Below are 144179 nucleotides of genomic sequence, written 5' to 3' on the forward strand. Positions count from 1 at the left end.
CAAACAGAAGATTGCTAAAAACCACGGGAAGCCTGACAGGTGCGAAAACAAACAGAGCTGAGCGACAACACCGACGCAGAAGCCAGGGGCTCCGAGGATGAGGGCGGGCTGGGGCTGTGCCCGGCACAGGGGCAGTGGGCAGTGCCTCCTCTGCAGTGCACCCGCCCCGGGGGCCTCGGCTCGGCTCAGGGCGCACAGTGAGCAGGGCCGTTCTCAGGAGAGCGCGTCCCCAGGCCCGGCCGCGTCCGGGTGGAGCCCACTTCCTCACCAGGCCAGGACATTTGATAGAAGGGCGGGAAAGAGCAGCTCCAAGCAGGGGGGGGCATGGAGGGCCTGAGGGAGTATCTTGCTTGTTTGTTTATCTGTTTTTATGTTTATTACTTTATTATTATTGAAATAATGAAATAGTGAAAATGCTCTAATAATGATTGAAGTGGTGAATGTACAACTATGTGATTAAAGCAAATACCATTGAGTGATTGTACACTTTGGAAGAATTGTGGGCTTTATTAATAGGTATCAATAAAATTGATTGTTTTTTAATAAAAAAGGCCGGGGCAGGGGAGCTGCCCGCACTGGGCTTGCGTTGGCGACGAGGGAGAGTGGCAGGAGTGGACCACACAGAAGGCCACCCCTTCCTGTTCTGGCTCTCGGGCCTTTGGTCCCATAGAAATCTGTGACTGAGGGTCCTCAGGTGCGGTTGGGACACGCGTGTGGGGTCTTCACTGCTAATTTATGGGGACCCCTGTGTCTCCGGGTCCTGAGCTGCTGCAACAAATGACTGCGAGCCGGGGGTCTTCATGCCATGGCTGTTTGTTCCCGTCCGTCCTGGAGGTCAGACCCCGGCTCGAGGTGCAGGCCAGGGGTCCCTCCGAGGCATGGGGAGGCGTCTTGCTAGCCTCTTCTGGCTCACGCGGCGCGCCTCGCCGGCCGGTGCTGCCCTCCCACCGCCAAGTGTTTCGTCCCGTGGCCTGTCTCCGCGTCCACGCTTCCCTCCTCTTAGAAGGACCCCGTCATGTCGCATCAGGCCACACCCTGTTCCAGCACGGCCTCAGCTTCATTAATTCTAGCTGTGAAGACACGATTTCCAAATAAAGCCATGCTCAGGGGGCCTGGGGTCAGGACCTTGAACTTGTCTTTTTGGGGGGATGCAAGTCCACCCCTGTAATATCCCGCTTTCAGAATGTGGGTGAGACACTGGGGGCCTCTGGGATTTGCTGGGGGAGAGAAGGGGGTGACTTCAGGGCGCTGCGAGCCCCCGGGCCCTGGCCTGAGTGCAGCGCCCTCAGCTTGGGCGCTTACCGGGCCCACCAGGACCAAGCAGCCGGGGACGGGGACAGTGTCCCGATCGCAAGTGGCCCAGACACAGCAGCTCTGCACGCGGCCCCAGAGGCAGGCAGCTCTGGTGGGGGCCCGTGCAATGAGCAGTTTGATGGGGGGGCGAGCCTCTCCCCCCAACACTCCTGCCTCCCCCTTCTCTTGCGAGTGGAGGCATCCAGGGAGGAGCTGCCGCCTGCCTTCCTCTGGCGTCGCCAACCTCGCGTGCTGAAGTCCCGCCTCCTTGCGTTTTCTGCTGCCTGACAGTGAAGACGTGCACCGGAAGGGATAGAAACTGCTCCAGCAGTGCCAGGGAACCGGGCAGAGAGAAAGCAGAGGGTGCGATTCCACCCATTTGCTTGAAAACAGAAAGGAAAAGGTCAGGAAGGGGTGAGCTGATGCAAAAGGCAGCTGCGTCCAAAAGAAGAGGAGGCCAGGCGCCAGGGTTATTCTTCATTAACTGGGTGCAGAGGGAGCAGCAGGGCTCCTGCTCCAAGATGAGCGTGGAAATTGGAACCTCTCCACCCCACCCCGTTTCTTGTTTCAAAAGCAACCTGGGAACCCCCAGTTGGTCCTGCTAGGCTGAAAATTATGATTTGGGCAGCAGCGGCGGGGGAGTGCTTTTCCTTTTTACCCTGCTCCGTTGGGGACAGAGGCTCTCCCGTGCACCCAGCCCTCCCCTGCCCCGAGAAAGGCCTGCACTGACCAGAGCCCCAGGGTTGAAAAGCTGTGATGTGGTCACTCACAGGGCAGGAGGTCCCCGAGCACACGGATCCAAACCTCAGGCGGGACGGAGCCGGAGGCCGAGTGCACAGGGGCTGGGGGCTGGGGGCAGGCATGCGGCACCGCTGGCCAGCGGCAGGGGATGGAGCGGAGAGCCAGGCAACCAGGTGAGGACGAGGGGGCTGGGGTCTGAACCTCGCGGCCCTGCGGGCTGAGCCCATCCATGGATAGGATGTCAGAGTCAAGTCGAGGCCCACCTGCTCCCGTCCCTCCTTGGGACTGGGTTTTTTGTTGTTGTTGTTATTGTTTTGTTTTTTTGTTTTTTTAAAGATTTATTTTTATTTTATTTCTCTCCCCTCCCCCCCCAGTTGTCTGTTCTTTGTGTCCATTTGCTGCGTGTTCTTCTTTGTCCGCTTCTGTTGTTGTCAGAGGCACAGGAATGTTTCTTTTGTTGTTGTTGCATTATCTTGTTGCGTCAGCTCTCCGTGTGTGCAGCACCACTCCTGGGCAGGCTGCACTTTCTTTCACGCTGGGCAGCTCTCCTCACGGGGCGCACTCCTTGCGCGTGGGGCTCCCCTACGCGGGGGACACCCCTGCGTGGCACGGCACTCCTTGCGCACATCAGCACTGCAAGCAAAGGGAATTGGACCTGGAGGCAGAAGCCAGAGTCAGTCAGCAGACACGAGAGAAGCAGACACCAAGAGAGCGCCCGTGGGATGCAGCATTGCCGGAATGCCACAGATTTTAGAGAAAGCCTGACCCTGCTTGTCCCTTAACAGTGGACTTCCATCCTTCCAAACCCTGAGATGATAAATTCCGGGGCTTACACCAACCAGCCTGTGCTATTTGTCACAGCTCCTCTGGCAGACTGAGACAAGGGGCCAGCAGGAGCAGAGAGCATCTGAGTCCATCCCAACCGAATGGAGCCCGTGGGGTGTGGAATCGAGGTTCTGACTTGACATCCTTGCTGTGTGGTGCTGGGCAGGTCACTTAGCCTCTCTGAGCCATGTTGCCTTTTGTTTGTTTGTGGGATTGAACAGCTCACGTGTACACAGAACCTCCTGTGGGTTCTGCACCAGCAGGGCCTCCACACATGTCCCCGAGGGCTTCCTGGGCCGTGGGCAGGGCTCCCAGCTGAGGCCGGGGTTCCGGGCTTCCAGAGAGGGCCCTGGACAGGGAAGAGCCCACCCCAGCAGTTGTGGAACTGCAGTAGCATGGCCACATCTCCCAGGTGACAGGTGACACCCCCAGGTGGTCCTCCCAGGTGACAGGTGACACCCTCAGGTGGTCCTCCCAGGTGACAGGTGACACCCCCAGGTGATCCTCCCAGGTGACAGGTGACACCCCCAGGTGGTCCTCCCAGGTGACAGAGGACACCCTCAGGTGGTCCTCCCAGGTGACAGGTGACACCCCCAAGTGATCCTCCCAGGTGACAGGTGACACCCCAGGTGATCCTCCCAGGTGACAGGTGACACCCCCAGGTGGTCCTCCCAGGTGACAGGTGACACCCCCAGGTGGTCCTCCCAGGTAACCCTTCCAGGTTCAGCTCCCAGGTAACTTGGCGACTGCTGGTCCTCTGACCCATCGAGCAGGGAGGCCGTGGCCATGCGCCCAGGCAGTGGGACTCGCCCCAGCTCCTGCAGGGCTCCCGGGGCTCCGGGGCTGGGCGGCCCGCGCGCCTCTCCAGGGGCTGGACACGCCTTGCCTCCTCCTCAGCCCTGAGCTCGCGCCCCTGGGCCGGCGGCAGCGGCGGAGGCTGGACGGCCATCAGGGCTCGCTCGAGTTCTTCACGGAAGCCAGATTCAGCACGAGAGTCACCTTCAGCCAGTCCTACAGGCAGGAGCCCAGATTGCCCACGGCTCCTCTGCCAGGGACCAGCAGGTGCCGTCGGTGGAGCTCCTCAGCCTGCGGCCGCCCTGCTGCACTGCACGGCTCTGAGCTGAGTGTGGGAAGGCCAGGCCTGGTTCAGCGCTCCCCACGTGCATGGCGCGCGAGCACGTGGGAGAGAAGCGCAGATCCCTCGGCCCGCCCCTGTGTTTCTACGGTCTCTACCGCCTTCCCAGGGCAGCTGCGGAAACCAAGTCAAATGGGAGTGAATGGGCTTCGTAAATGCTGACCGTGGAATACGACACCGCAGCCGCCTCTTCCCTGGCCCCAGTCCCCGCCCCAGCTAGACCCTCCCAGCTGCTGCCGAAGCCCCCCAGTAGCAAAGAGTGGGGGGCATTGACTGCAAACTTGCCACGGGCCCTTTTCATTCCCATTTTACAGATGAGGAAACTGAGGCTCAGACAAGTCGAGCCCTCTGTCCCAGGTCACATAGCTGGCCGGCAGTGACACCAGAGCACAATCCCTGCCCGCAAACCCCAGCCTCCCCTGGCTTGCCCAGTCCCAGCTATGCTTCAGCCGAACGCACCTGCTGTGCCATGGCTCTGACTGCAAATCCCGCATCCAAGCCTTTCCAACGTTTCCCGACACCTCCAGGGAAGGCAAACCATTTTCCTCCGTTTCCAGGCCCTCCTCCTAGCACTCAGCCTGCCTCCCATTCCCCGCCCTCTCAACCCTCCTGCCCACACACCTGCCACTCAGAACGCCTCCTCTGCCTCCTTCCCCGGAACTCCTGCCTGTGTGGCGTGACCCCGCCATCTCTCTCTAGCCCCAGAAGCTTTCGATGAGCCCCCCAATATTAAGCCGAGCTCCCCTTCTCAGCCCTCTCAGTGCTGTGCACAGCAGACCTCTGGCATAAAACACAGGCAGGTGACCTGAGGTTGCACATCAGGGCATCTCTGGAATTCTGTTGAGGCTTGAACGTAAGCTATGGACAGTGATGGGGCGTGGGAAAGTGAGTCACCCAGCTAACAAGGGGGCCTGGCTGACCGCCAGCCATCAGCATTTTTATTGCTTTGTCCATACTACCTTGACCATAAATCATATGACATGATCAAAACATAGTGCTTTGTGAAAAGTCCCTGTCGAAGGGAAGCCAGCTCCCAGGGCTGTGTGGCAAATTTGATTGAGAGCCGCATCCTTCCCAAATCTCAGCCCTTGGGTTGCAGTCATGTGTGAACGCGTCCCGTCACTCCTCCCTTTTTAAGGCAGGGCACGTGTCTTGCTGATCCGTGAATCCCAGCGCCCAACACAGAGCTAAAGACATTGATATCGTCACCGAATCAGCAAAGGCCTACTGCAAAGTTCCTTTAAATAAGCCACCTGGGGCAACTAAAATAATGGTTTTATGGAAAAAGAACTTTGCTACCTAAACCAAGATTCTCTTCTGGGCTTCGTGGATTGTTCTCCCAGGGTCTAAATTGCACTAGAGTGTGGCCAGATTCTAATATGCCAGACTGGGTGCCCACCTGGCTGCAAAGGGAAACGAAGGACCAGAACGGGCTGCCTGTGGGGCACCGAGACATGCTCAGGCCCTAACCCATGTCCTGTGGGGGTGAACCCAGCTGCAAAAGGACTTTCAAGACGTTATTATTGACCAAGGCCTGGCCAAGCTGCACGAGGCAGGGCCTTACTCAAACGACGCTGAAGTCCTTGTAAGGCAAGGAAATTGGACAATGATGCAGAATCCAAGAGGTGGAGAAGGAGAAGTTTCCAGAAGAAGGAGAAGATAGAAAGAAAGGAGAAGCTTCCAGAAGGAGGAGACGCTAGAGCAAGAGATGACCCTGGGATGGAGGACTTTGGAGAAAGTCCTGCCGACACTTTGATGTTGGACTTTCAGTCTCCAAAACTGTGAGCCAGCAACTTCTTCCGCCTCTGAATTCCTGCTGTTCTGAGGCTCCCGAGCAGCCCTGGCAGGCTAAGAAACCTCACTGTTGATGCACTTAGAGTGCAGCAAGCTCACACGTGCTCACACATGCACACTCACCCGCATTTCCACACTCAGCTGGGGTTTTCCTCCAAGAGCAACTGAGGAGCAAGACATCTGGACCCTGCCGAGGAGATTCCGAGCGGCATCGGTGAAGTGGTTCAGTCCTCAGGGCCTGCAGGGAGCTCATCCGCCTTCCGACGCTCCTGGAAGCAGCACTGCATCAGCGCCGGCTTGTCTGGGAGGGGTCGGCACAGGTGGGCAGTGACGCGCGGCTCTGATGCTCCCTCAGTGTCCCTGCCTCTCTGTCCCACACACGGCACCTGCTGCTGCACAGTACAATGCCAGGGGCGGTTTTCAAAGGTCAGGGAAGGCACAGTGGTGTATCCTCCCTGGGAATGAGGCTTCCCAGCAGCTGCAAGCTCAGCCTCTTGGTCCTGGAGCATGCCCACACATGGTGCCAGTGTTCTGTGCTGTGGGGCCCCACTGAGACCCCCCTCAGGGGCCTCAGCCCTCGTGGGGTGTGAAACAAGCTGGTACTGCACGTAGGTTAAGCCAGGAGAATTTGGGCTGATTGCAGACCCTCCCTGGGGTTGTGTCTCATGGCCTCTGCCTCACCCTGTCCTCGGAGGCCAGGCACTGGCCAGACACCCCACAGCCGACCTGGCATGGCTCAGACTGAGTGACAGCCATCTTCACATCGCATCCATGGGTGACGTGCTGCTAACACTCCTCTTTCACCACATCTGCCATGGTGGGAAAAAAGGCAGAGACCCTGCTCTTGGAGGCAAGGGCCTCAGAAACATATGGGAGGCTGAGCCTGCCCACAAGAACCCGGACCGGCCCACTTTGTGCCATAGCCGGCAACCCGGAGTCAGCAGCCGTGCCTTCTTGTGATTTCAGTAACTCACTTTGCAGATGCAAACACTTCCATTACTGAAAGCTCCATTTTGCAGAAGGGACATCCAAGGCGCAGAGCTGATCTCCATTGAGAGAGGCTAATTGGCCAATCCATACTAGAGAATTCCACTGATCAATTCCAGAGCTGCCTTAACCCTGACCGCCTGCGGCGCTGCAGGCTTACGGGAGCTCACCGAATAGCTGTTCAAAAGATACTGACTGAGGGCCTACTGCGTGCCAGGCCTTTTTCAAAGGGGTGGGGGCAGAGCAGTGACCAACACAGACAGGCCCTGGGCCCCTCCTGGGGCTCCTAATCTGGTGGGATTCATTCCTTCGATTGGAGGTTTATGGCTCCATTTGGGACAAAGCAAATGTAGCAAATGATTCGGGAGAACTTCACTCTAGTCTCTAAACTCCAAAGGGCGCAGGTGGCCACACCTGCACCAGTTGGTTGAGTTTCTCTGTTTTATTTTTTTTTATTCCAAGTGAGCATCTTGTGACCCAGGAGCCTGCATGTCCTCGAGTGTCCTCAAGCCAGGCAGGCAAGGACATAGAGGCCCAGGGGGCACTGGGCCTGTGAAGTGTCCCCCAAATACACGTCCATCCAAACCCTCAGAATGGGATCTTATTTGGAAACAGGGCTGTCTTACTTTGTCCAAGGCTGCCAATGCAAAAGTCCGAAATGGGTTGGCTTTTATGATGGGGAATTTATTAGGGGTAAAAACTTACAGTTCTGAGTCTGAAAAATGCCCAAATCGAGGCACATCAGAGATGCTTCCTTACTGAAATCAAAGTCAGCTACTGCGGATCCTCGCGTCCTGCCCCATGCAGAGGCAAGAAGGCAGCCTCTCTTGGCCAAGGTCCCCAACTTCCGCTGGAGGCTCACCGTCTCCAGGAGCTCAGCTGTGGGTGGTCAGGCATATGGCGGGTCTCTTTCTGGGCCTCTCTTCCCAGGCTTGGGCTCTGCTTTCTCCCTGAGCCCGGCTGCAGGCCGTCGGGCACATGGCTCATCTCCTCAGCCTTGAGCTGCTCCGTGGCCCGGGTTAAAGACGCACTCTCGGGGGTTTCGTGCCTCAGCTTTGGCTGCTAGTGAACCTCGAGTCCTCGCGCTGTGGCTGGGTCAAGGTGGAGGAGCTCCCTTCTCTGTGTGTGCGTCTTTCTGCGTCTCCATTTATATCAGGCTCTAGTAAGAGGGCGGAGACCCAACCCGAGTCACGCCTCACTGATGTCGTCTGATCAAGAGCGATCTAATCTGTCAATTCCGCCCAAACTGATTTACAGATTCAACACAATCCCAATAAAAATCCCAACAGCCTTTTCTGATGAAATGGAAAAGCCAATTATCAAATTTATTTTGGAAGGACAAGGGACCAAAATGTCTTTAAAAAAAGACTCTCACTTCTTGACTTTAAAGCATATTACTTAGCTCAGTGGTAAAAACAGCATGGTACTGACATAAAGACCGACAGATTGACTAATGGAACCGAATTAAGAACTCAGAAATAGACCCTCACACCTACAGTCAATGATCAAAAATCATTTGATTTTTGAGAAGCTTGCCAAGCCCTCCCAGCTCGACCTGAACAGTCTATTCAACAAACAATGCTGGGAGAACTGGAAGTCCATATCCAAAAGAAAGAAAGAGGACCCCATCTCAAACCTTAAACAAGAATTAATTCAAAATGGATCAAATCCTAAGTATAAAAGCAACAACCTGGAAGAAAATATAGGAAAACATCTTCAAGATTTGTGGGAGGCGGTGCTTTCTTAAACCTTAGATCCAAAACATGAGCAATGAAAGAAAACATAGATACATGGGATCCCCTCAAAATTAAACACTTTTGCACCTGAAAGGACTTTTTCAAAAGGATGAAAAGGCAGCTTACTCAAGGGGAGAAAATGTTTAGCAATCACATATCTGACAAGAGTTTAATATCCATGATATATAAAGAGAACTTACAACACAACAATTAAAAGACAAACTACCTGATTAAAAAAATGGGCAAAAGACTTGAGAAGACAATCATCCAAAGAAAAAATAAAAATGGCAATAAAACACATGAAGAAATGTTCTACATCACTAGCAATTAATGAAACGCAAATTAAAACTAAAATAAGATATCATTTTACACCTATAAGAATGGCCACTATTAACAAGTCAGAAAACTCTAAGTGTTGGAGAGGATGTGAAGAGATAGAAACACTTATTTACCAATGGTGGGAATGTAGAGTGGTACAGCCACCGTAGAGACCTGTTTGGCAGTTCTTAAGGAAGTTGAATATAGATTTGCCATGCGACCTGGCAATATCATTAATAAGAATATACCCAGAAGAACTGAGAGAAGTGACATGAACAGACATCTGCACACCCTTTGTGTAGCAGCTTTATTTACAATTGCCAAAAGTTGGAAACAACCCAGGTGTCCATCAACCAATGAATGGATAAACAAAGTGTATGGTGTATACACACAATGAAATATTATGCAACGGTAAAAAGAAATGAAGTCATGAAGCATATGACAACATGGAGGACCTTGGAAGACATTATGTTGAATGAAGCAAGCCAGACACAAAAAGACAAATACTGTATGCTTGTGTTACTATGAGCTAAACATATTGTGTAAACCTATGGAGTAAATACCTAGAAAATAGGTCATCAGAAAATAGAATGAGGTTAGAGAATGGAAAGTTGAGGGTTAATCTATGCAGAATTGGTAGAAAGGTTGTTTGTAAATCTTTGGAAATGAGTAGAAATTGTGAAAACACATATAGTGTTTGTAACTATGAGCCATTATATGGGTATGACAATAGCTGAAAAGGTAAGTCTAAGATCATGTATATTAATAGAAAGAAAGCTAAAAAATGTAACATGAGAAAGTATGACATAGTGAAGCCTTATGTAAAATATGAATATGGGTGATATTGCATATATAAGACTTTTTACAAAATATAAATACAAATAAACTAGAGAGACAGAAACACAATAGCAGCTATGTGACAGGGGAAGCTTAAAGAGATTGAGAGGTGGTGAGTTTTTTGTTTGTTTGCTTATTTGTTGTTTTTTATTACTAATATTATTATTGGAATAATGAAAATTCTCCAAAAATTGTTGAGGAGGGAGACAACCAGCAAAATGGTGGCAGAATAAGAAGCTCCTAGAGTCAGCTCATGCTACAGATCAGTTAATAACCACCCAGATCTACCTAAAGCACCTGTTTGGGGGTTCCAGGCAATCAGAAGGGTTTATTAGATTTACCCCGGCCAGCTAACAGGGAGGTGAAGAAGGTCAACCACTACACCAGGGAGTCAAGAGTGCCTACAACTGCAAGCAGGAGAATTGCATCCATCATCCACATGGAATCTAAGTCCCCTCTCGATATAGAGGTGGAGTGGACATAACAATCCCAAGGGTCCACAAGATGGAGGAATAGGGTATGGATTAGAGTGGATTTACTGATATTCTACTATGGAACTATTGTGATTAGTAATGGAAGAAATTGTAGCACTGATGTAGAGAAAGTGGCCATGGTAGCTGCTGAGGTTAGGGAGAGGGAAGAAGAGATATGATGTGGGGGCATTTTCAGGACCTGGAGTTGTCCTGGGTGGTACTGTAGGGACAGATGCTGGACATCCTATGTCCTGTCATGGTCCACCGGGTGGACTGGGGGAGAGTGTAAACTGCAATGTAAACCATTATCCATGTGGTGCAGCAGTGTTCCAAACTGTATTCACCAAATGCAATGAATATGCCATGATGATGAAAGAGGTTGTTGATGTGGGAGGAGTGTGGTGGTGGGGGAGGGGATATATGGAGACCTCATGTTTTTTTAATGTAACATTAAAAAAAATAATAAAGAGAGAGAGAGAAAAAAAAGAAGAGGATCCTGCAACATCCTTGAAAGAATGGAAGGAAGAGACTGACCACCTGCAGAGAAGATTCATATGTAGAGCGCTCCATGTCACACAGGATGGTGCCCATTCTCCACTGGAGGCACAAGCCACCTCGGGAGCTATTCCATGGCTGGAATTGAAAGCTCCACTTCCCAAAAATGGTGAAGGAAGAAACAGTTGGGCACCAACTTCAGCTCCTGATTAGTAAATTCAGCTGGCTAAAGTATAACTTTAAGAACAGCTAAAGTTTGAAACTGTCCAAGTCAGAAAGAGGCTGGGAACCACCATTTAAACCCACCCCTGGCATGAAAGAAAGTGGTGCTGACTGAAAATCACAGTGCTGGTATGGACTGACTTCTTTCCATCCAGATCAGATTGCAGCTCTAGCATAAGCCCTTAGCTCTGCCTCCAGCAGGGAGAAAGCTAGGGGGACCTGTGCCAGCCTTTCCGGGAAAATACCAGCCGCACCATGGAGGCTGGTAATCATTCTACTTTGGCAGCACAAGCTGCCCCAGAATCTATTCTGTGGCTAGAATTGGAAGCTCTATTTCCCAAAAACAGGAAAGGAAGAGATGGTTGGCCACTAATTTTGCTGCTGATTAGTAAATTTGGCTGGCTAAACTATAACCCTAAGAACAGCCAAAGTTTGAACCTGCCCAAGTCAGAAAGAGTCCCATACCCACATTTTGACTCTGCCCTCAGCGTCAGAGGAAGCCAGGCTGATTGAAAATCAGTGATAGTAGGGACTGGTTTCTTTCACCCAGATTGGCCTGCAGCTTTATCCTAGGCTTCAGCCCCACCTCTGGCAGGGAGGAAGCTGGTGGGCCCTGCACCAGCCTCTCCCGGTAACTGCTGGTACATTTGGCTGGTACAGACTGAATAGTCAGAAGTCTACCAGGGCAACTGCAGTCATCTTGCACCCACACTGCATAGACTGCTGCCCACACCTGCAGCTCCATCCCTGCCCCATGCAGGCAAGAAAGGGATGTGAAGCTTCATCAGTCTTTCTGGGCAACTAAAGTCTAGGCCTGCACGACTTGGATTATTACACATGATTGTGGCTCTGTCCCTACTCCTGGCAAAGAAGAAAGTTGAGAGAGCTTCATCAGTCCCTGGAACAATGAGGGCAGCTTGACTCTTCACAGCTTACAAGACCAACTACATCCTTGGCTTCTACTGCACAACCAGCAAGGGAGGAAGAGCAAGAAAGTCCTAAACTAAAAAGAGAAACTGCACCCAGAATAAATACTCTAGTAAGCCAGATGCCAAGACACCAACAAAAAATTATAATCCATACCAAGAAACAGGAAGATATGGCCCAGTTAAAGGAACAAGATAAGCCTCCAGATGACATAAAGGAGTTGAGACAACTAATCATAGATGTTCAAACAAAGCTCCTTAATAAATTCAATGAGATGGATAAAGAGAGTAAGGATATTAAGAAGACATTGGATGAGCACAAAGAAGAACTTGAAAGCATACATAGAAAAATAACAGATCTTATGGGAATGAAAGGTGCAATAAATGAAATTAGAAATACACTGGAATCATATAATAGCAGATTTGAGGAGGCAGAAGAAAAGATTTGTGAGCTTGAAGAAATGGCCTCTGAAAGCAAACTTAAGAACAGATCAAGAAAAGAATGGAAAAAATTGAACTAGGTCTAAGGGAACTAAACAACAGCAAGATGCATGCAAACATATGTGTCATGGGTGCCCAAGAAGGAGAAGAGAAGGAAAAAGGGGCAGAAGGAATATTTTAAGAAATAATAGTAGAAATTTCCCAACCCTATTGAAGGATATAGATATCCATGTCCAAGAACCACAATGTACTCCCATCTGAATAAATCTGAATAGACCAACCCTGAGACACATACTCATCAGAATGTCAAATGTCAAAAACAAAGAGAGTTCTGAAAGCAGTAAGAGAAAAGCAATGCATAACATTTAAGGGGTACCCAATAAAGTTAAGTGCTGATTTCTCATCAGAAACCATGGAGGTAAGAAGACGGTGGTATATATTTAAGATACTGCAAGAGAAAAACTTCCAGCCAAGAATCTTATATCCAGTAAGATTGTCTTTCAAAATTGAGCACAAGTTTTGAATATTCACAGATAAACAGAAACTGAGAGAGTTTGTAACTAAGAGACCAGCTTTGTAGGAAATACTACAGGGAGTACTACAGCCTGAAAAGAAAAGACAGGAGAAATAGGCCTGGAAGAGAGTCTAGAAATGAAGATTATAACAATAAAAGTAACTAAGAGGGTCAAAAGAGTGGTGAAAGTAAAATATGACAGATAAAACCCAAATATTTAGAAATAAACTTAGCCAATGATATAAAGTTCTTGTATTCATAAAACTACAACTCATTGGTAAAATAAATTTAAAAAGATGTAAATAATTGGAAGAACATTCTATGCTTAGAGATTGGAAGACAAAATATCATTAAGAAGTCAATTCTACTCAAATTGGTATATGGATTCAATGCAATCCTGATAAAATTTCCACCAGTATTTTTTAAATAAAAGGAAAACATGATTATCAAATTTATTTGGAAGGGTAAGGGGTCCTGAATAGCCAGAAACATCTTAAAAAAGGAAAAGTGAAGTTGAAGGACTCTCACTTCCAGACTCTAAATCATATAACCTAGCCACAGTGATGAAAATGGCATGGTACTGGCATAAAGGCAGACATATAGACCAATGGAACCAAACTGATGGTTCAGAAACAGATCCTCACATCTATGGTCAAGTGATTTTTGACTAGCTTGTCAAACCCACCCAGCTTGGGCAGAACAGTCCATTCAACAAATGGTGCTAAGCAACTGGATATCCATAGCCAAAAGAAGGAAAGAGGACCTCAAGTAGATGAGCATTTCTTTGCTTTAGACCTTAAACAGAAATGCATCTGGTTTTGACCTTAAAGCACTTCTTGGCCCCCCAGCTCCATTCTGGCTTCCTAGCTCAGGACCAGGGTTAGATGGGAGGCACTTACACATAAAGCTAAGGTGCTGAGGTCAGGCAGATGGAGATGGTCCACAGTGTGCTTGACCATGTTACCTTAAGGTGCTGGTGTTGGGAAGTTTCTAGCAAAGTGAGTTGGAACTCGGTCTCAGGACCTCAACTTCCACTCAGTCCATCTGTTTGGTCCTGTGCAACCTGAACTGTGGACTTTGCTGGACATTGGATGACAAGCAGAGGAAGGGAAGGGAAAGGGTGATGGTCTCCAGTGATATTGACTGTGGACCAAACCAACCATGCTGTCCCCAGTGCGGCTAGTGTCTGTTCATCTCCGTGACATCAGATTCACCCTGGGTACAACGTGGCACAATCACCCTGGAAAATCTCCTAAAACACACATAAAGCTTACTGTAGTTGGCATGCATTTAAGGATCATGATGCTTGAAAACTATGAATCTTCAAACAAGAGAGTCCCTCTCAACCCCACAGGATCCCATAATGGGAGCAGTGGTGGATGTGGCAGCTGCCTGGGTCCCTGTCTCTTGTGCTCCCTTGATGGGATGGTGGGCAGAGTTCCCTTTACCATTTAAGTTACACTCCTCTTTCAGGCTTTTGTGAATGGTACATCTCTCTCACTCTTTACTAAGCTTATTAGCAGATCTAAAGCAGCATTCTGAGCCAGGCCACCCAAACCCACCAGGTGGGGTCACCATCTTGGCACTGGTATCTGAATGGCTTAGTGTAATTGTCACTTTCCTAGGGCTACTGGAACAAAGTATCTCAAATTGTGAGTTCTTATGAACATCCACTATTTACTCTCTCAGTTATGGAGACTGGAAGTCCAAACTCAAGTGTTGGGAGATCCATGCTCCTTCTGAAGTCTAAAGAGGAGAATGTACTCCCTGCACCTCTCCTGGGTTCTGGTGGCCACTGGTGAGACTTGGGTTTAATTTCTGCCTCCATCTTCACATGGCTTCTCCCTCTGTCTCCAATTTTTCCCTTTTTTTAAGGACACTGGTCATATTGGATCATGGCACACCAGAGTCTAGCTTGCCCTATTTCCAAATAAGTTCCTATTCACAGGTCCAGAGACCAGGACTTGAACATGTCTTTTTGGGAGACACAGTTCAACCCATAAGAGTGACATTCAAGGATTTTCACCTCAGCCTCCATCTGCCCACCTTCATCTCCCACTGGCCCCTTTCACCATCCCCCCCATCAACTGCATCCTTACACATGCTTTCCTTCTTCCCTCTGAGCCTTGAACTGTGAAGTCTTCCCAACTCCAGCTTTCCCACACTCCTCCTGCTCTTTTGACACTGAATCCCATTTTCACTCCTCTATAAAGCTACCCTTTGGGAAAGGTGGCCACACCTCCCTCTGCTTTCCCACAGCATATTTTTTCATTTCTCTTTTACTTTACTTTTAAAAATGACAATAATGCAACACCCTCAGGTTTTCCTTTAACCATACTCTCCTTCAAAGGTGGAACATCATTTGTCCTCACATGGCTGATACCAAGATCAAGGCTGATTCATGGTAGGTGCTGAGGACTCTTGTTGGTTTAATGGAATAGTCAGGTTCCTGCATAAAGACACCCCAAAGTCCAAGAGGAGCAGGGGGAGCCATGCTGCCAACCCCCCAGACAGGGGAGCAAGAAAGGATGGAAGGTGGGATGTACATGCAGCAGCAGATTCCTGTTCCAGAACCACTTTAAGTTAGAAGAGTTTCATCCCAAGGGGCAGCAATCTCCTATTCCATCATCTGTCCATTTAATGTTTAATAAAATATCTACCTGATATTTCTGGATAATGGGAAAATCTGCCCTAGAAAAAAGAATCTTCATAATCTTATAAACTCTTCAAGCAGTTATCACTCTCGCCTTGATCCAGGGTCTCAGCCAGGACCACCCTCAGTCTCGACCAATCGCTGTCCCTCATCTGCCAGGGTCTTCCTTCACAAAGTTCCCAGAGGAATCCCAGACCCCAGGGAAAGAAGTTGATGAAATCTCTGGCCTTTGTGGCAAAGCAGGTTTTGGGCTGAGAAGGAGCCCACTCCAGACCGAGGTGTGGAAGTAGTTCCATGACATGCCACCAGGGGCAGGAGACCAGGCACTTGCTGCAGACACAGAGGTGACCTTGGTGGGGCCATCACCTCACCAGTCTGCAGGTTCCCTTGCCCATGGGGGTAGATTTTTATGCATTTTCACTTCAGAGATTAACACGGCATAGGCAGAGCCAGTCTGCCCTCTCCCCTGTCTCTTTCCCTCCTGGTCAACTCCAGATACTCATATGTGAAAGAGACAGTATCTTTTCCTCCAAGACTCCCACCGCAAATTGGAGGGAATGACCTTATTCTCCTTGAAACAAACAGATTCATCTCCAACTTCTATTTCATGAAAACTGGTATATTACATTGTAAACCCGTTTTCATCATCTGATCTTCACACTGCCTTTCGAAGATGTGTCCCAGGTTGGGGGAGGGGTTGAGGGCGGTCCAGAGAAAGCACTTATTTCAGTCCAGATTGGAGAACTGCTGAAAGTAAAATATTTATGCTCTTTGTTTCCAGCTTATTTTTCCTGTTTCCCTTCAAAATGAGAGGTCAGAGCCCCGACAAGGGAACAGATTGTTGACTTCTCAGTCGGATAACACTCAAAATATCTCCTATTAAGGCCCCTGTTCCACTCTCTTTGTTCTGCCTGGGCGGAAGAAGATGACTGTGTTCCAGAAACAGAATATCAAATTAGATTATTTGAATGACAGCAGCTGTTGATTTAGAAGAATCGAAGGGTCAGTGTCACCAAGCCCTTGAGAGGAAAGAGACCCCAAGGGAACATCTGGCCCAGCCTTCCGCACAAGCTGGCGCATACGTCCATGCTAGACTCCCCAGGACAGATGGTTTGCATTCCCTGACTGAGGTCCCTGGGGATAGAGATGTTATGTTTCCCCAGGTTACTCACTGCTGCCTTACCATTTATAGAAACATTTCTCTGAGTTGAGCTCCTGCATGCAAAGAGTAATAGCTTTCAGGGAATATTGTTTGGATAATGAGATACATACTTTATATTCGATATCTGGGAATGGCTCATGACCCACAGCAAAGCATTAGCACAAAAGACCCTAATATTGAGCCAAAGAATCTCCAGGAAATCACTCAGAAATGTCCACAGCCAAAGTTTCAGATGTAGCCCTAAGAAGTGGCTCCAAAAGGAATGTGGGGTGAGATGGTTCAAAAGACATAACTGGAGCATTTGCTATGTCCCTGAAAATAATCCTTTTACTCAAAAGATTATTTATTTTTTATATTTCAGCCTCAAAATTTTCCTACTCACAGTATCTGAAAATAAGTAATAATCTCAGAATCGTGCACACATTTCTACCTTCAAGATGTCTTGCTCTGAATCTGAACACTACCAACTTATATAAACTCCATTGCTCAGCCTTTCCAGAGCAGCTAGAATTGTACCCAGGTGGTCTTCTCACTTGCTTCCCCACAATTCTTTCTCCACTTGCCAGCCAGAGCAATTCTTTTTCTAAAATATACACCTAATCATGATGAACTAGCAAGGACCAGGGAATCTTGTCTGTGGATGGCTTGGACTCAATTTAGATTGCTTTCACTCTGGCTTACTCACATGCTGTTGAGAAAACCTGCAGAAAACATATGCTCTGTATTGCCACTGTTACGTTTTTGAAATCTAGAACCCAAACCCCAGCCCCACAACATGACTCATTTACCTTGCTCTGCCTCTCACACAAGTCTCTCCATGTGGCTAGTGGCTAATGATTAACTCCTCAGACAGTGGGGAAAAGAGAAAGGGGGTGAACCCAAGACAAGTCTAGATTTCCTTATCATATAGTTCATAACATATGTGCTTTTATTTCATTGTTCTTAAGTGATTTTCAATTATATAGTTCCTTGTCTTTATTTATTGTATGTCTTTCCCACTAGAGAGTAATCTCTCTGAAGCCTGGAACCATTTTGTCTTAATTATTACCATATTCCCAGGACCAGGCAGGATGTTTTCCATGTGACTGATGTTTAATATATAAGTGCTTGAATGGATGAAAGATCATGAACTTCCAGCTTTTCTAAAGCCTTATTCCCATCAGAACCAAATAAATCAGGATTGTCCCACTAAATTTTTCTTTTTCTTTTTTTTTCATTAAAATTGGAAAGCTAATTTTCCCTAGCAAGAGAATAGAACAGTTTTATCTCTCTCTCTCTTTTTTTTTTTAGGAAGTGTTAAACATTTGTCATTCTTTTTGGCTGCCTTGTGACTGAAACCTTTTACTAGGCTCAGGGAATTCTCCACCTTCATGAGTCATGGTGGAAGGCAGAGCCACTTCCCCTGAGAAAGTTGAAAATACCAGATATTTATAGTCCAGGCTTCCCTTGCAATTATGGGAGAAGTATACCACCCAGTCTCTACCAATCAGATGTTCTCACTTGACCTAGAATTGGGAGCTAGTGAAACATAAAAAGAAGGATAGTGTGAGGACTCTCTGTGGCAGTAGAGATGGTAGTAAACCTGTGTTCCTGGGGCAGTGAAGGCCGTGGTGCTATTGATGGCATCTGGAGTTCAATGCTTTCTTGATGGTACAAACAACAGCACCTAGTGCTCAGCAGTACTGGCTGTGGTTTCCTCTCAGGATCTGAGAATTAGAATGGAGATTTATGGGAGGAGTATGAGGAATCCCAGGACCCTAAACCTCCAATCCCCTCTGAGCCTCTTGCCAGCTGGAGCAGCCCCATTTACCCCTCACTGGTAAAGAGGTTCCTGCCTTGTGTGAAGAAGACCCAATGACCTTGCATGAGGACACCTGCAAGAGGAATTTGATTCTCCATGTATCCCTTCTGTTCTCCAGATCTTTCACTAGAGTCAGAACACAGTACATCTATGGGGAGGACAATTATAAAGTAAAACACCAACAAAATTGCAAAATTTTCTTTATATTAGCAAGACTGGTAAATGTGAGTGAGACTAGACCCAAAGATGCTAGTCCAAGCAATGAAGGACTTAATATTGAACAGGTTGATTTTTTTTCCTAGTATGGATGAATATAGCAAAGATTTTTATTGCAATGTACTAGAACAAACCTATGAAAACTTATTCTGATTATTTGCTGAGTTGATTGAATAAAATCTGGACCCAACATTTATCAGAGGTCTATGATAATGAAATTGAGATACCAGTATCCTTTTGATTACTGTAGAGGAAGGAATCTAAGACTTAGCAAGACCAAAATATAGGTGGGTGATCTTATCATCCACTCACTCACCCCATAACCATAGGCTACAAGACAGCTCAAAGCACTCTTTTGACCATTAAGAAATATTTTGTTGAAGGAACAGACTGTATCTTTGAGAAGAACTGTAATGACTAGTTCCCTTTATCTGACTTGCTGGGAGAAACTGCGGTTGAATTGGGCTCTATAATTTAAATGGAAATTCAGGATCTTGGTTAGCAGAAGACAAGGCAACACTTTGCCTTCCAGAGAAAGTGGAAGTAGGTACATCCTAGGCACCAGATAACAGTAATTGGAATAGTCTGATGTACATCAATCATTGGGGGTAGCTCATTGATGATGGTTTCCCTGGGAACAAAAATAGATGGCACCACCTAAGGCGCAATTTTATTTGTATGGACCTGCTTAACAGAGGTTAAATAATGAAGTCTTAGCTTCTCAACTAATCTCCTGGCCTGATTCAATTCCCAGCCCCAGAATCTCTCAATTGAAGGGGAAGCATAGCACCTATGAGGATGGATGTGGGAATAGTATCACATATATGTATTGTGAAGTTTCCTTCTAGTTCTCCACAAAGAGACCAATAGCTTTTTAACAGGTTATGATGCACTGGGAAAAGGGAACTTCCCAGATCTTCAAGTTTTGGAATAACTCACACTAATTGTAGGTACCCAAAACTCATGGACTTTTACCTATTAGCATGGTAGATTATGGGAATCAGGTGATATGCAGAGTTTACCTAGTCCTCATTTTGATATGCCCAATGGAACCTTGAACTGGTCCAGTTTCTAAGTGTATAATTGAAATAAATACATCAGTAAGAGCCAAAGTCCCCACATTGTCTCATTCACCCATGAAATAAGAGCCACTGCCAAGAAGGGCCAAGTGGAAGAAAAGAAATTGCTCATGAGGATATTTTGTGTTCCTTAAGCCACTAGCTGAAAAACTAAAAGGGGACTATCATGCTGGCTCAGGTGACTGATTTTATCAAGGAGAAAAGGTTGCTGCTAAAGAGCAGAGGATGTGAGCAGCATGGATCTCAGGAGATCCTTGGGGCACCTCCTGATACGTGCAAGCCCAGTGGTAATCAGTGGAACACTGGAGCTACTGTTTACTGGCAGCTCCACCTCAGGTTCAGATCCCTCAGGATTCAAGGTGTGGAACCTGCCACCAAATAAAGGATCTGAAGAGCCAAAGTGTTGGCTGAAGGCAGGGGAATGGGCAGTGGCAGAGGGAAGTCATAAATAGAAACTATGGTCTGTTGACCAATTATGGAAATGAGATCTCTAGCATATACCATATAGTCTTTCTTCCTGTGTTGTACATCTATTTTTGGTAAATTTTTTTGCTAGTTGTTCTCTTCTTTTTTTCCATTCATTCCACTATTATGCACTGAGTATATTAATGGTGATTGTTTTTACAGCTTAGACCACAGTTTTACAGAATTTCAAGGTGAGATCGTGATTGAACATGAGGGTGGATATAATAATTAATGGGACTTTGAGTCATCCTTCTTTTTAAAAGGCGGTGAGTTTTCACTAATTCCAGAGAAAGACAGGGTAGGTGAGAGCAGTTTTTAGAAGTGCAAGACTGAAAAGAAGAGTGTGTATCGATGTTGGGCAGCCACATGGGTGAATTGTAGTAAATATTGCTTTTTTTTCCCAGCTGCCAAGCTTTTTAACTCCCTGTTTGGGAATTTATCCCTTATGAGTCTTTATGGGAGGCAGAGACACCTTTCCTCTAGAAGCAGAAAAAGATAGATATTCTCATTTTCATTCTTTCTTGTGGCTGGGGCACAGCAATGTAACCTAGTCTATCAACTGGGTCTATCTGCCCAGATGTTGAATCAGAAGCTAGTGGCCTTGGAAAGGGGGTAGAGAGCAGAGGACTGTTTGGGTGGAGGTGGTTGCAGGAACTTTCCTGAGGCATCAGTGCTGCAAGATGTGTGGCACTTGGGTCCAGTGCCTAACGCTGATGGGTATTGGCAGCAAGCATCAGGGCTAAGGTTAACGTCAAGGCAAGGGTGCCACCCCAGGGTATTGTGCAGCATGAGTATGTGTGATTCCCCTAGCTCTAAAGTGCAGGACCAGAGTCTCCACTTCTCAGCAATTCAGTGAGCTACCCAGTATCATTTTAGCAAACTCATTTTCTGCTCATTGTTTGAGCAACACTGGTTTCTGTTCCTTGCAACTGAGAATCTTGCTAATATCAGAAGTGAGAAACAAGCGAACTCCCTTTCTACAAACAAACTTATATTCCTTAATGATAAAACTGCAGACCCAGGACATCTAGATCATTAATGAAATCAGAAACAAGGATTTTGAGGTCTGAGGTGAACAAATGACTTTCTTTTTCTTTTTTTGGCTGTTCCGGTCTGCTAGCTTATAGAAGGCAATATATCAGAACTGGTTTGGCTTTTACAATGGGGATTTATTAACTTAGAAGCTTTCAGTTTTGAGACTGAGAAAAATGTCCAAATCAAGGCATCATCAGGTGATTCTTTCTTCCCAAAGACCTACTGCATGGCAAGGTGCATGGTGACATCTGCTTGTCTCTCCCTTCTCTTACAGGTTTCTTTGCTTTCAGCTTCTTGCTAGCTTGGCTTTCTCTTTCTTCTTGTCTGAATTTCATTCTCTTATAAAGCACTCCAGTGAGAGGACTAAGACCCTCCTTGGGCCATGCCTTAACTGAAGTGTAAGGCCCTACTTACAGCAGGTTTATAGCCACAGGAATGGGTTACATTAAGAATACACTTTTCTGGGGTCCATATAGCATCAAGCCAACACATTGGCTAAAAGGTATTTCTTCCAGAAATCAGGCACAGATTCTGAGCCTGCGCAAGTTATTTATATTTTTTTTTTCCAAAACTTTTTTTTACATCCCACTGGACTTGGAAAGTAAAGTTATTGAAACTGTAAAGTAGTAGGTATGTTTAGGCAATTACTAGGGATGCTTCTTTCCAGGTAGTGTAGTCTCTCTCTTAGACTGATGATATGGCCCATCATCCCCAAATCCCAAACCCATCCATGATTCAGGAGCATGATATTCAACCACTAGGCCACTACATCAAGTACAGGAAGCCACTGTGTCTCCCCAGGAGATCCTGTCAAAATGGAATATGGAATATAAAGAGATTAGCAGTACCTCATTAGTGAATTAGTTAAAAAAATTAATCAGATTACTTCTACAGATGGAGCACAGGGAAGGTTGAAAAGCCTATACAAGGCATTATGAAGTTTCATTAATGTGATTGATTGGCTTCTTGATTATTAGAAAGAAGATACAAACTGAGTTTCCAGTTCTTAAACCAGAATTTCCCAAACAGAGAATAAAGGCTCTGTAATTAAGTATACTCAAATATCTTTTTTGCAAGAAGAAAAAGAAAATAACTCTTGGATTTCACATGACCCTCTAGCGGCAGCTTGTTCATAGGAAAACACCTTAAAGAATTATCTACTCACTATCTCCCCTTTCATTCCTAACATTCTTTTCTCAACCCACTGCCTTGGGCTCCTGTCTCCTCAATTCTTCTAAACCTGCTGTAGTCAAGGTCACCAGTGACCTCCATATTGCCAAAAACAATGGTAGCTTCTTTGTTTTTATCTTATTTGAACTTTCAGCAGCATTTGACTCATCGGCACTACATTTCCTCTCAACTTTCATGGCACCACCAACATTCCTTTAGGTTTTCTCTTACTGCGCTGGAAGGCCCTCCTCAGCTTCCCCTGTCAGCTGCTCACCCTTTAATTAGCCTCTAAGTGTTAGTAGTTTCCAGAAATCAGCTGCACATTCTTCCATTTGATGCCACAGTTTTTAAGGTTTAAAGGCTCTCTCCTCCTTGGTGTTTTCTTCCCTTGGCTTACAACACAGCACATACTCTTGGTCTTGCTCCTCCATCAGTATTTGTTCCTTCTCCTTGGATTAGGGCCTCCTCCTCATCTCCACAAAGCAGGAAAGCCCATGGGCTCAGACCTTGAATCCATTCTTTTCTCCCACATTTTCACTCACTAGCCAATCAACCTCATAACTTTAAATACCATCTATATACCAGTGACCCTATAAGCACATCTTCAGGCAAGACCTTCTTCTAAACTCCAGATGCATATATCCAACTACCTACTCAATGACCGTGTGTTTGCATCTTCAGCTAGGATCTTTCTTCCAAACTCTAGATTTATATATCCAATTGTTTAATCAATATATCCACATGAATATCTAAGAGACACTTCAAATTTGCCATGTCCAAACTTAAATCATAATTTTCCTCCCCCTACCAACTTCCACCAAAGGATGGTGAGTCCATCCTTCCAGCTGCACAGGCTTTGGATCCACCCTCCTCATCTGCCACAGAGACAAGCTTGTTCTAGATCATCCGTCTCATCCCTCTTTAGAAGCTTAAAAGCAGAGCAGGGTTTTTCAAAACTCAGAGGTTTGGGGGTAGGAGGGTGAAATTTGCAGCTCAGGGCTGATGAGAGGGATGTTAAGATAGGATCCAGGAGGTAAAGATGGTCAACCACCACACCAGGGAACCAAGAGTCCTCAATTCCAAGCAGGAGAATTGCTTCCATCAACCATGTGGGATCTAAGCCCCCTCTCAATATAAAGGTGGAGTGGACATCACCAACCCAGGGTCCACAGCATGGAGGAATAAAATATGGATTACAGTGAACTTACTGGTATTCTACTATAGAACTATCCTGACTAGTAATGGGAGAAGTTGTATCATTGATCTGAAGGAAGTGGCCATGGTAGAGAGAGAGAGGGAAGAGGAGATGAGATATGGGGGTGTTTTCAGAACTTGGAGTTATCCTAAATGATATTGCAGGAACAGATGCTGGACATTATATATCCTGCCATAACCCACTGAATGGACTGGGGGAGAGTGTAAACTATAATCCATGTGGTTCAGCAGTGCTCCAAAATGTATTCACTAAATGCAATAAATGTGCCACAATGATGAAAGAGGTTGCTTATGTAGGAGGAGTGGAGGGGGTGGGGGGTGGGGTATGTGGGAACCTCTTATATTTATAATGTAATATTTTTTGTGATCTGTGTATCTTTTTAAAAAAAGAAAATTTAATAAAAAAAATTTAGAAAGGGAAAAAAATATATAGGATCCAGGGGAGCATATATAGTAGAAGTGGTTGAGCAACTAAGAAAAGACACCGCCACACCATCATCTAGTGTTTTAAATGACCTGACAATTTCTCACACAGTTTCTTACTGAATACAAAAAGATAAGAATTCAATGAAAACCAAGAGAAAAAGGAGGCAATAGAAATGGAGCCACATTGATCCAGATGGTGGAGGTTTTAGACACAGACTTTAACTGTGATTAATACAGTCAATAAATAATAAAAAAAACCAAGATACAAGATGTTAGCAGAGAACAGGAAACTATAAAAATTAATCAAATTGAAATTCTAGAACCTAAAAATTAGTGTCCACAAATTAAGCACTTAAAACAACAAACAAAACCAATGAAAAAAATAGACAAAAGCTTTAAACAGACATTTCACAAAAGAGGATATCCAAATTGGTTCATTAAACATGTGAAGATGCTCAACCTCTTCAGCCATCAAAGAAATGCAAAATAAAAACACAAAAGGTACCGAGGTACCCTCACCAGAGTGGCTTGTCAAGTACACGTGGGGGGGGCAACGAAAGGCTCTTACCCTGCTGGGGTACTGTAGCTCTGGAGGAGTTCGATATTGTCTTCTGAAGCGCAGTATATGCTTATTCTATCAACCAGAAATTCCTCTCCTAGGTACATACCAAACAGAACTGCACATTGGAATATTCGTAGTAGCATTACCCATAATAGGCAAAACAGGACAGAAGCCAGAAGTTCATCTATAGCACAAGGCACACGTGCATGGCGGTGCATTTGGACAAGGAAGGGCCGTCCAGAGACAGAGCGGGCGGACTGTTGCTACCACCCATCGCAGGATGAATCTTGCGTGATTTTGAGGCAAAAGGGAGCACACATAGGAGAATGCTCTTATGTGATTCCATTATACAAACTCAGAAACAGATAAACCTCCTCTGTGACTTCGGGACTCAGGAAGCAGAGGGGGCGCTGGTGAAGGGAGAATGTCCAGGGGCTGCCAAGATCTGGGATAATTCACATGGATAATTCACGAAGCTGCACACGTGTGATCTGTGCGCTCTTCTGTGTTTGTTATGTTTGTTAACACAGCCCTCCTACACAACTGTGTTACTCAGCAGGGCAGCCAAAGTGATCCTTTTGAAACCTAAATCAAGTCCTCCATGACTGGGTTCCTGCTTTCCTGATCTCATTTCATACCCACCGTTCACAGCTTCCTTTTGTTCCTTGTATACATCACACTCATTCTTGCCATAGGGCATTTGCACCTGCTGTTCCCTACCTGGAATGCTCTTTGCTGTGGCTGCTCCTTGGTGGCACTTTTGCTACTGAGTCTTCAGCCTTCATCTCCTTAGAACCCTGCCTGGCCTTCCAGCCTCAAGTAGCGCCCCCACCCCCACACTCAGTCACTTTTACTCTTTGCACAGCATCTTTCACTCACTGGTATTTTTCTCCTTCCTTCTTCCCTCTTGCTTTCTTTTCCTTCCTTCCATCCTTCCTTTATACCCTCCCACTAGGATGAGACCTACGGGGGAGAAGTCCTTGTCTTATTACTGCACTATCTTGAACACCTCAAACAGTGGTTTGCATATATATGAACATAATAATTAGGTGTGAAATGAATAAATGAATAAAATAAGTTTGGAACATGCTGCCCACTGTTTATCCCTCTTGGAGAGCCTGGTTGACATTAGCATATTAATGCTTCTGATAAGTCCCACAGTAAAAAAAGAAACCTACTTAACATTTCCTCAGTATTTCCCCACCGTCTGAGCACAAGACACTATTTTTGCAATCCGCCTATTAGTGTCCACTTTAGGAAATGTCGCCGTCGTTGCAGCTGTCATTGTCAAGAGCTTCCTTGAGGTGAACCTGGGCTGAGCACACACAGCGTCTTCATCTCCATGACAACCCTAGGGGCTGGGCATCATTATCCTAATTTTAAATATGAGAATGTTGGGGGATATCAAGCCCAAGTGGCTGCCATGCGCCCTGGTGACACGCGATGAGGCTGGGATATGGCTCCTCTCGTGCCTCCTGCAAACCCAGGCTCGGAACCCCTCAGTTGGGTAAACTCGATGGAGAATCCAAGCTCAAGGTGGAGCCTGGCTTCCTGTCTCCTTCCCCACCTGTCTGTGAGTGAGGGAGAGGGCGGCCCCTGGGAATGGGCCGTCAGACTTTCCTGGGGTGGCCCTGGTGAAGCCCCACCAGCTGGCGGCTTTCGACAGCTTGGGGGCCTCGTATCAGAGTGCTGCAGGCTGGAGGCCAGGTCCCAGGTGAGGCCGGCCCGCAGTCCCTCTGAAGGCTGCAGGAGAAGGTCCTGCCTGGACTCTCCCGGGTTCAGGGGGGAGCTGGCCATCCTGGGCCTGCCTTGGCCTGGAGCCACCGGTCCACAGAATCTGCCTCTGTTGGCGCATGGCCATCATCCCCTGTGTCCGTCCATCCACCTCCCTCCCCCCTTCTTTTAGGGACCCTGGTCGAATTGGATTCGAGGTCCACCCTACTCCGGCATGATTTGTCTTAACAGCAGGCGCCGGGTTTAGGACTTCCACCTATCTTTCCTGGGGCCACAGTTCAGGGGCAGATGCTGAAAGCTCCCTGGAGCAGGTGAGATCCCTGCTTCTGACTGTGTCTCCCCGTCCTTGTGAGATGCTCAAGGTCATTATTCTGAGACACATCTCCCAGCACATTTTCATGGCCGTGAAATTGCATTCTATGAGACGCTTGGCTAAAGAGACAGGAAAAGACGGCGAAGCATCCCCAATTCCCGGTTGACAAAAGGGGATACTTTCTTAAACCAGGGTGTTTGCCACAGAGCTCTGCTTCATATCACTAACTGGGAAGCATTCCAGAACCTTCTCCCGTGCTTGGACTTCAATCCCCGCATTGCACCATCTCTTTCTCAGCTTCTGGTCTTCCCTGGTGCACGTCCAGAAGCAGGGGAAAGGCTCTGAGAAACCTCCACCTGCAGGACCATTTCCCAGGGATCCGCGGTGGAGCCGGGGGACTTCTCCCTCGGCTCGTGTCTTCATATTTCAAGACTGTGCCTCTGAAAATTGGCAGTGGTGCATCAGCTGCCGGTCTTAATGTCGTATGGGTCCCATGGGCCTGCAATGAGGGGCAGGAAGCAGAAATGGCCCAACGCTTTGGAACCACCGTGAGAACCACAGGCATCCGCGCTCAGGCTCCCAGCACGAGCCCCTTTGTCCAGAGGAGCAGAGAAGACGGTCCATCGGGCCAGCTTTCTCTGCCTCCGACGGCAGGGCCTTCGTGGTGGGCCTGTCCTGTGCTTCCAGGGTGTCCAGCAGCAGCCCTGGCCTCTACCCTTTAGATGCAAGTTGCACCAACTCCCAAATTTGTGACGATCAGAAATGTCTCCAGACACTGACAAATGTCTCCTAGCGGGAGGCAGGGGGGCGAATTCGCTCCCTGTTAAGAACCATGATCTAGAATTCATGAAAGGTCTAGTATGTGGAGGATTTCAAAAGTAGTGGAGATGAGTCGGTCAATGGGCACACTGAATCACTAAAAAGAAGTGTTTTCCATTGGGTGCTGATTTTAATAAAGGTATCCATTTCTTCAATCAACAATTACGTTGTGCGTTAAGCACCATGTAATTTCCAGCACATGTGAGGGCCCTGCCTCATAGTCGGGTAGAAAACCAGATAAGACAATTGGAAATTGGCAGACCAATTATAGACGATATAAGTGGTGCTTTCCACCGGCCCTTGGAAGCAGTCGGCTAACTAGAGGAAGTTAAACCTCCCCCCTCAATCTTGTTTGCATTATAAATTTGCTTAGCCAAACTTTCCATCCACCTTAGCCCATCCCTACCTGAATTATCATAAATTTCAGATGAGTAGCGTGCATACAGATGAGTTTTTCTCTCCCCTCCGGTTTCCTGGCAGAAGAAAAACTCAGAGGCAGCCTTGGAGCAGCTGGGGCTCATCTCACCCTGTGCGGGCTCCGGGAGGGAGAGGAAGGAGAGCCGTCAGGGGCCTACGACCCACGAGGAAAAGGGTCGAGGGGCATTTCAAGGCCACCGTCTCTGCTCTCCCTATCCTTTATTAACAAGACAGTATGTCCTTCTTCTCAACAATTTCAAAAGAAGTCAAATTGTTTGCCTGCTAGGGAAAGGCACATAAAGGAACCTGAATAGTTGTATTTTTCTAATAAAATCTTGTTTCAGGAATTACTATGTGTACAAAGAAAGGAAGTAAGAGGGAAAGAGAAAGAAGGAGAGAAAGAAAGAAAACCAAGCGCATCAAGTTTGGAAAGTATTTTCAAATGGCATCTCCAAGTGGAAGTTCCTCAGGAGCTGCTCCCTCCTCTGCCCCAAGCACCTTGGTCCGGGAGGGCAGCCCCAGTGGAGCCGGTGGCTGAAGCCTCTGCCTTGTCATCGGTCCCTCCCCGGGCTGCCTCGCTTAGCCCTGGGCACTGCAGGCCCACCTCCTGCGCCCCAGCTGAGCTCTCTCCAGCACCAAGTCAGACCTAAGAGCTCAGGTAGCAGCACAGGTGAAAATCTGTTTTGTTCGTCCAAACGTGCCAAGGGTCCAAGCATCAGAAAGTGTGTGTGCACACTCACACACGGTGCTGCCTGTTTGTGCCTTGTCGTGTTTCAGGAAATGCCTTGGGATGACCTTCAACATAGGAATTGGCATACTAAGGGAAAAGACCAGAAAAAGCTGAAGAGGTCGACTTTCAGGAATTCTTGCATCCTTGCCTTGTCAGGTGGGTGCCTTCTGTGGTCTCAAACCACCGAGGCTGCGGCGATTGCCGTCACTCCCCGCCAGCATGGTGGTCGTGCTCCTGAAAACGAGCCTGTGCTCGTGACCAACCCAAGTGCCCAGACTTCCATGGAAAATAGGGAGTGAAGGAAAAAGGCAAGTGCCATCATTCCCACCAATTTCCCACTGGAAGGTTGTCAAGCCGGGGTGGGGCAGGTGTATCCAGAGCTCCAAGGAGGAGGGAGGGGTGAGGGAGCCTTCGCTTTGAAAGCTCCCCTCCCCTGAACGCTGAGACGGCCTTGCACGGATCCGCCCCCTCCACCACTCGCCCAAGAGCCACCGCCGTGATAAGAGCTACTACCGTTCAAGGTAAATTGTGCCTCTGGTGGGGGAGGCAGAAATGAGCCCGCGGACTGCTGCCCAATCCTTTGTCCCCTGAGAAAACAGCTCTCATTGATACCTCTGCCAGACACCCTGCAATTCCAGCAAACCTGTCATTTCCTCCTCCAGAGAGGTGGTTTTCTTTGTTTTTTTCTACCTGTTAACTTGAGCCCTTTTTGAGCATAAGGAGGGTAAAATAAAATGTTTGTATGCACCAAAGCCGCCTTCAAAATGGAGAAGAGTAATAATAAAAACGAAGCCTTCCGTTGCCTGGGATGTGCCACGCAGCATCTGTTTCTTCTCCATGATAAATGAAGAGTAACTCAGTGACACCCATTAACTGCCACTTCCTCCAACCAGCACCAGGCCAAACTGGTGATCAAGCAAAGCAAGCTTCTTACTCTGTGCAGCAGGGAGGACTACAGAAGTGGGGGTGGGGGTGAACGGTGGCTATTTCCAGGGTCTGGGGGTCTGGATTTAAGTAGTTTAAGGTGGGTCTTTCAAGGCACAGACGGCATGAGATGGAAAAAGCTCATGACATCAGAATTTAGGGTGTTGGCAGAGCAAGGCAAGGGCCTTGGGCCCGTTTTGATGATTCTCCAGTTGTTTCATAAATAAGCGTGTTTGCCCGATGAGCAAACTGTTGCTCAGATGCATGGATTTGGGGGCATTCTGATGCTGAGAATCCAGCGACTCACCCATGGGCAGCGTTCTCTTCCTGGGCAAGAAGTTCTTGGGACAAATAGTAAAGTTATCCTGGCACAAGAGCCTTCACTAACTCTAGTCCTGGAAGTGAAGTCAGGGCGCTGCAGGGACTCCATTCTCAAGCCTCTCAAGGAGCCGTCGGGAGAGCTGCTAGTACTATGCCCCATTGACTCCTAGGAGACCGAGGCCCAGAGAGGTTAAGGAGCTTGCCCAAGTCCACACAGCAGAAGATTTGGCTTCAGGTTGTGTGGTCCCAGAGTCCATGTTCTGGACCCTGCTTCACTCTCTGCAAGTAGCAAACATAGTCCCCAAGACGCACAGGAAAACTGAAGTCAGAGGGATCTACAGAGCAAGATGAGCTGGCCCCAAAGCCCGCGGCTGAGTTAGAAATGATGGGGTGTCACCCATCAAATCAGGTGACATGAACTGTCTCCTTTCTATGCCAAAGCAAGACAATCTTAACCCAAGAGTGACAGAGGAGAAGGGACACAGGCGCCTCGATGCACGTTTGTTTCAAGGAACCAAACCGCACAGAGATCAAAAGCCTTCATCCGAAGGATCTGGGGTCCTCCGATAAAGAATGCCTTTATTTCAAAACCAGGATTGGTGAGACAGGAAAGGGCACCGTGCCCGGGACACCTGTCCTCTAACGCTGGCAGTCCAGCCCCTAGTAATGGCTCGGGAATGCTCGTTTCAGTTGTTCACATACCTGCTGCTTTCTGCTGAGAAAGCAGGTTGGTCTACACGAAGCAAATACGCTCCAGCTAGGCTTAGGCGCTGTCAGCGCTGGGCCAGGCCAGGGGGCAGCAGGAATTTACGGAGGGAGGCCCTGGGGAGTACAGCAGGCGGGATCTGGAGGTGTCCAGAAACCCCACAAGCTGTGGTACGGGGGGTGCGGGTGGGAGTAGGAATGAGCACTGGTCGCGTCAGAGAAAAGAGTTGCGATTTGTAAGTGGCAGGGGGCAACGAGGAACGTGGAGAGGAGCAGGCTTTTCAGAGACTCAATGCCAGGATGAGGCATCTGGCCCTGCTCTAAGAGGCAAGAGGGAGCCACCGAGAGGCCCCACATCGCAAAGGCTGTGAGGCAACGAGTTTTGAAGCTGCTGATGAATCTGATTTCTATGACTTCCCAAATTGTGTTTCCTTGAGAGGCAGCAGATCCTTGGTAAATGATTAGAGGAATAAAATTTTACCTTGGACCCGCTGGGGCCATGGTTAAGCCTCCTCTCTGCTGTGCTCTCACCTCCAAATGGGAGCGAGTGCGTATGTGGCCTCCCTGGGAGGGGCTTCGCCTCCTGCCGGGAAGAGGAAAGAAAGCCACCCCTCCGGTGTGTAAAACCGATTCTCCTCTCTAATCAACAACCTTTAAACGTGAGCAGAGCAATCTGTCTTCATTTACAGCTGCGGGAGGGGAAAGGAAAGCTGCCTTGTTAAATAACCAGCGTGGGGAAGCAGAGGCATTACCAGAACGTACAGAGCCTTCCTGAACCGTCAGCACCCTCTCACAGAGCTGCAGCGAGGACCACAGTGGGGCTGCCCCGGCGCTGTTAGAGCTGCCACGAGCCTCTCCACAGGCCTGGCCCTCGGGTCCTCGGAGCTGCCAGGCTCAGGGGCAGCAGGGGGCAGATGGCCGCAGCTGGCCCTCCAAGTCTCCCCCAACTCCACATCTCGCATCCACACTGCCAGGGCCCCTGGAAAGTCACGTGATTCGTCATGGATCCGCTGTTACATCAAGGACAATCAAAATAAAACCTCAGGTTTAAAAAAAAACTCATCAGGTATAAGAAAAGGAGTAAAATGCTCCATGCGGCTTTGTGTAAATCAGACCCCTTTGTGAGACCATCATCGACTTTGAAAAAATGTTAGAAGGCTCTTTCCAGAATCTTCCTGCTGTGCCTTTGGGAGTCCTTTTTTATCACGTCTCCTCCCCTGAGCCCTCAGTTTTCTTCCCACCAGCTCCCGAGGCTCCCGGGGAAGCAGTCGGGAAGGGGTCCTGGTCAGCTTGTTTTAATAACCAAGGCAGCGAGGGCAAAGAGAAGCTCTGACGAGGACGTGCCCTTCCTAATACGTCGACCTGGCGGTCACTCTTGAGCTGTGATGAACAAGGCGTCGGCAGAGAACCGAGTAATTTTGTTTCGTGAACTGGCTCCGCACACCCAGCTCCGACCGGAAGGCGGGCCGGCCAGCCGGAATGCCCTGGCCAGTTCTGCATCCACGGATCAAAAACTCTTCGCCTCTTGCCCCTGAGCAGCCAAGCCCAGGCTACCTAATTACTGCCAGTGGCCATGTGTCCCTGTCTTGTGCCGTCAAGCTCTCACCACTGCAGTAGGCAGGAGAGGGTGGAGGGAGACGCTCTCCTTGCCCGGGGAAAAGGGGTGGCTTAGCTGATTGTTGGCTCCCACTGCTTATGAAGGGGGCGCTAAGTCCCCCTTGCAGGGCTTGCCTACTGAAAAAAACCTTGATTGAGAAGAGAGTAACTGCCCATAACCCCAATTACCCAAGAATAATAAGCCTCAGCAGATGCCTTCAAGGTGTGGTGATATTTGTACCTGCTCAGCACTTTGCTCTTAACAGCCAGCTATTTACAGCCCTCCTGGCCCTGGTGGGGATCCAAATGCAGCTTAGCACAGTCTCATGTAACCATTTTCTTTTTTGTGAATATGGGCTTTGACCTTTAGAGAAGAGAAGTTCGTTCTCTGCTCACTGAAGGCGACAGGGAGATATCCACCTTGGCGCGCCTTTGTCAACATCCTCCAGCCTCCAGGCAGCAGCGGGGCCCCTCGTAGCCGTAAAATGGTGGCCTGGTTGAGACAGGGCTCATTCGTGCGGCCCATCCTCTTTGGGGTTGCCATCTCTTCTCTCCATTCAGATCTGCTGTTTCTATCCTCTCTCCCTCTTCACTGAGACCTCCCAGGACCTGAGCATTTACCTCCCGCCCAAGGTGGGCCATAGAATTCTAACCTCTCGGAGCTCTGTTTCAGTAGCTGGGGCTGATGGGAACACCCAAAAGGGCAGGCTCAGGGTAGGTCAACCATTTGCCTCTCTTGATGATGTTTTGGGTGTAAACAGAGGCATCTGGGAACCTGAGTGATTCACCCTCTCATTGCAGAATCTTCATTAAAATTACCTGGGGGAGGGGACTTAGAAATATAAGAAGTCACGTATCAAACAATCAAACTAGAAAACTCCAGGCTTAGGACCCAGAACTTAGCATTTTTTAACTTTCCCATGTGTTTCTAATGGACAGTCAGGGTTGAGACTAAGTGCCTAACCCCCAAACCGCAGTGGTGAGAATTTCACCTACCTGAGCCAAGTGGGAAGGAGGGGCTGGGGTAGCCAGCTCTCTCAGTCCATGGCCAAGATCCAGAGGCCTGGTAAGATACAGGGTGAGAGGAGGAAACTAGCGTTTATGAAACGTCTGTATGCGTCAGGTGCTGAGCCAGATGCTCTCCATATTTTCTTTCATTGAGTTCTTTCGTTGGAACTCAGAGGCAAGCATCGTTTTCTCAATGCAGAGATGAAAAGATGGCCCTGAAGATGCTTTGCCACTCCTCTCACAGAGGGGTGGCGCTGTTGCCCCCTCCCTGAGACCGAGTAGGTTATGCACCTGCTGTGTCCAGCAGACTATGGCAGAGGCAGGGCTGTACCGTTTCTTGTTGAAGAGCTGGCTCTTCAGAGATGTCAGCTTCTACTTCCCCCACCGCAGAATGCCACCTCTTTGGGAAGTCAGCAGCCGCAGCAGTTCCTGGGACAGCCGTGCAGCCACAGGGGAAGGCCACAGGCAGAGAGATGCCCGCCCCCCCCCCCAGCCTTTCCAGCTGTCCCAGCTGGGGTACCAAGCACCAAAGGAAGATGCCATCCCAACCTTCCAGCCCAGGCAAGCCTTCGGGTGACTCTAAATGAAGATCACCCTGTCGATCCCTAGCAATCCACAGAATCACAAGGGAGAATATTAAACTGCTATTAAACCACTCAGTTTAGGGGCGGTTTGTTACATAGCAAAGGATAATGAAAACACTCTGTTATACTCGTTGTACTAATAAAGAAAGTGAGGCCCCAATATGACTTTCCTGGAGCCACAAGATTATTAAGAGGTTAAACTGATATTGAAACTGGGATTTGTCTGCCTTTAAAGACTACTTTTCCCCCAAACCTTAACCCCATCACTCCACAGCCGTGTTAGACACCGAACCTACTGCTCAATTGAAATGGGAGAGAAAGCTTTAAACTGTTCCCTAACTGAAGCCATAAGCATTGTCTAACGCTCCGTCAAGCCCCACTGCCGCTGCTTCTGCACCTGCACATCCGGAAATCGTGCCCACCCCTGACCCTGGAGAACCTTCCAGAATCTGGAGCTGCCTATGGAGTTTATTCACTGCCTACCCATACATCAGCCGGAACCCCGTGGCTGAGGCATATATGTCAAGCTGCTGCTGCGTTAGCTTCTGCCTGCTGCTCTTAGGAGCAGCTCCTCTCAGAAATGTCATTACACTCTAATGAGCCGCTCGGAAGCATCAACTTTCCAGCCAGCCCAGCTGCTGCGAGAGCCTTTATGGCCTCACTGCAAAGATAAAAAACACCCAGAAAATTCCTGAAACTGATCTTGAACTTGACTAGGAGGCAATCTGCCTCTCTGCTCTTACCTGATTAAACTGCGAAGGTCACTTTCACAAGGAGGGCACAGCGATGGAATGCTTAAGACTGGCCTGGGATGGATGGGAGACGCCAACCAGGCAGGGGCCATGGGGCCAGAGCAGCCCGGGGTCTCAGCCTTGACCGTCCATCCCTGGGGCCGTCACAGGTGCTCCAATTCCCCGGGAGGGGTCAGCGGCCAGCTCATCTCCTTCCCTGCCGCAGGAGTCCCAGGCCCATGGGCACCTGAAGCTCCACAGGTAAAAAGAGCTGGAATGCCTCAACCAGAGCCCTCCCAAGAAGCAGCACCAGTGGTGTGTGTGCGTCTGTGTGTCTGTGTTCACGTGTATGTGAAGGTTTTATTATTAATATAAGGAACCGGCTCGCGGGAGCTGGCGAGTCGGGATTCCGTAGGCCAGGTCCAAGGTGGGAAGTTGCCCTGAGAGCGATGGCCAAGTCTCGAATGTGATGCCCTCAAGCTGGAAACAGGAAGGGGCGCAGGGTGAAGTCTCGAGGCACAATTCCGTCTTCCGAGGCCGGGGGGCCTCTGGTCCCCCTCTTAAGACCGCCCACCCCCCTTCCTGAGGGCGGTCTTCCATCAAGGTCAGCTGACGGCAGATGCTGATCCCATCTCTGAAACTCCCCACAGCAACCGCTAGGCTTGCGTTTGGACAAACGGCTGGACCCCTTGACCTGGCCGTGCTGACATGTAACACTCACCGTCACCAGGATCTCAGAGAGGCGGGTGCCCACCCTGCAGAACGTGCCAGGCTGTCACCCAGCAGCGTCTGACTGGAGAGGGGCAGCTGGGGTGTTCAGCTCGGTTTGGCCAAGGTGCCTCAGGCTCTCTGGGATGCTCGCCGCGCTGACCCACGTGGAGACGACGATGACAATAATAACCATCAGAAGAGCCACGTTTACTCAAGGCACTTACCTGTGCAGGTGCTCACTCCATTTAGCCCTCACCACCCCTAAGAGGGAAGTCCCAAAGCTTACCTGCGGCGAGCGCACTCCCTGAAGCCCCCAGCCGGGAGGGAGGAGCTGGGACCCCGAGCCAGCCCATTCCTGGCCAAGGGTACTCCATCTCCATGTGCCTACCTGTTCCGCTCGTGCCATTCTGAGGTTTGCAGGAGTCACAGGGGAGCTAGACCAGGAGCCCACTTCTTTTCACATTGTTTCTTGAGGTTGACAAAACTGTCTTCAAGGTTTTGAAGTCTATTTATCAAAGTGACAATTGGAAGCCCTTCCTTGGCACAGGTACAACTGATGAACTGGGACACCGTCACACTCTTACATGTAATTTTACTGATCTTTTCTGAGCTCAGCTGGCTACCGGGCTCTCTGCAGTGTGTGCATGCAGGGCACCCCAAATCACGCAGTGGGCACAACTTTAGAAATGTTTCCCCACAAATGGAGCAGGATGCATTTTTACATACGATTAAATACACTTGTGCGTAGAGAAGTGAGTTCTATCTCCATGTAAAATTATTTTATTATGTGCATATATTAGAAGATTAAGTAGTCAAATAACCAAATGCAGCAACAAGAACTTGCTGTGTTTTTTTTTCACATAATTTTGCTTATGATATGTTGATGAAACTCAAGTTCATTATTCCAGACAATATTGACCTACTTCGCTCCATTTAATGTAATCCAAACAGCACTTTCATACATTCTCATCACCATCAAAACAGTCCCGTCCTGGATTGATGGGTCTCTTGCATGAAAATCAACTTTCAGGACACCTGGGCAATCACCAGGGACTTCAATCCTCAGACCAAGAGCTCCCTTCTAGGGAGGCAAGGTCAATGCTACGGTCCCTGCCTGTGGCCACTTTATGTCTTGCTCTTTTCTCTAATTTTGGAAGTCCAGAGCAGCTGGGTTTGGGGGGCGTAAAGCACCAGAGAAGGTGGCCAAGAAACTCCATGGAGATGGGAGATGTTTACATGTACCCTGCCACCACGTGCCTCTTAGGCTCATGACCTCTGCAGCAGACCTGGACCCACAGGGTTGCCGAGGTGGCCAGCCTCCACCCCGACAGAGGAGCCGGGCTCACTCCAGCCACACTGGTCTTTGAACGTGACACCATCTTGCTGGCCTCTCGGCCCCACTCGAATGGGGCCCTCCTCCTGGAACCTGGCCTCCCGCCCTCCCACTGCAGACCCCTCCTAACCTTGCCCTGTCCTCAAGTCTCTGCTGGATGACGCGCTTGTGCAATGCCTTCCTGAGCAGGGGTTAGCTATTCTCCTCTGTGCCCCTGACACCCACCCTCTCAGCTCTTACCCCACCAGAGGGCCATTGCTTGTTGCACTCTCTTTTCCCAGTGGGACCCTGAGCTGAGTTTGGGTTTGCTGCTATACCCCACGTCTCGCATTGAGTCTGGCTCACTGCAGACAAGCAGCGAATATTTGCTCAATGAAATCATTTCAGAATGCAGAATCCTGGAATTTATGACCCAAAAGAGACTTTGGTTGTCCCAGTTCTCCCATGTCTTCAGCCAGTGAAAATCTAAACCCTTGAAGACAATATATACTCTTCTGTACATTATTACAAGAATTGATGAAATTGTGAAGCATGTCACCTACCATGAAAGGAAGGGAATACCCGGATATGCTCAGAAGTTACTTTAGCCCTCATTAAGAGGGTCAAAAATGTTAATGGCTTTCTGTCTAAATGAAGAACAGCTCTGTGTTGATTTGAAGCTGTGTGGACCCCAGAAAAGTATGTTCTTAAAGTCAATCCCTTCCCGTGGGTATGGACCCATTGCAGGTAGGGCCTTTTGGTGAGGAGGATCTTAAGTTAAGATGTGTGACCCATCTCACTCAGGGTACGTCTTAATCCTCTTACTGGATTAAGAGAATGAAATTCAGACAAATAAAAAGAAAACCACAGAAGCAAGAAGCTGAAAGCAATGAAACCCAGAAGGGAAGGGAGGGCCTTAGCAGACACCTTCATGAGTCTTGCCAGGTGACAGAAGAGTCCAGGGTCACTGGCAGCTGGTTTTCAGGGTTGAAGCGTCACCCGATGATGTCTTGATGTGAACATTTTTCTCAGCCTTAAAACTGTAAGCTTGTAAGTTAATGAATTCCCATTGTTATAGCCCACACATTTCATGGTATCTGCTTGAACAGCTTAGCAAACTAGAACAAGCTCCTAATCCATCGTCAAGCTATTCAGTCAGTTCTTCAATAAATGGGTATTAAGAATTAGCTGGGCACAAAGAAATCCATGCCTGAAAATCCATACTGAAAAGCAGAGATTATTAGAGACACAGTTTAAGGAACTCCCAGGTCAATGAGAGAACTTTGGTTTAATCAAGTAAGTCTGATGCAGGGTCAGCATGCTGGGAGGGAAGGCTGATGGGATTGACGGCACCCTGCACTTCTCTGTGAATGCAGAGAATTGGCCCTGCAGGGACCGTGCCCTCTTCCTCCCTTCCAAGTGACACGCACCCACCTGGTCATTGGAGACTTGCACAAACAGTCGCAGAATTTCAAGGCTCTCTGATTACTCTGCCACTTCCACCATGCTCCCATGTGGTGGGTGGAGACGTTGGGGTGGGGTCTCTATTCCCATAGTCCTATTTACTCCTCAGTAAAATGAGGAGCTTGGACCAAAGAAATACCCAAGGGCCTTTCCAGTTCTAACCTTCTGTTGACCTTGAGATGATTTAAAATGGCTGCTGGCTTGGCCATAGCCAAGGGTCTTGTTTTTATTTTTGTTTTTTCTGTGCTACTCAACATCTTAGTGCTGTTACAATCCCATTCATTTTCACAACACAGCTGTCCAAGAAAAAAGGGGTGGTTAATCATTTAAAAAGGTTCCATGTGGCTGTGACTTCACCACTGCGTACCTATGAGAGAATGGGAGTGGAAAGGGCAAAGAGCATCTCAGTATCCTGATGAAAATAGTTTTAACCTTGCAGAATTCCTGGAAGGACCTGGGAGAGCCACGAGTCCTTGGGCCAGTCTTTGAGAACCACAGCTCTGCACAATCACCAGGTATAAATATGTAAGCTCTGAAAAGACTCTAATATCAAACATACCTGAGCTTAAATTCCTGTTGTATCGTTTACTAGCTATATTACGTTGGTGAATTATTTAACTTTCTGACCCTCAGTCTCTTCATCTCTAAAATAGAGTGAAGAATCCCAACTTTTAAGGTTGTTACCAGAATCAGACATATTACAGGTTCAGTAACAGCACAGTGCTTGACTCATGACCGCTTTCCAATACACACTACCTCACCTGGGTGCTTTCCTCCACGTGCAAGGCTCTTCGTTAGGTAATTCCTAACCTCTTTCCACCGCACTGATCTCTGCCCTGAGAAGATGGGGTGATCTATCTGATGGGTAAATTTGGGGAGACAAAGCTGCGAATGCTCCTGGAAGAGTCCATTTCTCCTCCCCATCTCTAGCTTCCAAAGCAGGAGTCCGTGCCTGGTTAGACAAATCTGCTCAGCACAGTCAGTGCACGTGTGAGCTGACTGCCACCAGAAGCAGGGCTGGTGGTTTCACCTCCATCATATACTTGCTTTGCTGTTTCATTTCTCAACTTGCACAGAACCCAGAGGATAAGCGTATCTTCCATGGGACACTGGAAGATCCCAGCAGCCATTACTATTATTATTATTATTAAAAATAAGTTATTGTGGCGGTTAACACACAAGAAAATGTCTACATTAGAGACTTTTAGGTCTGTTTCCAATTGCACAAAAACATAAAATTTTAAAATGCTTTCATAATCTGGGCATTGTGCATTGGGCTCATGATTTTGGTTGGGCTATTTCTCTTTGTCTACCAAGGGAAAAAAAAAAGTAAACTCCCGGCGAAAACACAGATGTCTTTTTTGGGTACTTTCCTGCAACTGCAAAATCTCATGAATTTAATCACTCAGATGTCCAGGGGACAAGAGATTTGGCCCATAAACACGAATTCTGCAGGAGAATGTCGTAGAGAGCACCGCCCCATGGAGCCTGCTGCCAGTTCCATCAGAGGCTGATGAGGAAAGCAAGGGAAGATTCCTCGCCAGAAAATATACAAACGGGGCATACCACTGGAAGGCCAGCCAGGGTCAGTGGCATTTTATTTCTGGCTTTCCTGGAAGGAATAAGTTAAATATAATTATCTGGGATTTCAATAACCAATTTCCAAGACTGAAAAATCAATGTCAGTTAATTATTTCACCCAGCAACAGACATAACCATACCTAGAAAGAAATGAGTTCTCTTCTGTAAATGAGAAATTTGAGAATGGTTTGATTCTCAATAATTCTCTAACTCATTTTATGAAGTCGTTTTGTTCATTAAAGGCGCACCGGTGGTTCCAATAGCATGATCAAAAGGAAAGTGATCGTGGAAGCGTGCCTCAGTACCCTGCCCTGGAAAAGCCCTGGGGCTTAGGTTCTGGACTAAAAAGTCCCTGGAATGCCCTCACATTCTGACTGCCAGTGTTTTATAGGCCTCACGTCTGGAGCCATGGCCCTTTGCCTTCCCCTGCCTCTAAGAAGACATTAATTTGGTTTATGCCTTTGGATAGGGTTGCAAACTAATTTCTAATTCCGTTGTGGAGGTACTTGAAACCTCTTAGCCTAAGCAATTTTTCCCAAGGTTGCAGTTGTGCTGACCCTTGTCCCCCTGACCTGAGCATCTGCCCTGGGTTAGTCATCACTCAAAGCTGCATTGGCTCATTCAGGCCACAGGGTCCCAGTTGGGTCCCTGTGGCCAAGAACAGCTCAGAGCATTCTTGTTAGTAACTATCACCCGAACCTTTGCTGGGCTTAAATAATTAGATGCATTTAATGAAAGCGAGCCAATTAACTTCCAGTTTATGACCAAGAAATGATTTCTCCACATGGCCAGACTTTCCTGTGGGAACTGAGAAGACCAACGTTGCTTGGGTCTCAGGAAGAGGGAAACCAACTTGGTTTACGTATAGAGGAGCTTTCTGTGCACCTTACGTACCACCCCCTCCACATCACTAAACTTAAACCAGCCTAGAACTGCCTGGCCATCCCGACTCCCAAAAAGCATTCCACAATTTGCATGTTTCAGGAATGATTTCCTGCACAAAATCCTTCCCCAAGTTCACCTGAGAAGAGAGAAGTCATTTGGATATGGTCAGTGTGTTCTCCAGCTCTCCATGGATAATGAGGAAGCCAATGATCATTGATCTGGACCACAGATTCCTGAAGCTGATAGAGGCAGAGAAGGCAAGCCCAGAACAGCCCAAGATGCTGTTGTCATAGTTTACTACTCTCTCCTGCAGACTTTCCTGAGGCTTTGTGACTGCTCTGTCTCCAGGTCACCTTCTCAAGAACATTGCTCTTACTTGGTTAATAGATGGCCACAGTTAAATGCATTAATTAGACTTGGTCAGAGTTTCCCAAGTTCCCAGATGATCCCTGGGGACAGCAAATGCAACCATGCTCCAGGATAATCTCTCTCTGAGGGTGGAAGCATATGGCCTAATGATGGGCTGGGGAGACTTGGGTGCTGAATCCCATGCCTTACAGACTTCAGATTCTGGCTCAGGTTGGTTGCAGCAGCAAAAGGCAGTGTGGCCATCAGACCATCTCCCCAGAAATGCTCAGCTCTCCTCTCAGTCTCTACAGAACCGTGGGGCAGCTGGTCCAGGTGTACTCCAAGACGTCTTCCAACCCTGGTTTTAGCCTACCTGATGTCACCTGCTGTTCACTTGACAGTCGTGGGCCAGGAATGGTTCTGGATGAGGGGACTAAAGAGATGGAAAAGGCACAGTCTTCTTTAGAAAATAAGGGGTGGATCAAGACAGGCACCCAAATAACCCTGAAACACGGTGGGCAGAGGTACGTGCCAGGAGAGAAGAGGAGAGGAAGATGCAGAAGAAGGGGGGATTTGGGAGCACAGAGATTCAGTGCAGGCTTCAAGAAGAGCTGCTACTTGTGAAGGACTTTGAGGGATGTAGGGTAGGAAATTCAAGCAGAGAGGGAGAAGTAAGATGAGTGGGGTATAAAGGAGCAAGGCAGTGGTTTGTAGTGATCTAAGGGTGAGTGAGAGAGGAAGGAAACAAATGTAAGGGAGACACAGGAGCTGAAATCAGCATCTTTGTGACTGAGTGGATATGATAGTTTGAGAAGGGAATGGGGCTTGTAAGTGGAGATGTCTATTCAAAAATTATATAAACAGGTCTGGAGCTCAGAAGGGCTGCTGGACTAGAGATACAGCATTGGAAGTCAACACGGAAGGCGTGGGCAGATTAGGAGAAGCATTCTGAGAAGACAGAGGACAGCCAGAGAGGTAGCAGAGATGAGCATGGGAGTTGACTGATATCTGTCTTCCCTGACAGATTATTCCTCCAAGAGATCAAGGAGCATACCTGCTTGAGCTAAATTGTCCATCACAGTGCTTGGTCCACAGAAGTCGCTCAGTGGAGTTCAGAGTTGAGTGCCTAAGAGAAAGACCTCATGACATGTAAACAAACTGAAAGGTGAAGTGGGATCCAGTAATTTCTTCAGGGGCTCATCACAAAAACTTACCTAGTGGTCGGCTAGTTTCCATTTTATGGATTCTTCAAAGTGTGCATGTATATTGACCAAAGGTTGTACTCTGCTTCAAGGAAAGAACGAAGCACTGAACTGGCAAGCCCCCTTCCTCTCACCAGCTTGGCTGCGGGCATGGTTCACCACTGAGCATGACCAGGGGGAGGAAGAAGGAAAGGCCGTGGGCCCAATCTGTGTGCTGGAGCAGAGCAGGCCCCCCGCTGAAGACAAAGATATGCCCAAAGACCTTCCCAGCCTGCAATGAAGTCTAATATTCCAAACGCCACATTTTCTTTTCTTTATTCACACATAACATTTCTTAATAAAAACACAAATTCCCACAAGAAACATTCACCCTGTTTTTAAGCCTCTCATCCATCATTTATACCTTAATGAGAATATAAAGTCGAGGAGAAAACATTAAGAGCAGGAAGCAGCCTAGGAAGGCACTGAGCTTCTTGTAGAAGGAAGAAAGAGTCATCAGCTAAGGAAAAAAACAAACTACACAGAAACTAGACTACTGAAGAGCCAGACCCCAACTTTACACATTTTTTCCCTGAGAATTTTGGTAGGAAACCCTGTTTAAAGAATTTTCAAATGCTAAATACATACAGTGTTAGGTGTCTGATGCCTGACCAGCAAGCCTGGACTCAGATTTTCCTGCTAATGCCATGGTGGAGACCATCCAACATAATTTAGGATCCTGTTTGGATTTTTCCTGAGCTCTAAACAGTAATTGAATCCCCAGATACTTAGCAGAATCTGACCACACACGGTGAAATTATTTCTTGGTCATAAACTGAAAAGTTAATTGGCTTCATTTCTTTAAATAGGTTCAATTATTTAAGTAAGAATGAATCTCCCAGAGGTACTTACAAGTCAGAGATATCTCCAGGAGATGTAAGTTTAAAGCACACTACAAAGGGCCTTTGCAAACTGCCACCAAGGAGATTGCAGATTGGGAAGGGATTTATTTGTGCTCATAAAATATAAAAACTGCCCTCAGTGGCATGATTAGGCTTGATACAATCCGCTTATTAAAAATTAATACAGCTGAACAACGACGCCCACACCTACCGCTGATGGAAGTTCAGTATTGTTGAGAAAAGTAGGGGGTAAAGAGTTTCTGAGTAGGGAGTTAGGTAGAGAGCCCACTGCCTCCTCCACCTCTCACTGAAGCAGCTAAACCACCTACCTGGGGCCATCTTCGCCTCCACTTGCTGTCGTGACATCCTTGCCCATCGGCAGGGACCACTCTTGGGATCTAAATGAAAGGCTAATTTCTAAAGCTCACAGAGGAAACACAGAATCATGACTGGGGCTTCCTTCTATACAACAGACATCTGTGGGCTTAGTTCAAACACCTCTTCCTCCAGCTTTGGCCCTGACTCTGCATATTAATCATTCCCAGAATAAAGTGTCTGTAATTAGCCGTGAATCTGACCCAACCTCCAGCCCTCTTCCCGTCGCCTTAATAAAAGTCGCTTCTACTTGCCTTGACCCTGTAGTGTGAGCCTGTCATGCCCTCACACATATCCTCTAGTACATGTGAATTACCTTCTCAAAGGACATGCTTCGAGGCAGAGTTGAATCATTAACCCTGACCCAGAATTTCAGTAAAGCAAAGATATTTAAAACGCGGGGTTAGATGGGTTAATTGGGAGCTGATATCTATCTTTTCCTGAAAGCAAATGAAGACAATCTAGGAGATCAAGGAACTAATGGTCAGACACAGACTTTACACTATGGGGGGTCCCCACCTTGCAAGTTGGAGATGCATACCCCACCATCAGTTTACTGCAGAGTCTTGCTCTGAATAAGAAAGATGAGAAATCAGATTTATTTTTCATTAAAAAATTTATTGAAGTGTATCATTCATCCATGAACATACAAAAACAATGTGTTAATGTCCTAAATGATATTGTGGAGACAGATGCTGGACTTTGTGTATCCTGCCATAACCCACTGAATGGACTGTGGGGGAATGTAAACTACAATGTAAACTCTTTTCCAAGTGGTGCAGCAGTGCTCCAGCATGTATTCACCAAGTGCAATGAATGTGCCTCAGTGATGAAAGGGGATGTTGATGCGGAAGGAGTGGGATGAGGGGAGATGGGGGTTATGTAAGAGCCTCTTATATTTTTTAATGTAAAATTTAAAATAAATAAATAAACAAATAAAGAGATTGTGGGAAAAACAAACAAAACACAAAAAAACAAAAACCAGAAGTGCATGCTACTTATACACTTTTAGGAAAGGGTGGTATCCACTCCCAGAAAGGAAACGCTGTGTAGCTGTGGAGCTGTCCAAAGGCCTTAGTGCTGAAATTCTTCAGCTTGAGAGAACACCAGGCTACATGTAGAGTTACCAAAAGGAGTTCTACATGTTCTTTCTCCAGGCTCTATGAGAAAAGGTCAAAGCACCCATTTTAACCTTTTACCATTCATACTGTGATTCACTGTTTGCCTAACAACTCCTCATATTAATATACAAGTCTAGGATATTCGTGTATAGAAAAGCACCAGGTGATATCTTATAGACTGATGTATTTGCCAGTTTTTAAATGAACTAAGTGGTAGAAAAATCATTAATACTTAATTTTCTCATCAGAAGGCCCCTCCCCTCTCTGAGCTGTGTGTGGAAAGCTTTTCCTTCCTTCAGCCTCATTCCTTACCGTGGAAATCCTCTCCCCAAACAATGCTGGGATGAGATCGTCATTTCACCCTTTATGCAACATGTCTATATGCTCCTTAACTTTTCAGAAAATTGTTTGAGGTTAAAAGCTCAAACAGCTAGTATAAATATGGAATGAATTAAATCTATCTATGCTGAAGTCTTTTCAGAATTAACTTACAAAATGTTTGCCAGTAAAATTATTAACATGTAACTCTGCAGATAATGAATCAGTTTAAGGTTATTTAATTACTGGCAGAATTACAATATTTACACTAAAGTCTCTCTTTTGCGCAGCTCTAGTCTCATGAATTATAAGTTCCTAGAGGGTTTTCAAATCTAGCCCCTCTGGATATTTCATTTGGATGATTATTATCAGCTGAAATGGTGAAAATTGTTTAACAAATGAAGTCATTGGTTCTTGATTGGATGAGTATCCTTAGAACCTGTGGCTATACTGATAGGGCAAGTTGATCCATCATCCTATGTGCTATGTGACTGAGATGAATCAGAGCAAGTCTTAAAATCTCAGCACCTGGCTCCCTTCCTACAGAGGATACCTTAGGGTGTGGTACAATCAGCCATCTCCCAGTTCTTCATGGAACTGGTAAGAGCTCTCTGGGGAACTGGGCCCTCTGAGGAGCTTTGAGCCCTTGCTGGGATCACAGGATAGCCTGGTTGAATGACCTCTGTGGGAGAGATAGCAGGTTGGTAGGCTTGGATAGATGCCTATCTTTTGAGTTACTGCTGAGAGTGAACACTCCTCCAAGTCTCCAAGTTTTTCCCAAACAAGTTCTACTTTCCTGCAGGAAATCCAGCCAAGATTTAGGGCCATTTCCCTAGAGCAAAGGCCTTCATGATGTGATCTATCAAAGAGATGATTTGCACCAAACATGGCAGCCCCTGACTACTGGACCCTTTGAGAATGCTTCTTCTACATCTGTATTAACAATAACTGACTTTTAATGATACAGCCAGAGAGAAAAATGCTATCAGTGGCAGGTGTGATATCGGGAAGAGGCAGAGGCTCTAAAGAGGTCTTTAGCCAGGAGCTGGATCTGCTTTTCCTGATTGGAGCAGATCTATGAGCTAAATGAAACTAAGACAGCCAAATGTCACAGGTTTAAATGAGTGGTGACTTCACGGTGACCTCCCTTGAGCCCCTGTGGCTTGTCAAGTCTGAACTAGCCACAGTGGGGGGTGTCAGGAAGTGAGGGGCACAGTTCTGAGACTCTGGAGCTTATTGATTGTGGAAACAAAATTTGTATGCAAAGAAGGATATAATACAGAATAACTGGGAGCAAAATTAAAAGGGTTCAGAGAAATGTGTCCTGTGAGGCCCTCCTTCCATGATGACATAAGAAGACTCTCAAGGACCCTGATATAAGGAATTTGTCCCCTTGGACACAATGTGGGGAGGAAGCCTGGTATTTTTGGGAAAAAGTTCTGCTGGGAGCTCAGAGCCTCAGGTTCCAGTCTTAAGTGAACCATGTGGGAAGAAGAGTCCTCAGCCATGGAATGGTTACTCTAAAACTTCTGGGCCTATGTGGCTTGTACAAGTTTATCCTTCAGTGGGTCAAATGCCCTTTGAATTCTCTTTAGATCCTGCCAGTTAGATGAAGGCATACCTTAAAACACACACACAAAATAATCCCAATTATTAACTTTCCAAGGTCTTCCCAGACCTTTTTCTCTTTAGTCCTCCTCCTCTCTTCTGGAGCTGGGCAGTGAGGATTCCCTCTAAGGCAGGCTTCTTCACAGGAGGTAGAGAATGCATGCTGCCTTAAGAGAAGCCCTTGTGATTTGGACTCATGCAGCCTTCCCTGGCTCCCTGGCTAGCATGGAAGTGAAAATAAGGAGATACTGCTGTAGGTGAGGCCAGAGCCTTCAGGAACCTTGGAGGCTTGCAACCAAGAAGTAAAGTCCTTTGTTCTCTCCTGGCTTGGATACAGCCAACCTTAGACCTCACCTCTGGATCTCCACCATGGCCAGATGATGAGGCCAGAGCAGCAGCCAGCCTGCCCACCTCACCCAGCCATCTGCCTCTGGCACCACCTCTGTCTCCATTTCCACCAGACCACCGGCTGTTCCAGGGTCTCTGAGACAAGGGAAGCAAGAGGGAAACCTATGAAATGGGATGGTAAATTTTTAAAATACAGCCTCCTATCCCCAAAAGGCAGATGGTGGGATTTCAAAATCTAACTCAAAATGCTGAGATTTGAAACAGTTAATTTTGCCCAGGAAGGTCTCTAGCTACTCATGCTCAGAAACAAGGAAGCCAATTTCCTGCTTGAGGGAATTGGTAAATGGTCTCTGGGGTCAGTAGGGGACTCCTCTTGGGTGGGCAAGGTCACTCTGCTGGTGATGAACAGAAGTGACAAGCTTGAGATCTCCAGAGGTCTGGAAAGTGCCCAGAAACAGATGCTGGGATATTGGGGACAGCAGGGAAATGCAATAATTAAAGCAGCATCCAATGAAGGATGGGGGAGGGGGGATTGATGGTTTTAATACCACTACCCGCCCTCTCATTTTTAATAACAACGTTGCCTTTGCAATATTAGATCCGTTAATTCTCACCACCATTCCATTTGCCTTTGTTTTCACACGCTTGTGCTGTAATTTTCTATTTAATTAGTTGCAGTTCTGTTAGATGGCAACAGGTCCTGGTTTATCTTTGCAGCTAATACTGCTAATTGTTTATCCAGTCTTCAGTAATATCTCATTAACTTTATAGGCTATCGTTTCCACATCATCTACAGAATTAATTTTCTGCAAATCTAGAGATATTGGTTCTTGTGAACATTTTCTTGCAGAAAGAAAACAAACCAAACATAAAAAAAGAAAGAAAAAACACCCGGCAAAGTTGAAGAAGGTAGTTGTCATTTTCTGCTGCTATGTCCCTCAAGGAAATACTATCCGAAAATGATCTTTCCTCTAATTTTTTAAAAAAGAAGCCACCTTAGCAATTCATCATTTTTATAACAACCATTATCCATAAAGCATTTATGAATGCACAGCTAAAAGACGGGCTGTGCATGCAAACTATTTGGAGGCAACACACTATGAGTCCTTCATTTACTTCTCTTAATATAATGAAGTTATTATCCAGATGATTTTTGTGGCATCCATCTTATTTTCTCAGAACGCTTAGTAATCCCCTCCTGCCCTTCCTGCTTTAGAGAACTGGAAATTTAGAGGAAAGCGGTGCGTGATTTAGCTCTCATCCTCCAGAGCCACACGAAGAGCTTGATACTCGGTTCTGCTCCTCTCTCCGACTCTTCCCCCTCGAAAGGACGACGGTGCCAACTCTGACTTTCAGCACACATTGCTTCCCCTGCCCCAGAGCTGGCACCTGGGGTTCCAGCCTGGTCCCTGGTGTTTAAGACAAAAATACTTTATACCCTCTTGCCCATCCTCTCACACTCTTGGAAGGTGTGGATTGAATGTTTCCTGTTTACTGAGTTGCAGAAAGCGTTAAATGACCTCAGTTCTTTGTTACAACCCAAGAGCTTTAGTTAATATAAAGTGGCTACAGAAGGAACCTGCGTGGTCTCATGGCCCTATCTCCTCACCCCCGCTGCCCCGTTCCCTGAGAGCTATGCTTAACCTTCGCCTCCTAATTCTGCAGGTGGCAGAGGTTGTCTCTTCTGTTTGAAGGAAGAAGTGGCCCTCTCCCCCATCCTGGCTGCCCACCAGGGGTACACTTTTTAGTGGCCACTGTATAGTTCCTACACACTTGGGGAGCTGCTACTCATCCTCTGGCTGGACAGGGCAGTGGTTAGCAGAAAGCTAGCCGAAAGCCAGGGAGAATGGCTCAACTTAGCCAGGACAGTGAGATGCTATGGCTTTGGCTGCTGAAAGGGCATCAGAGAGTCAGGACAAGCGTGGTCCTGCTCTGACAGGGAAAAACCATGTAGCAAGGGGACCTTGAGTGAGAAGGTTATACGTCAGTTGGACAGAAGAGAGGATTCCAGGGTAGATATGGAATCATTCAGCTTGAGCACAGGTAGAGAGGCCAAGTCCAAAGAGCATTCACAGGCACTCAGCAGAGAGCTGCATCCGGTGGACTCTGCCTCGGTTATCCTGTAAAAGCCCAGTGCCTTCATCTGCATTTTACTGAGTTACACCCCGCTTCAGGAATATAAGAAAGGGATGAAAGAAAAGTGCATCTATTCCTGAACACGCCCACATTGCTTAGGTTTCAGGACACTTGTGGGATCATAGATATGCACAGCATCCCCCTTCTAAGTGTGAGGAACCCCAGAGGGCCACGGAATTGGCAGGAGCCTGCTAGATGCTTTGGAAACAATCAGACAAGACATTCATGGTGTAGCAATCAGTGACCCACAGAGGAAGGTGAATGGCCTGATAAATCAACACTTGGTCCTTGGTTTTTTTATTGTCTTTGGAAACCACAAGAGCAATTCAATTCTACAAATATTTTTAAGTATTGACTGTAATCCAACAAAATCTACATCCTGGGTGCTTTCAGATGAAAGTGGCAGAATCCCAACACAAAGTAGTTTAAGCTAAAAGATTTATTGGCTCCTGTCGCTGGGACGCGTAGCATAGGATCAAGGGTGGAGCTGGCCTCAAGGATTTGACTGTGGCCAGGCGGCCAGGTCTTTTTAAGTTTTATATACATTTTCTCACTACCTTCTCTCATGCTCTCTTGCTTTCTGTCCTGCTGTAGAACAATGACACCTGTGGAGAGAGGAGGGAGGAAGGGGCACCATCAATGTCCTGTCAATTCACTGTCCAAAATAAAGAGATGTCCTCTTCTCTTTGGATGATGAACTGGAAGAAATGAGCCTGTTTGAACAGGTTCACTCTGGCTCTGGGTTATTGTAGATTGAAGGGGATGAGGTCCACGGGGGAAGCCAGTAAATGGTCAAGTCAGAGGTGATGGCACCCGGGACTCAGCTGATGAGCAGTGGAGGTGCGAGTGGGGTCACAGTCAACATGTGTTTTCAAGATAGAGACAATAGAATTTACAGTCAGGTCCGATGTAGGACGGGGAAGAAAGAGGAGTCATGGACCACCTCATGGTCTTTTGACCCAAGGACCTAGAGGCATGGCATTTTCAGGGACAGGAAGATGAACAATTGAAGGAGGGACAGGTTGAATTTGGGATATCCATTATATATCCAAGTGGAGATGTGCAGAAGGCAGTTGGATATGTGAGTCTGGAGTTCAAGAGTGTGGTCAGATCATGCCTTTCTCCAACTTAACAGTCTTTGTCGATTCTCATTGGAAAGGGAGTGTAGCATAAGATCTAGGGATACCATTTTTGGTGTCAAACCACCAGAATTCATGTTGCTCATTTGTAGAATGGGGTAATAATGATAAAAAACATTCTTCATAAGGTATGGGGAGAACTTAGACATATGATGTGTTCATAACAGTTAGCTGATTTCTTGGCACCAGATAAATTCTCAGTAAATGACAGAAATTATTTTTATTATTATTATTGTTGCTACTATTACTACTACTATTAAACACATTTTGATATGTTTAAATATCTACTCAATATTAAAAACATACTGGGATGACGAAGCAGAAAATATGCATAGATGGTCTGGAGTTACCATTGAGTAGACTGCTGGCTCATTGTTCTCAAACCTGACCCCAGAGCATCAGCAGCAACCTGGGGTCTAAGTGAAGGCTGTCACAGTGGCTGAGACTACTGCATTTTTATGGAAAGAATGAGTTCCTGGAAAATAAAATGTTGCTGGGAGAGATTTGCAAAGGTCCACCTAAGGTGTGTTTCCAACTACTGCCCCCATGTCCTCACCCTTCTTTCCTAGCACACCCCCAAAATGCTTCCAGCCTCCACACCCCAAAAGGACATCTCACAAGTTCACCAATGAGCTGTGATGTTGACAGAGCCAAGTGACGGGCCAATGGCCTGCTGGCCAAACTCTTGGCAGTTTTCCATAGAAAAGCTTTATTTTTCTTTATTTTCAGTTTTCCTTCTTCAAATCTATTTGCCCCAGACTTTCACTATTGCTCTAAAACCTCTATAGATACAGTTGATATAATTAAAGTCTCCTTTATCCCATCCCCATCCCCATTCTCCCTTTTCCATGGCAAAAGGCAACTACCACCCTGCTTGAGATGATGCTAACTATAATCACAGGCAAAGCTCAGTGGTTTTCCATTGCATTTTAAGTTTTTTTTTTAACTTTGAATTGTATTATACTGTATATATAGTGCTGAAGTTGCCTTTTATCACTCAAAAAATTTGATTTTGAGATCTCTGCATTTTGATATAGATAAATGAGTAGATGATAGATAGATCGATAGATAGACGATAGATATGTATAGGCCTAGGTATAAGTAGACTAACCATAGATACACACATATCCACACACAGGTATACATATAGAAAGATGCAGCTGTAGCTAGCAATTGATACAGGTGTAGGTATAAATTGATGTAGATATGACATACATTGAGATATAGAAATATAAACTCAGCATAATATTCCTACACTTTAATACACTACTATTTTCCACTTCCTCCTAAAAGAACATTTTGGGGGTTTCCAATCTCACTCGAGCCGAACACCCCTGGGTCTACACACAAGCATTTCTCCAGGACATAACAAAAACAGATTCAATGGGTCCTGGCATGCAGCCTCCCTTTCAGTAGCTGCTGCCCTAGAGCCCCCCAAAGCTGAAGCGTGAGTTTCCTCTCCCCCCACGCGCACATCCTCGACACGTGCCGTGGGTCTCACTTTTGCATTCTGCTCTCTCCTCATTGCTTCAGTTGCATGTCCGATGATAACTGTCCTCTGCCTTCAGGGGAAGAGCCGATCCTTTGGGTTACAGCAAGGGCAGGGCAAAAACCCATGCAGCAGACCCTTCCACAGGGACCCCAGAGGGCAAGCATCTGGCTCTCCTGGATTCCTACGGTTTGGGGTTTCCCTCAAAGCAGCGGGGCACTGGGCACAGGCAAGAAAGCCTGGGTATACAGCCACCTGCTAAAGAACATTTCTCAACTCTCCCCAGTAGCAGCAGGAAAATGAGAAGATCCACAATGCCAGGCGGCATTCTTGAACGGAGACTCCAGAGAGACCCTTTCCACGTGCCAATCATCTACTCCCTGCCATGTCCCCTCTCTGTGCTTCAAATCCTCCCAGATTCCTCCCCAGTCCCGCTGCCTGATGAGACTTAATAACCACAGCATGCACGGCTTTGCCGCAGATTACGGTTTAACCTGACTTGCATCTTGTTTTCTCATCGAAGGTGGGGTCCTACAGCCAGGGCACTGGGCACCTCATCTTACCATGTGCCCATCCTAGCTTGGGGAGATCAAGACAGCTCCTGTGTGCCCAGGTATGATTTCCCTCGATTTGGCCACCCTCTGCAGGCTTGCTTGCCTCGTGTTCTGGTTGATGTGACCAATTTCTCCTAAGTTTTCTAAACCCGCACAACTTCTCCTTTACCCTCACTTACCCCTCTGACCAGTGCTTTTCACACAAATACCCTCATAACTAGCAAAGTTGAGCACCTTTTCCTGGAGCGTGGGGGCACCGCACTATGGTTTCCAGCTTTTGCCTTTGTGCTTGTTTAAGAAATCCTTCTCTATCCCCAAGTGATAAAGAGATCATCTAATTTATTCTTTAATTCCGAGGCTTTATTTCCACATTTAAAGTCTTTAATTCATCTGTAATTCATTTCTGTGTGTGCCGTGAGGTGCAAATCCAATTTTCCTCGCAGTGATTTAATATCACTTCCATCAAAAACCAAGATGCACGTAGCTGTGTGTCTGACCATCCCCTGCCTCTGTTTTCTGTTCCATGGGTTTAATTTCTTCTTTCACATCAATGGCATCATTTTATTAGTCTAATTTTATAATGAACCTGGCTATTTTATAAGGTCAGTCACCCATTTTTGCTCAGTTTTTACAAAATTTCCTTGGTTATTCTTGGACCCACAGACATATCTCATTTTATTGTATTTTGCAGATACTGTGCTTTTTACAGATTGAAGGTATGTGGCAACCCTGCATCAAGCAAGTCTGTTGGCACCATTTTTCCAACAGCACATGCTCACTTTGTGTCTCTGTGTCACATTTTGGCAACTCTTACAATATTTCAAAACTTTTCATTATTATGATATCCGTTATGGTGACCTGTGATCTTCGATTATTGACGTTTCTATTGTAATTGTCTTCGGCGTCTACGAACCACGTCTGTACAAGACGGTGATAAAGCTAATAAATGCTGTGTGTGCTGAATGCTCTCCTGACCTGCTCTTCCTCCATCCCTCTCCCTCTCCTCAGACGTCCCTACTCCCTGAGACACAACAATATTGAAATGAGACCAAATATTAAGCCTGCTCAAGGGAAAGGAAGAGTTGCAGGTCTCCCATTCAAAATCAAAAGCTAGAAATGGTTAAGCTCAGTGAGGAAGGCAAGTCGAAAGCCAAGACAGGCTGAAAGCAAGGCCTCTTGTGCCAGTTAGCCAAGTTGTGGATGCAAAAGGAACGTTCTCAAAGGAAACTAAAAATGCTAATCCAGCAAACCCATGAATGATAAGAAAGGAAAACAGCCCTATTGCTGATCTAGAGAAAGTTTCAGCGGTCTAGACAGAAGATCAAACCAGACACAGCGTTCTCTTAAGCCAAAGCCTCATCCAGAGCAAGGCTCTAAGTGTCTTCAATTCTGCGAAGGCTGAGAGAGTGAGGAAGCTGCAGAAGGAAAGTCTGAAATTAGCAGAGGTTGGTTCATGAGGTTTAAGGAAAGAAGCCTCCATAACATCTATTGTTTTTCTTTTTCTTTTTCTTTTTTGTCTTTATTTATTTTTTTAATATTACATTCAAAAAATATGAGGTCCCCATATATCCCCCATCCCTTTCACCCCACTCCTCCCCCATAGCAACAATCTCCTCCATCATCATGAGACATTCATTGCATTTGGTGAATACATCTCCAAGCAGTGCTGCACATGATGGTCAATGGTCCACATCATAGCCCACACTCTCCCACTTTCCACCCAGTGGGCCATGGGAGGACATACAATGTCCAGTAACTGTCCCTGCAGCATCACCCAGGACAACTCCAACATCTAAGTGCAAGATGAAGCGAGGGTTGACGGAGAAGCTGCAGCAAGTTATCAGAAGATCTAGCTAAGATCTTGGATGAAGACCACACTAAACCACGATTTCAATGTAGATGAAACAGCCCCCTACTGGAAGAAGACGCCATCTAAGACTTTCAGAGCTAGAGAGAAGTCAAACCTGGCTTCAAAGCATCAAAGGACAGGTTGACTCTTCTGTTAGGGGCTAATGCATCTGGTGACTTTAAGTTGAAGCCAGTGCTCATTTACCATTCTGAAAATCCAAGGGCCCTTAAGAATTATACTAAATTCCTGCTGCCTGTGCTGTATAAACAGAACCACAAAGCCTGGATGACAGCACATCTGTTTACAACATGGTTTATTGAATATTTCAAGCCAAATGTTGAGAACTACTGCTCATAAAAAAAGATTCCTTTCAAAATATTACTGTTCATTAACAGTGGTCCTGGTCATCCCAGAGCTCTGACAGAGATGTACAATGAAATTAACACTGTTTTCACGCCGGCTGTTTTAGTTTCCTTGGTTGATCAAGCAAATACCAAGTAATGGGTTGGGGTAAACAATGGGGATATATTAGCTCAGGGTTTTGAGGTTAGGAGAAACTCCAAATCAAGGCAATGCTTTCTTCCCAAAGAATGGCATTCTGGAGCTGGCTGCCAGCGATCCTTGGTCCTTGGTTCCTCTGTCACATGGCAAGGCATGTGGTGGCATCTCCAGGCCTCTCCAGTCTCCTCCAGGTTCCTTTGAATTTCAGATTCTTGCTTCCTGGGCTTTCTATCTGCCTGAGTTTCATTCTGCTGATAAAGGACTCCAGTGATAGGATGAAGACCCATTCTGGGTCATGCTTTAGTAGCCTCATCAAAAGGTCCTACTTACAAAGGGTTCATACCCACAGAACGGATTAAATTTAAGACCGTGTTTTTCTGAGGTACAGACAGCTCCAAGCCACCACATTCCACCCTCTGCACCCACAAAAGACACATCTTTCCACGTGTGAAATACATTCATTCCATCACAATATCCCAAAAGTTAAGTACAAAGTCTCATAAAAATCAGTTATAGAGGTGGTCTGTTCTGGAGCATAATGCCCCTCTGTCTGTGGACCTGTGAAACCTAGAGAACAAGTAATCTGCTTCCAAAATAGAAAGGAGGAACAGGCATAGGATAGATGTTCCCATTCCAAAAGGGAGAAATTTGAAGAGAACCAGAGCTCATGAGTCCCAAACAGTTCCAAAAACCAGAGGATACACTCCATTAGATTTCAATATCTGAGAGTCATTTATGGATCAGTGTTTTGTCCTCCAGGCCTTTGGAGAGGTGGTTCTGCCTCTTCTAAACACTTGTGTAGTGCCCATGCTCTCCCCAAACACATGCAGGCTCTATCCTTTCCGAGCATTGGGATGGTGGCCATTCTCTACACAAACGCAGAAGCACTGGGTGATGGCCAGGCTTTCTGCAAACCCTGGAGCATTGGGATGGCAGCACTCTTCCTGAATAATGGGGTGGAAGGCCCAGTACTCCAAGGGTTGGGGCAGACCTTCCCTTTCCACACACCTGGGTGGACCCCACTGTCTTGGATGGAGGAGATATTTTTGATCCAGACCTTGGCTTGCATGGTTCTGCCCTGGAATTCATTCTTCCATTAATTTGTCCCACACACACACAAAACACCAATCCCCCCCACCCCAAACAAATAAAAAACTAAACTGTGGGCCCTGCATGCCAGCTCATAAGGATCAGACGAAAGACTTCCATAGATCCTCCCTGGCTAACGGCATTTCTAATCCTGACTTGCACTGAAATGACCGGTTCCATGTTCAGTTAAACCCATACATGGAGCCCTAATCTCTGGGGACTCACTTTTCAGAAGCTCAGGGAGGTCCCTGAGAGAGCCACTGTTCAAAACCATCAGTTTCTGGTTTCTGTATGCACAAGAGTTCTGTTTTCAGCTTATCCCTTTCTTTTTGGATTTTAGTATAAATTGCAAGGAGAAACTAGGCTGCACTTTCCACACTTAGCTTGGAAACCTCAACTAAATATCCAGGTTCATTGCTTTCAGGTTTTGCCTTCCATCAGGGGTCCTATACATCAATTTTGCCAAGTTCTCTACAACTTTAAGCAGGGATTGACTGTCCTCCAGTTTCCAATAGCACATTCATCATTTTCTTCTAAGCCTTCATCAGAAGTAGCTTTGGCATCCATTTTTCTACCAACAGTCTCTTCAAAGCAATCTTGGCTTTTCCTATGAAGGTCCTTGCAATTCTTCCAGCCTCTATCCATTACAAAATTCCAAAGCTGTTTCTATGTTTTTTGGTATTTGCAATAGCAGAACCTCATTCCTGGTACCAAAATCTGCTTTCATTTCCTTGATTGCTCAAGAAAATACCATGCAAAGTGTTATTTTAAATAATGAGAATTTATTAATTAGCCCAGAGTTTTGAGGCTAAGAGAAAATCCAAATTGAGGTGTCATCAAGGCAATGCTTTCTTCCTAAAGAATGGCGTTCTGGTGCTGGTTGTCAGTCATCCTTGGTCCTGGGCTCCTCTGTCACATGGCAATGCACATGGCAGCCTCTCCTGGCCTCTCTGTTCTCTTACAGATTCCATTGAATTTCAACTTCTTGTTTCCTGTGTCTTTCTTTATATCTGTCTGAGTATCATTCTGCTTTTAAGGACTCCTGTAATAGGATTAAGACTCATTCTGGGTCACAAGTTAACTGAGATAATGTCATTAAAAGGTCTTACTTACAATGGGTTCACACCTGCAGGAAATGGATTAAGTTTAGGAATATGTTTTTTCTGGGGGTACATATAACTCCAAACCACCACTCCAGCTAACACAGCATCCATTCTGTAGCCCATGGATCTAGGGGTAATTTCAACTTTCAAGTCTTTTTATCTAAGAAATATTTATCATAAGGCTATCACTGATATAGAGAGTGATTCTTTTGATGGATCTAGGCAAAGTAAATTGAAAACTTTCAGGAAAGGATTCGCCATTCTAGATGCCATTAAGAAAAATTTGTGATTCATGGCAGGAGGTCAAGATATGCAAATTAACAGGGATTTGGAAGAGGTTGGTTCCAATACTTATGGATGATTTTGAGAGGATCGACACTTCAGTGGAGGAAGTAACTGTGGGTGTGGTGGAAATAGCAAGAGAACTAGAATTTGAAGTGGGACCTGACAATGTGACTGAATTGCTGCAGTCTCATGATAAAAGTTTAGTGGATGAGGAGTTGCTTCCTATGGATGAGCAAAGAATGTGATTTATTGAGATGAATATATTCCTGGAGAAGACACTGTGAAAATTGCTGAAATGACAACAAAGGATTTAGGAAATCACTTAAAACTAGTTGATAAAACAGTGGCAGTGTTTGAGAGTCTTGACTCCAATTTTGAGAGAAGTTCTGCAAAGTGTAAAATGCTATCACACAGCATTGCATGCAAGAGAAGTCTTTCTTGAAAGGAAGAGTCAATCGATGTGGCAAACTACATTTTTTGTCTTATTTTAAGAAATCTCCACATTCCTCCCAACCCTCAGCAACTACCACTCTGATCAGTTAGCAGCCATCAACATCAAAGTACCTCTACCAGCAGAAAAAATTGCAACTCTCTGAAGGCTCAGATGGTGGTTAACATTTTTTAGCAATAAAATATGTTTTCATTAAGGGATGGATATACATTGCTTTTTTAGACTTAATGTTATTGCACACTTAATAGACTATAGAACAGTCGATTATAGAACTTTTATACACACCAGGGAAGTAAAATATTTGTCTGAATCACTTTATTGTGATGTTTGCTTTATTCAGTAGTCTGGAACTGAACCCACAGCATCTCTGAGGTATGCTTGACTTTTCCCCAGGATTTCAAGAATCAGTTTTTAAGTCTTTTTTTTTATTTAAAAAAATTATTGAATTATATCACTCACACATAAACATACATAAACAATAATTGTATAGTAATAGTTGTGAACTTACAAAGCAAACATATATATAGCATAATACAGGATTCTCATAACTCACCCTACCACCAATACCTTGTATTGTTGTTAAACATTTTAAACTAATTATTAAAGAACATTATCAAAATATTACTACTAACCAAAGTATTTTCCCCAACCCAACCTTTTATTATTATTATCTTTGTATCATTTATATATGAACTTACATAAACAATAAGTATATAGTAAAAGTTGTGAACTTACAAAGCAAACATGCATATCATGCAGGAGTTGTATACATCAACCCTCCACCAATACCTTGCATTGTCATGAGACATTTGTTACAGGCTATGAAAGAATATTGTCAAAATTTTACTCCTAATTATAGTCCTTATCTTACATTTGGTGTATTTTTCCCCCAATCTACCCTATTTTCCCCCAACCTACCCTATTATTTTTAAAATACATTTTTATGACAGAAGTTGTAAACCCACAAAAAAATCATGCACATGTGCAGAATTCCCAAACAACATCCATCTATCAACACACCACACTATGGCAGAACATTTGTTACAGATAAAATAATATAATCTAATTATTACCACGTCCATAGTGTACATTTGTCACATATTCTCCATATGGCTCCATTATCAACACAGCACATTTTTGGCATAGATGCAAACATATTGCATTATTACTGCTAACCACAGTTCAGAGGTCACTTCAGTTGTATTTTTCCCATGCTTCTCTACATTCCCACCACCTTGCAGTAGTGATATACATTTGCTCTAGCTCACAAAGCACACTCTTATATCTGTACCATCAACCACAATTCTCATCCACCTCTTGGTTTACTGTGCTATTCAGTTCCTAGATTATGCTCTAGCATTCCATCAATTGGCGTTTAGATCCCCAGACTACCATTTTCAGTCACATCCCCATTTATAAACTGGCTGTTACTCACTGTTTGTTACCATCCACCCTATACATTTCCATACTTCTACATGAAAGCTAATTAAAACTTCTACATACGTTAAACATCAGTAGTCCATCTCAGTCCTCCTCTTATCTCCTGTAAGAATCCACCACCTGCCACCAGGGCTTGAAGATATTTTCCTACAATTTCTTCTAGAAGCTTTATGGTTCTTGCTTTTATTTTTAGGCTTTTGATCCACTTTGAGTTAATTTTTGGATAAGGTGTGAGATAGGGGTCCTCTTTCCTTCTTTTGGCTTTGGATATCCAGTTGCTCAGCACCATTTGTTGAATGGACTACAGCCTGAGCTGTGTGGGTTTGACAGACTAGTCAAAAATCACTTGACCATATATGTGAGGGTCTGTTTCTGAACCCATAAATTTGGTTCCATTTATCTAAGCATCTGTCTTTATGCCAGTACCATGCTGTTTTTATCCCTACAGCTAGGTAATTTAATTTAAAGTCTGGAGATGAGAGTTCACTTTTCCTTTTTAAGAAGTTTCTGGCTATTCAGGATCTCTTACCCTTTCATATAAATTTGATAATCATGCTTTCAATTTTAAAAAATGCTGGTGGACTTTTTATCAGGATTGCATTGAATCTGTATATAAATTTGAGTAGAATTTATGTCTTTATGATATTTAGTCTTCCACTCCATGAGCATGAAATGTTCTTCCAATTATTTAGGATTTTTAAAATTTCTTTTAACTTTGAGTTGCAGTTTTCTGAACACAAGTGCTTTACATCATTGGTTAAGTTTATTTCTATTTGAGTTTTATCTGTCATATTTTATTTTCCCCACTCTTTTGATACTTTTGGTTACTTTTATTGATATAATCTTCATTTCTAGACTCTCTTCCAGGCCTTTCTCTCCTGTCTTTTCTTTTCAGGCTCTAGTGCACCCTTTAGCATTTCCTGAAAAGCTGGGCTCTTGGTTAGAAATTCTCTCAGTTTCCACTTATCTGTAAATAGTCTAATCTTGCTTTCATTTCTGAAAGACAATCTTACTGGATATAAGATTCTTGGCTGGAAGTTTTTTTCTTTTAGTATCTTAAATATATCATACCACTGTCTTCTTGCCTCCATGGTTTCTGTCGAGAAATCGAGCTTAATCTTGTTGGGTATCCCTTATACATTATACATTGCTTTTCTCTTGCTGTTTTCAGAATTTTCTCTTTGTCTTTGGCATTTGACATTCTGATTAGTATGTGTCCCTGAGTTGGTCTGTTTGGATTTTTTCTGATGGGAGTACATTGTGCTTCTTGGACATGGATATCTATGTCCTTCAATAGGGTTAGGAAATTTTCTACCATTATTTCTTCAACTATTTCTTCTGCCCCTTTTGCCTTCTCTTCTCCTTCTGGGACACCCATGACATGTATGCTTGCATGTCTTTTGCTGTCTTTAAGTTCCTCAAGATATTGTTCAATATTTTCCATTCTTTTCTTCATCAGTTCTTTTGCATGTTCACTTTCAGGGGCCATTTCTTCAAGTTCACTAATCCATTCTTCTTCCTCCTAAAATCTGCTATTATATTATTCCAATGTTTTTTTTTTTTTTTTCATTTATTGTGTCTTTCATTCTCATAAGATCTGCTGTTTTCCTACATACACTTTCAAATTCTTCTTTGTACTCATCCAATATCTTCTTAATATCCTTAATCTCTTTAGCCATTTCATTGAATTTATTAAGGAGATTTGTTTGAACATCTATGATTAGTTGTTTCAACTCCTTTATATCATCTGAAGGTTCATCTTGTTCCTTTAACTGGGCCATACCTTCCTGTTTTTTGTTGTGGATTGTCATTTTTTGTTGGTGTCTTGGCATCTGGCTTACTAGAGTATTTATTCTGGGTGCAGTTTTTCTCTTTAGTTTAGGGCTTCCTGCCTTTTCCCCCTTGCTGGCTGTGCAGTAGTAGCCAAGGATGTAGTTGGTGCTATAAGCTGTGGAGGCTCAAGCTGCCCTCATTGCCCCAGGGACCAATGAAGCTTCTCCCAACTTTCTCCTTTGCCAAGGGAAGGACAGAGTTACAGGTGTGTGGAATAGTACAAGTCATGCAGGCCTAGACTGTAGTTGCCCAGAGAGACTGATGAGGCTTCATACCCCTTTTGCCCCTGCATGGAGTAGGGATAGAGCTGCAGGTGTGGGCAGCAATCTAAGCAGTGCAGGTCTAAGATGACCGCTGTTGCCCAGTAGACTTCTGATTATTCAGTCTTTGCCAGCCAGAGGTACCTGCAGTTGTCTGGATAGGTTGGTGCAGGATCTGCCAGTCTCTTCCCTGCCAGAGGTGGGACTGAAGCCTAGGCTAGGCCTGCAGGTCAATCTGAGTAAAAGAAACTGGTTCCTACCATCACTGTGATTTTCAGTCCTGGCTTCCCCTCAGACTTGGGGTGGAGTCAAAATGGCTGCTACTGGCCTCTTTCTGACTTGGACAGATTCACACCTTTGCTGTTCCTAGGGTTGTACCTTAGCCAGCTGAGTCTACCAATCAGTAGCTGAAATCAGCAGCCAACCATCTCCTCCTCTGTTTTTCAGAAATGGTGCTTCCAATTCCAGTCACAGAATAGCTCCTGGGGCAGCTTGCACCACTAGAATAGGATAATCACCAGCTTCTGCAACTTAGCCGATAATTTCCTGGAGAGGCTCGCACAGGTCCCCGCAGCTTCCTCCCTCTCAGGGGTGGCACTGGGGCCTAGGCTAGAGGTGCAATCTGATCTGGATGGAAAGAAGCTGGTCCCCACCAGCACTGTGATTTTCAGCCCACTCCATTTCCCTTCATGCCAGGCACAGCGTTAAGATGGTCCTGTATTAGTCAGCCAAAGGGGTGCTGATGAAAAATACCAGAAATTGATTGGTTTTTATAAAGGGTATTTATTTGTGGTAGGAGCTTACAGACACCAGGCCATAAGCATAAGTAACTTCCCTCACCACAGTCTATTTTCACGTGTTAGAGCAAGGTAATTGCCGATGTCTGTGAGAGTTCAGGTTTCCTGGGTTCCTCCCTCCTAGGGTCTTGCTTCTCACTGGGTTCAAGGTTCCTCTCTTCCCAGGGCTTGCCTCTTCCTGGGCTCAGGGTCCTCTCTTCCTGGGGCCTGCTTCTCTTTCCTCTGTGAGCTTACTCCCTGGGGCTACAGCTTAAGGCTTCAGCCTCAAACTCCAGCATCAACACTCCAACATCAAAAACCCTCAACTCTGTTCTTTGCTGTGTCTTTTATCTGTGAGTCCCCACCCACCAAGGGGCGGGGACTCAAGTCCTTAATGAGGTGGCCCAGTCAAAGCCGTAATCATAATTCAATCATACCCAGATACAGACCAGATCACAAACATAACCCAAAATCTATTTTTGGAATTCATAACCATATCAAACTGCTACAGGTAGCTACCAGCATCTTTCTGACTTGGGCAGGTTCAACCTTTAGCTGTTCTTTGTATTATGCTTTAGCCTGCTGAATTTACTTATCAGTAGATGAAGTTGGTGCCCAACCATCTCTTCCATCCCCGTTTTTGGGAAATGGAGCTGTCAGTTCCAGCCACAGAACAACTCCCAAGGTGGCTTGTGCCTCCAGTGGAGGGTGGGCACTGACCTCCATGGTGTGGAGCACTCAAGAATTTTCTCTGCAGATGTGCAGTCTCCCCCTTCCATTCCTTCAAGTATGTTGCAGGATGCTCTTCTGGTCTCCTAGAGCTCCCAAACAGGTACTTCATCTACCTCCAGATAGCTCTGAGTGTTTACTAACTGCCCTGTAGCAGGAGCTAACTCTAGGAAGGCCTTACTCTGCCACCATCTTGCTGGTTGTTCTCCAGTTTTTAATTTTTCATGAAACTATCCTTTTGTTCATTTAGAACCCCATTAAATGTATAGATTTTTGTTTGTACATATTTTATTCTTGCCTCAGCATTTTATAGTTTGATATTCTGAGTGAGAGATTTCCAAATCTATGTAATTTTTTTCCTGTTTAAAAATGTTCAAGTGATATTCAAGATGTAAAATAAGGGGTGAGAATAAAATATATGCTCCTGTACCCATCACCAAGACTGAAAAATGAAACATTATCCACCCCACTGAATCCCCAATAACACTTTCCAAGTCACATGCCCTACTATCTCCTTCAGAACTAATCACTATTCTAAATTTGGCTTTTGACAAAACACGCATTTCTTTACCCTTTTACTTCGTATGTATGCATCCACATGCATTGTTTTACATTTAACTTTTTGAGGAACTGTTATCCAAAGTAGCTGCTCCATTTTACATTCCCACTAGTAATGTATGAGATTTTTGATTTCTCCGCATCATCACCAACACTTGCTGTGGTTAATCTTTTTGTTCAATAATTACCCTAGTGATTGTGAAATGCTGTCTCATGATGGTTTTGATTTGCATTTCCTTGCTGACCAATGATGTTGAGCATCTTGTCATGTCCTGATAGGCCATTTGTTTGTCTTCCTTGGAGAAAAGTCTACTCAAGCTCTTTGCCTTTTTTAAATTGGGTTATTTGTCTCTTTAATGTCCAGTTGTAAAAGTTCTTTTCATATTCTATATATAAGGCCCTTATCAGATATATCATTTACAGATATTTTATCCCATTCTATGGGTAGCATTTTCACTTTTTAATGGTATTCTCAGAAGCACAAAAGTTTTTAAATTTGAGGAAGTCTAATTTATTTAATTTCCCCCCTCTTGTTGCTGGTGCTTTTTGCATCATATTTAAGAATCCTTTGCCAAATTCAAGGTTATGAAGATTTATCCATAGGTTTTTTCTAAGAGGTTACAGGTCTAGCTCTTAAATTTAGGCCTTTGGTCCATTTTTAGTTAATTTTTGTATATGCTGTGAGTTAGAGGTACAACTTCATTCTTTTATATGTGCCTATTCAGTTGTCCCAGAACCATTTTTTGAAAAGACTATAGTTTACCCTAGTGCATGGTCTTGGTACCTTTGTAAAATATCAGTTGACCATGGATATGTGGGTTTACCTCTGGACTCTCAATTCTAATTCACTGATGTGTATGTCCATCAAAAATAGTACCACTTTTATGTCAGAATATATATACACATAACCAATTCAGAAAAATAGTAATAACACTACCACTAAAAGTATGATTCTCGAAAACAATTTCTTTGTTTATATTTATTTTACTTTAGGTAATATTCTACTAAGGGTGTGTAGTCCAATTAAAATAAAGTCATTTAAAAGAGCTCTTTTCAATGGTGATGCCACCCAACTCAATATACACTTATGTTTAATTGATTCATTTGACTTTAGATTTCTATGGATTTCTTGCCTTTCTGTTTAATTTAGTTTTAATTACATAAAAGTTAAATGTACAGAACAATGTATATTCAGCCATCTGATTCTCTCCCTCTCTCCTCTTCTCTCTTCTCTCCCTCCTCCATAGGTCACTATGTAGAAGGGGAAGGAGATGTGGATGTGGATGTGGGCATATTGCTTTATCCTTCTGCCAATTTTAAAATAAAAGGAACATATCTCTTTAAACACATTTCGGTTTGAAATAATTTTAGATTTATAGAAAAGTTGTAAAGATAGTATCAATGTTGCCACATCTATCCATGCACTGTCCCCTAATGTCAGCGTCCTACATCACTGCAGTACATTTGTCAAAACTAAGAAAGTAACGCTGGCACATTACTAGTAACTAAACTACAGACTTGATTTGAATTTCACCAGTTTGTGCATAAAAACCTTTTTCTGTGTTAGGATCCAGTCCAGGACACAACATTATGTTTAATTGTCATGTTTCCTCCATCCCCCACAATCTGGGATAGTTCTAAACTTTCCTTGTTTTCAATGACCTTGACACTTGTGAAGTGTGCTGGTAAGACATTTTATAGAATGCCCCTCGATTTGGATTAGTAAATTACTCAAGATAAGATTGAGGTTATGGATTGGGGAGAATACCCTAAAGTTGTTCATCACATCGCATTGGGCGGGGCACAATTTCAGCATGACTTATCATTGGCAATGGGATTTTTGGTTGCCTGGATAAGGCAGTATCTGCCAGCCTTCTCCATGGTAAAGTTACTATTTCCTCCTTTTTATGCTCTTTTCTTTGGAAGTAATTCCAGCCCACACTCAAAGAGAGGGCAATTTTTTAAGCTCTTAGGGAGGGGTTATCTTTATTTATTAATTAAAATTATTCTGTAAGGAGATTTGTTCCTTCTCCCCACTTTTTTTCATTTAGCAAATCATTTTTTTATATCAATATGGACTGAATCATGGATATCTATTTTATTCTTGGGGTTATAATCTAATATCGCTATCATTTTATTCTTGGGGTTATAATCTAATATCACTGTCATTATTTTATTCTTGGGGTTATAATCTAATATCACTGTCATTATTTTATCCTTGGGGTTATAATCTAATATCACTGTCATTATTTTATTCTTGGGGTTATAATCTAATATCACTGTCATTATTTTATTCTTGGGGTTATAATCTAATATCACTGTCATTATTTTATTCTTGGGGTTATAATCTAATGTCACTGTCATTATTTTATTCTTGGGGTTATAATCTAATATCACTGTCATTATTTTATTCTTGGGGTTATAATCTAATGTCACTGTCATTATTTTGATGCTCAAATTGTCTCAGCTGTTGGCACTGATAGCTCTTTCAGGTTGGCTCCTGTGTCCTTTCAACATCAAATGTATTTTTTTAAATACATGACAGATATGCATGTCTTCTCCCTCTCGTGTTTTTCACTTAATTCTGCATTCTGAAGATGAGCTCGGAGCAGGCCAAAGAAATCTTCCTCGTTCCTTTCCACAGTTGCCAAGTGTTGGCCATAAGGATGAGAGTGCCTCGGTTTACTCAACTGTCCCTAGCGACGCGTGTTTTGATTGTGTGACCTGTCTTCTGCTGTTCCAAATAGCGCTGTACTGAATAGGCTCCTGCGCGTGACTTTTTATGTTTGCTCCCAGCTCAGCTTTGGAATAAATCCTAGAGCTGAATTTCTGGGGGAACTGGTAAATGTGTATATGATTTTGCTGGATATTGCCAAATTCCCCTTCAGAGCAGCTGTACTATTTTGCATTTCAGCCAGCATTTCTTCCCCACAGTCTACACGGTTGATCGTGTTGCCAATGTTTCAGATTTCCACCAACTTCGGGGAGAGCGAGTGTGTCTGTGCAAACCCGCTGATGCCTGCGTGAGCCGAGAGGATTTCACGGGGCGCCAAATGGGTGTCCCCAAACAAAATCCTGTGTGAAAGATAGAAGAGCGGCCAGCAGGGAGGTATTTCAGTTCTAATTCACGGGGGGCCGGGGGGGGACTTCACCCATGCAAGGCAACCCTAAGTAAACCTTAGGGCAGCACAGGGCGCAGTTTGAAACCACGAGACTTAATAACTGTGGCACTGATACCACTGGAATGAGCGTGCCACGGCTCTGCATGGGAAGAAAGCTCACACGCCTGGCGCTGATGATGCTCACGGCAGCCTCTGCGGTGAGCCCTCATCCACCATGTCTTCCAGAAGAGGAAACTGAGGTTCCAAGGGGCTAAGCAGTGGGCCACAGCTGGCGCCTGGGTGCACCTGGGTTTGTCCTCAGGGTTTTCTGACATTTGGGAATACGGCTCGTCAGGCGGTAGATGCAGCCAGCACTGGGCGCCTTTGGCCTTGCTTGACCCCCCAGCTGCCCGGGCCAAGGCCTGCTGTGATTCTGAGACAGCCTCGTGCTGACGTCATGCCCCGTTGCTGGGAGCTGCCCCCGGCAGCCCCTCCAGGCCTGCGTTCTCCATCTCCTCCCTTTTCCACCTGGTCAGTCACGCAGAAGGCAAGAAGGGCCCCTTTGCCGTCGGCCTCGCTTCCTCCATCCAAGAAGAAGAGTTAAAGATAGCTTTAGCGCCCGCCGCCTTGCAAGCCCTGCTCATCACTCTGCTAATGAGTTATGCTCACAGATGAGAGTTTTCTGGCTAAAGAAAGAACGAATACACTTTGCAGCAACTTTTATAGGTTTTCCTCCCACCCCCCACCAATGGCTGCCACTCGTCAGCCACTCTGGCGGGTCCAAGCTGCAAGTTGGGGGGTTGGTTTGGCACTTGCGGATTGAGCAGCTCCTCATTTTCTCTCGGGCTCCCCAAGGTCCTTCCCCGCTGTGTCCTGCTGTCCTGGTCTGGTTTCAACTGGCTGCCTTTCGCATCTTTGTGTTTTAGGAAGAGAGACGGAGACACACACCGAAGAGGACGTATGCCAATGAGTGTCTTCACCGGAAATTCTCTCCAGCACTGAGATTCTCCGGAGGGCAGGAGCCCGAGAGGTGAGGACGGCGAGGGCCGCGGGATGTGGGCGCGGATCCCCGGAGCCGTCTGCTCTGCTCAGCCGCCGGGCTGTTGACCACATCTTGCAAATGAGATGTACAAGAGACCCCCTTCTGCTTGTAAGCAAGGAAATCCTGCAGCGATGCCTTGCAGTGAACTGGCTTTGACATCTGTAAGCTAATTTAATAGGACACAGTGGAAGCAAAAATGGCACCACTTTCAAAGTTTGCTGAGCGGCGCAGTGCTAAGGGCTTTAGGCAGGGAAGCTTGGGGAGCATCATTAGCTTGTTCTGTGAAGCCCCATGGTGGAAGCTTCATCAGCTCGTCCCACAGACGAGGAGACCGAGGCTGCATAAATGCAGCAACTGGTCCAAGAACTAGAGCCTGCACTGCCGCAAAGCCCCCTGAGGTCTGCATGCTGGCCTCTGAGCCCTTGTCCTGATTTTAGCCCCCTCGGTGACACATGTCGACGAGGCCGCTTCCCCCCAAATCACGGTCGAGGCCCCGATCAGTTTCCGAGCGAGACGGAAGGGTGTGTGTTTGCATGTGATTCCCAGGAAAGAGGGCACTGGAGGGCCCTGTCCCCCTGGGGGGCCTGTTTCTGTAGCTCAGGCCCCCACTAGCCTTGGAGAGTCCCCCACCACTGCTGCTCCCCTCATCCCGTCAAGACCCACAGCTCCCAGGGGCTGGGGGAGAGGTGGTCAGAGAGCGCGGAGCTGCTCCCCGCGCCGGGCTGCGGGCAATCGGCCTCAGCCCGCTCCATTCCAGATCAGTCATATAGCATGTGTTTGTATTGTCCTGTCATCCTGCCGGGTGACGGCAGAACTTTGGCAGATCCTCTGAGCTAAGGCCTGTGATCAAATTCGTGCTCCGGAGCTTCGCTCTTCTGCTGGGACCGTGCCAGGAGCAGTCACCCCCGGCTGAGCCAGTAGGCTGGCCGGAGGCCTGCGGGCTGCTCTAAGACGCTCCTGGTGGTGCTTTAAATGCCGTCGCGTTCCCTGCAGCCCTATCTCAGAGAGCAGGTCCTCAGTGAGATGCCCGAAGCCCCTTCCAACCAGAAAGCAGAACCTTCCACCGGGCTCAGCCGGCCCAGTGGAAACCCCGGCTGCACAGGGGCTCTTGACACATTTCCCACCGCAGCCAGCGATCTTGAGAGCACAAAGGGTGCTGTAAGACAGCTTGCAGGTAAGCAGCATGCCCAGAGAAGCCTTAGGCTGCCTGGGGGCGTCGGGCCGCTTGACTCGGCGTTCCCCTGCAGCCCGCCTCAGTCTGCCAGGCTGCCGTGACAAACGCCACGCAGTGGGTTGGCTTAACAACGGCAGTCGGTTGACTCGGGCTCTGAGGCTGGAAGTCGGCAGGGCCACGCGCGCGGTGCACCCGCCGTCCCCGGCTCGCCTGCCGGTGCGCCTGCCTCCCGTGACGCGGAGGCGGCCTCTCCTCTCTGGCTTCCGTGACTTCCGGGTTCTCTGAGGCCTCAGGTGGGCCACACCTGAAATAAAATAACATCTTCAGGAGATCCTATGTCCGATGGGCTTGCTCCCACAGGAACACAGGCAAGATTTAATTACAAGTGTGTGTCGGGAGACGTCATTTCCCCCCATCTGAAAGACACTGGACGTCACATCTGTTTAACTGCTGCTTACACATTTCACAGCGATTGCTTAGGAGCTGCCCTAGTTTTCTGCTCGGGATTTAAATACTTGACCTTTCCACCCACCTTCTGTGGCCCTTGCCGCGTGCAAGCAGCTCTCCAAAGCAGCCCGGGCAGGGAGAAATCAATAGCAGAAGCAATTGCCCACTGATTTCTAAAGCACCAGGCGCTCAGGCCCTTGCCTTGGCGTCGCCATCGCTGCACAACTCACAGTGATTTCCTACACCTCTTGGAGAACCATATTTTCCCGCTCTGCAAGAATTAGCAGCATCCTCCTTAAAAACCCAATCAAACAAAACTTTGCAAGACCAAACAGTAGCTGGCAGTTCAGCGAAGCCCCGGCTACCCGCTCTCTGCATTCTGCATTTGCCCTGTCAGGGCTCTCCATGCCCAGAGCTGCACAGCCCGATGCTGCAGGGCTGTCGATACAGTAATACGTCGGGTGGGACGTCCTGGCCAGGGTGGGGCGGTGGAGGGGGAAGGGGGAGACTGTCCCTCCACCCCCCTCCATGCAAACCACTCAGACATGGATTTTAATGGACCCCTAAGCATCGGAGCCTCGGTGCAGCTTTGGAGACCTGGCATAGGTGTCGGCGTGCCTGTAAACAAGGAGCCTGTTCTGGAAGTCTCCGCACCTGGAAGGTCGAGCCTGGTCACTGTGTCCAGCTGTCCAGCAGCTTTGTGCATGGACGCAACGGGCGGCAGCCCCGCCCCCACACCCCTTGCTCTGGTTTCGTGATCGGCAGGTTTGAGCGGATGTGTGTAGTCTTGTCAGCTGGGTGGTCTCCGAGATTCTTTGCCCACCCCCCTCACACTCCGTCCCCTTCAGGCTCTCCCAGCCAGAACCTGGGACCCTTCCTCACTGCTCTGTAAGAGAAGAGAGACTGCCACACCTCCCAGAAGACCCCCTGATGAGAAATGTGCCCCCCGGGGAGCAGCCCACGAGGATGCTGACCCCAGGGCGCCCGGAAACCCCCCTCTCACGCCTTGAGAAAAACGGCCTCCTGTGCTTTCCCTCGCTGTCCTCAGCGGCGTCCCCGTGTCCCCTCGGCGCCGTCATCAATCACCTTGCGAGCTGCAGACCGGAACTTGGCCTGGCAGAGAAGGCGGTTTACAGCCTGCCCGAGGCCAGCCTGGCCGGGGCCGGCGCCGGCACGGCAAGGTGACCGCAGTGGAGGGCAGTTCACTCATGTTCTGCAGCCGCCCCTACCTTGCTCGGTTCCAGTGAATAAAGCAGAGCTCGTGCCGGCTGTGGAGCCCCGCTTCCCTCTTTCTCTGCTCCCTGCGCCCCCAGGGACTGAAGAAGCATTTCTTCCTCTTTGAGGCAATTTTAGGAAAGGAAAGGAGAAGGCAGGCTCAGCCTTCGGCTACCACCTCTCTCTGCCCAGTCATTTCTGTTCAGCTCGGGCAGCAGAGCTGCCCTCAGCCGTCCTTGGGGGTGGGCCCTGTGTTTGATGTGTGCGGCTCAGAGGTGGGAAGAGGAGGCGGCACCCCTGCCTGGCATCGCGGCGCTGGCACCACCTTAAACGGCTGCTCTGCGTCCCTGCTCGGGAAGCGTGCTCACCAGGAGAGCCTCGGCCGGCACTATCCTGGCCCGATGCACCCATCAGGAGGAAAGCCTGGTTTGGGAGAGAAAACAGGCCACGGAGGCGGCGTCCAGCCCATGTGTCCTCGACAGGAGGAACGAACTGCGCCGCCGCCTCCAAGATGGCGGCCGAAAGGCCATGTGGCCTTAAATTTATTTTTTACCTTTTCGGTCTTTGCCCTCAACCCATTTCAGAGTACAAGCCAGTACTTGGCCCAGTGGTTAGGGCATCCGCCTACCACATGGGAGGTCTGCGGTTCAAACCCCAGGTCTCCTTGACCCATGTGGAGCTGGCCCATGCGCAGTGCTGATGCGTGCAAGGAGTGCCCTGCCATGCAGGGGTGTCCCCAGCGTAGGGGAGCCCCATGCGCAAGGAGTGTGCCCCATAAGGAGAGCTGCCCAGCATGAAAGAAAGTGCAGCCTGCCCAGGAATGGTGCTGCACACACGAAGAGCTAACACAACAAGATGACACAACAAAAAGAAACACAGATTCCCGTGCCGCTGACAACAGAAGCAGACAAAGAAGAACACGCAGCAAACAGACACAGAGAACAGACAACCAGGGTGGGGGTGGGAGAGAGAAATAAATAAATAAATCTTTAAAAACAAAACAAAGTACAAGCCAGGTAACCCCATAGCCCGGTCTCTACCCAGGTGGAAAAGCCTTGCTTCCACACTCGCTGCTTAGCCAGGCGTGCACGGGAGGCCCGAGGGTGTGCGAGGACCCCGGCTCCAGCGGCTCTCGTGGGAGGAAAAGCAGAGGGGGCTGGAGACCCCTGCCCTCCTCTGGCCTCGCTCTGCCCGGCTCCTGTTCCGGGGTCCCAGCCCTTATTCACCGGCCATGCCCTCGAGACGCCGCTCAGGGTGAGGCGTGCCGGGCCGCGGCGAGAGCGTGCTCTTCCTACAAACAGGGACGTTCGGCCCTGGGCCCTGCGGCGTTTTGCCCCGGCCATCCCCAGTGGCCGAGTCAGGGCCAGAATCTGCACAACCCAGTGACTAACTCACGAGGCGGCAGTGCGTGCCAAGAACGAATGACCACTTTGCTGAGAGGCCGGAGGCTGGCGGCGTCCCGGGTCCCGGCCTGATGAACCCGGGCGGCTGACCCCAACCGAAAGCCGGGCGGGGGCTCGCCGCAGCACGTTGCACCACCTACGCCGCAGCTCCTTGTTTCTACCACCTGCCACTGGTAAGTCAGAGTGGCCGGTACCAGCTTCCCCCCCGTTTCATAGGGTGAGAAGCTCCTAAACGGGGGGCCATGGGGCCCCCACAGGGCACGGAGCAGCCTTTTGGAGGGGAATCCGCACACTCCCCTCCTCGGTGTGCTGGAACAGCGGTGCTGTCTGACCGACCACATGTAGCTAACATAAAAACCCCGAACCATCAAACAAGAAAGGCAGTCCAACAAAGTTTTGTTTTTTTCCTCTACGATGCCCCTTTTGAAGCTTAAAAACAGAACTTCAGGGTTGTTTTCATTTTGGTGCCCATTCTTTGCAGATGTCAAGGTATGTGCACGGCCTGCCTAGCACGGAACCCACGGCCGGGACGGGCAAGTCCGCGTTCACCCCACCCCTGTGACCCCCAGGGTGATGGATTCCAATAGGGCTGAGCCTAGGCGCTGGCTGCGCCACGCACAGAGCTCCCTCTGCAGAGCTTTCCGCAGAGCCGGGCGGTTCGTCAGAAAGAAAGGTGGGTCCCCGGCTGAGCTCGCAGCACCGCTGGCTCTCCCGCTTTGGTTCAGCAAACGCATAGCAAGGGCTTGCAGACTCCCAGCGCCGCAGGGGGCCCTGGGGGTGGAGACACCCCAGCCAGGCTCTCCACCCTCAGAGCCTGGAACTCTGCAGCAGAGACAGACGAGCCAGCGGCTGCCTCTGGAAGGCCAGGTACTAGATATTCTTGCAACTACCCAGCTCTGTCGCTGTAGTGAGGAAGCAACCACAGACAGTGCAAAGTATGCAAATTAGTGGGTGTGGCTGTGTGCCAATAAAACTTTATTAACAACACCAGATGGCCAGCATGCAGGTCGTGGTTTGCCAACTAGCCCAAGAAACAGATCAAATGCAAATCGGTTTGGGCGTTCCTTGGAGACACTTCCAGCTTGTGGATGATAAACATTATTTTTTTAATCCTGAACAGGGAGTAAGAAATTGCCAGGCAGAATATGGTGACCTCGTGTGACCAAGAGCCATGTAAAGACAGAAGCTCATTTTGAAATTGCCACTTGTTTTAGGAGAGCATCTGGCATATTCCGCCCCTTGGGTGTGGGACTAATCAGAATAAACATCTTAGCCCAGTCCTTGGAGCTCATCGCCGCAGGTGCCAATCTATTTTAATTTGTGCTGTTGTCGTCATCATCATCATCATCACCAACAGCCTAAATTTCAATCCACCCCGGGCTGCATTCGGCATTCTTGCTCTCCCTCCAACTCTACCACCACGAAAAGGCTCCCCGGCATCCGTGGGCCACAGCAGGGCCACCTGGCAGCTGCTCTTCAGGAGGGGTGCACTTCCTTCCAGAATGCTGACAGCGGGGAGCAGGTGGTGGCTGGCGGTGAGGTGAGGGGGAACGAGAGCGAGGCCAGGACTGTGCTCCCTTCACCGGCTCTGTTGGGACTTAACTAAGAAGGACCGGCACAGAGGGAATCAGTGATCGACTTTTCAGAGCAGGCTGAAAGATGGAATTAAGGAAAGAGACCGATGGCACAGTTTAAAGCTTAATGTGATTTTCTAAATTATCTTTCACCAGTGCTGGGTTAAGAACTGAGAAATGCTTAAGTTGGGGAGAGTCACCGGCGGCCACGACAATTCAGCTGGACCCGTTCTGCAGGTGAAGCCTTTTCCTGATTTGCCTGAAGAATTGGGGAACTCCGGGCCGGTGGTTGTCAGAGTGGACTCTCCCTCCCTGGGAACTTGTTGGAAATGCAGATGACCAGGCCCCAATCCCTAGGCTACAGATTCTGAAACTCTGAGGCTGGGCCCCAACATAACCTGTGTTTTAATCACACCCCCACCCCCTCCCAGGGGATTCAGGTGCCTGCTCAAGCCCCTGACCGGGAAGGAAGGGGTGAAACTACCCCCCCCCACCACCCCTTCTAGCACACGTGTGCTTTAGTGTGCAACAGGTGAGCAAGCAGGCTGGCAAAGGCTTGGTAATCAAAATGTTGTGAATTCCTTTTGGTTGAGCTGAAATTCACCTTCTCATTATCTATGAACAAAAGGCTTTGTAAGGAAATGAATCAGTTGAGCAAAATTTCAAGGGAGCTATTCAAAGGGAGAGGCATGTTTTTGGATACCTTATTACATTAATTGTCTATATGCAAATCATTTCTTCTAATTACAAACGAGTCTTCCTTATTAAAGCAAATGCACTCAAACAGGCTTGGAATATTCAAATCAGCTCATTACTCAAGCTTGGATGTGATCAAACAAAAATACCCTCTCATGGGGACCCTACTAAGGTTAAGCCATTTCACCCTCCAAGTAGCAAGGAGTGATAGCGGAGGAAAGAAATAAGTATTGATGAACGGCCAGTAAAATCCCCACACCCCTTACTCCTTCCGGTTCTGGACCTGCAGTGGCAATGGTCTCTGTAAAACGATGAATGGAAAAGCCTTGGCAGTGGAGTGCAGCCAGGCTGATGTTCTCATCAAAGTGACAGAGACTCTCAGGAGACGGGAACATGCAAATAGGCGAATGTTTCCTAACCTCATATTGACTTGGGCTTTTAAAATCAATTTTCTTTATTAGCTGATGAATCTCTGCAAAAGACTTTCTGCACGGAATCTGGATAAATTATTTAGGCAGCAAATTGTTTCCATTCGAACTGATAATAGCAGGGAGATTTAGTGGGGATGTAGCACTAGTTCAGGGCCTGGGGCAAGGTCACCCTGGAAGGGAAAAACGGATGTGAAGGAACCCACCAGGGCAGGTGTCTGAGGTCACGTCCATACCGGCCACACTGCACACCTCGAGCCGACGCTGCTCACACTGCAGCCTCAGCCGGCAGCAGCCTTTGCAGCTGGGGAGGCCACAGCTTCCACGCGCCTCTCGTTTATGACTCATCAGGCTTTCTGTTCATTTGCAGGCCAGAATTTGTCCCTTCAGGGGACAGCTGCTGGTTCAGTCTGCCAGCATCCCTTCCTCGGCTGGTAGCCCAACCCCACGTGCCTTGGGGAGCTGCTCCCTACCTGTCTGCACCCTGGGGCCCCTGTGGTTTGGGTGCACGGGCTCACCTTGGGTAGCAAGAGCATGGAGACCTTTCCTCAGGCCTGGCCAATCAGCTGACCCCCGCCCCTTGCAAGTCATGGCGACTGGTCTGGGGTTAGAAACATGACCCAGGCTAGCCCGTTGGAGCAGCCCTCTCCTCCAGCCGCTGTGATGGAAACGAGCTGGGGAAGTATGCCAAGTTGTCCCCACAAGACCCTCCCCCTTTTTCTAAATTGAAGCCCCTGAGATAGTGCATGGCTAGGACACCCAGCAGCGGTGGCCTTGGGCCCCTGGGAATGGGCCACCTAATTGAGGCAGATCCTCAACTCTGTGGACCCCTGACCCCAGGGTGACATGGCAGCCCCTGAGACAGGGGCACAGAGCCAAGAGCCTTGCCTGGCATACAGTCCAGGGGCACGAGGCCTATGTGCAGAGTGAGGGAATGAATAAATGGGCCAATGACATCCCTTTCTTGCTGAAGCCAGTTAATTATCTGGCAACCGGTCAACCGGTCAACCAGTCAACCACACGTCCCAACCTGCCCATGAACCGCCTGCCCGAACCACTCAATAACCTTGACAATGGACCATGTTATCCTCCAGCACTTGTCCGTCTTTAAACCCAAAGGCAACACAGCTTAGCTCACTCAAGAGTAAGCTGACCTGGCAAAAACAAGCCTAGAGTGTTTTCTCCCTCTATAAGTGACACTAACAGACTCCTGTAGTTTGTCCTTCCAAAAACCTGCCGGTTTCCAAATGCAAATCATTCGCTAAGAAAAGAGAGGCCTCACTTGATAGTTATGCTCCAGAATGAGGTGCTCTTTGCAAGGGCTTCCAGGAGTACATCTCTGCAAAGCCACCCAATGTCCACTTCTGATCAAAAGATTCTCAAGGGGGTTTAAAGTTCTCTCCACAAGTGGGTTTCATGGGGCATTTGCACAAAGAATCACAGTTCCCTCACGTCCGAAAAGCGCATGATTTGCTGGCAGAAATTGGCAGGGGATGGCCAAGAGCTGAGCCACCGGATTGCAAGGGCAGGGGACAAGCAGGCAGTCCCTGCGTGGTGGGGAGGAGGCGGGGACCTCGGCTGGGGGTGCTGGCAGTCCCCCTTTGCGCGGGATGGAGGGGTTGCTTTGCGCAAGCTGGTGGGGAATTGGGACTGCCCTGGGCTGGACGGCCACCGATCCAGGCAAAGCCCATGCCCACACCCTCCCAGCGCGAAGAGGACAACTTGGGAAAACTTCAGTTAAAATCAGCTGACGAAAGTCGTATTAATAGGAGCTGGTGACCTCTTTAACAGCCACTTGACCACGGTCACTTGATGAGATCACTTCACAGGCAAGCGACGAGGTGGAGGGTGGGGTGAAAAGTGCCAGGTTCAAATTTAGTCCTTGCCGGTGATTTCACTTCTTGTCATGACGGGCAGAGTTGAGGTCTGGAGGGGCGAGCTGCCCTGTGGCCCACACTGCCCCATCCCCTCGGGAGCCTTGCTCGGGCGCAGAAAGATAAGGGCCTCTCAGGCTCAGCAGGTGTCCCGTCAGCAGCAGGTCAAGGCAGGGGTCTTCGTGGAGGTTACTTAGGGCTGACATCACCGGCCCCCCGGGGGCGCAGGAAAAGGCTTCTTGACGGTCGCGGGACCCACCTGCTTCCACACAGCTTGGTGACGTCCCCACTGCATCTTCTCACCACGGGTGGCCGGAGCAGAAACGGACCCGCCCAGCCTGCCTGGTGCTGCCCACCTCATCTGCCTGGTTCTGCCCTCCGGCCCTCTCTTCTCCGGCTCCTCCTGCGATGCCACTTTGCCATCAGCACCTCTTGCTCCCAGTGGCTCACATGTTTGGGTCTTGGGCCTGCCCTGCCCCGTGATCCCTTCCATCCCCACAAGTTCCATGAGGGGCCGGAGAGCAGCCCCCCAAATCCCAGCATGGAGGCGACCTGGCACTCAGGTCCACGTGGCATCGGCCCCAGCCAAGGGAGGCTGCCCTGTGTCCTGGCCAGCTTGAGCCACCTCTCTCCACCCCGCGAAGGTACGTGAGGTCCAGTCCACAGGCCGGGCTTCCCCAGCCCGAAGGGTCCCGTGCAGAGTGACCAGCGGGTCCCCACGGCCGGGGCAGACGGGGTGGGGGAGCCCAGGCCCCACGAGCCCTGCAGCCAGCAGCCTGACAGAAGGCACCCTTTCCCCGACCGCGAGCCCCTCCGCATAGAAGCCACGTGCTCCAGGATTCCCTTGCTTTTCCCCAAAGCAGAAACATGGGCCGTTCTTCCAGGTCTTCCCTTCCTCCAGGCCTCGACAGCTTTGCTTTGCTCCCAGCTACACCGGTGAGGACATGACGTGGTCCCGGAGCAAGATCGTGAACGGGCTGTTCCGGTGGGAGATTCCAGGGAGAGGGTGCAGTGTCTGCCCCCCGGGCATCGGGTCCCGCCGAGGGAGGGAAGCCCTGCTGGTTTGCAGAGCTTCCTCCAGCAGGTGCCACCGCGGGGTTTACGCGGACAGCTGGGCCGGGGAGGTCATCTGTGGAGATCCGGGGGGGCTGGGCCAGGAGGGGAGACAGTCCTCACGCAAGGTGGGGGCCAGGCGGGAAGCGGCCCAGGCCAGAGCGGGCAGGCCCAGCGTGCGGAGACCTCGCCGTGCCCGCGGAAGTCGGTGGGATGCCGGCACACGCGCCGCTCCTGCTCCACTGTCCTTCCCACGGGGATTCTCACCAGGTGCTGCCCGGCTCGGGGCCCATCCGTGCCCCTGGGGTGCGTCTTCCCTGCCAATGGCCTGCCCTGCAGCCCTGTCCCCTTGGGCTTCTGGGGCCCTTGCAAGGTCCTCAGGGTCCCCTGAGACCTGAGCCTCTGCAGGGCTGGCAGGCGGCCGGCCCTGGGGTGGGAAGCCTGGCTCCTTCCTGTTCTCCAGCTCCAGTGGGCAGGGGCAGGGCGAGTACTTCCCAGGGACACAGGCCGAGCCGGCGAGGGAGTGGCCACACCCTGGACCCAGTCCAGGCCCCGCCCCTGCACTCCGCCGCAGTGGCCGCGTCCGCGCGTGGGTTAAGCAAAGAGGACAATGGCTTGGGGGCCACCGCGGGCAGCTGCGTAGGTTAGTGCTCTGCTGCGGAGGGCCCCGTGGCGCTCTGTTTAGGAATCGATGTCAATGTCGATTGGAATGGGGAAGGGATGGCCTGGGAGAGCTGGGGGCGGGGCCTGGGCAGGGCCTGGGCGTTCGGGGGCGGCGAGCGCTCAGAGTGGGTGGAATTGCCATGCTCTCCCCCGGGAAGGATCAATGCCCCATCGGTTAGAATGTTGGAAAGTTTATGCTGGTCGTTCTTGTTCCTTCGTGCTGCCCCATCCAGCCTCGCTGGCTTTCTCGGCGTTTCCTTTGTTATTCATTAAGTGCTGTGTCCCCGGCTCTCCATGAGAGCAGCTCCTTAGGAGGGACCGAGATCTGGGGTGACAGGCCCCCCAAGCCTCTCAGGTCTGCAATTTGCTTTCACTTTTGCAACAGGCTCTTTGCAAATAAAAAGCCACAAGCCGGGCGGCACGCCCCGCCCTGCCTCGTATGCCCCTGTGCTTGGCCGAGAAGCAGGCTCCTTGGCTAAGGGCTGGCGAGGCGACTCATCGCGCCACAGTCCGTAGCTTCCTGCCCGCCTGCTCTCCCGGACATATGACCTGCAGCTGAAGCCCACCCGAACAGGTGGGCAGTGTGGGCATCGCCAGAAATGGGGCAGCCAGCCCGCATGGACCCCCTGCCGCCCGGCAGCAGACCAGGGGAGGTACCTGCAGCCTCCCTCGCTAAAAAACACTTAATGCTTAGAAACAGCCAGGTTTTGGCCACAGGGACAGAGAAGGCAGGACGACTCAGCAGAAGCACCAACTCACATGCCTAGTTTTTTATCCAAAGCTACTTCAAATCTCTCTCAATCTGTCTCTTATTACACTCTTCAGTGTTGCATATTTAAAGCCAGTGGGCAATGCGGGGCGATGGACACACGGACGCTCGTCCACCAGAACCGGCCTTGATCCCCAGGAAATGCTGCTGGCTACGGGCCCTTGGATGGTGACAGAAGGCGCCACACCGGAGCTGCGTCCCCATGAGCCAGTGGCGGTGACCACGCGGCCCCCTCCCCCTCCAAACTTGCCCTTCTCTTGTGCTGCTTCCAGCTTGGGAGTCTGCAAACTACGGCCACGGCCAAATCCCAGCTGCCGCCTGTTTCTGTACAGCCTGGGACGAAGAGAGGAGTTTATATTTTTTAATGATTGGGGGAAAATCCAACAGAGGGTAATAGTTTTGGGACACACAGAAATGATATGAAATTCAAATTCAGTGTCCAGAAATAACGTTTTCTTGGCGCACAGCTGCTCGTGCGTGGACGTGCTGCCCGCGGCGGCCGTCCTGCTTCAGCAGCGAAGTCGAACGCTCATGATAGCGGCTGCGCGGCCGCGAGGCTTAAAGGTTTACTCTCCGGCCTTTTGCTGAAAAAGTGTGCCGGCCCCTGCTGCAGGTAAATAGTGGTGCATGGAAAGAAACAGGGGAGGCTTTTTGGGAAACATCAGCCAAAGTCTGGTTGGAATCTGGGTTTGGAGATGCAGGGGGCTGTGGGAGCACGCGGGTGGGCTTCTGTGCAGACGGGCTGAGCACCACCGGGTCCGGACGCTGTGCCGTGGTGTGGGAGGGGCAGGAGGATCCTCTGCACCTGCGGAGGCTGGCTCAGCTCAGGTGAGGGAGATCCCACCCGCCAGCGGTGCCCGAGCCCCCGCGGACCCTTGGCCTGTGTATAAGATGCCTTAGGTTCTGGGGGCTGCTGTAACCAAGCCCCCACCAAATGGGCGCTTAAATCAACAGAAAGCTACTCTTTCATCTTCTGGCGGCGGCAAGCAGCCCGAAGTCAGGGTGTGAGCACCGCTGCTCCTTCTGGAGGCTTCCGCCGTCTCCTGGGCTCTGGTGCCCGGCCGGCCTGGTGCCTGGCTTGGAGGCGCATCACCCAGTTTCTCCCCCGTTGTCGCATTTACTCCTCTCCATGGCTCATGGGCCTCTACTCTCCTTCTCGTCACTCTCCCTGGGTTTAGGGCCCACCCTAAGCCAAGATCTTTATCTAAGGCAGCTCAGAGACCCCAATTCCAACCTGCACAGGTTCCGGGTGCGGGGCGTGGACAGAGCTTTGGGGCAATATGGCTGAGGGGGGAAAGCAGGGTCCTCACGGGGCCCTGGGAGGCTCTGCCTCCAGCTCCCTGTTCTCGTCCTGCCGCCCCCGGCTGGGGGCCTGTCGGGGGCCTTCTCCAAAGCCTTGTTTCGGGGCCTCCTGCTGCTGGAAGCCTCCGGGCAGAGTCCGGGCCGCCCCCGCGTGAGGCCAGTCACCTCCACGTGCGTGAAAAGCCGCAGCAGCCGCGTTTGCAGGGCCCTGGAGGAGCTTTCGACGCAGCACCCACCCGCGTTTCCCTCACGGCATCTGGCTGTGTGGCCGCCTCCCCTGTAACGCGGAAGCGTAACGTGGATTACAGCACACCTCGCTCCAGGACACAGCGGCAACGCCTGCGCGCTGCAGACAGCGCCGTCGGGCCTGCGAGGCCACGGAGGGGAGGCTGCACGTGGCTGTCCCAGAGAAAGAGGGAAGGAGTGCGGAGGCCTGAGCGGCCATGCAGACCAGCCTGCACCGCGGGGCCCAGGAGCGCGCCCACCCTCATCCTGACCACAGCAGGCGAGCCCCCACCTTCACGGAGGTCCAGAGGCAGGACCCCCCCCCAGGACCCCCGGGGCCTCTGGAGGCCCCAAGAGGGGAGCGCAGCCCACCTCTGCCCGGGGTGCGAGGGGAGCTGCCCCTGGGCCCCCTCCCCACCGGTCCCGGCGCCCGCAGCTGCGTGGGCAGAATTCTTCCCACCACTGCCCTGAAGCCGCGGCTGGTTCCACCACCCACGCCGGCTCCTGCTTTCCCTCGGAAAGTCGTTTTGCTGGGAAAGGAGCCCGTTTATTGACTGGGTAATGGGAACTGCCTGCTTCTCTTCATATCTTCACGTGCAGATTGCATTTCTGTCGTTACACCTGCTTGCTCTGATCACCAAGCAAGCGTGGTATCAGGTCCATGAACACCACGGGAAAAACCAGGAGCCCAGACGTCTGGGGAGAGAAGGGGCGTCCCTGGGGGTCCTGAGTCTAACACCAACTTCTTAGGAGAGCAAGTTTGGCGTCCAGGGGAGGGAGGTACTTGGTGGTCCCCCAACCTCAAGCGAGGTGGATGGATGGGCGGGCAGGGCGTTGGGGCGCAGCTTTAGAAGTGGGAGCGGGATGGTGGTGGGAGGAGCAAGCAGGGGGTCCTCAGAGTCCCGGTGGGGAGCTCTGGCCTGGGGTGTCCACGCTCAAGCCCCTTCCCCATGGCCTCTCCCCTCTCATCTTTAAAGGAGAGAGTTGGACCCGAGGATGTCAGGTCCCTGCCGCCCCCACCCACCCAGCTACCCACCCTGCAGCCCTTCCCTCCTCTGAGGCTTCCTGACCTGCAGGCCAGGCCCGGAGAGGAGTTGTCCAAGGGAGTGGGCCTCTTCCTTCCTGGGCGTGGCCAGGCCCCCAGGACAGGGAGGGAGGGGGGAGGGACAGAAGAGGGGCGTGAGCCGCAGAGAGCCCCCAGCAGCTCCGAGGAGCCCTCCTCCCCTCCGGGGCTCGGCATTGGGCCCCCACTTCTCTAGCTGCGGGGGGGGGGGATCCCTCCAAAGTGGTAGAAGAGAAAGGACACCCCACTCTCGCAGGACAGCGAACTCTGCAGTGTCCCTGGAGGCGGCCCTCTCGCGCCTCCTGCGCCCAGACCTGACTGGTTTTCCCTAAGGCCAGCCGGGGCTGGGATGGAGGAGGAGGACAAGGAGGGGGCCACGGGGCCCAGTGAGGGGGAGATGCAGGGAGAACCGGCCCTTCTTCTGGGGATGTGCCCCAGCTGCCCTGGGCCTAGCCACGAGGCCGGCCACAGCGTCGCCTGCAGAACGGGGGCCGCGGGGACCGGGCCAGTGGGACGAGGGGGCCTGGGCCGCAGTCGCTCACTCCCAGGGCCAGCAGGCTCCGAAGCCGCGAGGGGCCTTGGGCCTTGGGTTGCAGGTGGGCAGCCAGGACGCCGCCGAAGGCCATGACAAACCCGGCAGCCACCTCCGAAAGGACACCCTGCCTCCCAGCCCCGCTCCACCTGCACCCCCAAATGCAGCTTCTCCCCCCAAACCCTGCCTCTGCCGCCTCCACACCCAGATCAAACCTTCCAGCACTTCCCCCCACAGCGCCACCTCCCGGCCCAGCACCCGGGGCCCTGCCGGGCTTCCGCTCCTCCCTGTCACCCTTGTCTTCTGGCCACCCCTTCTCCAGCCCTCCGTCCTCTCCCAGCCGTTCGCCCTAAACAGGGGCCAGAATCAGACATATCCCCGGCCTTGCCGGCAAAGTGGGCTCTGTCGCAGCTCCTCACCTCCGAAACACACGGACATGACCACGTGCCAATAGAGTTTACTTATGGACCCTGAAATCTGATATAATTTCACTTCACCAAATATTTTCCTTTGGATTTTCTTTTTTTTTTATATTTTTTTATTCATTTTGTAAAAATATTACATTAAAAAAATATGAGGTCCCATTCAACCCCACCCCACCCCCACCTCACCACTCCCCCCCGCCCAGCAACACTCTCTCCCATCATCATGACACATCCATTGCACCTGGTAAGTACATCTCTGGGCATCGCTGCACCTCATGGTCAATGGTCCACATCATAGCCCTTACTCTCCCACGTTCCATCCAGTGGGCCCTGGGAGGATCTACAATGTCCAGTAATTGTCCCTGAAGCACCACCCAGGACAACTCCAAGTCCCAAAAACACCTCCACATCTCATCAGTTTCTCCCATTCCCCACACACATCAGCCACTATGGCCACTTTTCCTGCACCAATGCCACATTTTCTCTGTGGACCTTGGATTGGTTGTGTCCATTGCACATCTATGTCAAGAGGAGGCTTAGATTCCACCTGGATACTGGATGCAATCCTCCTGCTTTCAGTTGTAGGCACTCTAGGCTCCATGGTGTGGTGGTTGACATTCTTCAACTCCATATTAGTTGAGTGGGGTAAGTCCAATAAATCAGAGTGTAGGAGTTGAAGTCTGTTGAGGCTCAGGGCCTGGCTATCATATTGTCAGTCCATAGATTCAAATCCCCTAGATATATTTTAAACCCCAGCACCAACTACAAGTCCAGTAAAGTAGCATGAAAGCCTTGTGAAAAGAGATCCCATCTGTGTCCAGCTCCATCACGCAGAAACACCAGCTCCAAAGAAGGGCCAACTGACATGGCAGTGAACCCCATCTGCCATGACCATAGAACCTGTGGGTCTCTTTAGCCCTCAAAAGAACCAATACCTGAGGTTGTATCTACTTTATCTGTCTCTGAGACTCTGCTCAGGTGTGCATAAGGGCAATCCTTCTGACATCCTCCAGACTCTTTTTTAGAGACTCATAGCCATATAAACTCATTTGTCCTTTCCATTTCCCCCTTAATTTAGGTCAAACAGGATTTTTAACTCCTGTTATTATATGTAGACAGGGATATTCTGCTGGTCTGTGTTGAACCTTTAATTTAAGGTCATTTTCTAGTTATGTCATCAGCTGGTACTTGGTAGTGATCTCTCGGTGCCAGGGAGGCTCATCCCCGGGTGTCATGTCCCACGCTGGGGGGAAGGCATTGCATTTACATGCTGAGTTTGGCTTCAAGACTGGTCACATTTGAGTAACAGGATTTTCTTTTTCAGCTATGGGGAACTATACAAACCATTCTTAGCCTCCAGGCCATACAAGGGCAGTGGAGAGCTGGGGCCAGGCCACCCCCATAACCAGCTCCCTGTGTGGCCCTGCATGGCCCTTCTCCCTGCTGGAGGCCCCCCCCATGCCCGGTGCCCACGGGCTCCCTGCTGCCCTGCCTTGCCCTGGTTCAGGGTGGGAGCTCCCTGTGGCCTCTGGGGGCGTGTCCTCCATGGCTGGTTCTGGCCCCGGAGCTGTAGAGCCATTGTGCATCCTGTAGCCCTGTCCAGGCCTCTACCTGGCTCCCGCACAGCTGACCATCTCTATGGCCACATGTCCTGCTGACCCCTGGGGGACCAGAGCACAGAGCGGGGACCACTGAAAGTCTGCTCCACCTGGCCAACCTGGGAGTGTAGGGGGACTGGTGATTTCCTTGGGGATGCAGCCACCTTGGTTGGTGAGGTGCTGTCCAGTCACTTTGAGGAATGGAAGTTGGGGTCAGTCTGGGCCACAGGCTCCTCTTCCGTGTCCCAAAGCCTAAAGCGTTGGCTGAGCCAGGGAGCCTCCTTCACTCGCCGGCTGGGCCGACGATGCAGCATCACGCTTTAAAAGTTCCTGTGTCAACAAGTGGGAACCCAAGAAGCTTCTAAATTGCCCGAGCTGCTCCTTCTGACGAGTCAAAAAGTTGGTACAATTGGCTTTTGGCCCTGATTCTGCGGGAGGCTCTTAGGCTCTCCAGCAGGCTCCTCGCCTGAGCTGATTGTGTCGCCAAGGAGACAGTTCTGGTCACAAGTGGGGGAGGGGCTTCCGGCCTCGGGGGTGGGGGGCAGGGAAGCTGCTAATTGCCCTGCGGCACCCAGGATGCCCTGGCAGGGGGGTGGCCCCAGTGCAGGGTGGAGGAGCTGGGCACTGGGGGGGGCTCTTGGGGCCCCCGCCCAGCCAAGCATCTTGACCACGGCACTTAGAAGTCAGGGTTTCTCTGCCGCTTCGCCCTTTTCCAGAAAGAGCCATGGTGGAGGATGCTGGGTGCCCGGTTGTCACCCCGGCAGTGGGAACAAGCCGAGCACACGTCACCAGCAGCAGGGGGGGCCCCACGTCCTTGAGGAGAGCACCGGCACGTGGTCCTCCCCGGTCACCACACAGAGGCGGCCCGTGGGCAAGTGCTGCCCACAGCAGGAGGCCGGTGGGAGGGCCGAAGAGCTGCCTTCACTCCACCACCTCCCCACGGAGACCATCGGCCCGGACACCAACGCGTGTCCACGCGGGACTCAAGACCCCCCCTCTTCCGTCCTGACATTCACAAGTGGGGAGTGTTTGGAGAATTTCACACTGGCCTCTTTTTAAAAAAAAATTGTGCTCATTAGTAGTCTAGGTCATTTTTTGGTTTTTTTTTAAGATTTATTTTATTTATTTATTCCCCTCCCCACCCCTGCCCAGTGCCTGCTCTGTGTCCATTCACTGTGTGTTCTTCTGTGTCTGCTTGCATTATCAGGTGGCACTGGGAATCTGGTCTCTTTTTTGTTGCGTCATCTTGTGCGTCAGCTCTCCGTGTATGCAGCACCACACCTTGCATGGGGGGCACCCCTACGCGGGGGACACCCCTGCGTGGCACGGCACATCAGCACTGCACGTGGGCCAGCTCCACGCGGGTCAAGGAGGCCCTAGGGCTTGAACCCTGGACCCTCCATATGGTAGACAGATGCTCTATCAGTTGAGCCACTTCCATTTCCCAGTCTAGGTATTTTTAAAGCCATTTAATTGAGATATATGCACACACTGTACAATCAATGTATACAATCAGTATACCCCAGAGCTGTGTCTTCATCGCCACAATTATACAACATTTTCATGATTCCAAAAGGAAGAGAAACCCCCTGGCCTTAGCAGGCACCTCTCAATCCCCCAGCCTCCCCCTGCCCCACGTGACCACGAGTCTGCCTCTGCCTCTGTAGATTTATTCACATTTATGGCTACACAAAGAGAATCATACCGTATGCTGTACTTTGTGTCTGGCTTCTTTCACATAGCATAATGCTTTTTTTAAATTACTGTAATTTTGGTGTAAATTAGAGAAGTTGCAGGTTTACACATCCCCACACACTCTGGCCTCTTAGAAACTGATATCACAGTCAGGATCTGCAGCCCCCACCCCAAGCCAAGGCCCCTCACTCCTGGTCCTGGACATCTCCTGGATGTTCCTAAATCCCTCTGCGTGTCTGGTCAGCGTACGGCAGTTCTCAGTCCCCACCGCTGCCGCTCGGAACAGTCCCCGCCATTTGGGGACCTTGTCCGTGCTCCCCTCTTCGGTGAGGAGGGACCCCTGAGGCCAGTGGGGTGAAGGCAGCCTTGTGCCCTGAGAGCACCTGGGGGTGTCAGGAGCAGAGCCTCAGGTCTTGGCCCACCCCCAGGGCTCGGCGAGGCTGCCCTACCTACCGCCGTGCCCTCCTGCTGCCTGAGTTCAGGCAGGTCCCTGATCGCCCACGCAGGCCCCCCGATGAGCTGCTCAGGGCCCTCGTGATTCTCTTCCGGGAGCCCCGGCTGGGGACACAGAGAGGGCGGCTGCTGGCTGCAGAGAGCTGAGTGAAGGCCAGACCAGTTTCCTTGACAGCAAAGCTGCAGGCCGGAAAGTGCGAGGGCTGGGGCAGGGGCAGGTGGACCCCAGGCACAGAGCCCCCGAGCCCCGAGGGCCTGCGGTCCCAGCTCCAGCCTCAGTCCCCTGCAGCACGGCACCGGCTGGCTGGCAAGCCTGGCAACCCAAAGAACAAAAAGAACTCTGAAGTCGTGTCCAGAGCCCGCCGTTGGCTTCCGTCCTAGGGCCCTGAGGTCTTCTGGGACTTGGGGGTCTGAGCGCAGTGGGGCGCGTGTCCTGGGGCCTCCCAGCCCTGGGCTGTCCCCTCTCCTCTGCGTCGCCCCCAATAGCCTGCCTTGGAACCTTCCCACTGGCACAGCTTTGAGCTGGGCTGTTGCCCCCTGACTCCTGGGGGATGACTGACGCACTGGTGACGTTAGAGCCACACCTGCGGCCCCAGGAGGCAGGGAGGTGGCAGCTCTGGGACAGAAAGGGGCCGAGCCGGGTCCCCGCCCCACTCCCGACCCAGTCACCTCAGGCCTGGCACCGGGGCCTGGGGGTGCTGCCTTGTGAAACGGGGGTGATAATTCATGATCCCCTGACTTCCTAGTGTGGTCGGGGCTCCGATGAGGTCGTGGTGGTGAAGCCAACTTGAACCGATCCAAGTTTTCTGAAAGAGCACGTCTCCTTATCACCTCCGGCCCAGTCCGTGCGCTTCCGTTGATAATTTCCCAGGATCCGCTCGTCACCCCTGGCTGGTTGTGTCCGCATCAGCATCTGAGAGCTGGAAGCAGAAAGTTTGCTGAACGCTGGTTTTCTCCCTTTTCTCTTGTTTGGAGGAAAATGTCCTGACACCACTGTTTCCGGGGCCTGTGCCTTTCATCTCAGTCACGAAAGGGCAGGACGCCCTGGCGTCGCCTCTCGCGCACCGCTTCCCACCTAGAATTCACACATCCGGGTGGCACCTCCTGCCAGGAGTGATAACGCAGCCACATCTAGCTGCCGGCCGCCCCTGGCCCCCCAAGGAAGACGGGCTGCCCGAGTCAGAGGCCCGAGATCCGGGCGCGCAGCCTCAGGAGCCGCCCGCCACCCGGCAGACACGCGCACCGCTCAGCACCGGCCCGGGAGGGGGTTCTGGGGAGGACGCAACAGGAGACGTGTCCTCTTCCTGGAGACGCCGGTGGGTGGTCCGTGGATCACCAGGACATCTGAGAGCCAAGATGGGCTTTGCACAATGCCACCCTAGAATGATGCGCTTAGGCCCTAAGCCTCAACCTTGGGTCCCTATTTGGAAATAGAGTCTTCAGAGATGCGATTTGCTAAGAGGAGGCCGCGGGGTTTAGAGGGGGCCCTGGCCCGTCGTGACCGGGGTCCTTAGAAGAAGAGGAAATTTGGAGACAGAGGGCGTCCATTGACCAGGCAGGGCCAAGGCAGGCCCCCGCCGAAGGACCTGACCGTTTCCAGCCGCGGCCTGCAGCCTTCAGAGCGCTCCCGGCCCTGCGCCGCCCCCGTTCTGACTCCTGGCCGCCGGAGCTGGGAAGAAAAAGTCCCTGTCTCCTGTCGGCCCGTGGGTCACTCTGTCACGGCAGCCCAGGGACAGCAAGACACCTCAGCGGGCTCAACCCAGCCAGCCTCCGGGACCCCGCGCAGGCCTAGCAGCCCCCGAGCGAACCCGCTGCCTCCAGCCGCTGCTCCACTGCCTGAGCCGAGGCCCCCAGCCCTCGCGCTCCTCAACCCTGAGTCTAAGTCCCGCTGTTCGGCCCCCTCGGGCGCGCGTGCTTCAAGATGCGCACTCCCTGAAGAGCGAAACTTGATGAGAGTCTCGAGAGCCTCGCCACCGCCAGGAGCCGTATCCCCAGATCCGAGCCCCTGACACTCCTCTCTCCCCCAAGTCACTGAAGAAAGGCTCCTTTCCTCCAAAGGGAAATGCCAGCCTGCGGCGGCAGCAGCACGTCGGCTCCGGCAGGGGACCCGGCGCCCGCCCAGAGCCCCTGCTGGGCCTCGGCGTCGCACTTGTGCCATCACGGTGGCCGGCGGGCAGCGCCGCCTCTGGGTGCTGTGGGCTGAGGACTCCCTGGTCTGGACAATGCTCGGACTGGGAAGGAGGTCTGGAATCTGGTGACGCGCCCACCGCAGGGAAGGAGTGGCCAGGGGTCCCTGGCCGCTGCCTTCCCCCGCCCCAGCAGGCAGGCTCTGCGTGGGTGGACTTGCTCCACGGCTGACAAGGGCACGGCGGCCGCGAGGATTTCCTTATTTCCCCTGGGGTCCTGTAGCTGATATCGCATCCGGGGGAGAAGGTTACCCCGCTTTTCTTCCCAGCGCTTCTGAGGTCCCTGAGCAGCAGCGCTGGGGATGAGGAGCCCTCTGTGTCTCTTGCCATTTGTCACTTGGTTTTCTGTATCGCACTTCCAGGCAGGCAGGTGAGAGGCCCCGGAGCAGCTGCTGCCGCTTCTCGTTGCACTGCTATTTGCTGCTTAGCTGTCAGGACATGGGGAGAATGACCAGGGACCCGGGTCGGGGAGTCGGCGGGCCCCTCCAGCAGCAGAGGGACCCCCGCCCCCCTCAGCAGGGCCAAGCCTGCGCTGGGCGCCAGCCCTGCTGCCGTGCCTTGAGCTCTTGCCCTGCTCTTTCCTTCCACTGTCCTCGCAGCCTGTGGACCACAGCCTGGAGCACCCACGTGGAGCACGGAGGGGAGACACCTGGGGAGGAAAGGAGCGGGAGGATCCGCCCTCCCCTTGGAGGCGCCCCTGGAGAGGGGAGCCCCCCACGGCAGCCTGGCCAGCTGTCCTCCGCGGCCCGAGCGCCTCGTGACTTCAGTTCACAAGGAGATCGCGGGAGCCAGCGGGCGGCCGTTCTCCCTTCCGCGGCCGCAGGCGGATGCTCCTAAAATAGCGGCGACGTCCTTAGCACGTCGTGGTCACCTGAGTCACCTGGAGGCGCCGGGTCCAGCCCAGACCTGCACCGGTTTCGTTGGTGTTTTTACTTTTCATGTTAGCAGAACAATGTTAATCTTATATACAGTCCAAATGTGAATTCTCTCAATTACCTCTTAATGACCTTTAGAGCTTATTTTTAAAACCCAGGATCTGATAAAAAATCACGCCTCACATCTGGTCAACTCTTATCTAATTTATTCTAAAAGAGTTCCCTGTCTTGGTTTATATTTTTTATTTTTTCACGTGTGACTTTAACATTCAAAGGTTCCTGGACAGTTGGTTTGTCGAATGTCCCATAACTGGGATTGGCTGATTCCTCATGATTAAATGGAAGTCAAACTTTTTTTCCAGAAATGGCACATTTCTCAGCGTCTGTAAGGAGGGTTTACGCCGTTGTTGGTCCCGCTATAAAGCCACATTTCTGTAGTTAGATATGAGTAGCAGGGCTTCGTGAGAGTGCCACCTGTCTGCCAGCAACTTTTACCGAAAGGTTTTGGCATCAACAGATGGTTCTTGCTGCATCAATTATTGCATTAGTGGTTGCCAAAGAGCCATGTTCTCATTCTGTGGTTTTTTAAACAACTATTAGCTGCCTTTTTCCTGTGAAGGCTGCTGTTCCTCTCCTCCACCCCGCTCCACACAGGTACATTGAGTTTTGCCATGGACGCGGGTTTTTTTAAATTTCAATCATTCTTCTGATGTTCAGGCTGCACCCACACTTGGCAGTAGGAGCCTCTCAAGCTGGTCACTGTGTTCTTTTGCCGCATCCTCACCTGCTCGCTTTCTGCCCACAGGACCTTCTAGCCCCCCCGCCACTCCCCCTGCCCCAGCCCCGGAAGGGGCCGCTGCCCCAGCAGGTCCCGCTTCCTTGTTGCAGGGTCAGTGTTCAGCAACCGAGATGCAGACATTGGGTTCTTTCCACTTTGGGCCCATTCACAGGAATCAAAGGACAGAATTTAGATTTTCAGAGTTCTTTTAACCAAGTTTTATAACAAGGCTATTACAAAAGGATTAATGTATCCTCGAGGCAATGTTTTGTCATCCATCAAGAACTGCATGAAAGGCAGAAGAAAAACGGACACTCTAAATGGATGAGTGCTAATGATGTGGTATCCCAGGCAGCAGTGCTGAGACTAACGTGTTTGAAATTGTACGCATTTTCTGGAAGAGTGCGGTGAAATCGTCGCGTTTGGAATTGACACTCGATTTGTCTTGGAGGGAAAGTTCCAAGTCAAGGGAACTGCCTAGGAGCAGATGTCACGAGGTGATGCGAGGATGCAGGGAAGTGGTGTAGGAACCTCAGAGGAAGCAGCACATCTGGGGACAAACAACCCTGACCCCCTGTGGCAGGTTGACCCGTGTACCCCAAGACTGGCTCTTAGCCTCCATCCACGTGCCCATGGGTGGGAGCCTGCTGTCAATAGACCGCTTGAAGATGATAGTTTTGCTTCAGTGTGGCCAGCCAAATGAGGACTGGAGGCCCTGTAGAGAAGAAACTGGGAGCCGGAATTTTGAGAAGGCCACCGGAAAAGTCAGTGGAAACCAAAGGGACAGACACAAGGAGAGAGGGCCACGTGTAGAGAAGCAGAGGGGCAGGTCACGGGACCCCCAGGCCAATGGCAAACCAGCCCCGGGATGGGAGCCTTGTCAAAACCTTGACTTTGGATTTCTTCTAGCCTCAAAATGTGAGCCAATACACACTTACTGTTTAAGTCAGCCTATTTTGTGCCATTTGTCATAGCAGCAGGGCAAACTAAGCCACCCCCTTAAGAAGCGATGGGTTTAGGACCATCACCGACAGCCCTGGACTGAGACATCGCTGTGAGTAGATATGGTGGTCTCCATTTTGGGCAGAATGACCTGCCGTCGACATCCCCTGGAACTTGATGGAGCATTGTCGTGGTCTGTTAACTATGGGGATATGATGAAGCACCAGGGGAAGAATGGAATAAGCCAGTTTCCATGGATTTTAGAGTCCAGGATAAGAGGTAGACGATCATAACGGTCATACCAGATAAAAGGCAGAATTGGCAAGCCTGCGGGCACTGCCAAGGAGAAGCCTCTTGTGCTGCAGGAACTGACAGTCCCTGGGCCCTGCAGGTGCTTCAGGATATCCTAATCATGCTGAAAGCTGAAGGGTGAGCCAGGTCAGGTAGAGAGGGGACAGAAGGGTGCCCCAGGCAGGACAGGTGGCAGGTGCAAAGGCCCTGAATCAGGGGAGAAGGAACTCTGGGGGGTGAGGGATGAAACAGACTATGTGGTGAGAGAAGGAGAGGGGAAGGAGATGATGGAGAGCAGGAGACGGGGCTGGCTTAGTGGTTGGATGAGCTTGAGGAGGAGGGGGAAGTGTTGGTGGCACTTACTCCCACTTTCACTGCCTCCTCTCACTTAGAGGGGTCCCGTGGACAAAGCACCCAGCCTCCTGACCCCACCCACTTGCTCTTCTGAGCCTGATCTGCTCCTCCTTGTCCTCGATTTAGAGGGGCAGGCTCTGCCTCATGGTGGGGGCATTCAAGCGCCCTGTGACTGGGGGGTCCACTCATTTTGGGATGTACTCACTGGGGGTCCATTAATTTTGGGGTGCACTTTCTGGGGGTCCATTAGTTTTGGGGTGCACTCACTGGGAGTCCATTGCTGTCCTAAGCCACGATCTCCCTCTGGGTCATCCATTTTCAGAATGACACTTTGGTCTCCCCCCACCTGGCCCATTTGTTCATCTAAGACTTTGCTCTAAATCTGGGTGAGGAAAGGAGTGTGATCTACCCACCCTCTCCTATCTCCTTGCACGTAGAAGGTGGCATAGGACCAGATTTGCACACATGACCACCTTAGATGTTGTGTGGAAAATGGTTGGGAGGGGGCCAGGTCGAATGCAAGTAAAGTGATTAGGAGGTTCTTGTAATACCCAGGCTAGGAGATGGGGGGACTTGGAACTGGCGAGGGGCAGTTGTCTTGGGTTCCTGTGGCTGCTGTACCTGTAAACTGGAAATTCCTTGTCACACAGTCCTGGAGGGTAGAACTATCAAGTCAAGGTGCTGGAAGGCCATGCTCTTGCTGAAGTCTGCAGGGAAAAACCTGCTCCATTCCTCTTTCCCAGCTTTTGGTAGGGGCTTGCTGGCCATCCTTGGTGTCCGTTGGCTGGTGGCAGCACCACTCTGTCTCTGCCTCTGTCTCTACATGACTTTCTTTCTTGTCTCAATCTTCACCTGGTGTTCTCCTCCCTTTGTCTGCCTCCTCCCCTTCCACCTATGACCTCTAAGCTACTTTCTATCTCTGAGAATTTGTTATTTCTAGGCATCTCTTAAGAGTGACATCATACAATATTTGTCCTTATGTGCCTTGCTTATTTCACTAAGTACAACATTTCAAGATTCTTCCACATTTTGGCTTGTCTCATGACTTCATTTTTTCTTATGGCCAAATAATATTCATTGTGTGTATGTATCACATTTTGTTTAAACATTCCTTTGTTGATGGGTGCTTGGGTTATTTCCACCTCTTGGTTATTGTGAATAACACTGCTTTAAATATTGGTATATATGTATCTGTTTGAGACCTTGTTTTCTTTTGGGTATACCCCTTTAAGTGGGATTGGGTCATATAGTAATTTTACATACAACTTTTGAAGAACTACCAAACTGCTTTCCGCCATGGCTGCACCATTTTACATTCCCATCAACAATGCACTTGAGTTCCAATTTCTCCCCATCCTCTCCAATATTTGCTATTGTCCTTTAAAAAATAATGACCATCCTTTCATGTGTGAAGTGAGATCTCATTGTGGTTTGATTACATTTCCCTAATGGCTAATGATGTTGAACACTTTTTCATGTGTTTATTGGCCATTGGTGTAACTTTTTTTTTTAAAGATTTATTTTATGTATTTCATTCCCCACCCCCTGCCCCAGTTGTCTGTTCTCTGTTTCCATTTGCTGCGTGTTCTTCTTTTTGTCCACTTCTGTTGTTGTCAGCAGCACAGGAATCTGTGTTTCTTTTTTTGTTGTTGTTGCATCATCTTGCTGCATCAGCTCTCCATGTGTGTGGTGCCATTCCTGGGCTGCACTTTCTTTCATGCTGGGCGACTCTCCTTATGGGGCACACTCCTTGCACCTGGGGCTCCCCTATGCGGGGGACACCCCTGCGTGGCAGGACACTCCTTGCACGCATCAGCACCGCACATGAGCCAGCTCCCCACGGGTCAAGGAGGCCCGGGGTTTGAACCGCGAACCTCCCATGTGGTAGACAGACACCCTATGCACTGGGCCAAGTCCACTTCCCTGGTCTAACTTCTTTGGATGAATGTCTTTTCAAGTCCTTTGTCCATCTCTTAATTGTGCTGCTATATTTTTATTGTTGCACTGTGAAAGGTCTGAATAGTAAGCCCGCATCTGTTCATAAAGACCGCAGGATGAAGGGTGCACCTGACTCCAGTGTGACCTTCTTTTATCTTATGTAATTCCATCCACAATGACCCTATTTCAATCACATTCTGCAGTCTTGGGGGTTAGGATTTTAACATGTCTTTTGGGGGGATGAAATTCAACAGTGGTGGAGCTAGAGTCGTGTTAGGATAAACTGGATGGGCATTCACAGGCCATTGGGAAGGATTCAGGATTTCAGCGGCAGGTCAGGGAGAGGTTCTCAGACAAATCCTAGGCTTTTGGGTGAATGAAGGAGCATTCCATGGAGAAAGCAATTTGGAGGGCGACCACAGCAGGATGGGATATAGAGTCATTGTCCCTTTATGATACAATACGTCTTATGTACCTAATCTGTCTGGAATGTTCTAGAACCTGGTAATACAGTGATGAACAAGCAAAGGCACCACTCTAGAGAGCCATATTCTGGTGGAGAGGATAGACAATGAGTAAGGAAAGTCAATAAATGTATCAAATCAGAAAGCCATGGCCAGTGTGTTGCAGGAAAGTGAAGGCCTGGAATCTGGTTTTGTATGTGCTAAGTCTGAGATCCTTTGAGACATTTAAGGGGTGATACCAAGAGACACAAGAGGCAGCGTCTTGTTCTCCATCACGCTCCACACATCATCTGTGCAGGGCAGCTGCTCAGTTTGGGCTTGCTGAACTAAATTGAATTCAAGAGACAGAAGGTGTTGTTTTGAGTTCATAAAGCCAGAGGGGAACATTTTTCTGGTAGTGGGCACAGTCCCTGAGGAGGTGGCAACCTTGACATGTGCTGGGGCCCTTGGGTATCTCATCCCACTTGGTTTTAGTTAAAGAAAAAAGTTCTCCTTGGGTCCAGCCTAATCCTCTATAACTGGCTGGGGCTTTGACCCAAGCTCCATTGCAGAATGACAGAGGACCTGGGTTCTACTTGGTCATTGGTGTGCATTTTCCCTAAGAGACATTTTAGTTAAGACGGAGGATCAAGGGTAGGATTTGGACCTTCTTCTAGCCCCTACCAAAGAATTACTCTAATCCATAGCACATGCTGAGCACTGACAATATTCTCAGTACTGTGCAAGCATTGACTCATTTAATTCTCAGAGTAAGTATATGAGGCAAGCACAGGTATCTCTGCTTTCAAATGCGAAGACTGAGGCCCAATGAGGTGAAGCAGCTATATCCCTCGAGTGGCTTTCCTGACCCTGCTTCTCATTACTTGGTAAAGTGCAAAGTCATTCATAGCCTTGGAGATTTAATTGTTGATTACCTCCTCCAGGTCAGTCACAAAAGTGAGAAATAAGGCACGTCTCAGCTTGCTGTGTTTGCTTGCCATCTTGAGTTGCCACCTTTGATGCAGAATCTTTTACAGGTTTTTCTCATTGTCTCGGTGGATGTCATCCTTGGTTTTCCCTGAACTGAGTGTCTAACTACACCTTCAAGCAACTCCAAAAAATGTAATCAAATTGGCACTTTAGCATCCCAGCCGTCACGATCTGGGCTTCCAATAATGTTAAAATAAGTCTCAAGGCTCCTAAAATGGTATCTCAGCACCCCAAGGATGGAAGAAGGTTTGCACCCTGTGTTTTCTAAGCAGGACTTGATTTTAAAATTTCTCCCAGAACATCACAGAAAGCCATCTTCCTGTCCCTGCTCATTGCCTGACCTTGAGCAGCTGCTCAGAGCACATTCATCCAGCTGTTGACTGGCCAATGTTTTCTTAGCAGCACCTGTCTGCACTGTCACAGGCAGGGTTTTAGGAGCAGGAGACACAGAAATAAGTAAACAAGCAGAGCCCGGCACTCGTGGAGCTGGGTAAGGGTAGGCTGGCGATGCACAAATGAGTAGAAAACAAGCTGTGTGTCAGGTGGTGATGGATTCTTTGAGGCAGAAAGTAGTAAGAAAAGGCAGGAGGGTAGGTGCGCTGTGGGGTGGTATGGATGTGGGGCATTCAGAGGGGATGAAACACCTGGTGACATGGCATCTGAGCAGAGACCTGGAAGACTTCAGGGCAGGTGTGTGCAATTCTCCAGCACAGAAGGGGCCACGCCAGGGGCCGCGGGAACCTCACCCCACATTCACTCTGACTGGTGAACGTGCTCATCCGTTTCTGTGGGTGAGTTTGACCTCCTCCTACACTCCTGGGGTGATGGCTTTTCCCAAGTTCCACTTTTCGCAGTAGTTCTTGTTAACACCCTTTGAAAAAAACACACAAAGCATCGTGGATTTGGGACAGGGTCGAAGGGCGTGAACAAACGGGATATGAGACCTTCTGAAGGAAGATGTGAACAAGTTAAAAGGAGTTGAGAAGTGGAAATGTATCTAATAGAGTCTTCCTTTGTTTCTCTATCACGATTGCGGTAACCAAGGACTTGCTTCAATTTCACTTTATATCAAATCTGGCAGGTAGTCCCCAAATCTTGAGATCATCTTAGGGAAAAATAGAAGTCCCACTCAACCTCAATTAACCAACAGAAGCAGTGGCACTAAAAAGGAACGCGTCCAGATGGAGTTTTGGTAAGGGAATGGTCAAAGGTTATTTAGAGTCTTCCTCCACTGGGGATGGGCTTAGCAAGAGGGACGAGGGCTCTGGCACAGCGTGTTTAGTTCCATCGTTAGAGTCAGAGCTTCAGCTGGATGCCAAGCTGCCCCGACCCAGTGCCGCAGTGTTCAGTGCCACGTCCTGCTTCCAAAGCTATTTCCACGTTCAATAACCGTGTTCTTTATTCTTGTTCCCAGGGAGGGCGGCTCGGATGTCCCCGCCTGACCCAGTGGGTGTGAGTCGTCTCCCTTGTGATGTCATCAACAAGCCAACGTCGTCCCGACAGCTGGACCAGCTCCAGCATCCATGACAGAGAGGCGACGAGGAACCGGGGGCACACATTAGCCCAGCCCCTCTGAATCAGAGTCAATTCATCAGCAAGCTGGCAGCTTTCCAGTATCAGAGCGGGGCACACTTGTGGAGGTGCGTTCCCAGGGTGTGGGAGAGAGAACATTCTTGGTTTCCTTAGAGAAGAGGGGGCCCAAAACACATGGTCTTCAGAAAGCTCTGCTGAGGACGAGCTGACATAAAACCAGCGCTTCTCTTCCTAGCCTTGCGGGGGACAGAGCAGGTTCATCCTGTCCCTCTGCTTGGGAAGTTCTGTGTTGGAGCCTCTGGGACACTCTGCCCCGTGGCCACGTCTCCAGTGGGAGTGCGCCTGCGTGCACACACGTGTGTGCACGTATGGATGCGTGTGCACGGGCATACATGTGTGGGCGTGACCGTGTGCACGTCTGCCGGCATTGCTCAGGCCAGGGCACCCCTCTCCCTCCCCACCCCAAACCCGGTCGAGGCCGAGCCAGGACCGCACAGCAGGTGTCTGCCTCAGTGGAACTTCCAGGAGCACCAGTTCCGAAAGCCTGAAGATGGAAAGTGTCCCTGAGTGAAAGCCTGAAGATGGAAAGTGTCCCTGAGAGAAGGGTGCAAACCCTGTGGCCTGATGGCGGGGAAATCCTTGCACTTCCAAGGCGTCCCAGCATTCTGCTTTCCCATTTTGTCAGCAGAAGGGGACGGGGGTGACAGCCCCCCCCCATTGGAGGGTGGAGGGGGGCTCACTTAGGGAGACCTTCACCTGCTCATGTGTCAGGAATTTTCAAGCATTTTACATTCTCGGTACTTCCCAGGCTGGTGCCGTTCCTAGACCTGGTGAGTGACAAGTCCCAGTAATTTATCTTGAGTTCCGCGACCTCTGGAGCAATCCATCGGCAACAGAGCAAATCGGCAGAGCAGTGGCCATCCTGCTGTTTACCCACAGTGTATTTTTATCAACTTCCCAGCATCTGGATCCACTATCAACATCCACTCTCACTCATTCATCCCATTCCAGATCTATTTACTGAGTCTGAAGCACAAAAACATTATTATTTTTAAGCACTTATGAGGATATGCAGCATTCCTTCATTATATTCTGTATCTTCTATAGACACTATAAATATGTGTGTAGAAGAGTCTCATGTTGGCTGGTCTTGTGCAGTCGAAGTGTCCCTCGGTTTTGTTCCTCCAGTCTCCGCTCACAGCACTCTCCGCTCCCAGGTGTAAAGCCCATGACCCAGCAGGAGACCAGGACAAGGAAAGCGGGGACCCCCCCCCCAGCACCCCATGGTCTGGGGGAAAAGGCAGGCCTGTCTGGCTATGCTTTGTGCCAGGACAGTTGCTCGTTGCCGTAAATCCATGGAAACGGAGAGAAAGCAGTCAGTAGCTCCAACCGGGGGGTTGGGGAGATGCCTTTAGTCATGCTCGAAAGGCCGAGAAGGGTCCAGATGGGCAAAGACGGGGGGCTGCCCAGAGTGGGGGAGATGGAAATTCCAGACAGAGGAAAGCCCCTGCAGACACGCAGAGCCCTCTGCTCGCCCGTCAGCGCCCCCCTCCCCCTCGCTACCCCTTTTCCCCCCCACCCCAGCCTGCACCCTTGGAACTGAAATAATCTTACAAGCTGGAGGCAACAAAGGAAAAAGGGGAAACGGAGCCATTTGTCTTGGGGTCATATTTGCCACCACCCCAAGCCCGGGTGGCAAAGGGATGAGGTGCTGTGGAGGGTGCAGATCGGACGGTCCAGAGGGCTCAGGGCCCCCAGCAGCCCGAGGGGTCCCCCCCCGTCTGCCGGCTGAGCCTCCCTGCCCAGCTCAGCACCGGCCTCCGCAGAGAAGGTCCAGGGCTCGTGTGGCCTCTTCCTGCAAGGACAGCTGGAGCACCAGCCTCTGCCCTCGGACCCCAGGCCCGGCAGGAGAGGAGGGGTCAGCAGCTCCATTTGGGGGCTGGAGAAGGCACATCATTGGGGTGGGGTCACTGGACTCTGATCATAGCTTTACACCCTATTTGGATTTGGGGTGTCCCAGCATCTGACCCCAGTGATGCCCGAACTACTCCAACGCTGGGCCCCGGGTAGCTCTCTAGGACCCTTGGGTCAGAGGTCGGTGGTCCCAGCTGGCCCTCTCTCCACCCAGAGAGCCCGACACCAGCCTCACCCCCTCAGAGACTCAGGGAGCCCCCAGGCTCCACCCAGGCCCTTTTCCAGAACCTTTTATGCATGGACGGCTCAGGCCTCACCCCGTCCTTCTCACTTGGTGTCTGACCTTGCACCCCCGCTGGCTTTGGTGTCACATCCTCGATGTACCCTGAGCCCACATTCCACTTTCACTCTTTCATTCAGCAACTATCAGGAAAGCTCCTACTGTGCGCCGGGCACAGCCCCAAGGACAGTGGGGCTCCGAAGCTGTGGCCCTGCCCTGGCGCAGCACCTGGCATCTTGCAGGCACTCGCCTGTCTCAGACGTGGTTGAGAGAGCCTGTGTGCTTTGGTTGACGCACAAGGGAGGCCAAGCAGGAGACAGGGGCCACACGCCGAGAAACCGAGGCACCCGGGCGCCACGGCGCAAAGGCAGACCCTTGCTTCCACTCGGGCAGTCCGAGTTCTGGGCCCTTGCACTAAGCTAAGCACTCCGTGTCTCCTCAAAGCAGGCAGTAGAGGAAGTGCCGGGACACACGACCTGGGGCTCAGGACTTGAAGGACATATAGCACGAGGTAGGGCGAGGCACGGGGACCCTCCAGGATGGGTGGTCAGGGGCCCAGAGGACGTGACCTTCAAGGCCAGGTCTGAAGGACAAGGGGGAGGCATCGGTGCAAAGGCCGAGAGGAGGACGAGGGACAGACAGGACGGCAGGCAACACAAGGCTGCAAGCATCTGGGCCTGCCCAGACTCGGACGGGCAGCCACCGATGCCACCGGGCCATGCTAAGCAGAGGAAAGGAGTGGGGAGTAAGACCCAGGGACGTGGGCAAAGCTGGGAGCATCACGTCAGGAGCGACAGAAAGCTGTAAAGGGTTTGGCTGGGTGGGGGCTGCCTGCGAGCTCATGCTTATCGCTGTGCAGCCGAAAGGGAACTGGGCAGGATGGGGGCAGGCCGGGGCCAGGCCGTGGGCAGGCCTGGGGCAGGCCGTGGGCAGGTCAGGAGCAAGTGGGGGGCAGGCCGGGGACAAGCGGGGGGCAGGCTGGGGGCAGGCTGGGGCAGGCTGTGCCGTGAGCAGGCAGCAGCCCAGGGAGACAGCCCGAGAGGGGGCAGGGAGGGGTGGGGTGGGAGGCTCTGTGGGTAGAGAGGCCTGGCCTGGGGGTGGGGAAGAGGGAGAGTCAGCAGGACAGGGCTGCTGACTTGAGCACGGGGAAGCGGCAGCGCCTGTACCTGAGATGGGGCGAATGGGGCAGCTTGAAGCTGGAGAGCCCTGAGACTGCCAGCGGGAAGGGAGCTGTCCCGTAGAGAGCCAGACGGACCGACCCAGCAGCAGAGCCGGGATGTGTGCCTGGGAGGCAGGGGTCGGCGACAGATGCGTTGAGCCCACAGAAGTGGGCAAGGACCCTGAGCAGGACATGCAGAGAAGGACAGGGGCCCCGGGACGCAACCCTGAGATGCCCAGAACCAGGCAGAAGAGTGGTCAGCAAAGGGGCGGAGAGGTGGGTTGGGGCCGGAGGGCAGCAGGGGCCTGAGGGTCATGGCGAACCAGGTGGGGACAAAACAGCATCGGCCCAGCCACGGGGGGCCACGAGAGTACACGTGGGCCAGAGAAGAGAGGGTGGAAATGGAGGAGGCTGAGGGAGGGGAGGACAGAGAGGATACCTGCCCCAAGAAGCTGGCCTGGGAGGGAAAGCAGAGGGGAGGGGTGGGATGACGGAGAATGAGGGGCCCAAAACACAGCTGAATGATGGTGTGACCTATTCATTAGAGACAAAGAGAAATGGCACTGAAGAAAGTGGGGGACAGAAGGCCAGGAGCCTGGGGGGCTGTGGCCCAGGCCAGGGGCAGCCAGGCCCAGCCAGTAGATGTAGGGGACGCTGTCACAGGGCAGACGTCCAAGTCCTCCCCGACCTTCAAAGGCCCGGTGTGGGAATAGAGTCTTTGAAGATGGGGTCAGTTAAGCTGGGGCCACACTGGAGCTAAGACTGGGGCCCTTATCAGCAGGGGAAGGACACAGACACACACACGTGTGGAAGACACCGAGAAATGCCAAGGACCACCAGCAAGCACCAGAGAGAAGCCACAGGGAGGATTCCCACCAGAACCTTCAGAGGGGGCCTGCCCTACCGACCCTTGACCTCTGACCTCCAGAACTGGGGACCCCAGGTCTCTGAGGGTCTAAGCCCTTTTGTGGCCTTTGCTAGTGGCAGCCCCGGGAAACCAAGACAGAAGCGCAGATCAATTTGAATTACAGATAAATGTCAAATGTCTTTGTAGCATAAGTATATCTCACACAATATTTGGGAAATATTTATGCTAAGAAAACACTCAATGTTTACTGAAGTCCAGCCTTAACCAGCTGTTCTATATTTTGTCCAGTGGCCTCGTCATAGCCTGTTGCGTAGGAGACACAGCACTGTTTCCTTCAGATGCTCGCACATTCACTCCATGAACATTTTTCGTGCTTCTGCACACCTAAGGCTGACCTGAGGACACAGTGATAAACCAGACCAGAGCAAAGGCCTGCTCACATGGGGTTTATTTTCTAGCATGGAAGGTGGAAGATAAACACAGAACAAATTCAAGAAATTCAAGAAGATTAAAGGAGATACAGAGGAGGGGTGGGAGGAAAGACGGGTGTCGACGCTGCTAGGTTTGTAGATTCAGAGTTAGCAGTCGTAGCAGCAAGTCCTTCACAATACACACTAAGGCCCCCAATTTAGCTGTTAGATGATCGTGAGGGCCCAAGAACCAAGCTGACCTGCAAAGGAAAGACACACATCAGTTTCTCATCCTTTTATTCAAGACAGCTGTCATCAATTCTACTAGGTAGAGGGGCCCTGTTCGGACATTCCCATGTGACCCCAGGCCAGAGCTCCCCTTCCCACTCCAATAAAGAAAGTGCTGGTCGTGGCTTGTGACACTGCCCATTTGCCTCCCCACTGCCCCAGTCACCCTCTCTCCACCTTCCTTTCTGGAAGGTGCTGGTTGCCCAGGGCACGGCCAAGTTGTCTCTCCAGGCACCTGCCTCCTCTCTGGGGGCAGCACCCTGGAAGCTGGGCCTGCAGAGGGACAGAAGCGTGAGGCACCCCTAGACCCCACCCAACCCCAGCCCCCTGGGGGATGCACAGACCAGGGGCCGAGGGTCTGTTTCAGGGCCCGGAGCCCATGTTTCACGCCACCCCTTCTCCTAGCTGAAGTCCCCTCTCCTGGGAATCACCCAATTAGGCTGCCGGGGCCGGAGGAGGGAAGCGGAGCAGAATTCATTCGCGGCCCGCCGCTCTCCGGTTATTGGATTTTTCTAGCTCGCTGCTGTGTTTCTTTTGATCGATGAGCGCGAATGGATCTTCACGGGGAGATGAAAGCGGAGGGGCCTGGGGTGGCGCGGTAGCTTCCGGCCTCGCTCTCCCGGCGCCCGGCCGCTCTTCCCGCTTCGCTTCAAGGTCCGCGATGTTCTTGCAGTGGACGGAGGAGAGGCCCTCTCGTGGGGCTTTGGGCTCCAAACTGGCTTCGGGCCCCAGCAGACGGAGGAATTCAGCGCAGCTCAGTGCGAGACACGAACCCAGGAGGCCTCAGGCAAGCACTGGCCGCAGACCCTCACTCACATCCAGAAGGGGCTGCAACGGCCCAGATACCCGCTGGCTGGCCTCTCGCCAGCCCCTGCCCACCCCGTCCCCTTGAACTAACCTCTCAGCAGCAAGGATCCAGCTGACAGGGCGGGGGGTGCTGGCCCCGAGGGAGGAGACGGGCTCCCCCGGCCCCTGGACCACGAGCGGAGGCCACTGCTCCTCGCATGCTGGGCCCACTGGTCCGGCTCCACCTGTGGCTCACGTGGCACTTCGATATCGTAGGGGCACGATTCCGGGGGGCGAGGAGGGTAAACGTGACCAGGCAAGGGACGTCTTGGACCAGGGCTGCCCGGGACGGACACGTGGCTCTCGGCTCATTGCAGCCTCCACAGGGGTGGGCCTCTGGACCCAGAGTCGGGCCGTACACGGCCGCAGCATGCCCCGTCCTCGCTGACCCTCACTCGGGGGATGGCTGTGGTGAGGTCCTGGGGCTCCGCCTCCCCCAGCACCCCACTCAGCAGCCCGCGGCCCCCCAGAGACCCCACCCTCTGCCCCCCACTCAGGCCTCCTTCCCTGTCTCCCTCAAGTCCAGCCCACGGACGCCCCCACCCGGGGCCTCGGCCCTGCCCGTCTCCCCTTCTCTCTAGGCGGAGCTCACACCACCCCTTCCTCGGCTGTGGCCACTTAAATCTCCCCACACCCACTCCTGGGCCCATCCCTCAGGCCAGGAGCACCCCCTCTGGCCTGGCCTCTCTGCCCACCGCGCCCCAAGCCCCCCTGCCTAAGCCTCCGCTGATGGGGGTGACCGCCCAGGCTTCCGCTCGGCCCGACTCCCCCAGGTGCTCCCCGCTTCCTTGGCGGCTGTGTGCAGGTGAGCTCAGGCCAAAGCGAGCTGGGGGGTGCGAGCAGCTCCAGGTCGCTCCCCAGGGAGGAAACTGCTCCATCCCAGGCCCCTTCTCACCACCAGCGGGAACGTGGACGTCCCCAGGCCCTTCAGAGAGGGAAGGCCCCTGGGCCCCCAGAAGGCACAGCCCCGCATGCACCTGCCCCCCTGGCAGACGCACCTTAACCTTCCAGGCAAGCAGGACGCCTCCGTGTGGACTGCTCCCATGCGATCTCTACTGAACAGCCGATCCAGCAGCGCGCATGGTGCCCGGTGCTTTAAAGCGAAGTGCCCTCTTACTTTAAAGCGAAGCGCCCCTCTGCCGCCTGCCGGGGCCGCGCCCCTTGGTGCAGCTCCAGCCTCCCCGCAGCCTCTCCAGCCTCGTCTCATTCCTTCTGAATTTCCTTGGAACACCGTGGCCCTCGCACCCACCCCAGGCCCCTGCACCTGCCGTACTCTCGGCCTGCCCCTCCTGCCCGGCTCCACCCGCCCTCCACAGCTCAACCCCGACTGCTCTTCCGGGTCTTGGCTCAGAGGCCCTGCCCTCCAGTCTGCTCGGACGGCCTGCCTGGCACTCCTCTGTTCCGGCCGCCTCCTCCCACAGCAGGCTGGCATTTCCCTGCTCCTGGGCGGCGATCTGCCCTTACGGTGATGTTTTCGGTCGTCTGCTGAAGGCCTCTCCGCACCGCAAGGGCAGAGTCTTACCCCTGCTGCAGCCTTCTGGGCCTGCACTGCAAGAAGGGCCTCCCAGAGGGGCCGTCCCCATCCCCAGAGACTCACCTCGCAGGGAGGGAAGGAAGTATGACCGAGCCTCGGAGGAGCCAGAGCCACCCCTCGGCCAGAGCGGCTCAGTCCGTTTCAGCCTCGCCTCCCTCTTGCTGCCCCTCCTTCTTCCCCTATGCTCTGGGAGCCTGCCAAGTGCCCCAAGCCACACTCGCCCAAGTCCGTGGCCAGTGGCCTGCCGTGGCTGCCCTCGTGCCCCGCAGACTCTGCCAGTGGAGCCACAGCCAGACCAGCCAGGAAGCGAAATCCACCCCTAAGGATTGGTGCCACCAAGCGGGAGCAACATAGCGTGGTGACAAGGAACTGGCCACATGTGACTGTCACTTGGGCCCCCGGAGGGGGTGGGTCTGGAGGCCTCATAGGTGTCAGGTGGCCGTGACTCTGGAGGACTTCAGAGCCGAGATGCCTGGCCTGAACGCCCCCGAAATAAGATGCACACTTGGCCTGCGGGCGCCTGCCGCAGCGGGGTGGGCTCCCCGCCACGGTGAGCCGCCCACCCGGACCCCCAGCACCGCGAGGCTGCGCACACGGGCACTGCGGTGAAGAGGACAGACGTGCATCTGGAGGGTGGGCGTCCGAGGGGCTTCAGAGCCCAAAGGCCACGGGGTAGGGGCTCTGCACCCCCGACAGCAGCAGACGAGCAGCTGAGGGCAGAGCCTGTGTTTCTTTAAATTTTAACTTATGTTCTCAAGCGAAAGTCACATCACGCAAAATTACCTATTTTAAGGTGTGCATTCGCGGCACACTTTAGTTCCTTCCCAGTCTTGTGCAGCCACCACCTCCGTCACCCCCAAAAGGAAAGCACAGGCCCGTTGAGCAAGCGGGGCCTGCTCTCCCTGGCGCACTGCGAGGGAACTTTTTCCACACCCGCTCCTCTTTGCTTTTTCCACGGAGGGCAGGCGGGCAGGTGCAGTGACCTGCGATCCAGGACCAGCCCTGGCTCTGACCACTGGCCAGCACTGCCACCAGAGAGGACTTGCCCAGCCCCGCTTAACTCCTCCCTCCAGGAACCTGGGCAGTGCCGGGCCTCCTTCCCAGCCACACCTTGCCCCACGGCCGCCACCCAGAGGCCAGCAGGAGGGGGACACTGTTCCAGGCTGTCCCGAAAAGGTGTTCCTGTGAATACTCCTGTCGCTCCTCGCAACCCGTCCGTCATTCCAGCCAAAATGGAAATGTGCAATTCACATCTCGTTAGAGCTTTTTTTGAAATATCATCCTTCTGCATCTCCTACACCCCCCTCTTGTCTCATCTCTTCAGAGATTCAGAGCAATTTGTTGCCATAACAACCCTCTCTCCCACTCCAGAACGTTTAAATACCAGCTTTCTCCAGCCCTGCTCTTCTCAGGGGACTCCTTGCAAAGTGACTTCAGCCCGGGAGAGGGGGTGGCAGGTCTTGGTCCTCTCGCTGCTCCTGGGATGAGCAGCCCCCAAGCAGGGGCCAGGTGCTCTCTCCCAGCCTGCCCGAGAGACCCTCTTAAGAATGGCTCAGCTCCCTCTTTCCCGGTGGAGTTCCAGAGCCTAGTGTAGAGCTCCTGCTTCAGAAAGAAATGCCCGGAAGCCAGAGCGGGAGTTGGCTTAGGGTTACCTTCCCCTCGGGAACCTCCAGGTGCCAGGGGAGGGCTGCATCTACGCCGAGGAGCAGTCGCTGCCCGGCACAAACCCGGATTCTGATTTTCCTGCCACTGTTTGGATCTTCAGTCTAGACCCTCCAGGGGCCGGTGGCGAGACTTACGGCAGCTCCAAATCAGGGGCAACAGGACTCGAGGGTCAGGCCTGCCCAGGCTCCACGTGCCCATCCCGGGGCTCCTAGGGGCCCAGAGGCTCGGGTGGGTGAGCAGGAAGGATGCAGAGAAACCCACAAATGAAAAGCACAAATGGGATTTTTTTGAGAACCCCATGAACTGCATGATTCATCCTGGAAAATCCACTAGCCCAGAAATCACCCTGTCCTCCCGGCTTCGACTATGTGCCTCTCCCTTCCCTATCGATAAAGCCTGAATGATATATCCGTTCTGAGAAGTCCTTTCGCCCCAGCCCCTGTCTTATTTATAAGCCAATCCTGACTTTTAAACAGAGGTTGTTAAATGCCAATAGCTTTGATTTTATTTTTAAATCAAGTTGAAAGCTTTCAAAGCGCATAAGATAAAACCTTTGTTGGAGGACTTGCCTTTTCAAACCTATTTCCTTCAAGAACTTTTTTTTTTAAACCATAACTGTCACTTATAAGCTATAAATTCTGTCCCTGGCCTCCCTAATTCTGTTGTATAACCTCGTTATGTTAACATAAAAATTAAACACCAGAGATGAATCAGCTAAATTGGATTCACTTAGATGGACCAAACCTCCCTGGCTTGGCCAATAGGAAAAAGTCTACATGGAGCCATGGAGGAAATTTACTCCGTCTGTGGGAGCTTGATGAGCTTGATTTGAAGACTGGAAAGGAGTGTACCCGAGGAACGGAAAGCCCACCTTTGGGGGGGGTGTGAATCCACTGCTCTTGTTACACATACAGGTGGCTGGGAAAGGAGCACAGTGAGGTATCGTGAAGCGAGGGGTGGGAAGAGCGAGCAGGGTGGCAAAGGGGAGACGGAGAGAGTTCTCACCAAGGCAGCTTGGCCGACAGGGCGTTCGGGATTCAAACGTTCACCCTTGCCTTGGGCAATCTCAAAGCCCCTTTCTTACACTCTCTCCTTCGAGCCTCCCGAGAGCGCAGCCAGGTGGGAGCGGGCAGGTCCTGCCGGCCCCTCCCCACGGAGGCTGGATGAGCTTAGCAACTCCCACACTCGTGGGCTCCATCGATTGGAATAGACTTGGATGCAGGTCTCCTCGCTTGTTACTAGTCTAGACGCGGCTGGGATCCCAGCGCCCTGATTCCCGGCCTGCACCACTGTCCCGAAAGCTGCTCCCCTTCCCTCTCCTGCCCCCTGCTCTGGGGTCTTTCCACCCTCGGTGAGAGCTCCCTCTTTGAGCAGACCATGACCTTGAAACACCCAGGCCTTGGTGCAGTGTAAGACCTAAAACTGAGGTCCAGGTATAAGCCATGCGCTGACACCTGGTAAAACCAGAGCATCTCAGGAGCTCTAACCTCCCGTTCCCCTCCCCCTCCACTCCCGTGGGAAAGGTCCCCCAACCAAACAGCCCACTTTGCTGTGGGGAACAGGCACGGGCTCTGCTTAACCCTGAGTAGCAGCCTTCAGTTTCCCACCAGCCGGCAGAACTATTCAAACAAGCCAGTCATATCCTACCACGGGAACCAGGGGCATCACCCCCTTTTGTTACTACAAAGCCCCCCCCATGCCCCTGCTGTTCACCCTGCTCTGAGGGCAGCCCCCACGTGGCCCTGCGTGGTGGGCTGTGTCTTTCTCCCTGCACTGTAAATTTCTGTGCCCAATAAGCTGCTGTCCATCTCCTCTGCCCAGTGTCGGGGGTGGGGCTCCAGCCACCCCAGAACCCCAGGGCAGGGCTCCCTCCCTCACCAACAGGGCACAGAGGAGGAGAAGAAAACTCTTGGCATGCGCCTGCTCCTTGCCTAGAATGAGCTCTCGTCTTGAGGTTTCCTGTCCTCAGCCCTGGGGCTCATTTAGATTATCTGGGTTGGGCATCCTCAGCTGTGCTCAGAGATCCCCGTGCTGCTCTCTGATGAGACATCATGCTCTTTAAATCGTCTGCCTGCCTCTCTGTCCCCTGGATTTCAAGCCTTTGGAGGGCAGAGACTGGGTCCTACTTCCAAGATGGCACCCACAGCAACCCCACACATGTGACTTGCAAGACCTCGAATGGATAGATTTGGGAGGTTACCAGCCAGAAGGGTGTGAGGATCTTGTTTTCTGTGGCAGAGACCTGAGATGATGTCTCCATAGGCTCAGCAGCAACTGCTTCCTGAGCATCTTCCGTTCCTTCCAGAGAGGCAGCATTTCACCCTCTGTGGCGTGTCAGCTTACAGCTACATGGGGCTAAACCACTTGGCAGTTTCTGGAAGGTGTGGGTGTTTGTGCTGACTTTGGGAATCTTCTTGCTGGACAATGGTTGAGCCCACAGGGCTGGCTGCAGCCATTCCTCCTGGTGGTGAGTCTGGCAGGGGCAGTGGACAATCAGGGTGGACAACACAGCATGTGGTCCAGCCAGTGCTACTCCAGGAGGTGGTACAGAGGTGTCAGTAAGGTAGAGGAAGGCCAGCTGGCTCTCCCTTCACCTCTCATTTCCACTTCCCATTTTAGGAGCACAAGGCTGGAGAGTAGGGTCATAGTGGAAAACATAAAATAATACTAAATTAAGCCTCTCAAGATATATAGAAGACTCATTTTACTCCTATTTTAAAGGTGAGGACCATTGCTCAGTCCAAGTTCAGAGAAAGGCATGGGGACAGAGTCAAGTCCAAATTCTCTGACCTGATCCCCTCTCTCCCTGCTCCCACTGCTCCCCACTGCTCAGCTCGGGCAGGGGACGATGGTATGCTTCTTTGGGTGAAGCTGAACATGCTTTCTACCTCCCAGGGCTGGTGCTCGGCATTTCTGCCTGCGTCCCTAACTCTACCATGCAACCACAGTGGGCCACAATCCAGATCTCTCAAGTCCAGAAGCTTGGCCAACGTTGAAGCAGAGAGGAACCTTTGGAGGCCAAGAAACAGAAAGTTGTCTGTGGTTTGAAGCCTTGGGGAGATGGAGCAGTGCAGCTCTTTGGTGATGGGACATTTTCAGCATATCCTAGGGCCCTAGGAAAGAACAGACAGGGCTAAACAGGGCCAGACAAGTGCAAACACCCCATTGTGCTGGAGAAATGACCCCTGAGGATGGAACAGTAACAAACCCTGTGCAGGTGAGAAGGACCTCTCACATTGTGAGATTAAAGACGGCTGCAAATTCTTCCCTACAATCCCATTGTGAGATGGAGCTCTGCTCCCCTTGAATGGGGACAGACCCTAGTGACTTGACTGGCTGGTAGAATGCAGCAGAAGGCACATCTGGGTCTTTCAAGGTGAGACCGTAAGAGTCCTCACAGCACCACCTGGACCTTTTGAAATTCTCCCGTGGAGGGAAGTTGACTACCATGTAACAAACCTCACTACCCAGAATTTGCCTTGTTGTGAGAAACCCAAGGCACATGGAAAAGTTCTGGAGGGTGAGATGCCATGGGGAGAGAGAGAAAAGCCAGGAAATGCCAGGGCACAGGGCATGTGAGCAAAGGTGCCATCGGGGAAGTGGGCTCTTCTGCCCCAGCCGATTCCACATCGATTGGAGAATCACCCTCCAGCAGAACGCTTCCTTCATTTTCAACCAACAAGACTGTCAGCAAAGATGGTTGTTTTGAAGAGCCGTTAAGTTCCAGAGGCTCAGAGAAAGCTACGCAGCACAGGAGCTGAGATTCCAAATGTGCTTGGGGGTTAAAAGAATTAAAGGGAAAATGCAAAAGATAAAGATGGTTAATAATACACTCTGGGTAATCCTTCCTTCTAGTCTTTTAGCCAGTAAATGTCACGCTTCAAGGGAATATAACTAAGGAAAGTTCAGAGTAATAATATCAGAAATCTGCCTGTTTTTTTTTTCTTTTGACATTTTATTGTGATATGAAATTGGAAGAAGATGAAGGCACTAATGCATGTATTTGGTTCCTTTTGTCCATGTTTCAAGGGTAGATTCCACATGGCTCTCGTTAGCAGCAAGTGTGCAAATATTTAAGCTGCTCCTGTTCTAAATTGAGCCATGCTACAAATGTGGTGACTCTGTCCATACCCACAGCTGAGTATCTCATTGACGGGTCTCATATCATGATGCCCTGGACTTAACCCAACCAGAACCATACCCAACTGCAGTTGTCACTCAGCCAGGAGATGCCCACCTCTGCCCTTCCAGCACCTGCAGGGCCACCTTCCCCACAGTCTCCAGAAACTCAGGGGGCTCTGTTTTCTTAGGCACCTACCATCTCTGGGGACCAATGGGAGTTGTCTTCTCTGGCACATGTCACCTCTGGGGACCAATGGAAGCTGTTTTCTCAGGCACATGTCACCTCTGGGGACCAATGGAAGCTGTTTTCTCAGGCACATGTCACCTCTGGGGACCAATGGAAGCTGTTTTCTCAGGCGCTTACCACCTCTGGGACCAATGGGAGCTGTCTTCTCTGGTGCATGCCACCTCTGGGAACCAAGAGAAGTGTCTCTCAGGCACAATGCTACCTCTGAGGACCAATGAGATATCTCAGATGCATGCCACCTCTGGGGTCCAATTGGGAGCTGTCATCTCATTCACATGACACATCTGAAAACCAGTGAGAACTGTCAATCTCAGTAACATTGCGTCTTTGGGAACTAATTACATGATTTAGAAAAACCAGTCAGAAGTCACCTCTGGGATCTAGTGGCAGGTTTGTTCTAGGGCAGCTTTGTCTGGAGGAAAATAGAGCTATGAGGACCTATCATTTTTAATCCAAGTAAAGATAACCCTTCGTCATCATATATATCAGCCGGCAGCCCTTGTTACTGCCAGCATGGCTTAGAATCCCACTGGGGAAATGGGGGCACATTGGCTCTGACTGGCTGGCAGCATGAGCTGCACACTCTCTGAGGTCTGGCTCTGTTTGTCCTTGTTATTTTTGGTTTGCTTTCTTGTCATTTTTAATGGCAGACTCCTCCGAGCATTATCTCTCCCAGCTCATGCCGAGTTCTCAATGTTCCCAAGCAGAGTGAGAACGTGACCAGTTGTCTGAAACTCCCAAGGCGTAGAAGTGTTCCCTCCAAGCCCCCCATCTGGCTTGGGGTCAGCATTCATGACTAACATCCATTGGCAGTCTCCACATTTTCAGAGCTTGTCCAGCCACTTCTCCAGCCAAGTTCTACTGACCATCCACAAGGAGATGCCACAGGAAGCCTCGAGATCAGCCCTGGGACTGGAGAGGTGAGAAGGGAGATGAGGTCCATGCCTTGTGTGGCTTAAACACTCAAGGGGCAGATAGAAAATAAATTAGTACATTGACGTGCCAACAAGATTAATTTTGGAAAACAAATTTCAGGAAACAAAACAAGAGATGTGGTAGAGAGGGAAAGGAAAGTGGGGAAGGACTACCTGATGGGTGCCCAGGAAAGACTTGCTAAGCAGATGGTGATAACCTAAGCCCTGAGCAACAAAAGCCAAGCAGAGCTATTGAGGCCGAGCCACCCAGGCAGAAGGAAGCACAAGTGCAATGAGAATGAGCATGAACTTGGGGTGTTTGAGGAACAGTGAGAAGGTCAGTATGGCTGGAGGACCGTCAGCAATGGGGAGGGTGTAAGTGCAGCCCTTTCTCTTGGAGTCTCAGCTCCAACACCTCCTTGACTTGACTTTCCCTGACCTACCTGTCCATAGAGCTGCCTCCCATTCAGACTCTGGTCTAGTCGCTCTCCATCACGTTAATTAACTCTTCTATTTTCTTAGACTCGTCATTTTCTAAAGTATCTTAGTTATCTTAAGTATTTATCTGTTTATCTATTTCCCCACTGGAGTAGATGCTTTGTAGGGAAGCACCATGTCTGCCTTTTTCCCTGCCATATCCCCAGTGCTTCCTACACCCTATGTGCATAGCATGCTCTCAAGAATTAATTGTTGGGTGGCAGTGACTGATCAACCTAACAAGTCACCATATTCATCAGTGGCTATGAAGGAAACAATGATACGGGCATGGTCAGAACTGATCTGCTACTTCTGGAAATAATTAAAGTTAATTTAGGTTTGTCTTTGGCCTGGACAATCACGTTTGCCAAGCAGAGACTCACTCACCTGCTGGGTGCCTGTGGTTTTCCAGGCTTGGCTGAGAAGTTGATCAACTCTAGGGTGGAGGTATCTATGCTTCAACTTCATAAATTAAGTGATAGGAGCTTGGAGAAGGTACTTGGAGCAGGGATTCAAACCCAAGGCTGACTGATGCTACACCCCATAACATAGCCACCCTACACAGTGAAACCCACACAAACTCATGGACACACATGTTTTGATGGACAAGTTGCCTCTTCCCTAGGATTTCCTTATTACCTTGTCTACAACCACAGTTTTTTTAGTCTATTTTATTTATTTTTGTTTTCTTAAATTAATTGTTTTAATTGTAGTTTTTTGAAGATACATAGATCACAAAAAATGTTACATTACAAAATAAAAGAGGTTCCCAAATACCCCACACCCCACCCACCCCCACTCCTCCCACATCAACAACCTCTTTCATCACTGTGGCACATTTTTTGCATTTGGTGAATACATTTTGGAGCACTGCTGCACCATATGGATTATAGCTTACACTATAGTTTACACTTTCCCCCAGTCCATTCAGTGGGTTGTGGCAGGATATATAATGTCCAGCATCTATCCCTGCAATATCATTCAGGACAACTCAAAGTCCCCAAAATGCCCCCACATCACATCTCTTCTTCCCTCTCCCTGCCCTCAGCAACTACTGTGGCCACACTTTCTTCACATCAATGATACAATTTCTTCCATTACTAGTCACAATAGTTCTATAGTAGAATACCAGTAAATCCACTCCAATCCATATTTTATTCCTCCATCCCGTGGACCCTGAGATAGTGATGTCCACTCCACCTCTGTATCCAGAGGGAGCATAGATCCCACATGGTTGATGGATGCAATTCTCCTGCTTGCAGTTGTAGGCACTCTTGGTTCCCTGGTGTGGTGGCTGACCAACTTCACCTCCCTGTTAGCTCACCTGGGTAAGTCCAACGAACCAGAGGGTAGGAGTTGCAACTCTGTTAAGGCTTAGGACCCAGCTGACACATGGCCAGTCCAGAGATTCAAGTCTTCTGAGTATACACCAATCCCAGAGTCAACCACAGGTTCAGTAAAAGGAACAGAAGAGGCATGCGTAGAAAGGTCATATCTGAGTCCAACTCCATCACGCTCAGGGACACAAATTCCAAAGTAGGGCCGACTGACATGGCACTGACCTCCAGTGCCATCTGCCATGATCACAGAATCTGTGTGTCTCTGTAGCCCTCAGGAGCACCAGTACCTGGGGTTGTATCTACTTTGGCTCTCTCTGGGATCCTGCTGAGGCGTGCGTAAGTGTGACCCCTCTGATGACATCCTAACTCTTTTTTGAAGACTCTTAGCCATATAAACTCATTTGTCTTTACCATTTTCCCCTTTTATTCAAAGTCTTTTTCTAGTTATATCACCAGTTCGTGACTGGTAGTAATCCCTCAGCGCCACAACCACATTTTGACACTCAACCGTTGAACAGTTTTAAGTGGCTGGTTTCTATTACAGGTGGTTTCTATTAGGGTGGTTTCTATTACAAAGAAGCAGCATGATGAGTGGCAATGTGTGCCCTCTGGAGCCAGCTGGCCTTGGCTCTGTCCCTCCAGAGCTTTGGCACCTTAGGCAAGCTACTGAACCTCACCAAGCTTCAGTTTCCCAGTCTGTAAAATTGATGAATAAGAAGAGCAAGCTCACAGAATGGCTGAAAGAATTAAATGTACTCATCTATGAGAAGTTCTGCTTTCACCAGGAGGTAGAAAATTTCACAAGAACATTGTTCCCACCCTAAAAGACAAGAAAACCTGGATAATGTAGCAAAAGCATTACTTTTCTTGAGCTCATCTGTGTAAAGAATTTAGTCTTTACACAAAATGTATTCACTAAATGTAATGAATGTGTCACAATGATGAAAGAGTTTGTTGATGTGGGAGGAATGGGGTGGGGGGCTGGGGTATATGGGAACCCCTTATATTTTTTAAAGTAATATTTCTTGTGATTAATGTATCTTCAAAAAAATACAATTTAAAAAAATGATGAGATGGGGGATGGGGAGTGGTATATTTGGGAACCTCTTATGTATTTTAATGTAATGGTTTGTGTGATCGATTAACTTTAAGAAAAGACAATTAAAAATTAAATTAAATTTAAGAAAAAAAGATTTTGGTTTTGCCCACAGAGAGATCTGGCCTCTGGCTCCTGGGAGATAATCTCTAAAACCTTGGAATTTCCCAAGCAATAGGAGTATCATCTTTATTTCTGGTGAGCCCCTCAGACCACACCAGGCTGACCAAGAGATTCATATGGGTTCCTTGGGCCATGTGAGTCCTACATAAGCAATCATGCCTACATAATGAAGGCACTTGTATTAGTCAGCCAAAGGGGTGCTGATGCAAAATACCAAAAATAGGTTGTTTTTCATATGGGAAGCAGTTGTGGCTCAACTGATAGATTGTCTGCCTCCCATATGGAGGGTCCAGGGTTTGATACCCAGGGCCTTCTGACCTGTGTGGTGAGCTGACCCAACACTCAGTGCTGCTGCACGCAAGGAGTGCCATGCCACGCAGGGGTGTCCCCTGTGTAGGGGTGCCCCATTCACAAGGAGTGCCCCTGTAAGGAGAGCCATCCCACGTAAGAAAAGCACAGCCTGCCCAGGAGTGGTACCATACACATGGAGAGCTGACGCAGTAAGATGACGCAACAAAAAAAGTGACTCAGTTTCCCGGTGCCACATGACAAGAATGCAAGCAGACACAGAAGAACACACAGCGAATGGAAACAGAGAGCAAACAACAGGGGGGAAGGGAAGAGAAATAAATAAAATAAAATAACTTAAAAATAATAATAAATAAAGGGTATTTATTTGGGGTAGGAGTTTACAGATACCAGCCCATAAAGCATAAGTTACTTCCCTCACCAAAGTGTGTTTTCTTGAGTTGGAGCACGATGGCTACTGACATCTGTGAGGGTTCAAGCTTCCTGTGTTTCTCCCTTCCAGGGTCTTGCTTCTCTTTCCTCTGTGAGCTTACTTCCTGGGAATCCAGCTTAAGGCTTCAGCATCAAACTCCAACATCAAAACTCCAACACCAAACACCCTCAACTCTGTCTTTGCCATGCCTTTTATCTGCAAGTCCCTTGGTGGGTGGGTACTCAATGCCCTACTGACACAAGAGGTTTACTTGATTACTTAATCACGTAAACCTCTGAATCCAATATAATCTCATATGCCCAGAGGAAAAGACCAGTTTACAAATATAATCCAATATGTCTCTTTGGAATTCATCAATAATATCAAACTGCTACAACACTCAACACTAAAGCTTCCCGGGTTGACAGTTCTCTGTGTTATTATCACATATCAGTGCTTGGAGGGTATTGTGTCAGGAGGACAACAGAAGCTCTGCATTTGAGAACCTCCTGGACCCTACCTTGTGAATCTCCTCTCCTTTGGCAGATTCCAATCGGTATCTTTTCCATGTAGCAAAACTCTCTCCCCTCCATGGAAGAAAATCAGAAAACCATTTGCGCCCAGGATCCTGAATTGATACAAAGCAGAGGTCTGCTATCACGTGTGGAATTGTGGGAAACTCTTTCCTGCCCAAGACCTCCCTCCCCTCCTGGACACACAGAAATTAGGTAGAGGGGAGAGTATATGCTATTGTGGGGAGGGGCAGGCACAATGAGAAAGTCTCACAGCCCTCAGGCCCAGGTTCATAGTAGCTGCCTAAGACTGAAGCTGGAACAAGAGAATGGAGAATGCCCTCTGTCTACACTACCATTCTACACCAAATAGCATGCAATGAAAATCTTCCACTGTGCAAGGGGCAGGCAGGGACTTAGAAAGCTGAGGGTGGAGCAGCAACACTGAGAAAAACCCTCCAGCACCCTAGTTCTCATCTCTCTAAGCACAAGGTAGCAGTAACCCTTTGCTGGAGGAATTTGAAGACTGTGGTGCACTGAAGGTAACTATAGATGTGACAAAAGTTAACCCCAGCTTAACTTCTGACTAGATTGACTCGATCATTCATACTAATGGTGTGATAGAAAAAAGCATTCCAATTTGGGGTATAAGTAATATCTACTTCAGCCTCCACTGTTCCTTTAATACAATGTGTGACATTTAATTGAAAAAAATCATTAAGTGCATGCATACACACACACACCATTGTCAAGAGATAAAGGAGTAACAGAACCAGACCCAAAGATGACCTGTATTTTGGGACTATTGGACAGGGATTTAAAATAATTCTAATTAATAAATTTTAAACATCTAGCACAAAAGGTAGACAAAATGCATGAACACTTGGGGAATTCCTGAAGAGAAATGAAAACTATAAGAAAGAGTCCAATGGAAATGCTGGAAATAAACTTGATGATATGAGAGATGAGGAGTCATCGATGTAAAGAATTTGGAATGTTACCTGGCAGACAGTAATTTTTAACCTATTATTTTAGAGGACAGGGAGTATCTTTTACCTCCTTCCTTGTGAGCTCAGCATTCAACATAGATTTGACTCACCATAAGTTCACAGGAAGGAGTGTTCAAGCAAACACACTTTCAGTCATGCATCAGTCACACACAAGGAATCTATGACTCGATTCTTCCAGTAAAACACATAGATAGATAGATAGATAGATAGATAGATAGATATAGAGTTAGAGATATAAATATATTCTTATAAATTGATATTAATAATACTATTGGGCTCTTAGAGACAAGGTACTGTTGTGAATTCTTCACATGCAGTAACTATCTAAAGCTTCTCATCTCCTTAGTTACTGGGAGGTGCTATGATTTTCACTTAGATAGGAAATGAGGCCCCTGAGCAGAAAAGGTCACCCTGGATCCACTTTAATGGCAGCCAGCTTGCCCTGACCCTGGAATTCTTAGCCCTTTTGGCGGCAATGTTCATTCCATGCAATAATAAAGTTTGACACTCTATCACTATCAGCTCTGTTGAAAACAGACTTCTGGCACTGATGAATCAGAAAATAATATGACCATGCATAATAAGTGCTTGCAATTACAGAGTACTTTCTAGAATGGTGGAAGTCCCCTTTCAAAGTACTTAATTGCATTAACTCATTTAATCCCAAAACCCTATGAGGAAGATTCTCTCATCATCTCCTTTACACTTATGAGGAAACTGAAGCTCAGAGAGGTGAAATTACATGAGACCAGTATCTCTGCTCTACTAAACCATACTAAAATGTTTCTACAGGAGGCAAGAAATTTCTGGAGAACCAGTAGACATTGTGTCTACAAAAGGTAAAAAGTTGCCTGAGGACAGAGTTAGGACAGAGGGAAGCAGACCTAAACTGAGCTGACAGAACCAGTGATCTGATGACATCACTGAGCCTTAGAGCTAACACTGCCCTGCCAATGCTGTTACTTGTTTTTTTCTGCCTGAGCCACATTACCTTAGACTTTCAGTCTCTTGCAAGTGTCCTGACTGAGAATCCAGCTCACTCTTGGAAGTGATCTCTTCACTCCTCTTCAATTTACAGGAGGACTGGGCAGTGGAAGCAGCAGGGTCCCCGGTCCTCGGGAGGAGATGGAAGCTACCTGGACAGTGAGTGGACAGTGTGTGGTTGCCATGTGAAGTTTACCAACAAAGAGGCTTGCCCACCAGCACCTGTGCTTCTTGTGAGATGGCCTATCACTCCTGAGGCTCCTGGAGTCTAAATGAACCCCAAAATGAACCCTCAGAAGCTGCTTGCCTTTGTCACTTTAATTTTTAGTTTCCCTGTCGGTATCCTTGCCTTGCACTGAGGTTCTAAATTATAAACAGAATTAGCTGGTGTCTTTCCTGGCCAGGGATCTCTGGGAGGTGGGCGATGAGAAGTTTGGTTGACGAGGTCCTTTCAGTTTCAGACCGCAGGCCCCTTTTATTCCTAAATCCCCCCTGATGGCATCAATGAACCGTCCACGTGGGACAAAACCTGAGTTTCTTTTTTCTCTTCTAGGAGTATGTAATGAATTTTCCCTATCCAATTTCAACCCAAGCTCAATATCCTAGCTCTCCCCAATGACTTCAGTCAGGGTTGCTCATTGAGCCTCTTGGTTTCAGGGCTCTTCCTTGAAAGAGAAAAACAACTGGTCCCCCACGCTTCACAGGAAGATGGCGAGAACAAGTTAGCGTTTGTAAAGAGCTCTGCCATCATTTGGCGTCTTTGATATCCAAGGATGAAAGTGTGTGAGCGATGGTGATAAGCACCAGACTCAGGAGGCAGACGGAGAAAACAGTCCTCTGCTTGTTAGCTTTAGTTCTCAACCATTCTTACAAGTTTTTCCAATGTTACGTACATGAATGTCAATGTCATTCCTTTGAGGAAGCCATCCAAGGTAAATTTTCTTAAAATCACTTGTGCAAACCAAAGTTCATTTCTTATCAACCGGAAAGCTCATGGCTGTAGCCCCACCTCCTCCTCCTCAAGAGCGGTGCAGATCCACCTGCCTCTGCCTTCATAAGAGAACGTCCCGCCCGTGCTGCCAAGTCCCCTCCCGATCTCTGAGCAGTCTTTACTTCTAATGGAAGAACGAGGCAGTTTTACTAATTTGTTATGTCTACCTGGAGAGGTTGTGTCCTGGCTCACTCATGGTCTTAGCTGAGTTTCTCTATCATCAGCATAACCAGGAAGGGACTCCGGGAACAGAGATCCAAGTGGAGGCTACGAAACAGTGCCTCCTGTGCTGGGCTTGTCTGTCCTCTGCAGTCAAGTCATACTATTAGGGGAAGGAACGTACAAGAACTGATGTGAAGGCTCATTGCATGTAGAAAAGGACTTTGTTTCTTTTAAAGTGTTTCTTTTGAACAACCTCTGAGGTCTGAATTATCAGGGTGATTTATCCAAACCCTCCGGCTTTTAAAGAGGTGCCTGAGCAAGTGCATTCTGGTCTCACCTTCCTTTAGTATCTCCTCCACCTTCCTTACCACCCGGAGCCATGGATCTGCCTTTTATCTCAGGAGCATTTTGCAATAGATTAAATATGGCCACAAATTCTTGGCAGCTCCTGCCATCAGGAGGTGGCGTCTCTGTCCCACCTCCTGTGCTGCATCTGGGGCCTGGCTCTCACCGACGGAATGTGGGAGAAATGACGTGGGTGGGTTTAGAGGCCCGCAGGTCCTTCCACCTTCCACCACTGCCCCCTGAAATGCTCCTGAAACCACCAAGTTGAGAAGGAGCCTGAGATAAAAGGCCTCGTGGAGGGAGGCCAGTCCCGAGCGGAACCACACACCGAGCGTGCCCACGAGTGGACCCAGGCGAGCCAGCAGCCAGGCTCCTCAGTCACCCCAGAGAGCCCGAGAAGGATGAAATCGCCCCCGTTAAGCTACAGACTCGGGGGATGGTGTGCTGTACAGACAAGTAACGGAATACTTCTCTTCCATTTTAGTTGATTAAGAAAGAATTTGATTTTGATACAAGAGGGACTTTTAGGAATTAGAAAAATCTAGTTATATCTAGTTATACAACTATACAATATTTTTGTCAAACTAATGAAACAGAAAACATTGTCCAATAAAGTTGTTAGGGACCACAGGGCCCTGAAGCAATCAAAATAATTTGTAGTATCACATTAATCATATGCAAATGATGCTTCCAAAATGCTTGGAAACAATTGATTCTTTCAATAATTTAAAAATTGTCCCTGAAATCCTTGGCAACATGATTTGCTTAGCAAAATGCTTTTGCATAAATAATTCGAGGGAAGACATTGATCACCCCCTAAATTACGCCGTGGCGGGTTCTGCACCAGCGTGGTCTCAGCCGGAGCTGCTCCTGAATTTCACCCTGAGCCCAGCGTCAGTGCTTTCTTTGATTTCCCTCTCTCGGGGCCTTTTACTCCTAAGCAAAGTTCACGTTAGCCTAGTTCCCCAAATGGCAGGGCAGCAGTCCCGCCCGGCGCACGTGTGCGTGCATAGCTCTGTGCGAGCCTCCGTGTGTGCGCCTGGGTGTGTATTTGTGTGTGTGTGTGTCTGTGTGCCTCCGGGTGTGTGTTTGTGTGTCTGTGAATGGGCTCGGGCTCCGTCTGACGGCAGAGGTGCCTCAGGCTCCTGTGACCCCCTGTGTGGCGAGCACAGGGTTTCTGCCTCTTCCTGAGCCCGGCAGGGGTGCGTGTTAGTCAACCCAAGGGGTGCTGATGCAAAATACCAGGAAGTGGTTGGCTTTTATAAAGGGTAATTTATTTGGGGCAGGAGCTTGCAGATACCAGGCCATAAGCATAAGTTCCTTCCCTCACCAAAGTCTACTTGGAGCAAGATGGCTGCCGGCGTCTGCGAGGGCTCAGGCCTCCTGGGTTCCTACGTTCCTGGGCTGGCTTTTCTCTGGGCGCAAGGCTCCTTCCTTCCTGGGGCTGGCTTCTCTTTCCTCTGTGTGCTGACTTCCCAGGGCTCCAGCTTAAGTCTTCAGCATCAAACTCCAACATCAAAACTCCAACATCAGAAACCCTCACCTCTGTCATTTGCCATGTCTTTTATCTGTGAGTCCCCACAAAGGGGCGGGGACTCAACGCCCTAATTATAACTCAGTCATGCCCAGGTGCAGATCAGATTGAAAGCATAATTCAATATTTATTTCTGGAATTCATCAGTTATATCATATTGCTACAGAGTGGTTCTAGGTCCCATGGGATTCATTGGTTGTGCGTTCCTTCAAGCCCTGTGTCCATCTCTGGCTGGGCCCGTCTGCAGGGGATGGAGCTGATTTGAGAAGAAAGGTTCCCAAACCCCCAGAAAGATTTGCCCTGGGAAAGAAGGACCCAAGCTTTCAGGGCCGCTCTTGGGGACCTTCTCGCCAAGGTCAGCCCATAGCCTCTGGGTGGCTGGGAGGACTTTGGGGAGATCGGGGCACATGTTCTGTAACTATCAGCAAATCCATGAGACCTGACAAAAGAGAAATGGCAAAGAAATTGAGAACCTGAATATCACTTTAAATATGAGTGACTCTTGTGAACACTTATGCGGTCAGATGTGTTTCCCCGACTTGGGCAGCCCATTCCTTACCCGAACTAGCCCTGAGGTTGTCTTACTTGTGGCTGGAAAGCAAGAGCCCCTCAGCCAGACTGGGGAGACCCAGCAGAGAGAGATTTAATTAATGCTCATATTTAATTTTCTCTGTTCCTTTTTACTGTCTCTCTCTGCTCAAAACATGCTATTCTCAGGGAGCTGAAAAGTTGCTCAAGAAAGCAAAACTCGGGGAACGGACTTTGGCCCAGTGGTTAGGGCGTCCGTCTACCATATGGGAGGTCTGCGGTTCAAACCCCGAGCCTCCTTGACCCGTGTGGAGCTGGCCCATGCGCAGTGCTGATGCGCGCAAGGAGTGCCTTGCCACGCAAGGGTGTCCCCCGCGTGGGCCCCACGCGCAAGGAGTGCGCCCGTGAGGAAAGCCGCCCAGTGTGAAAAGAAAGAAGCAGCCTGCCCAGGAATGGCGCCGCCCACACTTCCCGTGCCGCTGACGACAACAGAAGCGGACAAAGAAACAAGACGCAGCAAAAAGACACAGAAAACAGACAACCGGGGGAGGGGAGGGGAATTAAATAAATAAATAAATCTTAAAAAAAAAAAAAAAAAAAGCAAAACTCACTAGGAGAGAAAAGAAATGGGGGCTTTACGTTTTGTTTTTTTTTTTAATCCAAATCCTCCCCAGCTCAAAACTTGAATGCAATTTAGGGCAGCAACATTTGAATTATGAATTGGCTGCTCTGGCTGTAAATTAAACAAGCTGCAAATGAATTCAGTTCCAAGCCTCCTCCAGCAGCTTCCTCGGGAGTGACTGCACATGGGACGTGGGACGGGGAGTATTTAGGGAAGTGGAGGAGGCAGGCAAAGGCGTGTTTGCTCCATCCCAACCCCCCCGCCACCCTGCGCTCACCTGTGCTCACCTGTGCTTCAGGGCTCGTGGGCAGCTCTCACACAGGCTGTACCTCCAGGACACCCTCATTCCACTGGGCAGAGGCAAGCGGCCCGCAGGTCGAGTCCGGGAAAAACCACGAGCGCGGTGGGGTTCTGCTGTTTGTATTTGGGCTAGGGGGCCGGCTCTAGGGCTGCTCTCTGGCCCCAGGCTGTGGCCCTAGTCCGCCTTCACCTGCCTGTGGAAACGCCCCGCTCGGCCAGCAGGTGGGCCTGGCAGACAAGATGCCTGCGTTTTGACCTCCCGGAGGTGGGTCTCACATCATTCATGAGGCCGGGGCTGAGCAGCGCCCCCCACCTGACGCAGCCGAGGACAAGAATCCTCCCCAACCAGCGAGTCCTCCCCAACTGTGAGTCCTCCCCAACTGAGTCCTCCCAAACCGTAAGTCCTCCCAGCCAGTGAGGGCGGCAACCAAGATTTGTGCAATGCTTTTTAAGAGGAAGAAATCTCCCCAGTCGGGTGGGCACACACGCGTTGCGGCCGTGCCGAGCCGCCGGGGGCCGAGGGCACTCCGCAGGGAGGGGCCGCGCCCAAGGCAGGGGCCAGTCCCCGGGTCTTCCTGCCCAGGCAAGGGGAGCTGCAGAGATGACAACGGCCGGTGGCCAGGAGCACTCTCGGAGCGGCAGCTCTCCCGCGCTCTGGAGGCAGCCCCCCTGGGCTGCGTGGAGGAGCCCCCGCCCCACTCTCCTTCCACTCAGGACGAGATGGACCGAGAGGGGTGGGCTCTCTCCCTGCCAACCACGGCCCCTGCGCCAGCGCCTCTCTGGAAGGAACCAAGAGGCCTCCTCGCCTCCCACCTGCCGGGCTTTGGATGGTGTCCCCCCAAAAGGCGGGTTCAAGTGCTCATCCCTGGTCCCACAGATATTTGGAAAAAGGAACTTGGAAGATTTGACTTGCTAAGGGGACCAAATTGGATAAGGGGAGCCCTGGACCAATGGGACCCCGTCTTTATAAGCAATTTGGACCCAGACTGAGAGAGGGAGAGGGAGGAGAGACGGAGAGAGAGGGAGAGAGAGGGGGAGAGAGTGCGAGCGGCAAGTGACGGAGGCAGCGGCTGTGCCCCTCCCAGCCTGGAGCATCAGGACTGGCCACCGCGGGCTGCAGAGGGAGCTGGCCCGCCCACAGGGTGACGGCTCCTTCTGGCCTCCAGGATGACCGCTCCGTGGTGCTTCGCTCCAGCAGCCCGTCGCCTGGGCACCGCCCCTTCTCCAAGCAGGGCCACTGTATGGTTGACTCGGCCTCTGTCCAAGGGCGCTGCTGGGGGCGTCCCTGAGCTCTGAGAGGGCGTCCACTGCCCTGGAGCTCCCGCCCCTTCTCCTGCCCCTCCCGTCCACTCGGAGAGGGTGTGAGGCCGTTGGTCCCCGACCTCCCCAGCCAGGACGGGGCACTGCCCGGCACTCCCACTGCCCTTCACCCACCCCGTGCCGGCTTCGCCAGCCCCTCATCTGCCTCCTTCGGCCCGGCCACCACACGCTCGAGGCCGGGTTCCATTTGGAGGCTGCATTGGTGAAGGAAGAGGAGGAGCATGAGCTGGATCAGGCCAGGTGGAGCTGTGCAACCTGGGAAGTGGCCCAAAGACGCAGCTGCCAATGACCACCCCTGCTCGTCTTTCCACTGGCCTTGCAGGTGTCTGGCTCTCCCACCGGAAGTGCGGGAGGAGCAGAAGGGCTCCAGCTCGGCACTGGGGGGCCGGGCTTCCAGAACCCTCTCACGTGACTGCAGCAAACCACCCTGGGGTCTCTGAGCCGACACTGGGGGCTTCTGCTCATGGCCGAGGGAAGGTCAGCCTTGAGGCCACATTCTCTGCAGGAAGAAAGCCAAAGAGCCAGCATTCCATGTCCCCACTCTCCTTCTGCTTAAGAAGGGACCCCCACTCACCAGCAGCTTCTTCCTGCAGCCACTGGCCAGAAGGTGCCACTGGCCACTGCAGGTGCCTGCGAGTGTGAGGCACATGACACTTGTGCCTGGGCACGTCCCACCCCGAGCCCCGGCAGTGACAAGAGTAAAGGTGGACACTGGTGGACAGAGGCAGCGGAGAAGGTCGAGGAGGAGCCACGGGGGAGCTGCTTCTACAAGCTGAGGGAGCCAAGGTGGCCGGGACCCCCGGGGGCTGGAAGGGCAGGGCAGGGTCCTGCCCTGGGGCCCAGAGGACACAGCCCTGCCGGCGCCTTGATCTCATGCTCCCCATCTCGAGAAGTGTGAGCGTGTCTGCACTTTTCAGCCACCCAGCCTGAGGTGCTTTGTCACGGCAGCCAGGGAAACTGAGTCAGAGGCGAACGCAGGCGGCACTGACTGACCGACGCAAGCCTCTCCTCCTTTCCCTCATTTCCACCGAAACACTGACTTAAAAAAAAAATAGGCGTTTGGAGACCTTGAATTTCTTTTTCATATTTTTAACAGTTTTGTTAAAATATACTTCACATTCGTCTGTTTGAAGGGTATTTCAGTGGCCTTTGGTATCCTCACAGAGACGTGCATGCATCATCGCAATGCAATTTTAGAACATTTTCATTATCCCCAAAAGAAGGCCCCACCCATTAGCCACCAGCCTCCCAATCTCCCAGTACCCCCAGCCCAGTCTGTGTGTCTAGACTTGCCTGTTCTGGGCATTTCCTACAAATGGGGTCACACACTGGGTGTCCCTTGTGCCCCCTTGTTTCTCTTGGCATCATGGCCCGAGTCCATCTACATGGCAGCCTGCACCAGGGCATCCCTCCTTGGCACGGCTGCCTGGGCGCTCATGTTTGGACAAAGCACAGCAGGTGTACCCAGGTGTAGCAGTTTGATATAATTGATGAGTTCCAAAAAGAAATATTGGATTATGCTTGTTTTGTTTTTTTTTTAATTATTTTTAAAAATTACATTCAAAAAATATGAGGTCCCATTCAACCCCACCCCCCACTCCCCCCACAGCAACACTCTCTCCCATCATCGCGACACATCCATTGCACCTGGTAAGTACCTCTCTGAGCATCACTGCACCCCATAGTCAATGGTCCACATCATAGCCCACACTCTCCCACATTCCATCCAGTGGGCCCTGGGGGGATCTACAATGTCCCATAATTGTCCGTGAAGCACCACCCAGGACATCTCCTCGTCCCGAAAACGCCTCCACATCTCATCTCTTCCTCCCATTCCCCAAACCCAGCAGCCACCATGGCCACCCTTCCCACACCAATGCCACATTTTCTCTGTGGACATTGGATTGGTTGTGTCCATTGCACATCTATGTCAAGCGGGGGCTTAGATTCCACATGGATGCTGGATGCGATCCTCCTGCTTTCAGTTGTAGACACTCTAGGCTCCATGGTGTGGTGGTTGACCTTCTTCAACTCAATGTTAGCTGAGTGGGGTATCTGATCTGTACCTGGGCATGATTGAGTTATGATTAGGGCATTGATGCCCCACCCCTTGGTGGGTGGGCACGCAACAATAAAAGGCATGCCGAAGGACAGAGTTGCGGGCTTTTAATGTTGGAGTTTCGATGTTGGAGTTTGATGCTGAAGATTTAGACTGGAGCCCTGGGAAGCCAGCCCCAGGAAGGAAGGAACCTTGAGCCCAGAGACAAGCAAGACCCAGGAACGTAGGAACCCAGGAAGCCTGAGCCCTCGCAGACATCGGCAGCCACCTTGCTCCAAATAATACCCTTTAAAAAAACCAACCAATTTCTGGTATTTTGCATCAACAGCCCTGTGGCTAATACACGGGTCATCAGCTGTGGACACTTAGGCGTCTCTGCTTTGTGGCTCTCGCGGCTAGCACTGCCGGGAACATGTGTGCACACGTGTTTGTGCCGACACGTTTTCCTTCCTCTTGGGTGTGTGCCTGGGGGGGGGAGTCGCCTGGTGGCTTTCTGGTGGCCGTACTCAAGGACAGACCCCGTTTTGGTCCTGCCACCCCAAGTCGCTGGAGCTGCTGCTGACGGGCAGCTAAGCAGATGGCCCACCTGAAGTCCTGCCCTGACCCCACGACGGGCCCTGGGCCCAGCAGGAGGGCACGGAAGGCCCAGCCCGCCCCCTTCCAGCTGCTACCTGTTCCTACAAGGGGAGTAGGAACTGCAGGGCACCCCCTGACCCGGGGCCCTCCAGCCCCAGCTCTTGCTCGTCTCCCCTCATTTCAAGGGTGGAGGTGGGCACCCCCTCCCCTCCCTGCCTGGCACCTCACTTCCCAACTGTAGCAGCTGATCGCACTCGGGGAACCCTCCCCCAAATATCAACAAGCTGACCTTCCACGTCTCCAACCCTCCGCCAGGCTGCGCCCTAAGGGACACAGAGTATTAAATTACTTTTTGTCAGTGTTTGTAAATGGAACGGTGAGTTTGGGGAAAAGGCTGTATAGTTTCTCCAGCAAGTTCCGCCTTCTCCCCAAGACCTGAGAGGTGGCTATAGATGGCCAAGCCCTTGGACGACGTCGGGAAATCTCTTCCCCCCTCCCCCCCCCCCGTCATTCTTTCATCCCTTCGGAGGACAGTTCTGTGCCAGACCCCGCACTCCGGCGCAATGACAGGCCCCATCCCTGCCGCAAAAGCCTCCGGTCCAGTGGCGAAGAGAAGCCGAGAGCAGCGAGCAGAGGCTGGACCAGGTCTGGGGGTGCGGGGCCCTGGCCTGGCCTGGGGAGACCCCGATTCCTCGCCGTAACTGCTCCTTTCCTTGGAGAGGGGTCAGGGAGCAGCTGCTTTGCAGAGAGCCCCAGCCCCTCGGGGGCCGTTGGTGACGCGGGGGGACGACGGGCTTGGCGCGGGGCTGCGAGGGGCCCTCAGCCCGGAAGAGTCTCTCTGGTCAGTGCCCCGGGCCCCTTCCTCTGGCCTGCGCCTTCCTCTCTGGGCGTCTGGTCTCCAGCCTTGGCCTCTTTTTTTTTTTTTTTTAAGAGATATTAGCTATTTATATTGTTTCTTACAAGCAATTCAGAGAAGTGCAGTTTTGGATTGAAGGGGAGTGGAACCTCATCCCAGGGCGACCGCTGGATTTCTCACCTCACTTGGAAGCTGTGGGTAACTGTCCTCATTCAGCGCTATACCGTGTTTGGGAAGTGTTCCCCTGTAAAGCCTGGTTCTGCCGCGTATGAGCTGCCTAAGGCACCTGGGTTGAGGGAAGCTGAGGTCCTTGAAATCGGCCAGGAGCAGCTCTGCGCCCACTGAGTGAGATTTCCACGACACTGGAGCCAGGGACGGAGTGGGGTTCACACCCAGGCCACTGGGCTGAAGAATTAGTTTGTAGGGAAAAGGTTTTACTCAGTGGATGGAAAGCAGCAGAATCTCCAGTTTTGCTTCCAGCTCCCAGAAGGAACGTGCAGCCCAGGAAGCTGCCAGAGGCTGGAGCTGGGACACGCCCGTCGGAGGTGTGCCTGCCCAGCCCCGGCCTCTTAACTCACTGTCCGCGCGCTCGAGACACACCCCAGCTCCCATGCCCCCGCCCGGCCCCTGCCTGGCCCCCGCCCTCCCTGTCGCACTCAGGGCCCTGGGCCCCGTTCCGGCTGCTCCCCGGGGCTGGCACTGCCCTGTGTCGGCCCCTCTGGGAGGCCTTGGGCTCCTCGCAGACCCGCCCTGGCCGGCTGCCTCCTCTGGGCCTGGGGACCCGTCCTGCTCTGCCACCCCAGGCCTGACGGGGAGGACGGTTTCTGAGACCCCTTCCTGCTTGGCAGTTGCTCCAGGAAAAGGAGGCGCTTCTCCAGCGTGCGAGGACCCCGGGGGGCGGGGATTGCCATGCTTGAAGTGAGTGCTCACGAACCAGGGGGGCCCTCCTGGGGGGTGCTAGAGCCCATGCCCCCTGCAGGTCTCCCAAGGCCCTTCCCCGTCGGCCTAGAGGACGAGCACGTTGTCTTGGGTACAGAGCGTTCAAGGGCATTCATTTCTGCCGCCACGTTTACCTGCTTTGCCCTGCCCTACGTCCTGGGGACACAAGAGTTAACAAAAAAGACAAAGAAAAGAGAAAAACCCCTGCTCTCCTGGAACGTCCATTTCAATGGGCAGACAGACAACAAACGGAAAAGAGAATAAGCTTGATGTTTAAAAGTTCCAGAAAGGAAAGTAAAACGAGGCGGGGTGAGTAACGGGGAGCCAGGGAAGGGGGTTGCCGTTTAAAATGGGCAGCCAGGGCTGGCGTCCCTGAGAAGAGGCCTCAAGGAGGCAAGGAAGCCAGCCCTGTGCGCATCTGTGGGGCCAGAGTTCCACATGCTGGAATGGCAAGTGCAAGGGCCCTGCGGCCGTCCAGGGCCAGTGAGGAGGCCCCTGTGGCTTGGCTGGTGAGCAGAGGGTGGAGGGAGAGGAGTCTCCCCCCGCAGGAGGGTGCCCAGGTCCTACAACCGCCTGAGGCCGAGGGGACAGGAGCTGCTGCTTGCAGGGTTAACCGAGGAGCTGCCAGAGCAGGCCTCCCATTTACCAGCGTCACACCAACTGGCCGAGCCTCAGGGGGCTGCAGAGGGTCAGGAGGAGGCAGGGGACAGCCGGAGGCTGCTCTGGGGCCCGGTGCAATCCCACTTCTGCAGCCCAATCTCACGCCCTTTCTCAAAGGCTCGCCCCGTGCCCCCTGACGCTGGGTGTCTCCTTCCATCCCTGCTGCCATTTCCAGGCTGTGCCTTGCATCTGAATTTCAAGTGCAGGAAGCCTGCCTGGCTCCCGAACTTAGGTTTAACTTCCCGGAGGAGCTCGACCCTTGTGGCCCATGGCAGGGCCTGCCCACGCCCGGGGGCTGGCTTCCTCCAGGGCCCTTAAGCAGCTGCATTTAGGGGGAGGGCGAACGAGCCGAGAGGACTGGATTTGCAGCAGGTTTCTGGGAGGAGCCCGGAGCGCCCTGAAGGCCGGCAGGGCAGTCCTGAGGCGCTGAAGTCCCAGGGGTCAAGACCAGCCTCCACCGCCTGATAATAACCGAGCAGGTGTACCGGCCCTGAGGCTGCCCTTGCGACCTCCCAACAGCCGCACCTGTTCGGTTTTCCCTTTCTTTCCACCAGGGCATTGTGGTCCAGAAAGGTTAAGAGAATTCACTACCTCCCTATTTGCAAAAGGCACGTGTAGAAGCTGGATCTCTCAACAGGAACCCAAAGAGACGCCCGGCCTTGGACACGCGACTTCCCTGGCTCCGACCCTAGCGCAGGCAAACGAGCAGTGCACCCACCCCTCACCTCCACGCCGCTGCGCTCGGCTTTGCACGTTTGGGGGGCGGGAGGGGACTCTGGCATGGTGCTGGAAGCATCATTGCCGCTGACTTTACTGTCCTCTTTTACCATATGGAGCCACCGATTTCCTTTCCAGGTCCCAAAGAGTTTCACAAGCCCCTGGCAGGGAGAGGGCTCTGGCCCCAGGGCTGCGAGGTCGGGGCTCAGATGGCCAGTCACACGCCTCGCCCTCCTGGCCCAGAGCCTGCCCCTCACCTCCTCCTCGCCTGCTGGTCGTTCCGCTTCCAGACCGGCTGACTCTGGGCTGGCAGCGGAAGTTCCTGGCACTGGTCTTTGCCCCAGAACAGTCTGCCCTTCCTGGGAACATGCCTGTGTGCTCTGCCGCAGTCTGCTTTGCCACCTACACACCCAGAAGGGCCACTCCAGCCTCCGCCGGGGACCAGAACTGCCCGTGCTGGGACGGAAGTGCTCGACCCGGCCAGGCTGCCTCTCCCTCTGCACTCAGGTCTGAGATGGTCGAGTTCACACAGGTGGAGGCGCTCACGTAGAAGCTGCTCATGCAGGTGATGGTGCACCCACAGGTAAAGTCCTCATGTAGGGCAGGTGAAGGCACTCGTGCAGCTGAAGGTTCTCCTGCAGGTGAAGATCTTCACACAGGTGGAGGCTCTCACTCAGGTGAAGATGCTCATGCAGGTAATGGTGTTCCTACAGGAGAAGGCCTCACACAGGGCAGGTGAAGGCGCTCATGCAGGTGAAGGCACTCACACAGGTGAATGAGCTCACACAGGTGAATGAGCTCACGCAGGTGAATGAGCTCACGCAGGTGAAGGAGCTCACGCAGGTGAAGGCCTCATGCAGGTGATGGTGTTCACATAGGTGAAGGCCTCACACAAGGTAGGTGAAGACACTCAGGCAGGTGAAGGCACTCACACAGGTGAATGAGCTCACGCAGGTGAATGAGCTCACGCAGGTGAAGGAGCTCACGCAGGTGAAGGAGCCCACGCAGGTGAATGAGCTCACGCAGGTGAAGGCCTCATGCAGGTGAAGGCACTCACACAGGTGAATGAGCTCACGCAGGTGAATGAGCTCACACAGGTGAAGGCCTCATGCAGGTGATGGTGTTCACATAGGTGAAGGCCTCACACAAGGTAGGTGAAGACACTCAGGCAGGTGAAGGCACTCACACAGGTGAAAGAGCTCACAGAGTTGAAGGAGCCCACACAGGTGAAGGCCTCATGCAGGTGAAGGCCTCATGCAGCTGAAGATGCTAACGCAGGTGGAGGCACTCACACAGGTGACCGAATGGCTTCTTCCCACTTGGCCTAAAGCTAATTCCTGCTTTTCAGTCATCTCCAAATTTATCCCTTAACTTTCTCTGTTCCTGATCTCATTTTTCTTAAGCATTCAAATAAACTAAGCAGGTAGCTGAATGCACATCTTCATTTTCCTGTTATGCACCGGCTAATAAATAGTGACAGGAAGTGGGATCACCTCTGTCTGCCTTCTCATCCTCCTATCCGCCCCCCCCCAGCTTCTCCGCATCTGCTTCCCCGTCCTGAGGACCCCAGACCCCAGAAGATGAGGCTGGGCCAGGTGAGTCGGGGGGAGCCCCCACTAAGAACCAGACCTCTTTCCTTGCTTTGCTCCCAGGAGCAATCTCCAGTCCCCGGGGCGGCTGGACAGGGGAGAAGTGGAGGGGGCTGCGGCTGTGCTCTGTGGGTCGGTGCTGCAGGGTACGGGGACGCAGCCTTGGCTCCCGGGAGGGCAGTGGACGGTGAGGGGGGTGGGCAGCAACTTGCCCTCTTCTTGGCCCAGCATGGACTTCTCTTCTCAGGCCACCTGTGTGAGTCCCCTGCTGGAACAAGCCAGGCTGGGCCCAGGGTGGCCGGAGTCCAAGACACATGCCTGGAGGCCCTGGGGAATTCGGCTGACGTGGGGAGCATCCGGCCATGGCCCACCTAGTGTGATGGAAAAGTGACCATCGCCCACTGAATTACTTCTCTATGTCAAGTTTTGCTCAAAGCCCTATAGCCACGGTATTTTATTTAATCCTCGCACGATTCTAAACCATGGGCATCATCATTGTTGTTGCCTTTTTAAAGAACAAAAACGAAGGATGCTGCCATTTCCCCGAGTCGCTGGTGGCACCAGAGCTCGAACCCAGGCTTCGCGCCTGTTCTCTTTTCTCTGTCAAACCGTCTGCCCCGAGTTCTGACCACGGGAGGCCGCGCTGCTGTTTCCAGGGCTGTTCCGAGATGCCAGGCCTTGCCCACCTTGCCATCGGCTTCCGTCAGAAATGGGACTCGCCAAAATCACTGGGGAGAGGCCGGGGTTTGGGAAGCCCGGGAGGGCTGCCCGTGGAGTCCTTTGAGGCTTAATCCCCTTCCTACCTTATCCCTGGGCGTCTTCACCGAGCCCGTCACTTCTCCTGTGACACGGGCTTAGCTGCAGCAACAAGGAGACCCCAAACTACCAGGCTTCAACAAACATCGGTCCCCTTCTTCCCACATGGCCCCCTGCGGGGCCTCACGCCCTGCAGTCATCTGAGGTCGGGGTTTCTCTCGTCCTGTTTCCCAATAATCCCAGGAAGCTGTCTTCCTCTGCGTGGTGGGAGCCGCGCCTCCAGGCCCGGCCACAGTCCAGCCAAGTGGAAACGACATGGAACCTGCCCTGGTGGCTTCTGCTCACTTCCCACAAGTGAGAACTTGGTCCAGTGCCCCCGCCAGCCCAGGGCAGCTGAGGAGCGTCCCCGGCGGGCGCCAGGCGGCCTGCTGGGCTGGGAGTCGGCGGGCGCTGCTGCTGAAGGGGGAGGTGGATGCGGGGGGGGTCACCAGCAGTCTCTGCCAGAGACGTGAAGACCGGCACCTAGGGGCTTCCTGGGGCGTCAATAACGCTTTGCGCAGTGGCGGGTGTTTGCAAAACCCCCCAAATATGAGTGTCACTGCCGTCGCATCGTCATTGTCATTTCCATCATTGTCTTCATCATCCCAAATAATGCCCATCAACACCCTCAAGGCAGGATTCGGGCCTGTGCTGGCATCGCCGTGCCCTGGCGGTGGTGTATTGTGCCATTTCTCTCAGAATTCAAGTGCAAACAGAAGCCTAACTTATCATCACATCAGGTTCAGCAAGTGCTGCTTTGAGATACTAATTCTCGCAGGTTTTTAAAACAGTTTTGATAACAATAAGAAATTCACAGAAAGCCTTATAAACATGGGTACAGCTTTGCAATAGTATGCTCTTTGACCCAACAATTTCACTTTTGAGATTTTCTGCAAAGGAAATAACCATGGAGAAGCAAAGAGATTTATCTGCTGGGCTATTTGTCACAACAATAGTTATAACCATTGACAATCTGGAAACAATGTAAATGCTGAAGAATAGAGGCTTGGTAAAGTAAATTATACCACATGCTAGGATGAATTACTATGTGGCTTGTGAAAGTTACGTTGTTGAAGACTATTCAAACATATGGAAATATACTCATGATATATTTGTTAAATGACAAAGCAGATTTCAAAACAATATGTGAAATTATAATCTGAGTCTGTGGAAAAAAAACTCTCAGTGAAGAACACGGGCTCTGGAAACTGATAGATTTGAATCTCTGTTCTGCCATGTACCAGACATAGTTGGGCAAATTAGCCTTTGTGCCTCAGTTTCCTCATTAGTAAAACGTGCATAGTAATAACACCCTCCTCGGAGAGCATCTGGCCAAATCTCTCCCCCTCCTTCAGCACAGGTGGGCTCCAAGCTTCACTTGAATGCTTCCAAGGGACAGACCCCTCACCACCTCACAATGCTGTGTGATAGAAATAACTCTACTGGCAAGCCGCACGCTCGGTGGATGGCACCCATTTTGAAACCTACATCCTCAAGCTTGAGACGTAGGCTCCCCTCAGCATTGCCAACCAAGTGCAGTGGACAGTTGAAGGAGTGATTTGGTTTCTCTTCTGGAGCCCCAGAAAATGCATGCTCGTTTTTTTCTGGAGCCATTTCTAGACCAGCCCAGGAGTGAAACTGATGATAAATCATCCTGATTCCATTGTCATGGCTCAAAGACCAACGGTGAAAAATTTAGTCATGGGAAAAGCACTGAACAGAGCTCAAGGGGCAGGCTTCCAAACGGGATAGCTCATGGAAACCCCAAGTACAGGGGCTGACTTCAGGTTGAAGGACACTAAGTGCTTTAAAAATTAGTCCCAGCTTTGCCACCAAAGAATCAGCCAAACCTGGGCAAACCAGCACTCTCAAGTTCTCATAGCTTCTTCCTCAGCTGAGTCTCGGGAGAAGTTGGGGGGCTCCTGTTGAGGCACAGCACCCGCTCCTGGAAGGCCAGCCTGCCCAAGAAGCCAAGGCACAGGAAGCTCTGTCCAAGGCAAGGCAGGCAGGAGACCCGGATGTCCTTGGCTCCTCCGTGTATGTGCCCCAGAGACCACCTACCTGGTAGCCCTCAAAGGGCCTTCCAGGGGGGCTTAGTGCACCTTCATCAGAATCTTTTATTATGCCCCAGTAACAGTGGGAAACAGCTCAACTCTCCATCAGCAGATGGATGGGGCAACAGAAGGTGGTCCAGCCATCCAGCAGAAGACTATTTGGCCATAAAAAGAAATGAAGCTCCAATCCATGTGGCTGACCCTGAGAACTATGCTCCGTGGAAGAAAGCAGACCCAAAGGCCACCCCGTGTACAGTTCCACTCAAGTGGAGTGTCCAGGGGAGGCATGGTCAGTGGGCAGCCAGGCGGTCATGACTTCCAGGGGTGAAGGGGAGCAGTGAGGGGCTGCTTTAAAATGGTTATTGCGAAGGGGACTTGGGCCAATGGATAGGGCCCTCACCTACCACATGGGAGGTCCGCGGTTCAAACCCCGGGCCTCCTTGACCCGTGTGGAGCTGGCCCATGCGCAGTGCTGATGTGCACAAGGAGTGCTGTGCCACGCAGGGGTGTCCCCGCATAGGGGAGCCCCATGCACAAGGAGTGCACCCCGTAAGGAGAGCCACCTAGTGCGAAAGAAAGTGCAGCCTGCCCAGGAATGGCACCACACACACGGAGAGCTGACACAACAAGATGATGCAACAAAAAGAAACACAGATTCCCGTGCTGCTGACAACAACAGAAGCAGACAAAGAAGAACACGCAGCAAAATGGACACAGAGAACAGACAACTGGGGCATGGGGGGGAGGGGAGAGAAATAAAAAAAATTTTTAAATTAAAATAAATAAAATAAAATAAAAATGGTTATTTTTCTGTTATGTAAATTTCACCTCAATAAAAAATCCAAAAATAAAAATATGAATAACCCCTGCCCCCAGAGGGGGATCATGGTCCGTTTACACTTGCAGAGGGGTTTGCAGAGCCTTTGGCTCCGCCGGCACTTACCCCCCAGCCGGGGCTGGACGGCGCCTCCAGGGTCTTCCCCTGTTCCTCTCCCAGCTGCGGGGGCCCCTTCCCCTCCTCTGGGGCACGAGCCCATTGGCTTGCTAAGGCCGGTCCTGACCCTAGAGGGGCGGTGGAGGCCTAGCCAAGGGGCGGGCGGGGGATCCAGAGGTGCCGCTGGCCCTGGGCCCTCGGCGGTATCCGTCCCGGCAGCCCCCGAGCAGGTGGGAGCGGGGATCCTGTCCCACCTCCGGGAGGAACCGGCTCCCTTCATCCCGTCACTCACATCCGGAGCCCGCTCTCCCTGCTGGGTGTCCCCGTGTGCGGTTGCCAAGCTGGGGGTTGAGGGTGAACGAGACTCTCCCGGGGCCCGGGTGGGTCCTGTGACCTGATGCCGAAGGCCGGCTGTGGTGGACAAGAAACCTGGCTGGCCAAGCCCCCGCTGAGCCTTGGTGAGTGCCTGTGACACACGTGTCTTCTGATCCATCCGGGGCAGGCGTCCAGGACCACGGCTGAGGTCCACAGTGGGCCCAGCCGCCCCTGCAGCCCGGGAGACCCCCCAGGCGATGAGGGCGTAGGGCTTGGAGCCCATCGCGTCAGCCCACCCCAGCCCACCTTCCCAGCCTCGGAGGGGGAGTTCACCCACGTGGCCTGGGAGGCCACCCTGCCTGTGGCCTGCGACGGGCCGTCGGGGCCCCCGGGAGCTGCCACGATTGACGAGCGACACCTCCGTGCCTGGGGCTGGCGCGTCCCGGCTCCCCGGGGAGGGGCCCTGGACGCTCACCTCCAGGACCCTCCCAGCACCCGCTCCATGTGCCCCCTCCTTTGGCTTCTTCTTCTCTCCCTTTTATCCTTTCACTCTAGTAAAGCTGTAATGGGAAGCAGGGCTGCTTTCTGCGAGCTGTTCTAGCAAATGTTTGGACCCGAGGGGGCGATGGGAACCCCTACTTTGCACCTGTTGGTCCGCAGTCCAGGTGGCCTCACCCTGCAGAGTCCGGCCTAGCTCCAGGAGGTGGGAGTTGGAACTGAACTGGATTGAACTGGATTGATAACCGCAGGGCGGTGGGTGTTTGCAGCTGCACTGGCGGAAGCTGCAGGGGTTTTATGCCTACGTTACAACGCACACTCCTGGGTGCTCCCGGAGCTGGGGCGTCCACGGGGGGCTGGCCTCCTGGAGAAGGGCAGCAGGAGGCACCATCTGCGGGGGAACAGGTGGGGCAGGGGTGCCTCTGGGGCCTCTTCCCCCACCCCCCACCCATGCCTGATGGGGGTGAGGTTCCTTTGCAGGAGAGTGGGGCCGGCTCGAGGGTGAGAGCAGGACAAGGCAGGGATGGGTTTGCATCCGGGGAGACTGGACTGGAGGGAGCTATAAGAGATCTGGAGGGTGAGGCGGGTGGCCCAGGTCAGAGAGTGTTAGTGACAGTGACGTGGGCCAAGGAGGAGGCAGCGAGCGAGCAGAGGGCTCGGCTCAGAACCTGGGGAAATGGACTGGCGGGACCCGGTGTGGACGGCTCCGAAGCTTTGGTGTCTGAGGATGGTGGGGTCTGTGAGCAGGACGCTGGCGGTGGTGGGGGGAGGTATCAGGTTGGGAAGGATGGAGAAGACATGAGTGCAGGGGCCTGGACGTCTAAGGGGGAGCTGGTGGGAAGGCATCACGACCTCCCCCGGGAGCAGGCCGTGTGGATGACAGGCAGTGTGGACATGTGAGCTGGAGAGCCGTCGGCGTCTGCCGGGTAACCGGAGCTTGAGAGTGGGTGGGGGTCCCCAAGGTCGCATGCTGGCTGGCAGGCAGAGAGCCGAGGCCCACATCCGAAGCACGCCCGAATTCCAGGTGGGATGGACTGAGAAGGCAGGACGGCCACCCAGCCAGAAGGAGCGAGCACGTGGGCTCAGGCCCCCGCAGCGGCTGCTCCAGCGGCCAGGGGGCTGGTCCCAGGCCGCCCTCTGCACCGTCCCCGGCCTCCCCCTGGCATCGTGAGCTCTGCCTACCTCTGCCGTGCCGGCCCAGGGGCGCCCCAGCCCCTCGCCTTCCTCCTCTCCCACCCACTGGTGAAGCTGAATTAATCTAATTCCGGCACAGCGCCACGTAGAGAATTCCCCGGCTGAAGGACACAGGCCCAAGGAGAGTCCAATTTGTGACTTCTAAGCGCTCCCAGGCAGGCCAGGGGCACCATGAGGCTTTGGGAGGACAAATCAGTGCCTTGACCCCAGCGCGACTCGCATTCAAGGTGACCTTGAGGCGATGGTCCTCAGCGACCGTAGGGTGAGACCTCAGCACATGCCCAGCTCACTTCAGCATCATGGAGTCTGTTGAAGGCCTACTGTGTGCCGGGCTTCGGGGCGGACAGGGACACTGCAGCACAGCCCCAGCCCCGAGTCACCTCCGTCGCATGAGCTGGGGCTCCGGTGGACAGCCACGCCAAGAGCTCGGCTCGGCCACTGCAGAGCGGGCACACCTCATGGGCACTTCTGTTCGGATCTTCCCATTCACTCCTCTCAACTTACAGCCAAGTCTACGGAGTCACGGAGTATGGGGAGGAAACTGAGGCAGAGAGGGGTTAAGGAAGTGGATTCAAATCCATGCCCTCTGTCTTGGTTTCCCAGCAACCCCCAAAAAAGTGGCGTAAAACCCTCCTCTGCAGTGACTCTAGTTCCATATAAGGTCCCCTCTGAGGTCCTGGGCTTGGGAACGCAATATAATTTTTTTGGAGGGGGGCAAAACTCACCCCATCGCCAGCCTGTTCTCGTGTGTCCTCAGGCTGGCAGAGCTCTGAAGAGCCAGGCTGCAAGAGGTATAGAGTGAGAGCCCTCCACGGTGAAGCATCTCTAAGTACACAGTTTGAATTGCCTTTTGCAAGAGTCTTGACACACAGTGTAGACAAAGGATCAAAAACTACCACCAGCTGCTACTCCATTCCAAGGGTGAGATGTTTTCCACCTTAAAAATATTTAGTGACTTTTTAAAAATTCTAATGAATTAAAAAATAGATTGACTACGCCTCAATCAAGCAAATCATTTAGAAAGTCTTTGGAAGTTGAGCACACAGAGCGCTTGCAAACCCCGATTCAGCGGCTGTCGTTCTAAAGCAAGGTTGGGGTCTTGCTTTCTACGCAAATATGAGCAGGAGAGAACAGAACAACGGGCTTCTTTGTGGATGGCCTTTTTTTACTTCATAAATTGATTTTTACCTCCGAGGACTTAGAGTTCTTCACAAATACGTCATGAGCACATAACCACGCAGCTTTATTTGGGGGCGGACATTCTTTTTTTTCTTTCTTTTCTTTCATTTCTGAATCAAGGATTCTCTTTAGACCCAAAGTGAGCCTGGGTGGCCAGAGACAGCTCGTCTCTAACCCCAGCTGGTGATGAGCCTGGGGGGGTGGGAAATCCTGGACGCTGTGCAGCTCAGAGCCTGGAAGTCTCAAACCCAGCCACTCCCTGCCTTCAGCCTCACAGCAAGCAAGCTGCATTTCAAATGCAAATCCCACCTCGTTGTCTGAGAATAACTGAACATTTAACTCCAAAGCCATTTCACAATTAGCCCTGTCTCCCGCAGGGAAATTCAGCTCTGAGTAAATTCAAGACCACTGCTTGAACAAAAAGATCCCCTGAAAACTTTCCTTTTAGCAGCAGTTGAGTTGGAGAGCTCTCAAGTGCAGGTTAGCGATTTTGCATTTGGACTCAATTCTCTGCACCCACCGAGACCCCCTCCCTGGGACCCACTCAGTGCCTGCATTCTGGTCTACTGGAATCCCAGATGTAGTTCGAAAAGAAAATTGCTTTTATTTAGCGTCTCACACTTTCCAGAGAGCTTTGGCGTCGTCCTCTCACGAGGCAGTCACAGCAGTCTTCGCGGTGGACGCGACAGGGGTGTTTCCTGAGTCTGAAACATGGGGACACTGAGGCTGGAGAGGGCAGGTGGTGGGGCCAGACCGCGGAGCCGTCTGCCAGCCCCTGACGGCCTTGGGCTCAGCCTAGGCTGGGGTATATGAAAAGTGTGCCTTTGTGTCTCCAGGGTCTGTACCTCTCTGCAGCGTGGGGCAGCAAACTTTTTCCCGATGAATCTTAGTGCCCCGTGGTTGTCTCACCGAGTAAAGCAAACCAGGGGGCCTAGAATGACTGAGCTGTGTTCTCTCCCGGGCCAGGGGCTAGAAGTCTGAAAGGCAGGGGTCTGCAGCACACGCTCCTTGAAGCCCCCGGGGAGGGTCCTTCCTTGCCTCTGGCTTCTGGAGGGGCCGGTGCTTCTCAGCTCTCCTTGGCTTGCAGCCACATCATCCGATGCCTGACTCCATCTTCTCCGCTCTCTCACCTCCTCTTATCAGGCCTAATGAAGCTGGCTACTGAGACAGGGAATTAATGGATGGATCTGGAACCTGGCAGAGAGTCCACGTGGACATCAGGAACCCCCAAGATTCCTGGAGGACCCCACCCCCAGGATTCCGCTACCCAGAACAAAGACTTCTGGATGCAAGAAAAAACCCTGGATGTTCCCTGGGGACTTTATCATTGGACCTTCATGGGGGATTGATGGGTGGGGTGATCAATCCAGACAGCAAACAGCTGGAGCCCCTCCCCTGCCATTAGCAAAGGGGTGGAAAAATTAATAGTTTATAAAGCAGACCGCGAGGTTCTCGCCCTGCTCTTTTGCCTCTGGACCCGTTCCTGCCCTCTGTGCACCACTCTTCCCATTTTTCCTCTGCCATGTGGCCACAGAAGTAAAACCTGGGTATTAATAACTTTTAATGGGGAATTGTAGCTTGTAAATTAGCCTGCTTTAACACTTTTCAGCCTCTTCCTCTCTACCTACTCTGTTATTTTCTCCCATTTCTCTTCCCTCCCTACCTGAATAAATTACTGGCCTAACTCACCCAGCGTGCTCTTGAAATTCATTTCTGCAGCATAGCCAAGAAGCTAAACAAAATCTGGTAATACTAGTCTTTGGATTTAGGGCACGTCTTATATCCGGGATGAGTTCATCTTGAGATCCTTAACTAATCACATCTGCAAAGGCCCTATTTTCAAAGGGGGCCCCATGCTGAGGTTCCAGGTGGACAGGAACTTGGGGGGACACTGACTCACTAAAGTCAGGTAGTAAACACTTGAGGCTCCGGGGCCCGTGTGGTCTGTGTCGCAACTACACACGGCAGCTGTTGTAGCACGAAAGCAGCCACAGACAGTTTGTAAATAAGTAAGTATGGTTGTGTGCCAATAAAACTTTATTTACGAAAATCATCAGCAAGGCCAGATGTGGGATTTGCCCCCCACAGGCTGTAGATCTCCCGGAGCTCTAGGATGGTGGGGAGTTCAGAGAAATGAGCATCTACTGAATTAAAGCAAATTTTGAGTAAACAATAGAGAAAAACTAAACATTTTCATCTCTATGGGCATGAATAAATCATCTTAAAGTTGTCCCAAGTGTGTGCTCCACCCAGATGCCATGGCTTTCATTTTACACTGAGTGGCCCGTTATTGGCTAATATCTGATTGTCACCTTCAAGTGGAATGGGCTGAGCCCTGTTCCCAGCACCCCTTGCCACACCATGTGGTATCAACCTGCTCCACCCTTCTGGGCCTTTCATCATCAGGTAGCTGGGTGTGCATCTTGGACAGGTAAGTGGGCATGCATCTTGGACAAATAGGTGGGCATATGTGGCAGTTTGAGATTATTTATGAACCCCCAGAAAGAGAAGGATTATATTTGTAAACTGGTCTGTTCCTTTGGGTATGATACCCTTTGATTAAAAAGCTTCAAGTTTACTTGACTGAAATCAATTTAGGGCCTTTGAGTCAACCATGTAAGGAAGGCGTGGCTCTGGTTGAGTCCCCACCCCCTTGCTGGGCTGATATAAATGGACCCTCACTCAAGAAGAAACACAGAAAAAGACATAGAAGAGGAGAGAACTTGGTCATTTCGGTCCTGCCATGTGACAGAAAGGAGGAGGCTCAAACAGCTAAAGCCCCAGGAAGAGAGCTGAGCCTTTCACCTGCTAGTGCGCAGCTGCAGAGTCCAGGGCCCTGTGCAGCTGAGAAGGCCTGGAAGAAACAAGACCTATGCCAGCCTGGAGCCAAGACAGAGGAAGGCGAACCCTTGCAGAGATCGCCCGCCATCTGCTTCAACATGCGGCAACTGACTGGTGGGAAGGCAACCTTGAGTTGGACTTTTTAGGGCCTTCTTACTGTAAGCTTTTACCCCAAACAAATACACTTCATAAAAGCCAGCAGAGTTCTGGTACTTTGCACCAGCACACTTTGGATAACTAATACAGCATGCATCTTGGCCAGGTAGGTGAGCATATATCTTGGCCAGGTGAGTGAGAATCTTGGTAGGTGGGCATGCATCTTGGTCAGGTGGGCGATCATCTTGATCAGGTGGCCAAGTATCTTGGTCAGGCAGGTGACCGTGCATCTTGGTTTGCCCAGGTAGTCGTGGTCCAACCTGTCACCCCAGTGGGCCTACTGACAGCTCCCTGTTCACCCTCCAAAAGCTGGCCTGGCTGATACGTCACATATTGACTGCATCACTGAGCAGTGGAGGGCCGAACGTTTAGCACACACTCCATGAGAGCCTCCAGTGTGCATGGCACCAGGCTCTGGAGACACCAAGAGAAACAAGATAAGTGTATATCCTATATACATTTTATATCTCTTTAATTACCCATGCCACAGGTAGGCCCTGGTCTACTGGGAGATGCAGAGGAGAACACAAGCCCCACGGCGAGTAGAGAGTCCCAATGCTGTGAGAGGAAGCAGAGAGGGCTACCTGGAAGAAGGGGCATCTTTGCATCCGGAGGGAGACCTAGATGACAGAGTGTACAGCAATGTCAGGGTTAGAGAAGGGAGAAGCAGTTCTTTCGGGGAGAGTGCCTCCAGCATCCCTGTGTTGCTGAAAAGCAGAGCTCTTTCCAGAAAAAAAATTTATAATACGAACAATCCTTTCATACCTGGATTCCTCTTTATTTATAATAGACATGATTATTTTCATTTAATTTGTTGGAGGTTTAATATCTAATTGTAAACCTCTAATTAACTTTTAGTCTTTTCGTGAATAGGCTCACTCTCAATAAATGAGCTGGTAAAAGACACACTTGTGGAATTTCTTAACACGGTGCCCGCATGCAATCGCACAAAGCAAGACAGGGGAGGAGCCCCCGGCTCCATCATCAGCTCATTGTAGCCTATTTGTGTTGTTTGCGGAGGGCGTGCTACCCTAAAACGTGTGGCTGAAACAACCCTACGAGCTTGTGGATGACCTGACCCTATGCACCGCAGACAAGTCCCACTTGCTCCCCTGTAGCTGTCCTTCTTCATCGCATGCTGCCTTCTTCCCCCACCCAGGCCCAGGATGAGTAGAGAGAAGCCGAAGGGAGCCAGATGGTCACACTCTCGTGGAAGGATCGCAAATACGGTGCAGGTGTGTGTGTGCAAATAATTCAGTACATATCCTATACAATACATTTACTAAAACTCATGACATAAAATAGATGACCTAGAAGAGAAAACTCAACTCACAGCACAGACATGTATATCTATCTCTCTATCAATTAGGTTTTTATTGCAGTTGGAACAAATCACCACAAATTTAGCAGCTTAAAACAACACCCACTTATTAACTCGCGATTCCGTGGGTCACGAGCGCGGCTCGTGGAAAAATGTGTTGGAAATCCAGGGGTCGGCTGGCCTGGGCTCCTACGTGGAGGCTCAGGGCCAGGTTTGGCTCCAGGCTCACTCAGGCCGCTGGCCGAACGCAGGCCCTGGGCTCGTAGGACTGAGGCCCGTCTCCTGGGGTACTTGCTCTTCCTTCTCGTGTTTTCCATATGACGCCTCCAGCCAGGCTGGAATTTCTCCGGCTTCCTCGTCTACTTTTAAGGGCTTGTGTGATTACATTGGACCCACCTGGATAATCTGAGCTAAACTCCCTACCTGAGCAATATCATAAATAACACATTGACATCCAGTAACACCAGCTAGGAAATGGCCTGGCCTCATGCTGGTTCATGAGAAAATGAACTAAAATAGGCCCTGACTTAAGAAAAGCAAGAAAAAAATATGATTCCTTAGATGATACAGGGGGAGGGGTTGGTCTACTTAAATACTTATAAAAATAGTATTATTCGATTAGGGTGTTAATTTTCCAAATGCATCCTCTCATATTCCCACGACTATGTTTAAAAAATAAAAATAAAAAACGAGGTTCCAAAATATCACAGCTAATTAAAGAACTTACTGAGCAAGGCTTCGAGACATCCCCTACAAAAACAGCTCTGGAAAGGGTGAAGCTCAAGGCAGGGGAGCGAGCTGCAAACTCCCAGCTTTCCATTGTTTATCACAGCGTTATTCACAACGGCCGCGAGGAGGAAAGCACCCAAATGCCCATCAGGGCATGAATGGATAAAGAAAATGTGGTCTCTCCATATCGTGGAATATTATTCAGTCACAAAAAGGAAAGAAGCTCTGATTCTTGCTGCAATGTGGAAGAACTACAAACAGATATGACAAGTGGAAAAAAAGTGGGATACAAATAATCACATATCATATGATTCCATTTATATACGATATCCAGAATTGGTAATTCCATAGATACAGGAAGTGGATTAGTGGTTGCCAGGTGCTGGGGGTGGGGTGAGGAAATGGGAAGTGACTGTTAGTGGGTCCTGGGTGGGTTTTTTTTCCTGTGATGAAACTTTCCTGGAAGTGGCAGTGGTTGCTTGACTCTGTGAATATTGGAAAAACCACTGAACAGACTAAAAAATAGAAAATTCACTCCAAAGGGTAAATTTTATGATAGGTGAGTTATATCTCAACAAGGTTGTTATTTTTTGAAAAATCACTCCACATTGAGTGGTTTGGAATTGGTCCTCAGATGATGATCCAGGAAAAGGTAAAAAATCTTTCTTGCTTAAAGAAAGAAAAAGGCATCCTCAGAATCGCCTTTTGGTCGTTCGGTCACGCACAAATTCGTACACATGACACATTGCCAACCGGCTCCATGTCGGCCACAGCATCAGGGGTGGGATCCAGGGTGGGGGGCTCTGGTGGGCGAGAAAGTGGCCATGGTGGCTGCTGGGGGTAGGGAATGGGAGGAAGAGATGAGATGTGGGGGCGTTTTTGGGACTTGGAGTTGTCCTGGGTGGTGCTGCAGGGACAGGTACCGGACTGTCACTGGGTGGACTGGGGGAGAGTGTGGGCTATGATGTGGACCATTGACCATGAGGTGCAGTGGTGCTCAGAGATATATTCACCAAGCGCAATGAATGTCTCATGATGATGGAGGAGGTTGTTGTTATGAGGGGAGGAGTGGGGTGAGGGGGGTGGGGGGGTATATGGGGACCTCATATTTTTTTAATGTAATATTAAAAAAATAAATAAAGACAAAAAAAAAAAAAAAAAGAATCTACACATTAGTGCCTCCGGTTCAGGAAACCTTGGGGAAGTTCAGCTGCCTCTGCCTTGCAAATAAATCAAAACCTCCCTGAGAAATCAATAACCTGGGCCTGGACTTCGTGTAGGAGAGACTCCAGTTCCCATGATCACTGTGGCCCAGGGATTCCTCTAAATATTTCCCAGCAGCAAAACTAAAACTGCTCGGTAAGAAGCTTCTTGAAAAGGAACACAAACCCATGATAAAGATGAGTTTCCAATAAATAATATGAAGACATATAAGGAATCATTCTATCATAAGTGGGTCTAAACACATGAGAGGTTTAAACACTCCAGAGAATGGGAGAAGAGCCTGACAATTTGAAAGAAGATGTGAGTATGGTTGAAGGATAAAAACTTAGAAAGGAACCGAAGACTCAGGGACCAAGGAGGACCTTCTCCTGCAGGGTTCTCACCTCCAAACGCCAGGCTGCTGCGTCCTCCTGCCCATCAGTGCCACTGGGAGGGCTCATGGGCTCCTTCGTTTCTGAGCCCCCGTAATTGAACACCTGAATCCCTCCCCACCCCCAGGGGACGGCCCCCTCAGGTGCGGCATCTCAGGAAGTGACAAGGTGGCTTTTCCTGTGATTCAGGACCAAATCTCTGGAGTCATCCTCCACCTCCTTTCTCTGCTACTTCATACCCAACCCCATTCATGACTTTAAAAAAAAAAAAAAACAGCTTTCCTACAAACAAAAGAGAAGCTCCTCATCTTAGAAACCTGGTAAAGCAAGGTTGTTGGTGTTTTCAAACTATGGGTTTTTATGCACTTTAGGGTTTTGAAATCAATTTTGGATGCATGAAAATATCATAGAACTTAATAAATTTAATAGAATAGAATAGAATAGAATAGAATAGAATAGAATAGAATAGAATAGAATAGAATAGAATAGAATAGAATAGAATAGAACAGAAGAGAACAGAACAGAACAGAACAGAACAGAACAGAACAGAACAGAACAGAACAGAATAGAATAGAATAGAATAGAATAGAATAGAATAGAATAGAATAGAAAATATCAGAATGAGTCATATGTACTTAGAGTAAGTAAAGTCTGCAGGGGGTCTGTTTCCACATCTATGAATATTCATATTTGTATCCCGGTACCGGCCACAGAATCTAAAGTGTTTATTGCTGTGAGTTGTGAAAGTGACTGAAATCAAAGATATTTATTAGAAAACATGTGGTAAGCATTATACTTTATGGTGACATGTCAGCAATTGTCAAATCAGGGATAAGAATATCTGTTTGTATTCAGCATTGTGAGGTCCTAACCAGCATAGTGAGGCAAGAAAAAGAAATAAATGGTATGAGAATTGAAAAGGAAGACACAAAACCATCATTATTCACAGCTATTAGGACTGGAAACACAGAAGGCCCAAGAGAATACAGAGCTCAACTCACAGTATAAATAAGAGCTCTGCAAAGCTTCTGCTACAAAATCCAATACAC

Source organism: Dasypus novemcinctus, chromosome 9 (assembly GCF_030445035.2).
Source record: "Dasypus novemcinctus isolate mDasNov1 chromosome 9, mDasNov1.1.hap2, whole genome shotgun sequence".
NCBI lineage: Eukaryota > Metazoa > Chordata > Mammalia > Cingulata > Dasypodidae > Dasypus > Dasypus novemcinctus.